This window comes from Stylophora pistillata, chromosome 12, assembly GCF_964205215.1.
Source record: "Stylophora pistillata chromosome 12, jaStyPist1.2, whole genome shotgun sequence".
NCBI classification, from domain to species: domain Eukaryota; kingdom Metazoa; phylum Cnidaria; class Anthozoa; order Scleractinia; family Pocilloporidae; genus Stylophora; species Stylophora pistillata.
In genome coordinates, this window is record NC_142530.1 from 12605442 (window position 1) to 12742346 (window position 136905).

The following is a 136905-nucleotide window of genomic DNA, read 5'->3' on the forward strand; positions in this document are numbered from 1 at the left end:
GTTGTTGCAAGGGCAACGTCCCGAAGAAAGTAACCAGCAAGAGGACGAAACTTATAGGTAATATAACGCTACCTGATCCTATAAATGAAGCAGACCATGATATGCATTGACACCTAGAGAACTTTCAAGGACAAACGTTCAATGGAAATGTTGCATGCAAGCAAAATTGTTTTCCTCGACGAGGCCACACACTAAAATATCTCGCGCAACATTGCTGATGCAGTAAGCAAATTATGTTTACTGGTGCATGGCCAAAATGGGAAAAATTTTCGAAAAAATGACAAACAGTGTTTTGGCTTTAAATTGGACGACTTTAAAAGAGAAAATGGTTAATAATGTACCATACAATTGCACGCGGTGATGCTGATTGTGAACAGAACGGAATTTTTTGTGCGTATTGCTGACGAAGATGACCTAAATTCTACTTTCACAACAATGCGCTCAAAAATTTCAGTGGTGGACACACTATGCAGTTAATCACATGGCGGGAGGACTTCTAATTTTTGTTTGATTTTCTCAACTCCCAGACTCGCCAAACGAATGGCAGCTATAGATCTTGCAACGGTCACATCAACGCCTGCCGCGACGCCGCCTCGACCGAAAGCGAATGCCTTTACATCTGATTGGACTCTAAGATGCAGATCTGGAACCGACAACCAGAGCTCTGGAGACGACGAGGCAGCTGAAAGTACCAGCGAGTTTGCAATGTCGGCGTTTACAGATGTCATGGAGAAACTGAACCCACTAGCAACCGGTGGTGGCCGCGTCAGTCCTTTGACCTTTCAGCTGAAAAGTACATGGGAGGAGGCAAAAGAACACGAGAAAGAGATTTGCATCGACAAGGCTACTGAAGCTTGTAGTCTCGTTTGTGACGTCATAGCGCCGAAGGCTAGACAAGAGCTAATTCAGGCCTGTTTCACACCCGATAAAAGGAACCAGCCACATGGACCTTGTGCCGTTGATGCAGGCCTACAACAACGCCATCACGAGTACATTGAAGACCCAAATTCTTAGCCTGTATGCGTATCGATATCCAGTGAAGACACTTCAGAAAATCCACGAGCCATACGCAAAGTTAACCGAGTGGCAAATTAGACGCGCTAGAGCTCATGCAAGAGAATGTGGTCCAGGTTATTTGGTCGAAAAGTCCCCATGTCATCGAGTTCGACTGCCACCAATAAAGCTTGACCATTTCTTAGACTTCGCGAACCGCCCCTACTTTTATCAAGACGTGTCATTTAGTACGAGGAAACTGAGGCTCAGCAGTGGAGAGAAGATCACAATGCCAAATGTCATTCGCAAAGTCACAAGGTCAACAATGGTCAAGCAGTACCTTCAGTTCTGCGAAGAAGAGCAGTTTGAACCACTGAGCCGTTCAACCCTATTTCGCATCATCGAGGTAAGGGAAGCCTCTCAACAGAGGTCCCTTAGCGGCTTGGATAACACAGCAGCTGATGGGTCGGCGGGGTTCGCGCAACTCCTCCGAATAGTGGACGAGCTTGATCAGATTGGGCTCGCAAAGAACGTGGCCGACGAACTGCGAAGAGCCCTCAGCGAGGGTAAGAGGTACCTAAAAACCCAATTTCAGAGTCACTGCCAGGAAGATGAGAGCGAATGTCCCGACCACGGTTGTAAGTTTGGTCTCAGCGATCCAAACGATCCAGATTTCCAGGAAAAATGCTCACATCAACACACGCTTCTCTGCTCTCAATGCGACGAAATTACTTCCGTTTTGCAGAAGATGCAACAGATTGTTAATGATAAAAAAAACCTTAGTTTTTTGCTGCGAGGACCAAAAAAAATGACTTCTTGTACGATATCCAGAAATCTTCGGAGGCTATCGTTCAGTGGAAAGCTCACATTATGAGGTCCGTGAATCAGGAATGTGCAAAGCAAGATATCATCGCAAAGCTTGACCAGACTTCGTGTCTTCTTGTTATAGATTGGGCCATGAAGTTTCTGCAGCTGCGCTATAGAGAGAAGCAAAGTGACTGGTTCGGAAAGAGAGGGTTAAGCTGGCACATTAGTAGCGTTGTGTCTCGAAGCCAGTCTAACCCGACGGAAGTCATCTCCTACGCTCACCTCTTTGACCAGTGTATACAGGAATGGTATGCAGTTACGTCAATTCTCGAAGATCTTCTAAAGCAGGTGAAAGTCAAAAATCCTTAGCTGCAGAAAGTCCATCTGAGGTCAGATGAAGCCGGTTGCTATCATAACAGCTCCCTAGTAACCGCCGTGAGAGATGTCGCAAAAGGAGTTGGGGTTGAAGTTCATAGTTATTACTACTCGGAGCCGCAGTCTGGTAAAGACATTTGCGATCGTATCCTCTGTCTAATGAAGTCCTCTATTCGCGCTTACTGCAACGAAGGGCACGATGTTTTAACTGCCGTGGACATGAGAGATGCATTGACGCAACACCCAGTGAAGGGAACAACCGCTGCAGTTAGCATAGTCGACGAATCAAAGAACACTCTCTGTATAAATAAGATTGAGCATTTCAGTAGCTTCCACAACTTCGAATATTGAGATACCGGTCTGAGAGTTTGGAAATGTTATGGCATCGGTAAAGGGAAGTACATCCCATATGACGAGATTTATTTTAAGCACCAAGGTGAAACGTCCCTTCAAACCATAGAATCTCAAGGGTTCTATGATCCTCCTGAAAAGCGTGTGGTCAAGCGTCCTTCAAAGGACAGCAAGGAAACAGAGAGTGCAACGCCATTGTTTGAATGCTCCGTGGTTGGGTGTGTTGAAGTGTTCGAAACGTTTTCGTAACTAGAGCTCCACCTGGACTTTGGAAAGCATACAGTCAGCAGGTTAAGCCAATATGATGTAATCAAAAGGGACTGGGCCCTTAAGTTCTCGTCAATAGATACCGCTGGTATCGAGTGTTCGAGCTGTTCGTCGGATTCCAGTATACCACTCACTTCTCCTGGGGATACTTCGCCCCTCTCGCCTCTACGAACAGGATGGGCCGTAAGCAAATCGAGGGGCAGTGTTAGATTTTCAGAGAATGTAAAAGAATACCTAACGGCATGGTTTACACTTGGAGAAAGAGCTGGGCGAAAGGCAGACCCCGCCCAAGTTGCAGTGGACATGCGAAATGCGAAAAATGAATCAAATGCACGTTTGTTCACTAGAGAACAGTGGCTGACAAAGAGCCAAGTTCAGAGCTTTTTCTCCCGGCTAGCAGCAATGCGACGTAAAGATCAGGGTGTGATCGGGATATCGCTGGACGAGCAGGAAGATGTCCAATGCGTCCAGGAGAATTCCGAGAGACAAGATCTGGTAGACAAAGTTAACAAAGAGATTAAAGTCTCGCATCCAATGAGCTACGACACGCATGACCTCTGTGAACGTTACCACAGTAACACACTTCAGAAATTCAATGTGGTTTGGTTGCGAGCCATCTGTAGTCATTTTGAGATCCCTGTAAAACTGAGAGACAAAAAGCAGACCCTCGTAGACAAACTGTCCGACGTGATTAAGGATTGTCAGTGTGTTTCACAGTAGACTTATGTAAACAATGTCCCAGACAGTTGCTGAAAGTGTAGAATATTTTCTACAGGTACAAACTTCCTTTAGTTCCGATATCAAGTTCTGACGGCGTTGTTATAGTGTAATACTCAAAGCTTATGATATCTGTGACATTGAATTTTGTCGTGCTTTACTCACTTAGAATTCAGAACTAAATCAGTGAAAGATAGTACCTAGTTTGACGACATGTCAAGCAGTGTCTGCTACACGATATAGGCATCGTACTGAGCCTTGCTCTTCAAGTCAAAATCATTTTTAACGAAAACAGGGATAAGTGTGTTCAGCTTGTCGCAAACAGTGATATTTTTTTTAGAAAAACAATTGAAAAATTACCAGAGGCAACACTTATAACATCTGTTCATACCAAGCATGTGTCAAAATTTTTATCACGTTTGTAGCAGATTTCTATGGCGTTCATTACTGCTCAAAACACTTTGAGCACATATTTGACTTTCTGACACCTTTTTTACGTTCGAGGGGATCAAATTCCTCTGTCAGATATCACGTCCTAAATTTTACGACGTAAAACCTTGTATTATATTCTATGGCGTCAAATACATCGACGTCTACTTTACGGCGAGAATGCAATCATCGTTTAGTGGGCTTTCAACGTCTTCAAAACGAGGAGCTTCGCGTTACGACTTAAAATTCAATTTTGACTACACGTTACGTCGTCATTTAACAAATAAGTTTTACGTCGTATCTTTTACGACGTAAAATTTATCACCTTTTTAACTTGTCAATCAAAATCTTGTCAAATAAGTTTTACGTCGTAACTTTTACGCCGTAACATGTCAATCAAAAATGCTCACAATTTTTAATAAGTTAACTTCAAAGTCTTAATACATTACCATTTATAATTTTTAACAAGTTTCTTAATAGATTACGTAACCTCAAAGTCCTAATACGTACAATATTAAATAAATTCTTTCCTTGGCTACCGTTTTTAAGACAGTTATCATTCGAGCCGAAATTTATTATAATCTCTTCCAGTTTTCATTTGCGTGCATAAGTTTTGGACGAAAATTTGCTTTTATGACAAACACAAAATACAACGCAAGTGCCGATTTTTCCATTAACATTTGTTGGTGTTGCTTTTCGATTTTTTTTTAACAAATTATAAAGAAAAACACACTAATCTATCTTAATAGATCTCGCTTTTTTTGTTTTGTTTTTTTTTTGTTTTTTTGTTGTTGTTTTTTGTTTTTTGGTGCAATGTAGAACCTGATAACTTGTAGTACACGAAACATTTACCACACAGCCCAATAGTTTATTCAACCTGACATCTTTGCTAATATATATTTTCTTTTTCCACTGGAAATACGTACCTGGGTTTATCAAGAAAAAATGTTAAAGGATCAAAAAATGGAGCAAATCTTTCATAAAAATTTGTACTATCTTCTCCTGGAATTTGACAAAACCCAAGAACGAACACATGCATCATTTATTTCTTGGCCAAAGCTATGCACGAAAAGAATCCTACTTAGTGGTATGTAATATTTCTGAGATGTTGAAGGTATTCAGGTTGATCTCTTGGACTGAGTTACCTCATGCATTATAATACTATGATAAAGTTATAAATTTTATAATTACAGTAAATCCTCCATGATCGCTCTTGTGGATGGGGGGAGGGGGGGAGGATATTGTTTTGCAGTTTTCATTCGAAATTTAAATATCCAATTTTAACTATGTATTTGTACTAAATGAAAGCTGTTCCCCTTCTTGCAACATTGAAAATTATCACAACCTCTGGTAGTTGTGCGTAGGGCAAGATTGTTCCTACAAGGTTTTTGCACTGGTTTTCAGTCTTACCTTAACTAAACATGCATACTATAAGATATGTAACTTAAAAGATCACCCCTCCTTACTTACCACTTGCCACTTAAATAAGACAAATAGTTGATTTATGTTTGCAAAAAGATCTAGATGTGACTTTCTTTCGACCGAAATTATGTGTTTGCTTTTTTTTTTCCATAAGAGTAATATCTTATGCTTAGAATGCGCTCATAGACATGGTGGCCGTTAGAGATTCCATTTTCGTGGGAAATCTGTTTCCTAAATTGTTTCTAAAAATATTCTGGTCCATTAAAACCCCGTCATATAACCCTAACCCAACCTACTTAAACGAGAATGAAACCATCCTACTCAAGTATATAACTGGTAGCTTATATGAATAGTAAGGGTTCCATTCTCGTCTAAATAACGGCTCCTGACTTCATCCAGAGGGAGGAAATCCTCCCATCCTAGCGGTGAAGATTGTAGAAGCCATCTGGGGACAGGCGATCGGCGAGCGAAGGCGTCACTTCCATGGCGGAGAGTTATGCTGGTGATTGAGAAAAAAGTAGATTTTGTTATTTTTATCGTTGGATTGTATTTCTCGAACAATCGATCTTTGAATTTTACAAAACTTCACAGTAGATAGAATATTAACCTTAAGTTGAGGAACACAGGATCTGAGCCTGCGTTTTCAAAGAAAACCCCCGTGTTCCCGGCAGTGGACATCTTGGGTACTATAATCGCCCTGAAGTGGCCTGCAATTAAAGGACTCTTTATGCCCACCGCCAGGGTCATGGAGTTTGACTGTTCTTCTAACCGAGGGATGCTCCACTGGAAGGTCGCCACTCTTCCCGGCGTCATACGTGGAGTTACCTGAAGGGCAATGGTTGAAATCTTCATTAACACCTTAAGTTGTATAAACCATTTTTGTAGCTACTGCCTTTAAGAATTTGTGGCAATTAACTGTTTTCTTTTGCTAGTACTTACATCGCTGAGTTGGTTTGCCCCCCTTTCTGCTAGAAGCAACTGCTGGTGGCTCTCCGTATTTTCTGCCTCGTGTCTGGCAGGCTCCTCTCTGCGCATCACATCGTTGCACACCGGGAATGGACAGGCAACGAACGCGCGGGTACATCCGGAGGCAATGTGCCCGTTCAATTGGTCCCTGGAAAAGATAATTTCCTTTTGTTTACACCATTAGTCGTCATGTATACAACGTTTAGATTAAACGAAGAAATATTAACAATTTATGAGAGGGTTTCTTTCATTTAATACTCGGGGAGATTGCAGGAGACTTAAAACTGATGGGCAGTCGAATATGTTGTTTTCCTCAGCCCTTTTTATGTTGTTTGATCAGTATTTGTCTCTAATTCTATTTTATTTCTGTTTTATCCAAAGTAGAGCTACGTTGTTCGTTCACGGTTTTTGAAGTGGTTTTTTAAACATCAGTTTACATTATTAAACTAATCAGACTTACCGAGGTATGGAAACTACGTTGCAATTGAAGGGGCACGTTACAGGAGCCTTCCGGCATTCCAACTCCTGGTGTTGGTGATACTGCCGGAAGGGCAGCGTAACTCCGCAGTACCCGCAATCTTGGGGACGCATGTCGCATTCGCCGGCGTGCCTTTCAACCTCTCCGCGAGGGAACGTCTGTATGCAACCTTGGTGGGTGCATTGGACAGGCTCATGGAGGCATTGCTGTTGATGATTAGAGATGTTCTCCAATGGGCCCGTCCAATTACACCCCTCTGCTCTCCTTACACAGTACAATTCCAGTGAATCCACTACCCTGTCGAAAGTGATTATGCCCCTCACGTCCGAGGCTTGGAGGGGTTGCCTTCCGACAGGGCAGTTTCTGTTACCATGCAAATGCATCCACTGCCTTAGACAGCCGCGGCAAAAAAGGTGTCCCTCTTTGCATGCCACTGCTTTACGTATGACGTATTGACTGTACGGGAAAGAGAAGGACATAATTCGTTAAGTATATTTTACAGGGACAATTGCCCTACCCCCCTTGGGACAAATTACCTACCCCCCTAGAGTGAAATGAACTGGGATCAAGGTTCCACATACGTTTTTTTCTTTTTCTACTTTGCCAAAAAAATGAAAACGCTGGGGGAGGGGTAAGAATTCAACAATGATTATAAAATATCAAAGCCACTGATTCATTACTAACTTCCAGAGAGAGAGGGTGTTTACTATACAGTACTCCGGATGTCAAGAAATAGCCAGATCTAAGGGTTTTGTTAATTATTAATTAATTTCTTTAGGGGGAGAGGGGAGATAGGGGTAAAAAAATTTGATGGCTTGATTTGAGCGTAGGGATTTTTTATAAGAGGCCGCGCGCGGGGTGGGGGCGGGGGGGGTTTGTACCATTTGCTATCATTTATCGCATTATGTAATTTTATATGTCTCGAAAATCGATTTCCTAAAGGCTAACTTTTTTTTCAGGGATTTTTTGGGGGGCTTTTTTACTTCATCAAGTTGTTTATGAGTTCATCAAGGGAAGAATTCACGCATAGATAGGAAATTATCTCAACTCAAAAACAGATGTTTCTGTTGGTTTACAGTGAGAGTGAAAACCACTAATTAAGTACAATAGGCTTACATTGATTTCGCTCGAGTAAGGGGAGCTCTTAGAAAAATAGAAAGGAGTCATGAAAAATAGTATTTACTGGACACTACACACTTTTATCACACAACTAATTATAAAAATGTTCGTGACTTAAAATATATGTATGAAACAAGAAAGTATTTCCCAAAGAAAATGCGTGTTGTTCTTACTAATGACATATAAAAAGTGAGCTGCACGTCAGATTGTGGCTGACAACATCAGTCTCCTCTACAACACCACAGACTACTGTCGAACTCGGAAACCTAACGTTTCATGTCGACGCTAGGCATTTGCTTTCCTGTAAGGTATTTTTAGTTTCTTCAAATATGATTTTTGCATGTAACTTACCGCTGGGCTAAATTTAACCGTTACTATTCTAAAGCGCCGATATGTAAATAATATGAGCAAATGTCCCGCAAAGTGGGGCATTAGCTCGTGTCTGAAATACAAACTCCTAATCCACGATATTGGGGAAGGGGGACTTTTGAGTGTGTTTTGTTGAATATAACCCGGGGGGGGGGGGTAACTTTAGGACTTTGTGGGTGGGGATGTGCCGCTGGGACCTTGGAACCCTTTACATACCGGAGCTAGTTCAGCCGAATTTTGCTACCCTATAATACGGTAAACTCCCCCAACCCCCTCCTCCCTTATCCTAGAGTAGCTGTTTTCCCGTCGCAGGTTACATGCTGAGCTTCGGGGCTGAGCACGTACGCTATTATCAAGAACAATAAATTGTGTAATTGTTTCCAATTTCCGTCCTCCCGGAATATAACCGGAATTGCCTACAGAGTATCAAATATAATCGAAAACCTTCGCCAGGAAAAAAAAAACTTTGCACAATTTGTACTCATCAAAAAATTAAAGTAGTCAAGGCTGATGGTTTCTAAAGAAACTGTTTGGGGCTGCGTCGGTGGGAGTAACGAAGGGCTAACGCTCGAAACGTCAGCTTTTGTAATCGTTGCGGTGGCCAGTTTACCATTTCAACTTTGTTGACATATCCAAACAAAAGTAGTACTCCCACTATTGGTGGATTCCCTTTTTTAATATCACACTTTGGCCGCAGAGAAGTAATAAAACAGGTAAAACCACTACTCTCATTTTGAAATTCGAGTTGGGTTTATTTAGTTTACTCACCAAAATAGGACACAAGTAAGCTGGGTCCGGCTGCAGGACGAAGGAATCGGGATGGTAACCGACTTGAACCATCCTTACTTTCTGTTAAAAAAAAAAACAAAACAAAACAAAACAAATAAAGAGGTAAAAGGAAGGAACAGAATATCCCGAATATCGACTGATTCTCCGCGTTGTTCTCCCTTCCGCTTTGTCCCCAGTCTCTCGCGATCACTGGGGGATATTCAGCTAATAATTAAGGAAAACCTTTACCCTCCCATCACTCCCCGCTCGCGCTCTGCTCCTTTAAAGTTAAATTTAAGTATCCCTCTCTCGCGCTTTCCGCTTGTCTCGCTTGCTCTAAGTTTCCCAATTCCCACTCAGCCTTGGGAAGGTCTGAGGAGGAGTCAGGCTTTTGCCGCTCCAATCGCAGTTTGTTTATGTTGTTTACCTCCCGTTGTGCTCTAGGTGGTGATGGATTGTCACCAGATCTGCAACTGGGCGTAGGTGATTATTGGTCAGGGTGTACCAACCCCTCCCTCGTTTACAAATATTACAATAGGGCGATATAGGGCCGATAGCGTTCCATGTTATTGATAATCCCACTTGAGAAAATTCTTTCTTCTCGTGACTCCGTTCGTAAGACCAGGGAGTCGCATTTGATAGATAAGGCTTTCTATAACTCTTGAATCTCATGGCCTACACCGCCGTGAGGAATTAATGTAATCCATATCCTTTAGAATTTTTCCTTTTCTATTTTTTATGTTCAACGTCATTTCCGCCTCCCTTTTTTAACAATTTCTATTGCTACCTTCTCCATCTATATAATATTGTGATCCCTACATAGTTCAGTAACATCTGTAAACCTGATCGTAGAAGGCTGGTATGGCCAGCCCGATGAGATATTGTTATACGCATTGTTTTCAATTAGCTTTGCTGCAGCAGTAGTCTTTTCACTTGTCGTTCGTGGTTCATTTAATTTTTTGGCTCATTATGTCTCCTTTCTAGAGAGATCGGCAATGTTCGCAACCAACAGGATCTTTGTCCACGGTTTTTGTAGCTAATTTAATCTGTTTCAAAGAAGAGGAAAGGCGAAGATAAGAGGAGGATATAGGTGCGATAATTTTCCATGTTATCTAAAACGTTACAAAAAAGACTTAACTGTGAGCAGGGGTATCGTGCGAAAATGGCGTTTATGGAAGGTATTTTTTACTTGTGGTGGGAGCCGATAAAACAATCCTGGCTACGCCCTTAATTTGTTTTATGGCAACAAAACAACAGAAAATTAGTCTTCATTAACACTATCGTTGAGAAACGTTATCGAAAACTCTTCTCAAAGCCTTTCTTAGTAAAGTACCAGCAGTAAGAGCAAGGGAACAAGCCAAAGGAGACCTTATATGTATCATGGGCAGGGTACTGTACGAACCCCTGTTACAATTCGCATATGTTTTGGTGATGGAGGTGCAGGGGGCCGCTACGCATTCACGGACAAGAAATGGGAATCGAAACTTTCGAGTTTTAACATAGGAAATAACTAATAAAAAATAACTGATTAAATAGCGTTGGCTGCATTTTCATAGTCCCTAAAGAGGAATGAGTCCGCAAAATTTAAGCCTATTTTTTGGGACAAAAAAGAATGCATTTGAATAGGTTTTACTCCCGTGCAAGAATCTCTTGATCCTACTATAAAGACTATTTCTTTTTTTTTTAATAGAGATATTAAAAACCGAAATTTTTTCAATATTATCTTATGGCATGAAATGTAAAAAGAGGCCAGTAGAGGATAGATTTTCTTGCAACATGCATCTACCGGCATAGAACTAAATGCTTTTTCCTAGCTATACTAGTCTACTATATATACCTGGTGTTTTTAAGACCGGGCTACTGAAAAATGTTAGTTTCTCAAACTGGTTGGTACTTTAATGCCCCCTTCTACGGGAAAAGTTAAATCTCATCTCAAAAGGAAATTCTTGAATACACGAGCTTCCATTTGTTAACTTGGAAGTTAACAAGAGTGAAGCTTTCCATGTAAGTCTGAAAAATATTTAATGTTAGCATGGCCGATTGCAAAGGCATTTCTCCAACTTTTCAATGTAACGCAACTGGCCTCTCAAAACTAATCCAAACCAACATTACTCAACAAAGGCAACTATTTAGCTGCTTGCTGTCTTGGAACATCATCAACGGCCGGAGTGCGTCATTGATTCCAAGGAAATCAGGGAGTGCAAACAAACTGCATAAAAGTGCGAAAATACAGCACATTTGGAAACAATCCCACCCCCCGGAATTTAACCAGCCTACCACAAATGCATACAGTTTGGGCAACAACATGACACTCAGCTTTACGGAAGCCCCTCTTAGAAAAAAGTTAGCTGGCCCAACGGGGGCAACAGGCCGCCTCCCTAGTAGTATTAGTAGTAGTTTTTTATTTAAAGTCGGTAAAAATCTTCAGTAATTACAATAGTATTCTATTTAAAATAACACTATATCGTAAGAATTACATTAAAACTACTATTACAATATTGTTTTAGAAGATTGTCGAGTGAGAATCCTGATTCAAAAGCGCGATTGATTTCCTTCTTGAACTCACCCTTTCCCCATTGTGAATTTTTTTCTGGAGTTTTCATTGATTTCTTTCAATTCCAGGAAGTTATTTGGAGTCCATGATTGACAGCCGAGGGTGGTCACTGGTAATGCATCAATCAATTCCACCTGCGCCCAGTCCCCTCTCCCCCGTCCCCCTGGAATTTTTTTCTCGTGGATGGCAAATTCCCAGGGGTATGAGTACTTAAGCTATCAATTGGTGGATTTGACCGATACATAACGAATCAAGATACGGATTCTTATATTTACACTAAAAGCATCTCTGTTTTAAGCGAATTATGATTTGAAAAACTGCCTGTAATATAAATATAAAGTTCAATAAAGCAATTTGGAAGTTAGTCTGAATCAAGAGCATCATTGAATCTCTCACACATTTCGCACTTATTCTTTTTTTTATTTCTCCCTCTCTATGGATTGAGTTTTAGATGATCACAATGTTATGCAAAAATCTAAGAGGTCAACACTGTCCCCCCAAAATTAAAATATTAAAGCTATACGAATCTCCTAAATTTGTAACAAATGACATAACTAAAAATTTGTAAACAACAGAACTTGTGGTGGGAGGGTCAGATAGAAACTAGGGGAAAGGGGAAAATCTGAAGAGTTTTACGTCAATTCTATGCACCAGGGTCTCATTGTGATTCTCTTTTTTTTTCGCTAACAAATCCAATCACAAGCTATCCTTGGGCTAAAAAAAATCTTGATTCCCGCTGAATCTTTATCTAATGTCAGGGGCACCAAACGAGAGTATATTTCCAAAACCACTTAAACATAGCGTTGTTGAATGTATTGTTGTATTTGAACGGTATATATAGGCATATTTTAACCCCTAAAATTGTTTTATCTGTTTGGATATCCGAGCTGAAAGTCTAGTGATCCGAAAATCGTTAGGGATCAAAACTTGTCTTTTCGAAAAATTCAGCAAAACAAAAGGGCTCCCGCAAATTGTAACGTAAAAATCTTTCAAAAGTGGGAAGTTATAACATGTTCTATATGTTTGCAAATCCTAGGAGAGGCAGGCATCAGCATGAAATGTTACAAAAACAAAAAATTCTAGATCCCAAATCTTCTTCCGAATAGATATTTTCCCTAATATTGACGTTGTGTGCCCCTATAATGTAATGAGAGAAGGTTAAGGGGGAGGGCTGGACTTCAGAGGGGAGGCGCGCATCTAGGATATACTGATCAAGTTCCTAAACGAGCGCCGAAGGCGCAAGCTTTTAGTGGAGTAGATGGGGACATGCTCGCCCGAAGAACGTTTGGCATTTTAAATCCCAGACAGGATATTGACAAGAGTTCAACTTGATAGGCTCGTGACTTATTTCTTTTTTTTTTTTTATTCAAGTTTATTGATATATAAAAATCTGACCGGTTTTCGTAAAAAAGATGGAATTCAAAGCGAGGGGAAGCCACGCACGCGAGTTCTGCTTTTGCACCTTCAGACATAGAGGTGATTACTTAAGGAATATCAGCACAGAACTCCTGTATGTGCCTGCAGCTCTTACCTGAGCGGATTACGTTAAGGAAAGTACGTTCTCAATTACGGTGCAGCTGATTACCCTGCCGTGTGGTTTTCTCGATTTCTTTGAGGCCCACGTATTTCTCTTTGTTTTTCCACGTACATATGTATTTCGTGGGTTCTGAAGGGGGGTGGTTAGCGAAACTTCTACTCCCCCCTGGATTTTCCTAGACTATGCCTCGGAAGAAAGAGGAAAACAGATGAGTACTTTTCCCCCAAATTACGAAGTCCTTAGGGTAGTAGTGCAATATTCATTTCTCGGTTTGTTCTTAAAACAGTTCATTAAATTCGAATTCTTCTGGCAGTTCTCCACCTACAATGTTGAAACTCTCGGGAAGACTCTGGGTACACGCTTCCAACATTATTTGGTTAGGGTGAGGGGAGGGGGGGTTGAGGGGAGGGGAGAGGAGGGGCTGGACTTGAATGAAGAGGAAAACGTCCCCAAAAAAAAGCGTCCTCCAAGACTCTTGTCCATAATTGTAGGCCGGGTCTTTGATAGGAATAAAAACTACTGGTAGAAGAAAACTGAAATTTAAACACTGGCGTTTCTACGACAACTACCTACTGTCTACAGGGAAAGGGAAATCGAAAAAAGTTTGCGGTTGACGGGAGCAAAAAGAAAATAGCCTAAAGTAAGGAAAACAGACAAAAAACATACGAAGATTTGAACGAAAATTGAATGTACTTCTATTGATAAATCAGAAAGCAAAATAACATACCGAAAACGTAGTCTAAACATTTGTTATTTCCCGACCAATGCCGGGGAAAAACATTTTAATTTTTTTATGCTATAACTGCAGCAAGGATTTCCTTCGGTTGAATAATTCTTTAGGATTGGTTAAATCGAGCGGGATGAAAACTGCACAAAGGATTTATATAAAGAGCTAATTACGCATGCTAATCTTAAGGTAAAACAAGGCGATTTGCGTAAGAAGTATAGCCGCGGCCCGCATGATTTGCTCTGCTAACGGTTTTCCTGGTTGACTTGGTTGATTCTCCATTCTATATTTTTTGTCGGAATAATAAAATTCACTTTTCCCTGGCTAATGCTAATGATAACGCAAGTTTTACAGGTATAATGGTTTTAAAATCACGGTTTTCGCTCGGTCACAACCGGAAAACAAACATGTGAATAAAGGCAGCCACCGATTCCGCCCTTAGCGAACAAGATCGCGCGAATTACCGCAAGGCAATTAGATTGCAGGATTTGGAGAATTCCACCCGCTCGAAAGCTTCGGGTTGGTAAAAAGGAGCGTTATGTTTTTTGGTACAAAAACATCGGCCTCCACTAGTACATGAAACCACGAAACTATGTCTGCCATGTCGGACGCCAGTACAACTCAGTCAAGCGCTTAAACGTTTCAACATGCATGATTACCCAGGGATAGGAAAACAGAAACTATTTCCAGTTAGCGTGAGGCTAGGAGTCAACTGCAGCTTGCATTCATTGAATAAAATTGCACAATGATCAAATTAAAGATATACGTGAGGTTTCTTGGTGTTGCAGAAACCACTTTCTTGGCGTGCGCTTTTCAATCTTTTGTATTACGTCAATATCGCACCCGTCACCTAAATGAACGCTAAAACATGGGTAATAGTTATATTTAGAATCTTTCAGTTCCATTTTTTTTGTTTTTTTGTTTAAAGATTTTTTAGCAAAACAAGGTGTTTTGAGTTTTGGTTTTTCTTTAGCCCTGTGTAGTATATATAGATTATTATGTCTATTTTTCTTCTTCAATATATTCAATGTATTCGTTTTAGTATCCTTTGAATTCTCCCTGGCGGTGGACATAAAGAGTCCTTTAATTGCAGGCCACTTCAGGGCGATTATAGTACCCAAGATGTCCACTGCCGGGAACACAAGGGGTTTTCTTTGAAAACGCAGGCTCAGATCCCGTCTTCCTCAACTTAAGGTTAATATTCTATCTACTGTGAAGTTTTGTAAAATTAAAAGATCGATTGTTTGAGAAATACAATCCAACGATAAAAATAACAAAATCTACTTTTTTCTCAATCACCAGCATAACTCTCCGCCATGGAAGTGACGCCTTCGCTCGCCGATCGCCTGTCCCCAGATGGCTTCTGCAATCTTCACCGCTAGGATGGGAGGATTTCCTCCCTCTGGACGAAGTCAGGAGCCGTTATTTAGACGAGAATGGAACCCTTACTATTCATATAAGCTACCAGTTATATACTTGAGTAGGATGGTTTCATTCTCGTTAAGTAGGTTTGGTTAGGGTTATATGACGGGGTTTTAATGAACCAGAATATTTTTAGAAAAAATTTAGGAAAAACATTTCCCACGAAAATGGAATCTCTAACGGCCACCATGTCTATGAGCGCATTCTAAGTATAAGATATTACTCTTATGGAAAAAAAAACAAACACATAATTTCGGTCGAAAGAAAGTCACATCTAGATCTTTTTACAAACATAAATCAACTGTTTGTCTTATTTAAGTGACAAGTGGTAAGTAAGGAGGGATGATCTTTTAAGTTGCATATCTTATAGTATGCATGTTTAGTTAAGGTAAGACTGAAAACCACTGCAAAAAACTTGTAGGAACAATCTTGCCCTACGCACAACTACCAGAGGTTGTGATAATTTTCAATGTTGCAAGAAGGAGAACAGCTTTCATTAAGTACAAATACATAGTTAAAATTGGATATTTAAATTTCGAATAAAAACTGCAAAAAAATGTCCTCCCCCCCTCCCCCCATCCACAGGAGCGATCATGGAGGATTTACTGTAATTACAAGATTTATAACTTTATTATAGTATTATAATGCATGAGGTAACTCAGTCCAAGAGATCAACCTGAATACCTTCAACATCTCAGAAATATTACATACCACTTAGTAGGATTCTTTTCGTGCATAGCTTTGGCCAAGAAATAAATGATGCATGTAAACAACAAACATATGAAATACATATATATGAACTGCGGTTATGAAACGTATATGTGCACGATCCTTCGCAGTAAAGCACTATTTAAGCAATAGTGAAAATCAGACCTGAAAAAAATTCAGGCCTGTACGGGATTCGAACCACTGACCTCTGCGATACTAGTGCAGCGCTCTACCAATTGAGCTAACAAGCCAACTGGGAGCAGGCCATCAAATTAATTCGACATAACCCGTAGATGATAAATCAAACAACAAACATATGAAATACATATATATGAACTGCGGTTATGAAACGTATATGTGCACGATCCTTCGCAGGGTTTATGTCGAATTAATTTCATGGCCTGCTCCCAGTTGGCTTGTTAGCTCAATTGGTAGAGCGCTGCACTGGTATCGCAGAGGTCAGTGGTTCGAATCTCGTACAGGCCTGAATTTTTTTCAGGTCTGATTTTCAAATGATGCATGTGTTCGTTCTTGGGTTTTGTCAAATTCCAGGGGAAGATAGTACAAATTTTTATGAAAGATTTGCTCCATTTTTTGATCCTTTAACATTTTTTCTTGATAAACCCAGGTACGTATTTGAAATGGAAAAAGAAAATATATATTAGCAAAGATGTCAGGTTGAATAAACTATTGGGCTGTGTGGTAAATGTTTCGTGTACTTGTTTCGTGGTAAATGTTTCGTGCACTTGCGTTGTATTTTGTGTTTGTCATAAAAGCAAATTTTCGTCCAAAAATTATGCACGCAAATGAAAACTGGAAGAGATTATAATAAATTCTACAGGTTCTACATTGCACCAAAAGAAGAAAAAAAAAAAAGAAAAAAACAAAACAAAACAAAAAACGCGAGATCTATTAAGATAGATTAGTGTGTTTTTCTTTATAATTTGTAGAAAAAAAGCGAAAAGCAAAACCAAAAAATGTTAATGGAACAATCGGCACTTGCGTTGTATTTTGTGTTTGTCATAAAAGCAAATTTTCGTCCAAAAATTATGCACGCAAATGAAAACTGCAAGAGATTATAATAAATTTCGGCTCGAATGATAACTATCTTAAAAACGGTAGCCAAGGAAAGAATTTACTTAATATTGTACGTATTAGGACTTTGAGGTTACGTAATCTATTAAGAAACTTGTTAAAAATTATAAATGGTAATGTATTAAGACTTTGAAGTTAACTTATTAAAAATTGTGAGCATTTTTGATTGACAAGTTACGGCGTAAAAGTTACGACGTAAAACTTATTTGACAAGGTTTTGATTGACAAGTTATAAAGGTGATAAATTTTACGTCGTAAAAGATCCGACGTAAAACTTATTTGATAAATTACGACTTAACGTGTAGTCAAAATTGAATTTCACGTCGTAACGCGAAGCTCCTCGTTTTGAAGAGGTTGAAAGTCCACTAAAAGATGATCGAATTCTCGCCGTAAAATAGACGTAGGTGTATTTAACGCCATACTGTAGAATACAAGGTTTTACGTCGTAAAATTTAGGACGTGATATCTGACAGAGGAATTTGATCCCCTTGAACGTAAAAAAGGTGTCAGAAAGTCAAATATGTGCTCAAAGTGTTTTGAGCAGTAATGAACGCCATAGATTTCTCCGGCTATTGACAAGTTGCTGGTCTGTGGACACAATCGACGCGGAACCGAGAGAACCAAGGTCAGGATATTTGAAATTAATTTATTAATTGTATCATATCAAACTCCAGCTTGAAAGCATTTATTCTTTTCAGCCACAATTTTCTCCCCAGATATTATACTGAGGTGTAAATTGGGATAGAACAAAATCATACGACACAGCGTACGGCACAAGTTATCAGCGGTCTTTTTGTGCGGACCTTTGAGAGAACAGTACAACATCGAACTGGATCGTCGTGATCTAAATTTAAGCGATTATTTCTTCACTTCAGAAGCCTAAAACCTTCATTTCCCCCTTAGCCTCCAGACATGGAGAGTTTATATTCTGATTCTGGAAAATTTCACCTCGGAAGCGATATTAAATGGGTAATTAACTGCGAAATGTGGCCATTGTTCCGACCATTTGTTTTGATACCACGATCGAATCATGATGGATGCAGCGTACTTTTCGAAGGCAAAACCGAGCAATTTCTTGAGGTTGTCATGGATTTCAGCAATTTGGTTATTACAAAAATACTGATATTAGCCATGAAGCCGGGCTGCAAAGCGGGTAAGTTGTATTTATGACGAAATCTGCTCCAGTAGTTCGTGTAGGTGATGAAATCGCGAATGCTCGTACATATGCTGATTCAAACGGTCATAACTTTTGAAAAATCGAAAACGTACGGGGGGTTTTACATTTTTTTGCCTATAAAGGTCTAAATTTAACGGCTGTGTAGGAAAGAGTTGTCAACCAGGTCCCAAATCCCAAAACTTAACGTCTAAATCAAGGTTATTTACGGCCATCGGCCGATGGCGATTTATAGGGGTCAGAATATGCTCAAATTCGCCTTTTCAGATATATTGAGAGGGCAAATTCTAACTTTCTTGGCAAACTAGAAAGGTTTTTAAGCAATCTGATACAAATTCGGTGGCTTAACTATGCGAATCAAATATTTTACAATGTTACAAAATATGCCTACTTTTCAATTTTCGAGACGTTGCGACAGTCCCTACGGACTGGGAAACAATTATGGCCCCTAACGCAGTCAGAAAATTATTTCGAATCAAACCAAACCTAATTTAGTTCTTTCCTAAGTAAAGTCTTTCTGTTGACTGAGTGTCAGGCAAAATTATTTTTCACGCAAAATTGACCGGGTGGAAATAAGAGGGACAGCCTCTTAAGAGCAAACTAGTTCAATGCAATGTCTAATAGTGTAATAAACTTCAGGGCTTAAGCAGGATATGTTTTAAGGTGACATGGGCTAGGGTTAACCTACCCCCTTGGTTCATATCCCCTCGGCGATGGTTCATATCCCCTCGCAATTTTCCAACGCCTCTAACTATGTTGGTTCCGCATAAAATATGTTATTATTTCATACCAAACTAGTTGATTCCAAAGACCACTAGGGTGAGAAGTGTAATGGCTTAAGCATGAATAAGTCAAAAGTTCGATGGGGTTAGGGTTAAGGGACCATCTTTTCATTTCCGCCATCTTGGATTTTTTCCAAAAGGGTAGCATGGTACTTTTGGTCAAAAGTTCCATTGTCTAAAACGCTTTCTTATTGTTTGATTATCATTAAAAAGAGTTACTATTGTCTGAAAACTACTTTTTTCGGTATAGAACTTGTTTTCAACACGTAAAGCCTTACTTAAGAATTCTAGTCTTTCAAAATTCAGATGGTCACTGTTCCAAAGACTGGAACTCTGTCATTCCGTAATGCAATATACTCATATTTATCACAAAAGTAGTTCAATGCAATGTGTCGCGTTCCCGATGCCGCAGACACGTGGTGTTGTGCACCGGAGTTCGCCAGTGTTGAACTTTAGACAAGCAGCAGCATCAAACTCTTTATTCACTTAAGCTGGCAGTCTTTGTACAGCACAGGCGGTAAAAACTATAGACCGGATACATGAAGGTTCGATATAAGGAAAACCGAAAGACTACGAAACTAGAAATGATAAAAATGAGGAATATTACAATCGTAACTTACATCGGATCTTGACTCCGGGGTAGAGAACTCCTAAACTTCGTTCGGCTCCGAAATGCTTTCGCTACAGGGACTCCTCGTAACTGAGCTACTTGCTAATAGAAGGCGAATTTAGTTCTTACACTTTGACGTCACGGGAACTAGAAATGAACAGTGCTTTATGTAGCTGGCTTTGAGCGGATATTCGCTAGTCACGGAACAGAAATCAAACAAAGCGCGCTAACAAATTAAATAGAAAGTCATTGAAAGTTTCTTAGTGTCTTTGTGCTAAAAACGGAAGAGTTACATAAGTAAAAAAGATTAGAGTTCGTATCCGTAAACGTGACACAATGCCCAAAAGTGTCACCAGGTTCATGGCTTAAGCAGGAATGGTTCAAAGGTGAGATGGGGTTAGGGCTAACCCTTGGTCATATCCCGTCAGCGATGGTTCATATCCCCTCGCAATCTTGCAACCCCTATAACTCTGTTCCTTGCGCATAAAATATGTTCTTGTTTCATACCAAACTAGTTTAATCCAAAGACCTCTAGATTTTTTGGATTTTTTTTCCAAAGGGGTAGCATGGTACTTTTGGTCAAAAGTGTTCTTGTCTAAAACGCTCTATTCTTATTTGATTATCATTGGAAAGAGTTACTATTGTCTGAAAAGTACTTTTTTTGGTGTACAAATGGTTTTAAACACCTAAACCCTAACTCAACAATTTCAGTCTTTCAAAATTTAGATGTTCACAGTTCCAAAGAATGGAACTCTCTCATTCCGTAGTACAATATACTCACATTTATCACACAAGTAGTTCAATGCAATGCCCAACAGTGTGACAAACTTCATAGCTTCAGCAAGAATGGCTTAAGAGTTACATTGGGTTAGGGTTAAGGCACCGTCTTTTCATTTCCGCTATCTTGGATTTTTTTCCAAAGGGTAGTGTGGTACTTTTGGTTAAATGGTTTTAAACACCTAAACCATTACTTAAGAATTTCAGTCTTTCAAAAGCTAGATGGTCAGAGTTCCAAGGAATGTCACTCTGTTACTTAGCAATGTAATATCCTAATGTTTATCAAGCAAGTAGTTCACTATAATGCCCAACAGTGTGACAAGGTTCGTAGCTTAAGTACGAATGGTTCCAAAATTACATGGGGTTAGGGTTAACGTACCACTTTGGTTCATATCCCCTCAGCGATGGTTTATATCCCCTCGGCGATGTTGCATATTCTCTCGCAATCGTGCATACCTTTATATTTAATACCAAAGTAGTTCAATTCAATGTATAATGGTGTAAGAAATTTCATTGCTTAAGCAGAAATGGTGTTTAAGTTAGATGGGGTTACGGTTAATCTACCACCTTGGTTCATATCCCCTCGGCGATGGTTCATCTCCCCCAGCAATCTTTAAACCACTATAACTGTGTTGCTTCTGCATAAAATATCTTCATGTTTCATACCAACGTAACTCAATCCAACTAGACGGACAAGTTTGATGGCTTAAGCATGAATGAGTCAAAAGTTAAATGGGGTTAGTGTTAAGGGACCCTCTTTTCACTTCCGCCATCTTGAATTTTTAGACCAGTCAGTAACCAGTAATTCTGTCAATCAGTCAACCAGTCAGTCAACAACTTTGTCAGGCGCTCTGGTACCATTAACTCAGTCAAGCAGTCGGTCACCCAGAAAAGCATCTACCCAATTACCAAGTTAGCCACCAGGCGATCTGCAAGTTGGTCACCAGTCCGTCTAGTTTTTCCCAAAACTCTGTTTTCAGTGCTAGGTCAGGAAGACTTGACGCATTTTAGTCTCTACACAAATTTCGTAGGAAACATCACGTGTCTAGCAAATTTCTGTTTTTTCTTACATATTTCAACACATTCGCTTAAAAAACGTTGGTTTCGGCTTGTTTCTAGCTAATTTTTGCAAAAGCGTGCTTTCAGCGTGAGTTGAGCAAGACTTGACCCAATTCTCTCTTTGGCCAAATTTCGCAGGAAACTTCGGGTTTTAGGCAAGTTTTAGTGTTTTTTTAATAGATTTTCATCTATTAAATAAGATTGCTTCGGGCCTGTTTGATATAGTTTTTGCAAAACCGTCTTTTCAGCGCGAGCTGAGCAAGACCTTATGCATTTCAGTCTTTGGCCAAATTTTGTAGAAAACGTTGGATATGGAGCAAATTTTAGTGTTTTCTTACAGATTTCAACACATTCTGTTAAAAAAATTGGTCTTTGCTTATCTCAAGATACTTTTTTAAAAACCATGTTTTCAGCACGACTTGAGTAAGACTTCACCCAATTCTCTCTCTGGTAGAATTTCGCAGGAAACTTCGGGTATTAAGCAAGTTTTAGTGTTTGTTTACAGATTTCAACACAATTCATTAGAAACAATTGCTTTTGGCCTGTTTGCAGATAAATTTTGCAAAACCGTGTTTTCAGCGCAAGTTGAGCAAGACTTCACGCAAGTCAATATCTGGCCAAATTTCGAAGGAAACATCGGATATCAAGCAAATTTTAATGTTTTCTTACAGATTTCGACACATTCTACTCAAATAAATTTCTTTTGGCTTGTTTGAAGATACTTTTTTAAAAACCGTGTTTCCAGCGGGACTTGAGCAAGACTTGACCCAAAACCATCTCTGGTAAGATTTCGCAGGAAACTTCGGTTATTAAGCAAATTTTAGTGTTTCCTTACAAATTTCAACACAATCCATCAGAAACAATTGCTTTTGGCCTGTTTGCAGATAGTTATTGGAAAACTGTGTTTTCAGCGCGAGTTGAGTAAGACTTGACGCAAGTCAATATCTGGCCAAACTTCGAAGGAAACATCGGATATCAAGCAATATTTACTTTTTTCTTACAGATTTCGACACATTCTATTCAAATAAATTGCTTTTGGCTTGTTTGCAGATAGATTTTTAAAAACTGTGTTTCCAGCAGGACCTGAACAAGACTTGACGCATTTCAGTCTTTGGCCAGATTTTGGAGGAAACATAATATATCAAGCAAATTTAAGGATTTTCTTACAGCTTTTGACACATTCTATTAAAAAGAACTGGTTTTGGCTTTCCCGAAATCATGTTCTTAGCACGAGTTGAGAAAGACTTGACCTAACTCTCTCTGACCGAATTTCCCAGGAAACATTGATCATCATGTAACTTGTAGTGTTTTCTTACAGATTTCAACACAATCTATTACAAAACATTGGGTTTGGCTTGTTCCCAGATACGTTTTGGGAAACCGTCTTTTCAGCCCGCGTTGAGCAACATCTGACGGATTACAGTCTCTGGCCAAAATTTCGTAGGAAAATCAGGTATCAAGTAAATTTTAGAGTTTTCTTGACTGACTCAGTGGTACTTGATTGGTAACTCTAACTGACTTGTCCACCGATCGGTGACTAAGTGGCTTATTGACTGGTGACTGACTGGCTAACTAGCTGTTTGGCTGACTAGCTGACTGAATGGTCGCCTAACTCAGGAGTACTTGACTGGCTATCTGACTGGTTATTTGAATTGCAGAGTGACATGTGAATTCGTAGCTCATTGCCTGCTGACTGACTGGCTGTCTGCCTGGTTCACTGTCTAGGTGACTGACTGGCTGACTGACCCAGTGGTACTTGACTGGCCCTCTCCTTGGTTGTCTTACCGGCTGATTGGATGATTGGATAGTTGACTAACCCAGTGGTTCGTACATGTGTCCACATTTTGCCGAAAACATCGGGTCTCAACCAACATTTAGTGTTTTCTTACAGATCTCAGCGTAATCTATTCGAAAGAAGTGGTTTTGGCAGGTTTTCAGATACTTTTTGCAAAACCGTCCTTCCAGCACGAGTTGAGAAGGACTTGACGCATTTCACTATTTTCCCAAATTTTGCGGGAAACTTCGGGTATCAACCAAATTTTAGTGTTTTCTTACAGATTTCAAAAATTGGTGTTAACTTGTTTGCAGATATATTTTAGAAAACCTAGTTTTCAGCGAGAGTTAAGACTTGGCGCATTTCAATCTGTGTCCAAATTTTGCAGAAAAAATCGGGTCTCAAGCAACATTTAGTGTTTTGTTACAGATTTTAGCGCAATCTATTCAAAAAAACTGGTTTTGGCAGGTTTCCAGATAGTTTTTGCAAAACCGTCTCCAGCACGAGCTGGGAAGGACTTGACTCAATTCAATATCTTCCCAAATTTTGCAGGAAACAGCGGGTATCAACCAAACTTAAGTGTTTTGTAGCAGATTTCAACACAATCTTGTCAAAGAAATATGTTTTAACCTGTTTCCAGATATATTTTGGAAACCCGAGTTTTCAGCGAGAGCTAAGACTTGGCGCATTTCACTCTGTGTCCAAATTTTGCAGAACACATCGGGTCTCAACCAACATTTAGTGTTTTGTTACAGATCTCAGCGGAATTTATTGGAAAAAATTGGTTTTGGCAAGTTTCCAAATACTTTTTCCAAAACCGTCTTTCCAGCACGAGTTGAGAAGGACTTGACGCATTTCACTATCTTGCCAAATTTTACACGAAACATCGAGAATCAACCAAATTTCAGTGTTTTCTTACAGATTTCAACACAATCTTGTCAAAAAAATTGGTTTTAACTTGTTTGGAGATACATTTTGCAAAACCGAGTTTTCAGCGAGAGTTAAGATTTGGCGACTTTCACTCTGTCCAAATTTTGCAGAAAACATCGGGTCTCAACCAACATTTAGTGTTTTGTTACAGATTTCAGCGTAATCTATTTAAAAAAAGTAGTTTTGGCAGGTTTCCAGTTCCTTTTTGCAAACCCGTCTTTCCAGCACGAGTTGAGAAGGACTTGACGCATTTCACTATCTTGGCAAATTTTGCAGGAAACATCGGATATCAACCAAATTTTTAGTGTTTTCTTACAGATTTCAACACAATCTTGTCCAAAAAATTGGTTTTAACTTGTTTGCAGATACATCTTCCAAAACCGAGTTTTCAGCCAGAGTTAAGACTTGGTGCATTTCACTCTGTGTCCAAATTTTGCAGAAAACATCGGGTCTCAACCAACATGTAGTGTTGTCTTACAGATCTCAGGGTAATCTATTCAAAAAAACCAGTTTTGGCAGGTTTCCAGATACTTTTTGCAAAACCGTGTTTCCAGCACGAGGTGAGCACTTGACCCATTTCACTATCTTGCCAAATTTTGCAGGAAACATCGGGTACCAACAAAATTTTCGTGTTTTCTTACAGATTTCAACACAATCTTGTTAAAAAAATTGGTTTTAACTTGTTTGCAGATACGTTTTGCAAAACCGAGTTTTCTGAGAGAGTTAACACTTGGCGCATTTCAGTCTGTCCCAAAATTTTTCAGAAAACATCGGGTCTCATGCAACATTTAGTGTTTTGTTACAGATTTCAGCGCAATCTATTCGAAAAAAGCTGTTTTGCAAGGTTTCCAGATACGTTTTGCAAAACCGTCTTTCTATCACAAGCTGAGGACTTGACTCATTTCACTATCTTGCCAAATGTTGCCGGAAACATCGGGTATCAGCCAAATTCTAGTGTTTTCTAGCAGATTTCAACACAATCTTGTCAAAAAAAATTGGTGTTAACTTGTTTGCAGATAAATTTTGCAAAACCGAGTTTTCAGCGAGAGTTAAGAGTCTGTCCACGAGAGGACCAGGCAGGCGTGACACATGCCATCTCACCGATTTCTCTCAAACTTTCACAGATGATTAAGATCATAAAGTTATTCAAGAGTCCAGAGTAGTTTGGGCTCCCGATTAATTCCTGGGGTACAAGGGCTTTCACATCAAATCCCAGGGATAAAACCCCGAAATTAGCCTTAAAATTGCACTTCCAAAAAAGATCTCCCGCACTGATAGAATGCGGTGGATTTTAATCTCATTTCATCCAACAATTTTTTTAACCTTAAGCAGTCGAAGGTTTAAAGTTGGATTGATTTGAAATCATTCTCGCTAATCGAGAGCATTTCATAATCAACCACCTCACGCGACAATTTTAATAGACCGAAAATTAGGCTTTCTTCATTGCAAATATCTCCAGTGGGCAACGTTAAATGTCGATCAAAATATAATCACAGTAAAACCCAATCATAGTGCTACGTTTCTGACAAAAAAAAGTTTTGGCCTCTGTGAAATATTTGTGATCACATTCCTCCGAAGTGCGTGACAGGCAATGTTTATTTAAGCACTTTGTGATCACAAGCTGCTAGTTAATGAGCGGAATCAAATCGTGCTATGGTATATGTGACACCAATTGTTTTGTGTTTGGCTCTAAAAGTATTAACAGCTAGGTGTTTAACTGCATAGTTAAGGCGCTGAATTAATTGTACTAATTCGTAGATATTGACACAATTCACTGACAGTTATTAGTAAATCTAATTACACCGATTCGTGTTTTTATGCTGGAAGTCAACAGCTAAAAACAGAGTATGCGAGGTATATTTTGCACATTTTGTTACTTTCCATACTTGTTGAGTTTGACTAATGGTCGTGGGTCGTGGGTCGTGAGTACAAGTCGTGGGTCGTGGGTGTGGGTGTGGGTGTGGGCAAAAAGTCGTGGGTGTGCTTAATACTTAATAATAAAAATAACCATTTAAAATATTAAATATAATAATACATAAATTTTATACAACCCTGTCATTCATTCATTTAACTGTTCTTTCTTCTAGTTATTTTATTTTGTTTATTCAATTTACCCTACTTTACGTCTGTTTTATATCTGTTATCTCACTGTCAATGAAATTAGTTTCAGTTTCGCGACGCATTCCGAGATCTCGTTTGATAACAAAGGGAAGAGAGATAAATCTTGTAATTACACACTGTGTACACGTTTTTCGAGCTGTGCGGTCTGCGGTCTGCGGTCTGCGTTCTGCATTTTCGAGGTCTGTGCTAACGAGACACCCTAGTTGCTTTGTACGATTGTACCAAAAATGATTTCATTTAGTAGAAGTACTATAACGTTAAAATTGCGACAGCGCTCGTGAATTCTATATTTGCGGCTAAAGTCAGGGGCCAAGGAACAGAAATGCCGAGATCTCGTCTGACAACATCAATGACAAAAGAATGATAGATAAATCTGGTAATTACACACTGTATATAGAAAGGAAAACTGATTGTGCACAAGTCGACTGACTCAAAAGGCACACACATAACCTCTGCCAGACTGGTAACTCGACAGTGGAGTATCGTAAACGCGATATTAGCTGCGGTCACACTACAGGGTTTTGTCCTAGGGAAACTTGACTTGTTGACAGTTTCCCTAGGAAAGTTGTGACCGATTTTTCCCTAAGTAAATTACCTCGGGAAGTTTTACCGTCTGGGGCTTGAAAACCGCAAGAGAACACAAGAATGTGCTGTTGATTTCCCTTGACAACTACCCTAGAAAGCAGAAAAAGGGAAAAATCAAATCCCAGAGTAGCCGACCAATGGACGCGCGTCGGCGATCGCGCTGGTGACAGATCCGGAATTATCGTGTTGTGAAACTAATTTAATGTAATAAGATTTATCTCGCTTTTCGTCGCGAAACTGAAACTATGATTTCATTGGCAGTGAGATAACAGATAAAAATAGACGTAAAGTAGGGTAAATTGAATAAACAAAATAAAATAACTAGAAGAAAGAACAGTTAAATGAATGAATGACAGGGTTGTATAAAATTTATGTATTATTATATTTAATATTTTAAATGGTTATTTTTATTATTAAGTATTAACCACACCCACGACTTTTACCCACACCCACACCCACACCCACGACCCACGACTTGTACCCACTACCCACGACCCACGACCATTAGTCAAACTCATACTTGTTAAATTTATTATCAAACTTAGGATGCACTTCAACTAATTTCCTTCTGGAGAAAAAACAGCTGTCATGCAAATTTAGGTGTGTGGTGTGACACGTGCTCCCGTCACATGTACTTGCATGAATTCAGAAATGAAATTCCCAGAGCTCGAAAAAAATAAACGTCCATCGTGAAAGTCAATCCACATTCTACTTTAAATAAACTTATTTTATTTCACCTCTGTAAAGTCTGATTGCAGGATTGTTTTCGAGGCAGAGATCCTTCAATCAAGCTAATGTAAACACCGTCGCCATGAAAAATAAACAAAGATAACTAAAAAGCACGGAGTCTTTTCTTCCCAGAGAAGTCTCGCCTTATTTTTTTTTAGTTACTTGGTCGATTTTTTAGAGCGCCAACTTAAAGCTATGGTTGCCCAATTGTCTTGTTCGTTCTCTTCGCATTCTAAGAGCACTTGTGATTTTTCAGCGAGATTTCCAGGGAAGAATGAATTATTCCCTTTGTCATCCTGTACGAGGGATATCAAATCTCATTTGCGACAACTGAAGGTTGCCCAAACATCTGTTAGGTCGGAAAAAGACCTCATTTTAGCTAGAGTGGGATTCTTTGATGTGATAGGGAACGATATGACAGTGTGTCCGAAGCATCGCGCTGTGTTAGGCACCTGGTGGAGACCAAGTCTCAAATGTTACCATCCTCTGCATGGCATTAAGCGACGAAAACCAGAAAGAGGAGCAAGCCTACAGACGTGTAAAGAGATTATAGAGAAATGGAGATTTCTTGTTCCCGTCGGTGCAGGTATGGTTTTGTTTTCATTTTTTGCTGTTTGGAATCATGTCTCTTGTAGAACCAGATAGACACCAGTGGTATTCGTTGTTCTTACTAAGTAAAATTACTTAAACTGGATAGGGAATTAACAGAATTTGTAAATAGTTCATTTCGCAGGTCAATATGACGATAACTGCTCACGTCTTGTGACAGAAAAGTTTCAACAGGAAACTGAAAAATAATTTTTTGACCATTTACTTTACGCACAAGGTAAAAGGTAGTCGATAACTTTCGACTTTAGAAATGGTTCAAGTTCTGTATTGGCTAGACGATCTTGCTTTTTTGGTCTTAAGGGAGCTACGTCACAACATTTTGAGTCATTTTTATAGTCGTAAAGAGTTGCCTTTATATAGAATGAAACCTTGAAATGATCGTTTTATAGGGCAGAAAAACACTAAAGATGCAAGAACGGAACAAGGATCGCTATTTGTTAAGAATAGTGAACTTAAAAACAAGGATTGCAAATGACGAACTTGAAAAAAAAACTAGGTGTCTCATCCAGTGTTTGACAAGCAATTGATAATTAGAAGGGTAAAAAGATCGCAGACAACGACAATGATTCTGTAAAAGGGGTTTCTTTTTGTTGCAAATCTACTATTTGCAATCGATGTAAAAAGACATATAATGCCGACTAATTTATGTAGTTGGACCCCTTCTCCTTTTCCCTTTTAAAGTATATTTTAATGTTTCTGCTACGAACTATTACAGGTATTTGCAAATTATGCCGCAGCGAACACGGTGCTGCTCTCGTCGTTGAACCCGCAGCACCGGAGCCTCAGCCCTCTCTTGATCCTACTGCAGTCAGCGAGCCTGGATTTACTCTGTCATCACTCCGAGAACAGCCTAGTGAGGTAAATTTTCTTCTTTGCATTTTTCCTCGGTTTCTTAAGGAAAGGGAAAACGAACGCACCCGCAGTATATTATATTTTTGCGGTAATGTATTTTTTTTTTTAATTCTATAGGCAATACCAAACCCACAACTCCCAGCGGGGGCAGATGATGTAAATTCTGAGGCACCTTCATACGCCGCACAAGAGGTCGGTCCCGGGATAATATCAATTCTGCAACTCAGCAACTCTGCGATCTCAGATTATGCAAGTTCAGAGGCTCTTTCGTCCTCTTCACAAGAATCAGTACCTGAGATCGAAACGTCGCTAGAATGGCAGCCAACTCCTTAAGTACAGCATAGGCTTCACTTTCTGAATAACTTTCTCCGGAACTCTGTGGACGGAAGAGTAAGTCCCATTCGATCTCAGCTCTGTACAGATGTTTTGAATTTGTCTCCTTCCTCAAGTCGCTACTACAAACGTAAAGCAGTGCAAGCAGTAGAGACAGTACTGGAGGCAATTGCGCCACAGCGGTCCACTTGGCTTTTCAATCGGGTTGTTGAGAGGTACAGCAGTGGAAGGGATGGAAACAGGCCAGATAATCAACTTCTTGGAAGACTGGTAAAGCTCTATGAGAAGCAAATTCATGGTATACCAGACAGCAGATACTCTCTATTTTTGTTTGTGACCACTCGAGGTCTGAATTATTGACCTTAATTCCGGGTCTTACAAAATGGAGAATTGACGAAGCAAGAAAACGCGCTTTTCTTAACGAGCCTGGTCAACAAATAGAACCACCACAGATCAAGCGAAGTAGAATGCACCCAGCAAAGGTTGACCACTTTCTTGATTTTGTTTCTAGTCCGTCTTTTTTGCAAGATGTCGCGTACGGAACAAAAAAGTTGAAACTTTCCGATGGTGACACACTGGAAATTCCTAATGTGGTGGGAACTGTGATAGCATCGAGACTTGTCCAACTGTATACATCGTACTGTTCCGAGACTGGATTTCAACCTTTAGGTCGATCGACGCTGTTTAACATACTGAAGGTAAGCAGTTTCGAAAATAGAAGAAAGTCTCTCGATACGTAATTAAGGCAATTCCATCGTTGATCCTTATCAATTAGTAAACAAACCGACTTTGCTCTACCTACATTTCAACATTGTCTCTACTCCGTTAAGGTACCTTAGTCCTAAACACCGGAGTAGCATTGCTACTAGTAAGGAGATCGATGTACAGATCGCTGCCTATGATCGATGTTAAGATCTAAAGAAAACAGATATTGCATCGATAACGTTATTATTTTCACACTTATGTCACTAGGTAGGTGTACCACGTGCGAGATAGTTTTAGACACAAGTAAAGTTCATCGTCCTATTTGTGTGATGCACCTTCAAAAATAAGATAGATAGACTAACAGGCATGACATGCGTCAAACGTTGCAGTTGAATTCTTTTTTTCAAAAGGTATGCGCGGCTTCTAAAAAGAAATCGCTCAGAGGGCTGGATAGCATTCAAACAGATGGTGTGTGTGCCTTTGCCACATTAGTAGAAACAGCAGAAAGGTTACGCTCACTCGGTAAGTAAAATCGTTAAAGTTAGCAAATGCTAAAGAAAGAGCAACTTATTAGACCGTAAAACTGTTAGGGATTTTCCTGGTAATAAAAGGTTTGAAAAATACTTTATTCCCTTGTTATGCGTAAATGAATGTTTTTATATCAGTTTTGTAGCATCTGGAACTACATGCATCAACTGTCAGGGCTTTATATATATTTCTAAATATATACCTTTTTAGGTCTACAAGAAGAAGGAACGAAGGATATGAAACGCCGCTTGAAGAGTGCGAGGCAGTATTTAAAGACCGATTAGAAAATCCACTTAGCAAGGGAGAGTCCTTGTCCTGACCACTGCCAACAATTTGCCTTGAGCAGTTCCGATCCAGAATTCCACGGAAGCTGTGCGCATCAGCACACGGTCAACTGTGATCGATGCGAGGATCTTAAGAATGTAATAGCAGACCTTCAGTTGGCATTTGACTCACAAGAAGTCAAATTCAGGTGATTATATGTGTTTACAGTTGATACCATCTGGTTTCCTCACAACCTTCGAATGCAGTATGCAACTGAAGTCCACGATATGTAACTAGCAGTCAAAGATGACGTGACAAATAACTATCAATCTCAGTGTCATATCACAAAGGCTGGAACGGATTTTTATCTTCTTAAACTTTTATGAAATGCTTGAGAACTGAACCGTCTTTAAGGTTGTATTTACCAACTTGTTTTCAAGTGGAACCTTGAGAAGAATTTACCAAACAATATGCAAGTTTTCAAATCTCAAAAGAAAGCATATTATCTAAGTTATATTGCTATACGTCTTTTAGCAGTAAAGACCAGCTGGAAGAGTTACAGTACGATGTGGATAACGCAACTCCTGACATTGATAGATGGAAAGCGCATATCCTCAGGGCGGCTCACCAGAACACTGCAAAAAGTGCGGTTATCGAGAACCCGGCCAATAACCAAGTACTTATCATTATGGATTGGGCAATGAAATTTCTCCCAATCGGTTACCGGGAAACGCAACGAGATTGGTTTGGGAAGAAAAGAAAGTCATGGCATGTTTCTGTTGCTGTCAAAAAGGGGGATGACGGAGAAATTAAGGTAGAGTTTCAGTTGCGTCTGGGCGTAATTTAGCTAAGATCGACGTCTAGTAAAAAGAAAACTTACAACTGATTTATGATTGGTGTTCATCACGCCAGCGCAACAGAAGGAGTGATAAACTAATCTAGTGGTCATCATACTCACTTAGATCAACGCAATAACGTGAAAGCGATGCCACAACCAAGATTTTTGCAAACGTTATATCTGTGAAGAAGACATTGGCCAGAAAAAGTTGATTTACACATTGTACGCAATTTTTGGATGTAAAAATGTTGGGTAAACCGAAAATGCAAGTACCTGCTTTCAACAAATTCCCTATTGCGTAGGTTCTTTCAAAATATAGAGCTTTACCTCAACATTAGCTGCAAGCCTAACGGTGACAATACTAATTAGGTAATACAATCCCGTTTTTTCTTTAGACAAGGAGCTATATCCACCCTTTTCGACAAATGCACCCAAAACTGGTTTGCAGTGGCATCAATCCTGGAAAGTACGCTTGTGGCCTGAAAGGCTAGTTATTCTAACCTCAGTGAAGCTTTCTTGCGATCCGATAACGCTGAGTGCTACCACAATGCGTATCTTATTCTGTCATTGCCAAGTCATGGTGAGCGTGTCAGAATCAGAATCTTGCGCTATGACTTCAGCGATCCCCAAGCCGGCAAAGATGTTTGTGACCGCCGTATAGCCACTCTTAAAAGTCACATGCGGCGATTTATAAACGAGGGAAATGACATTAACACCGACAATGACATGAAGGTTGCAATTGAATCGTATTGTGGGGTAAAGGGCTGCTATGCCACTGTAGCAGAAATCCAAGATTCTTTTCAAAATATGACGAAACATAGCATGACTGAAATTCAAGCACTGAACAATTTCTTGTTCGAGTCAGCAGGACTGAGAGCTTGGAAGGCATACAATGTGGGCACCGGCAGGTTTTTTTTTCGCTGGCACAGCTTCAAAAGTATGGTACTCCACAAGGTCCCACTGGTATCAAAGAACTTCAGCGATTTAGCCAACTGTTACAAGATGTCGGCACGTTTCGTGCAGGAGCAACGCAGGCCCAAGATATCGGACCATTAGCGCCAACGGAGGTGCAAATAATGCAATCAGGCGAAGCAGAGCCAGCAACGCGATCGATCGCCTCCCATTCCCGCCCTGAACAAGGATGTGTCAAAGTCTACAAGGAATTTAAAGGTCTAGAGAAACATCTCGATGTTGGACGCCACCTGATCAAGTTAGAAAGAGAATCGGACTATGACAGCATTATAACAAAGTGGGCAGAGACCTGTAAAACTGTTACAAGAGACCATGTGGAAGGTGAGGTTGGTGGTGTACCGTCAGTAACAGAATCCTCATCAGTATCAGCTGACAATCCATCACTGGAGGTGGGTTGGGAAATGAAGAAATCAAAAGAAGTCAATCCGATTTTCCGAACGCGTTCGCTCTTATTTGCAGGAAACATTCTTCCAAGGAGAGGAAACCGGTGTTAAAGCAAATCCCGCTGATATTGCATGTAAACTGAGGAGTCAAAGATCGTCAAATGGAGATAAATTGTTTTCAAAGGAAGAATGGCTTTCAACACATCAAGTTGCAAGATATTTCAGCAGGCTGTCAGCCCTTAACAAGAGTGGTGTCTTGAAGCGAAATGTAACTGCTTCCCAAGAGGAGAAAGAGGACCTTGATGATTATATCAGCGAAGTAGAAGCAATGGAGACAAGATTCCAAATAGGAAGGGAACTAGAACTTTAATTTAAAACGTGTATTTTAATCGAAGTAATCTCTATTTAATTATGAATAACCTGCAAAAGGCACTCATGGATACCGTGAGGTAAAAAGTACCGTCTATAATATCTGGCAAGGAGCCTGGCAAAACAGAGGAAAGCACAGCCCTCTACATTTGAGTACCACAACGCTACTAGCAACTCCTTGCCACATAACAAATATAGCAATGCGAAATCAATTGTAACAGCAATGAAACGTGCAAATGAGCTTAGCACTTATGTCCCCTAAATACATATAAGAGGCTGGCTCCAGTCCTAACGTGAATAATTGTGAGCAAGACTACTATGGGATACTCCACAAACGCTTACCAAAACAAAATAATCTGCAACAATCAAAATAACAGGGGCATCTTTCAATCTAGCATATAGACTTGAGCAGCTCTTTCCCTACCTATTAAAATTTTGTAGCAACTGAAGTATTTTGTAGTAAGTTCTCAGTTACTTCGTTCGCACTTCTGTTCTTTCAAAATTGAAAATATTGCATTCGAAACATGAATCTTCAAATGCAGTCTTTTATTATTCTCGGATTGGTTAATAATACCACAAAACATAATTTAAAGGATTGATTATGGCGCGAAGATAATAATTTACCGTGAAATAGTATCTAACAGTAAGTGCGTGGTAGTCAAACCTAAAAGATAAGAATGGAATTAAATTAAATGTAATTAAATGAAACTAAAAGAAAACAATGGAAAAAGTGCGTAAATACTAACTAATACTGCAATAACTACAATTTCATGGGTCTAGTTAAATCACCCTAGTTCCCACATCATAGTTGAATAGAAATAGAGAAAACTATGATGAATACAAGCACAAAGTGACAAGGAAACTGATTGATTACGTGCTTTCTTTTATCTTTGTTTACTTTTCATAGCGATAGTTTTAGATTCACCTGATTTCAGAAAAATACTCGTGCCATTAGATTTTAGTACAGTAAACAAAAATAACTTGAACTTAAGTCGAATATGGATTGCCTGTCAAAGAGAGACTTTTATTTTTTCGAGCTCAGTGAATTTTATTTCTGAATTCATGCATTGAAGTACATGTAACAGAAACACTTGTCACGCCGCACACCTAAATTTACATGACGGCAGTTTTTTCTTCGGTAAGGAAATTACTTTAAGCGCGCTCCATGTTTGAAGATAAATTTAAGAAGTATGAAAAGAAAAAAATTTACAAAAAATAGTTGGCATACTTTGCTTTCAGCTGTCGACTTTCAGTATATAAACACGAATCGGTGTCATTAGATTTGCTAGGAGATCTTCTTAAGTAACTATCAGTGAATTGGGTCAACATCTACGAAATGTACAATTAATTTAACGCCTTAGCTATGCAACTAAACATCTTTTAATATCTTTAGAGCCGAAAAACAAAACATTTGGCGTCACATATACCATTAAACGACTTGATTCGCCTCGTTAACCAAAAAGTGGTCAAAAAGTGGTTAAATCAACTTTGCCTCCCACGCACTTCGGAGGAATCTGATCACAAATATTTCACAGAGGCCAAAAATTTTTTTCGTCAGAAACATAGCACTATGATTGGGTTTTACAGTGATTGCATGTTGATCGACATGTAACGTTGCCCATTGGAGATATATGCAATTAAAAAAGCCTAATTTTCGGTCTCTTAAAGTTGTCGCGTGACATGGTTGATTATGAAATACTCTCGATTGGCGAGAATGATTTCAAATCAATCCAACTTTGAACCTTCGATTGCTTTAGGTTCAAAAAATTGTTGGATGAAATGAGATTAAAATCTACCGCATTCTATCAGTGTGGGAGATCTTTTTGGGAAGTGCAATTTTAGGGCTAATTTAGGGGTTTTATCCCTGGGATTTGATGTGAAAGCCCTTGTACCCCAGGGATTAACCGGGAGCCCAGACTACTTTGGACTCTTGAATAACTTTATGATCTTAATCATCTGTAAAAGTTTGAGAGAAATCGGTGAGATGGCATGTGTCACGCCTGCCTGGTCCTCTCGTGGACAGACTCTTAACCAAGGGAATTGCAGCCACCGAAATAAATGGAAGAGGGTTCAACGGTCCAAACTTTCTACAGCTTCTAGAGGATCATTGGCCCTTGGAGCAATGTGTACCCGATATGACAGAAGTAAACAGAGAGCGAAGAAAGGTCCAAATCACATGCACCGCTGCTGTCTACCAACCTACCAACATGGAGACGACTGCTCAGAGTGACAGCTTACGTTGTTCGATTCTGCCGCAACCTCCGCCTTAAGTCAAGCCAGCAAAATGATAACAGTCAAGTGCAAGTTGGTCCACTTGGTACAGAAGAGATTCAGGACGCCGAAGAATACTGGGCAAAGGAAGCACAGACTGGCCTTTCAGGTAGAATAGAGAAGGGAGACTCCAAAACACTTAGTCCATTCACTGACGACAAAGGCATCATAAGAGTTGGAGGTCGCGTCGATTCTAATCTATTATCCTATGATGGAAAAAGTCCAGTGCACACAGAGTAGGTCACCCAGGTGTAGCTGTAACAACGGCAAAAACCAGAAGAAGGTACTGGATAATCAAAGGAAGCAATCTTGCCAATGTTATTAAGGGCCGATGTACCTTCTGCAGAGAGATGTAAGCAAAGGTGGAGACCCAGCTAATGGCAAATTTACCCAGTTGCCGCCTACAACCGTACACCCTTCCTTTCCTGTACGCGTCATGTGACTACTTCGGACCCATTAAAGCTAGGGTTGGTAGAAGCAAAATGGCAAAGCACTATGGAGTAATATTCACGTGCCTCAACACGAGAGCAGTTCACTGCGAACCTGCTACCGATCTGACCACCATGGAATTCCTGCAGGTTCTGAGAAGGTTCTTCTCGTATCGTGGTTACCCGAAAGTTCTAATCTCCGATAATGGTTCACAAATGGTGGGAGCGGAACATGAATTGCGCCTTATGATAGAAGGATGGGATAACAACAAGCTCAAAGAATTCTGTGCCGACCGAGGTATGAAGTGGCAATTCACCACACCCGATGCCCCACACCAGAACGGATGTTCAGAGGCTATGGTGAAGACCGTAAAGAGAGCACTCAAGAAAGCCATTGGAGAAGCTGTGCTTACCCCATTTGAGCTCTACACCTGTCTCCTCGAAGTAGCAAATTTGGTCAATCAGAGACCCAGTGGCAAAATACCAAATGATCCTGATGATGGTGCGTATCTCTGCCCAAGCGACATCCTGTTAGGAAGAGCAACCAATACCGTTCCTCAGGGCCCATTCCTTCATACGGAAAATCCCCGCCATCGGTTTGAATTCTGCCAGAAGATCGTGTAAGAAATGGTCCCGAGATGTCTTGCCGAATCTTGTACCAAGAAAGAAATGGAAAGCCGAAAGGAGAAACGTAGCAGTTAACGACCTCGTTATTATGGCACATTCCAACGCAGTTCGTGGAAGGTGGAGCGCGGGCAAAATTCTCCAAGTGTATCCAGGAGAAGATGGCTTAGTACGAAACGTCCAAGTCAAGACTGCATCAGGAACATACACGCGTCCCATCACCAAGATTTTCGTGATTTATCCTGCGGAAGGCTTTCCTAATTGCGGGGGGGGGGGGAATGTTGCGTTACCTCAACCGCACGGACTGGACTCGAAATTAGTCTCAAGGCCGCAAGGCCTCATGAACCGTCTCGTCGTTATGTAATAGTTTTGTTTTGCCACGTGTCGCGCTAAGCAAAAGTGTAAAATGTTTTATGTATGATTTAAAAGAGATTTGTCTAAGGATCAAGGGATTTGCCTAAGGATATTTGACGTTGGCGAGTTTATAACTCTATGTTTTAAGAAGGCTGGACGAACGTAAGTTTTATTGCTAGATTTGTCATTTCAATGAAAGGATCTCTCGGTAATGTTTGTGATTTCGCAATCTCTACAGCTTCAGATTACATTCTTGAATAAATACTGAAAATCCAGGCCTTGTCAGCCGTGCTCTTCAATTACTCATCGACTTAAGTACAACAGGTCAAACGCCAGCCGAACTATTTCTGAACCGTCGACTTAGAACGAGGTTAGATTTATTAAGCCCTGATCTCGGTCGAAAAGTTTTTGAAAGGCAAAGCGATCAGAAAACCAGACATGACAATAGTAGCAAGGAATGAGAGTTCGCATTGGGAGAACAAGTGCCGGTGCAGAACTTCCGAGGAGAACCCAAATGGCTCGATGGCACCATTACAGAGCAAACTTGTCCCGTCTCGTATAAAGTTCAAGTCGGAGATCAACTCTGGAGGCGTCATGTCGACCAAATGCATCAGAAAGGGGCATCTCAGAGCGTCCATCCGAAGCGCGACGCAGATGTTGGCGTAACTTCTCCAAGTATGGTGATTGACAAAGAAGTCGTTGACATGCCACCGGCTGCAACTCCGCGATCGGAAGCCGCAGAGACCGATTCGAAAGAGCCAAATGGCGAACTCGGCAAAGACGCAACCGCGCCGGCAACTGAAACCGCGCAAACTGAAGCTCCACCGCGCTGTCCAACGCGACAGCGCAAAGCTCCTCAGCGCCTAGGTTTTGATTCTTACTTATCAGAATAATTAAAGTGATTAACTGATGTAGTTTTAGAATAAGTGTGGGGGAATGTAGTGTTTATTCCTATTATGAGCTACCTTAACTAACCGGTAGTCATTGGTTAGCACACCCTGAACCGCAGTCACGTGATTATAGTGTGATATCATTGTATATAGATAGTTGATTGAGTTGTAATAAAGTAGTTGTGTAAAGCACTTGGCCGAATTCACTTCATGCTCTATAGTAGTACCTCGAACCCAATACACAACAATATTAGAAGGGTGTTTTAAGTTTTCGAGATTACGAAAACTAAGACCCCTAAATTTACCATTAAATTTGACCTAAATCTCGGTGGAAAGGATCACACAGGAGATAGTTTGACAGACTAGACCTATTTTGGTTACAATTTGACTGTATATTTCGACGGATTTGATTTTAGGGGTCTTAGTTCTCGTAATCTCGAAAACTAAGACAGGTCTTGGGTCTTAGGTCTTCGTTTTCGGGCTCCTTAGTTTTCGTAACACCCAGTAAAACTACGCTATAATGGAAGAGCACTCAGCAAATGTTTCCAACACTCGACATGATTAAATTACTAAAATTCTACCATCAACCTTAATTTTCATTAACAAAGCGTGTTGAACGGCTCAATTTTTCGGTGTTTTTTAAAGCGTGAAATATTCAAATTTGTTTACACAAACTGTCGCGCTTCTTCATTTACAGTCGTAGGAAATCCGTAATGTCAAGCACCGACTTTAATTTGAACGCGTGAGAAGGCTATACAAACGACATTGAACAGGATTTAGAGGAAAATAAATCTCGATTTAAGGTAGCATGTACGTGCAGAAACATAAACACGGTAATGTCACGGTGCGTACACAAACTTGCATACAAGTAAACAAGAATACTCCTCGTAGCACGCTTCAAATTTCGAAAATTTATACTCGTTTACGTCTCCAAAAAGCTTTTTCAGATGTTTTCAGACATGCCTTTTATACGACAACAGCAACTATACCGTACATAAAAGGGCATGTCTGAAAACATCTCGCGCATCTTACTACCCTTCAATATCCACGTCGCCCACAAACCCATGACCACACTACGTCAGTTACTAACCAACGTTAAAGACAAAGACGAGCCGAGGAACAGACAGCGAGCGATTTATAAGATCAATTGTTCCGACTGCCAAGCCTCCTACATCGGTGAGACTGGCAGAAACCTCACAACAAGACCGACTGAACACAGACAGGCGACGAGGAAAGGTGATGTCAGCAATCACATTTCTGAACACCATCGACTTACCAACCACAACATTGACTGGGACTCTGCGCAATGCATGCCTAACCTACAGCACTGAATATTTTCAACGACTGACTCTGGAAAGCTGGTTTACTAACTTAGAACAGACTCCCCTAAACAGATGTCAACAACTACCCGCTCCATACAAACGACTCATTCACGACATAAACATCACAAACGACCGAAAAAGAACGGCCTAACTTTACCGACAGATCGAAACAGACCAATCACGACCGACTTACGTCACTTGAGTCTTACAGCAGTCTTACATCACGGCAAAACCAACCAATCATTTCACACGATCTGGAATAAGAACATTCTACTGACAACAATCATTCGCTTGACTCTGATGATGACTTCCGCACAGGTTGTCGAAACGTCAGTCACTACCACCGACAACAGTCCTTCTTAGTACTACACTCACCCGGACGATCAGACTACACTTTCACATGTTACCTCCGGGTTCAAGCCATTTACAGCACATATTTTGGTTAACCGGCACACCAGGACATGTATTCGTTAACCGGTACACCAGGACTCAACCCGTTCTTCGAACAAGTGAAAATGGAGTGAACGAAGAAAAAAGTATCATTTATCAAAGCATAACAACGTGGGCTTCTCAATTGGTGGTTGCCTATCTGGACTTTGCCCTGTGCGTGCGAAATACGTGATAAAATGCAGGCTGTTTACAGGGAGTTGACACGCAGTGGGGTAAAGTCCCAAGTAGCTAAAAGCGAATTGTATTGGTAGAAAACGTCTAAGCACGTGAGAGTTACGTGGAAAACTGATCGACTGTACCATTACGTTCCTTATAAAATATTTTTCGGTGCGGTAGAATTATGTCATAAAATTTACGTTGTTTACTGGAAAAGTACGGTGGCCCACAACTGTCACGGCGAAAAGAAATCGCTCATGGCGAAAAGAAATTGCTCGCGGAAGAAAGAAATTACTCACGGCAAAAAGAAATTGCTCAAGGCCAAAAGAAATTACTCACAAAAGTCTTCTTTTGAAATAAAATGGACTTACCTTATTGCCTTGTTGTTTTCTTTGTTGATTACCAGCATCTCAGACCATTTTGAAGCGTTTTCGGCGAGTTAGCGCTATTTTGGTGTTGAAGCTTGGTGAAGAAATCAGAGTACGATTTTTACAAACTGCAAAAATTCGCTCATTATCAAAAGGACTTTAATGCGCCCCCTTAATTACAAAATCCCTCTGAGAGCACCGCAGTGCCTGCGTCGCAAAAGCAGTGAAACAAATGGCGGAAAGTATGGGTGCAAAACCACACGTGGGTGGTTTAGAACGACTGTCCGTTCCGTCAGGGGATGGTTCGCGAAAAACCTATGTGACCTAGAAGAAAGAATTCAGCCACTGGATGAGTAAATACAACCAAGATGAGGAGGAGCAACTTCAGCGCATCTGCAAAGCATTGCCTAAAGGATCCTGGTTGACAGACCAATTGAAGACGTGCAAGAACATAGATAGGGCGTGGGAGATACTTGACATCGAATTCGCGGACAGAAGGAAATCGATGGATGAACTCCTCTCTGAGATCAACAATTATGGCGCTGTAAAAAGCGATTCGAGGAGCCTGGCCCGCTACGCCACTTCTATATCCGTGTTCGCACAAGATATGTAGGACAACGGATGTCCAGTCCAAGAAACCTCAGAAGCGTCATTCTTCATGTCAAGACTCTTGTCGAAACTTCAGGCGAAGGATAATGCCGACTTTGGTCGAGAAATGCAACGCGAAAAAAAGAGGAAAATGTCGCCAACTTGGTCACTTGGCTCCACGAGGAGGCAGCCCTCAGATCCAGAGGGGAGAAGGAAATAGAAGCTGAGAGCGGACATAGGGAGCGACGAGGTCGAGAGCAACCTTACCGCAGGAGATCGGAACAACATTTCAATAATACCAGCAGGACTGATGACGATTCGTGTCCCCTTGGTTGCCAAGCGAAACATCTTCTCGCCTCCTGCTCTGTGTATTAACCAAAGATGGGAGATCGTGAGAGAAAGTAGAAGATGCCGGAAGTGCCTGAGGGTTTCACATCATACAAATGACTCTAAAAGGGCTGACGGTACGTCTTGCGACAAATGCAAGAAGAATCATCACCGTTCCCTACACGATGAGAAGAAAAACGATTCCCTGCAGTCCAACCTGAGCCCCAATACACCACCCTTTATTAGCCAAAGTACTCCTCCTGAAGTGGAGGAGAATCGCAACATCCAAGGAAGAGACAATGAAGAGATTAAAGATGTCAGAGACGTTCCTGGAGTTTGCCCAGTACAAAAAGGTCAAAGTCAGAGGCAGCGACGGAACCTTCAGCGACTTACTTGCCATGTTGGACACTGGCTCGAACACAAGTCATCTGTCTAAAAGAGCTGCAAGACAACTGGGGATATCTGGTCCGCAGACACACCTTACGATGAGCCTGGTAGGAGGAAGAAAGAAAGCATAAATTTCGGAGATAATTGAGATTAAACTCGGATCATCGACTGATGAAGACATCTTGAAGCCACTTCAAGTATACACGGTCCGAAAGCCCTGCAGCAACGCCAAGACTGTGTCACGGAAGGCTGTTGAAAGCTATCCCCATCTCAAGCCAATAGCGGATAAGCTACATCTCTCAGGTGGTACCGTGGATGTGCTCATTGGTACTGACTTTGTCGACGCCTTTGTGGACATTCACGCAGCCAGCGGCGATCCTGGAGAACCGGTTGCAAAAAGGAACTGTTTTGGCTGGTACTTCTTAGGCAAAGTAAATTCAGACATCAAGAAGCTCGTTCATGAAGACCTCTTAGGAGTTAAGCCGACGGAAATGTGCACCTGCAGTGAAAATGCTTTGCGTGAGAACAGGTTCGTGAGAGCCCTCTCAGCCTCGACTACTTTGGAGAACGGCAGGGTGCAAGGAAAAATGCCATGGAAAGAATCTGGACTTCCGAAACAAAGTAACTATGGCATTGCTGTAAGGAGAATGTATTCCGTGGAGAAGTCGTTTAAGAAGAAAGACTGCTTTGAAATCGTGGATCAAGAGGTTCAGAAACTTGTGGATCAAGGCTTTGTGATCAAGGTAGCAAGTGACAACGTTGATCACGATTAGCCAGAGTGGTACCTTCCCCTCCAAGCACTGTTCACTCCAGAAAAAGCACACAAGTCAGGCTTGTGTTTGATTCTTCTTGCAAAGGATACCATGGTCTCTCCCTCAATGATCATCTTGAGAAGGGGCCGAATTATATCAAAAGTCTACCCAACGCTCTAATAGCATGGCGATGGGATGAAGTTGCGTACGCTGGAGATATTCGGAAGATTTTCAACCAAGTATCGGTACACCCAGATGACCAGGTCTTCCATAGGTTCCTGTGGAGAAAGAATCAGCATGATCTTCCCACCGTATACCAGTGGCTCAGACTAAATTTCGGCAACAAGCCAGCCCCTGACATTGCTTCGAATGCAATAAACATCCTGGCCAAGACTTCACATGATGATTTCCCTGAAGCAGCAAAGGAACTTCAAGAACGAACATACGTTGACGACATTGCTGGATCCTGGCCAACCACTGCGGAGGCCAAGCAAGTCACAACTGCAATTGACGAGGTGCTCGCAAAAGTTCAGTTCCAGATCAAAGCGTGGCATTCAAATAGCCAGTACGTTGATCAAGCCAGTGGTGAACGTTATACAGATTTGCTTGGCCATAAGTGGGACAAACGGGAAGACACGTTTGCTTTAAAGAAAGATTCAGTTGTAAAATTGAATGAAGATTTCACAAAGAGATCCTGCTTCGCCCTTTTAGCCCAGGTGTGGGACCCCATCGGTCTCGTGGCAGCCGCAACACTTAAAATTCGAATTGACCTGCAAGAGCTATGGAGTGCTGGATATGGTTGGGACGACATCATCCCAGAAGCAACACAACCATAAATGAAATGGGAATGAAGAAGCAATAAATCGACTTCTAACCTTCAAATGTGACCGTAAACTCAAACCAACAGAAGCAATCGGCTCACCTCAAGTACACGGCTTTGCTGACGGAGGAGAGCTTGGATATGGAGCAGTCATTTTCCTCCGCTGGGAGCCTCGTGATGGAAGTCACCAATGTGTCCCCGTAATTGTCAAGCCCTTTGTTACCCCGCTGAAACAGAGAACTATCCCTCGACTGGAACTCTTGGGATGCCTAGTACTTACAAGGCTTTACAACAAGTGTCAAGAGGTCAACAAGTGTCAAATTTAAAGAATACGACAAGACCCTCTGGATAGACTCTCGAACTGTCCTAACGTGGATCAGAACCCCACCTCGAGAATTCAGACCCTTTGTATCAGTGTGAATTTCAGAAATACAGGAGACAGTAGGATCCGAACATTTCCGCTATATCAAGTCCAAATATAACCCAGCAGATGCTCTCACCAGAGTAATTGCACCCAGTGACCTCAAAGGCTGGATGTTAGGACCATCGTTTCTCAGATTGCCAGAGACCGAATGGCCTCAATTTCAAGATGACGACCAAATTTCCCGCCAAGAACGACAACACACCTTGAAAGAGATGAAGACTGTAACGAAGCACCAACAAGTTGGCAAAAGACACAAAATTACTGGAGAAACTCATGCGGTCTACATTCCCGAAGGAAAAGCAGACAACAATATCTTCTGCTGCCTATTGCTGCGATGCTCGACCTTCACAAAGATCCGCAGAGTCCTTGCCTACGTACATCGTTTCGTTAAAATTATGAGACACAGAGCTGTGCCCCAAGGCTCTCTGACAGTCCAGGAACTCAAGCGTTCAGAACTACAACTTTTGAAATGGAGTCAACTCCACATAGACTTGCAACGACTCGATGAGAAGTTGATCGCCAAAGCAGATGACGAAGGCTTGATCAGAGCTCATGGCCGCCTTGAAAATGCCAGGATACTGCCGAAAGACATGAGGGACCCAGTCGTGCTGCCAAGGGACCGTCCAATAGCTAACCTGCTCTTACATCCCCTACACCGGAAACGAGGACACTGTGGCTACAAGAGCCTCATGCACGAAACAAGACGGACGTTTTGGATTATCGGGCTCAGGAAAATGGCCAAAGCTGTAGTAAACAAGTGTGTTGTCTGCCAGAAACTACGCAAAAAGCCCCTCGATTAGTTAATGGGCCAACTGCCAAACTTGCGAGTGGCAGCTGGATTTCCCCCATTTTCCAACACCGCTATGGATACGTTTGGGCCCTTATGGATACGACTGAACTGGAGAATCCTTCAGGAAGCCCAAGTTGTGATCTTTACCTGCACAACAACCAGAACAGTTTACTTAGAGCTCATAACTAACAAGACCTCGGAAGCCTTCCTAATGGCATTTCGTCGATTCGCGTGTCTGCGCGGCCATCCAAACATCTGCTGGTCTGACTGTGGCACAAACTTTATAGGAGCACAAGAATACTTGAGAGAAGTGATGCACAACTGGGACATACCCAAGATACAAAGCACACTTTCGGAGGAATTCACCTGCAATTTCGAGTGGCAGTGGAACACCCCACATGCAAGCCACCAGAATGGGGTTCTTGAGTCATTAATCAAGTCCGTCAGACAGGCCCTTAACAGTGTATGCAAGAACCACGCGTTTACTGAAGAACAGTGGAGGACTTTCCTAGCAGAAACCACCCGCATGGTTAACAGCAGGCCGCTTTACCCAAGCTCTGAAGACGTGTGGGAAGAACTGCCCATTACACCGAATGACATCCTGATCGGACAACACAATCCTCCACCTCAGCCCGAGCAAGAGGCAAGAATTAATCCACGGCATTTACTGCGAAGTGACCTAACCAAAATTGGCCAATTCTGGACTTGCTGGATGAAGTACTTTGCTCCAGCGCTACTAACGCGAATAAGGGGTTTAAGGGGCGAGAAAATGTCAAAATCGGCGATTTGGTCCTCGAACTCAATCCAAACCGAAGCGATCCCAGTGGGAGATGGCACTAACCGTCGATACTTACCCGGGCAGGGATGGATTTATCAGGAAAGTCCGTGTTAGAACCCAGAACGGCGAGTATGACCGCCCAATTCACAAGTTATGCCTCATCGCGACGAGGGAAGAACTTAGTGGAGAGGAACATTAACATAATTAAGACACTGAACTGATTAGAAGTTAAGATTGAGTCAAACTTCGTGCTATTTTTTGATCGGTACTCAATTAGTTTCCTAATTTCCGCACTGGGGCCGAGTGTTTTGTACGCCGTTGACAAATGCTTAATTTTAGATACTTGTGGCTAAGACAGGACACGCGCGTTTGTTTTCCTTTGACATCGAATATAATCCTTTGATCACATTAGCGCTGGGCCAATGAGACGAGAGCGAGCCCTTTAGCTATGTGATCGGGGGGAAATCAATCGGAAATCAAAAAGTAGAGAATTCTGTTATTGAAGCAGTGTGATCGTGTCTCTACAAATAGAAAATAGCCTGTCTTAGACGGGATTGCGCCTTACAGAATTGTAAGTATATCTAAAATATATAGAGGAGGTTTTTAATCGAGTATCTTTTCCTAAAGAATTGTGATTTTTGAAAGAATGGTGCTTAGTCGACTCACGTGTCTTCGGTTGCTTTTAGGTGACTAGCTAGCTTGTGTGGAATTACGCATTAAAACTAGTTCAAAACAACTGGTAGATCCCGTGGACGCTATTTTTCTTGGTGTATCTTCTACTACAGTAGCACGCTAACCCGCGGTGCGAAAAAGATTGTTTGCTTTTTCAAAGGAACGTTCTATTGTTGCTTTGTTTGTACTCCATAGTGAGAAGATGTCGTCTATGTAACGTTTCCAAACAAGCGGTTTGAAAAGGCTTTTGTCAAGGGGTCCTGTCTCTATAGCTACCTTGTTCATGAAAATATTAGAAAAGGCGAGTGCCATTTTTCGTGCTCCTAATGCGCTTTATCTTGCCATACGGGGCTGTGTTAGCCAGGAATTTCTTTGTGGCCTCTACTGTGTCACTTTTCTGCTTAAGAAAATAAACCATAATGATTCCAGTATAGTCATCCACAAAACATAATGTATACTTAAAACCATCTCTGGCCTCTGGACTAATTGGACCAGCCAGATCAAAGTCGACAAAATCTAATGCTGCTTTAGCTCTTTCATCGGGTTTCCGGTTCCGAAATTGACACATTTTGCCTTGCGCACAAACCGCACACCCGCATATTTTGTCATCCTTGATTCTCATGCCGTCAACAACATTAGCTAATTTTCGTAAATCCTGAAAATTACAGTGGCCCATAATTTTATGCCACTCCATCAAAGAGCTTGCATTGTTGTGGGATGATGAAATGCTATTCAAATAGTACAACCGCCCCTTCTGCTCGATCTCGAACTTTGTGCCATCCGGTGCTTTGAAATATTTTTCTTTCCCGTCAAGATTTATGCTCGCCCCTTTTTCTACGGCCGCGGAAACAGAAAAAAATATTCTGAGTGTAGGACGGGATATACAGAGCGTTGTTAAGAATAACATCATGCAAATTACCGTTAATGTCATATAACTTAACCTTAGCTTCTCCCCTCCCCAAAACTACATTAGCCTTACTCCCATCGGCGAGCTCAACAACATGATCCTTTGCTATAAAGTCTGAGTCAAACTTTACAAACTTAGATTCCTCAGTTACTATGTGTGATTCGCTTCTATGGTTGAAGGAGCTACTTATTCTGAAGATTAGCCCACCAGGGATCAACGTTGTCAGGTTTTATTTGTAATACAGTGAGACACGGCTCGTTACATCCGTGGTTACGTCGTAGTCAACTGAAAATTAAATAGTTTCGGGATGCATTATTATCTACAATATTCTTAGTCGAAATGATAAACGGTTTCATAACTTACAATTTGTGTTTCTAAGTAGTTGGAACCCTTGCTTCGCTATCTCGACGCTTTATCTTGATGCTTGCGTTTACGACCGTTGATGACAAGCCTCGAATGTTGTTACAGCATAAATTGTTCCTTTCAAATTATAAGTCACATGACCTAATTCTCCCGCCGCGCGCAGTCGAAAGGAATTCGCAATTACGATAATTAATTCTAATTCTTTACTACGTTCTCCAATGAACATGCAAATCACTCCGCCCCGGTGCGGAAATTGGGTTTAATTAATTAGTTCAAATTGAGCAACGACTACGACATGATAGCGTTCGATAATGAACAGCATGAGAAAATAGCGTTAGTGTTCGTTGGTTCTCTAACTAGGCTTAATTAAGTATTTAGTTCCTCCTTGGTTGCTATGAGACACAACTTGTGGATTGGTCTGTCATATTCACCAATCTGGGTCTTGATTCTCGCCTTTCTGACCAGACCATTGTTTCTCGGATACGTGGTGACGACACGAGCCAGCTTCCATCGTGATCTTTTCTGATTGGGGTCCAACTCCAAAACTAAATCATCTACTTTAACATTTTCTCTGGTACGGAACCACTTGTTTCGTGGTAACAGATTTGGTGTGAAGTACCTCATCCAGCATTTCCAGAATTCGTTCACCCGGTTTTGGGTACTTCTTAGAAGATGTCTAGGGTTTACCCTTTCTTCAGACTCTGGTTGAGGTGGTGGAAGATGATGACCTATGAGAATATCATTTGGTGTGATAGGTGGACCTTCCCAGATGTCGTTAGAACTTGGATACAAAGGACGTCCATTGATGATGTAGGTTGTCTCTGACAGAAATGTTCTCCATTGCTCTTCGGCAAAGGATTGACTTTTGCAGGTAGCAGCGAGACAGTCTGACAGATTTGATGAGGGTTTCCACGACACCATTTTGATGGCTTGCGTGAGGTATATTCCATAGCCATTTGAATTCACAACAGAAATCCTCTGACAGAACACTTTGAATCTTCGGAAGGTTCCAGTTCCGCATAACTTCCTTGAAGTAAGCTTGTGTACCAACAAAGTTTGTACCACAGTCCGACCAACAAACGTTCGGGTGACCACGGAAGCTCGCGAAACGACGGAACGCCATCAGGAAAGTATCAGATGTTTTGTCGCTAGCAAGTTCTAAGTGAACTGCCCTTGTTGTCATGCAGGCGAATATTACGACCTGGGCTTCTTTCAGAGTCTTCCGATTGAGCTTAATATGCATGGGTCCAAACATGTCAATGGCGGTGTTGGAAAAGGGAGGAAAACCAGCTGCCACTCGTAAAGTCGGTATCTGCCCCATTAGCTGGTCTAGCGGTTTCTTGCGAGGTTTCCCGCAGGTGATGCACTTTGTGGTGAGAGCTTTGGCCATGCTGCAGAGCCCTATTATCCAGTACTTTTTTCTGGCTTCATGAATTAAGCTCTTGTAGCCACAATGCGCACGCAGCTTGACAAGTAGATGGTCGCGTGGTAGGATTATGGGGTTTCTTATTTCTTGAGGCAACGATCTGGCATCTTCGAGTCGTCCATGAGCTCGAATTAGACCATCTTTTTCCAGATTTGGAATCAACTTCTTGTCAATGACGCCTGGATCTAAGAGTAGTTGGCTCCACTTGAAAAGTTGATTCTCAGACTTTTTCAATTCTTGAACGGTGATAGGGCCTGTTTTTGCGTATCTCTTTCAACATTTTGGGCGAAACGGTGAACATATGAAAGTGTTCTCCGTATCTTTGGAAATGTTGAACAGGACTTCAGTAACTGCTGAAAAATTGGGTTATCTTCTGCTAATTTGGCGTTAACTTCTGTTGTGTCTGCTTCATGTTTCATAGTGGTTGTTTCCTGTTTCGGCAAAGTGTCAGCCTTCTTCAGGGTTTTCATTTCCTTTAAGACTTCATCCTCTTCTACATGGATACTTTGGTCTTCAGCTCGAAAACTGGGCCATTTGGCTTCGGGAAATTGGAGGAAAGACGGTCCCTCTAGCCAATCTGTAAGTCGTGATGGCTCGGTTCCTCTTGTCAGTGTGTCAGCGGGATTACTCTTCGACCTTGTGCAGCGGAAGTCATCGACTCCGACAGTTTCCTGTATCTCGGCTACTCTCGCTGATACGAAGGGCTTAAACTTTTCTGATGCGGTCTTTATCCAAGACAAGATGGTAGAGGAGTCCACCCAGAAGATTCTTTTGCAATCTCGGATATTTGCGAACTGCAGCGACGTTCTGCAAGTGTCGTACATCCTCGTGAGTGCTAAACAACCCATGAGCTCCAATCTTGGAACTGATTTTTTTTTTAACGGGGCAACAAAGGACTTGATAAGGACAGGAATGCATTTGTAACTTCCATTCATTAACTCCCAGCGGAGGAAAATGACTGCACCGTACGCTTTCTCGCCTCTATCACAGTATCCATGTACTTGCGGTACCCCAACTGCATGACTTGGTTTCAACTTTCGGTCGAATCCGAAGGCAAGCAGGTGGTTCATGGTTTCCACATTTTCTTTCCACTTGCTTTGAATACTCGCTGGCAGAATCTCGTCCCAGTCATAACCAGAGCTCCACAACTCTTGTAAGTCGATTCTGAACTTGATCTTTACAGGTAGCACGAGACCAATGGGATCCCATAATTGACCAACGAGACCTAAGCAACGTCTCTTTGTAAGGACATCCAACTGGCTGAGCTCGTTCTTTTTCAAGGTAAACCTGTCTGTCTGTTTATCCCATCTTAAACCAAGTATGTCTGTTTGCTTTTCACCGTTGGATTGGTCAATTTCTGTCTGATTAGAATGCCAAGCTTTGATCTGGAAGTGACCTTTCTTGAGGATAGTGTCAATGTCGTTGATGATCTGTTTTGCTTTCGCTGTAGTTTCTCTGGACCCACCAATATCATCCACGTACACATGATCTTGAACCTCCTTTGCGGCCTCGGGGAACTCAGCTTGCGATAACTTTGCTAGAGTATTGATAGCGTTGGTTGCTATGTCAGGGGCTGGTTTATCACCAAAGTTCAATCTCAGCCATTGGTATACCGTTGGTGAATCATTTATCTTATTCCTCCACAGAAACCTGTGATAGATTTGGTCATCTGGATGTACCAACACTTGATTGAACATTTTGCGTACATCGCCAGTAAATGCTACTTCGTCCCATCGCCATGCTGCTAGTACATCGAGGAGGCTATTGATGAGGTTAGGGCCTTTCTCGAGATGGTCGTTAAGGGACAAACCATCGTGACCTTTTGAAGAAGAGTCAAAGACAAGTCGAACTTTAGTCGTCCTTTCTGGCGTGAACACTGCTTGTAATGGAAGATACCATTCTGGTTTACCATGATCAATTTGTTCGCGTGGAACCTTGGTCACAAAGTTCTGCTCTAGTAACTTCTGGACTTCCTGGTCGACGACTTTGAAGCAACCTTTTTTCTGGAACGACTTTTCAGCAGAAAACATCCTTTTCAGGGCAATGTCGTAGTTACTTCGTTTGGGAGGTCCTCCTTCTTTCCAGGGCATCTTTACTTGTATTCTCCCGTCGACTAAGGTAGTTGAAGCTGCAAAGGACTTCATGAATTTGCTTTCACGTAACACGCTCTCACTGCATGAACAAAGTTTGGTTGGTTTGACGCCAAGGAGTTCTTGGTGGAGAAGTTTCTTGATATCCTCCACGGCACTTACTGTCCCAACTTCTATCCACTGAATTTCAGATGTGACAAAACCGTTTGACTCGAGCTGTCCCAGAACGTACCATCCGAAACAGTTTCGTTTTGCGATAGGTTCCCCTGGTTCTCCGGACTTTGTGTGGATATCAACGAAGGCGTCTACAAAGTCTGTACCGATAAGGAGATCTATGGCACCGCCCGAAAGATGTAGCTTATCGGAAACGTTCTTCAGATGGGTGTAATATTCCACGTGTTCTTTAGAAATTGTTTTGGCACTACTGCAAGGACTTGTAACTGTGTACACCTGAAGGGTCTTCGAAATATCTTCGTCAGTGAGTGAAGCAACTGTGATATCGATAATCTGCGAAGGTTCGCTTTTCTTCTTCCCACCAGCCAGGTTCATAGTAAGATGCGTCGCTGATCCACTTAAGTCAAGTCGTCTAGCTGCCTTTTTAGAGAGTAGACTAGTGTTCGATCCAGAGTCTAGCATTGCAAGAACCTCGGTAAAGTTTCCATTCTTGGTCAAGACTTAAACCTTTTGTACAGGTCACAATCCAGTAACAGGTTTAGACTTGCTTTTCTGGTACACTGCGTTACCTTGGATGTTACCGTTCCAAGTAGCTGATTGTCCTTGGAACTGACTTTGGAATGGTGCTGCTCTTGGATTTAAAGTTGTGTTCGTTTCGCCGGCCTTTTCATTGTGTAGAGACCGATGGTGGTTTTTTCGACATTTGCCGCAGGTTGAACCATCTGCTTTCTTGCAATCGTTTGTGTGATGCGCTCTAAGGCACTTACGACATTGCCAATGTTGCTTGACAATTTCCCACTTTTTATTGACTGTTAAATTCTCGAACTTAGGACAGGCAGCCAGGTGATGTTTGGTTTTACAGTCGAGTGGACACGTTTCTTCGTTGGTTTCTTCGTTGTTAGTGGTATTTACTACTGTGGTACTACTGTCTTTTTACTAGCTTCCTGATGTAACCAGGTGATGAGATTGCTGACGGTTTCTTCGTTCCCTTCCCTTTTCATTTCTCTGCCAAAATCTGAATTGTCCCTTGGATCCAGTTTGGACAACAGTTGGGACATAAGGAATGGTGCTTCTGAAGATTCTAACACGGGACACCCATTATCTCCCATATCATTTACGTAACGAGCTAGTGTTGTGGCGAAGTGTGTAAAGGACTTGGAATCTCCCTTCACTGGTCTAAGACTGTTTATTTCAGATAGCAATTCGTCCATTAGTTTTCGTCTGTCTGCGAATTCGGTATCCAAGATTTTCCACGCGCTGTCAATGGTCTTATAAGTTTTCACTTGGTCGGTCCACCACGATCCTTGTGGCATCGCATTTCGGAAACGTTGCAATTGTTCGTCTTTATCTTGGTCGTATTTCATCATCCAGTGATTGAATTCTTTCTTCCAGGTGGCATACGATCTGTGACATCCATCCCATTTCGGTACCGGTAACCGTTGCAAACCACTCAATTTCGGTTTTGATACTAAGGTGTCTGCCATTTTTGCCACAGCTGTTGACATCGTCGACATTGATGATGTCAAGGCCTCCAAGGTTACAGAGCTTTTGGAAGTTTCACAGGAATTTTGTTCCTTTTGATATGCGGCAAATTTCAAAGCAGTCTGAAGAAAATCAGCCTTGATTTTATCTCCAAGTTTCCTGGTTGTTAGCAAGAGTCCCTCGTCGGTGTCAGAACTATCATCGACCAGTCTGTCCATAATGGTTTCTTGCTGCTCTTTGATAAGCCTGTATCTTGTCTCTACTCGATGGAATGCGGCTTCAAGTGTTTACAGTTCTGGCTTTACTGAGAAAATTATTTCAAATTCTTCTATTAACTCGTAGAGGATTCTTGCAGCATTTTCCATCTTCCCTACGAGGGTTTTGACGTCTACTTTAGGCGGCATTTTAGCAGATTTCAATTTATTCAAGTTTAACTCCAGCCTCGTTTTCATGCGGTGTTACCACCAGTGAGTTTACCGTCCATATTTGATAATCCAGCAATGAAGATCAAAATGAAATGAAAATGTCAAACAAATCAGATATTCTCGCTTGTCCTTAGCAGAGACAGTTCAGCTTAATCTTGACGAAGATCCGGTGTAATTCGAGGGCATGCACGACGATTTCGTGTAATCTGTGACGGCTCAAATTGTCAGTACTGATGCGAAGCTCGGCGGTCGTCGATGATTTCGCAACTCGGCGTAATCTTCTATGACAAATTTTTACTGATTCGCTCCTATGGTTGAAGGGGCTACTTATTCTGAAGATTAACCCACCAGGGATCAACGATGTCAGGTTTTATTTGCAATAGAGTGAGACACGGTTCATTACATCCGTGGTTACGTCGTAGTCAACTGAAAATTAAATGATTTCGGGATACATTATTATCTACAATATTCTTAGTCGAAATGATAAACGGCTTCATAACTTACAATTTGTGTTTCTGAGTAGTTGGAACCCTTGATTCGCTATCTCGACGCTTTATCTTGATGCTTGCATTTACGACCGTTGATGACCAGCTTCGAATGTTGTTACAGCATAAATTGTTCCTTTCAAATTATAAGTCACATGATCTAATTTTCCCACCGCGCGTAGTCGAAGCGAATTCGCAATTACGATAATTAATTCTAATTCTTTACTACGTGCTCCACTGAACATGCAAATCAATATGACTAGTAGCTCCCGAATCGAAAAGTAAACTATTTTGCTGTTTCTTACCTAGACCACTTTGGTCTTTAACGGTGAAAGTAAAATAATGTTCAACGGAGTCCATGCTGTTTGATATTTCCCTCTTTCTTTGGGGTTTCGCGGCTGTTTTTGCTGCGTCGGTCTTCCGTACTCGGCACTCTTTAGTGTTGTGGGACTTGGTCCGGCGTTGTTGGCACCATTTATCCACTACTTTATGGGAGTAACAGTTCACAGTTTAGTGCCCCTTCTTGCCACATTTATAACAGTTTCCTTCGAACTTCGCTGGGAGCGGCTTGGACGCGTTAGCCAGCATAACACCGTCGTTTTCGCTACGGAAACATCGCTCGTTTTCCTCATGGCTTCGAAGGGCTGTCTTAAACTCAGCAAAGGTCATTTGCTTTTCTCTCTGCATAACCACAGTGGCAAAAGTCCTGTAGCTGCTAAGAAGACCTTTAAGTGCAATAGCTACCAGTAAGCCATCGCTCATTACCTTCCCAGCTGCCCTCAGAGCAGTGGCTGCGGTCTCCGCCCTAATAATGTAGTCTGTGGTGGTCTCTCCGTCATTCATACGAAGCGAAGTCAGCTCTGTGTATAGGGCAATGATTCTGGGCTTTCCTTTCCCTTGATAGTGCTCCCGCAGCACTCGCAAAGCTTTCCTCCCATCGTTGTTGGCTTCCCTTATGACGAGGGACAAGCTTCTGTCGTCCAAACACTGGACAAGTTCGTTGAAGGCATTCACTTTCTTTTCAGCACTGGGGCTATCGTTTCGCCTTCTGGGGGAACGACCACATTGTACAGCTTCTGAAGGCGCATGTATCCCAAAAACTTTACCTCCCATAGCTCGTATTCACTGTCATCCCCGTCAAACAGGAGTGTTCTCTTGGGCCCATAACCTGTTAGGTTCCAAGAGTTCGATGTCGCCATAGTAGTTACACAAAATGACAAATCAACCAATGCTAGGAGTAACAACGGATTTATTTCTCATAGTGAATCATATTATATACAGGTTTTTAGATAGGCGTAACTAGAACGAAACGATAATCATTTTAGGTATTTACCACAAAGGAAACCTGGAGGTGAGCAGTAGTACGTTGTGGTGTATTCTAATCTAGGACAACTGTTAAGTAACTTAAGTGTGGGTGCTCGGAATATCCGGGCATGTATTTTAACAGAGAGCTCCTTTTAATTGTTCAATTGTTTAATTGTTTAATTGTTCCTTTTAATTGTTTAATTGTTTAATTGTTCACGGTTTTTGTTCGTTTTACTCACTGGTGTGGTCTGTACGTTCTGCGGCAAGGATTTTGTCTCGCTGGGCCGCCATGCGTGGCGCTGTAAACATAGAATTACTCGAGCATAGCATCCTTCTGCTGGAATGAATGAAGATGCGAATGAGTCAGTCGCTGCAGATCCTTCCCCTCGTATTTGTCTCGTGAAGTGCTGCTGTGGTAGACTCTGCAAGGGTAACGGAGGATTGAAGATGCATCAAAGGAGTTGTAGAGTTGTTTTGGATTTAAATTATCAACTTCGTGCTGACCTCGATAATGCCACACTTACCGATCAAGAATCTGGCGATGTAGGTGTTCCTTCCATGGCCTCTAGTGTGCCTTCCCCTCAACCTCAAGATCATTGCTTTCCCAATATTAAAAAGGGAGTAAATCTACCTAAATCTGAGGAACAATGGTTAACGGCAAACGAATATTTTAACTCCAAATTGTCGCTGAATCCTCCAATCACTGTTCAGAATCTCAACTCAAGTGTTAAACTTCTGAACGACACTGTTTATGACTACTTCTCTGATAATTTTGGTCAAGTTGCAGAAGCGCCTAATGGAAACCTGATAATGAAATACGAGGGAAAATCTAAAAATGATCTTAAGAAATCCCTTAAAAATCTTGAAACTGCTAACGCCGACATCAAAGAAATTAAATACGTATCTCACTTATTGCGTGACAAACTGCGAGACAACACGTCGCGTCAACTCAACACTGACCTGATGAATCATGATCATTCCATCTCCAAAAATTTCTGGGGATATGTCAAAACGATCTTCAACAAAAAAGACGAAATCTTCCCTTCGTTTTCCATGAACGAGTGCTTTGATTACTTTACAAGAGCTCTTTCGTCAGTAAATCCGACTAAAGTTTTCAACCTTCCAAGCTGGATACCTACTTTATCAGAACCTGTAATTCCATTTAACCTTGAACCTCCAACATATCAACAGATCTCAAATGTGATAAGAAAAATGAAGGCGTCTGGTTCTCCTTGTCCCCTAGATCAACTGTCAATAATTTGTTTCAAACGATGTCCTTTTCTTCGCACTTACTTATCTGAAATCATATGCACCGGCAGCTTGGTCTATCGGCTCCGTCCCAAGCGAATGGAAGCGAGCCTGCATAACCCTTATCCATAAAAAGGAAGACACCAATGACCCTGCTAACTTTCGTCCTATCACTTTACAATCTGTGCCTTTAAAGGTTTTGACCATGTGTCTTCGTAATGCCATTTTCAACTTCCTCGCTGGATCTTAAAAACGCTTTTGGTGAAGTTCATCACAGCTTGATCCAGACCGCTCTTGATTACCACCACATTCCCGATCATTTTAAATCACTGGTGAAAAGTCTTTACACGGACTTCACAACCTCTATTCTTACAAATGAATTTCGCACCCCGTTTATATTTGTCGGTCGTGGTGTACTCCAAGGTGATTGCCTTAGCCCACTTCTCTTTAACTTGTGTTTTAACACGTTTCTACAGCATATTTTAAAAATCTGAAAAATACCGCCAGTTTCGCTTTTCCCTCGAGTTCTGAAATCCCATTCACTGGTTTCAGTTCGCCGACGATGCCGCTGTCATAAGCGGTCAAGAATCAGAAAAGCAACAGCTAATTATTCGCTTCATATTATGGTGTAATTGGTCGAACATGACGATCAGAGTTGACAAATGTTCTACTTTTGGAATACGGAAACTGTGCACTAAATCTGTCCAATGTTTACCCAAGCTGTTGATCAATGGAGTTCTAATTCCCTGTGTGGAAATGGGTGAATCATTTCGCTACTTAGGTCGCTTCTTTGACTAATAACCAACACAAATCTGAATTGTCTTCTCTTGTACAAATCTTGATGAATGACATCGATATAAAGCCACTGCATCCTAAACACAAACTTCTCCTGTACAGCCGCTATGTCCTATCGAAGTTATCATGGCATTTCACCATAGCAAATATATCCAAAACCTGGATAACGTAACATCTCGACTCTGTAGTGAAAATGGCTTGATATTCCGATATCTGGAACACTGAGCAATGTTTTCCTAGAAAGTGCCAGTCAGTTCTCCGAAATTCATTAAAAGAGTCCCCAGATGGTTCCTTGAAAGCTCTCTGGAAATCGTCAAGCTGTCGCACTAATATTCAATATGATGTGTACAAATCCACTAAGGAAGTTCTTAAGGATCTCTGTTCTAATCAAGAGGCTAAACTGCAACACCACCTAACATCTCAAGGTTTCTTCTTCTCAAATGTTATCAAGTATTCATTGTCATCTGTTAATTCTATTTGGTCAGTGGCCCAGTCCCATCTACCGAAGAACATTTACAACTTTACCATCCACTACTCTCTTCCTACACGTAAGAATTTGGTAAGATGGGGATTATCACAAAGTCCTGATTGTTCCTTTTGCCTTAATCCTGAATCATTCCTTCATGTTGTCGCTGGTTGTCAACAATGCCTTCATCGCTTTACCTGGAGACACGACTCAATCCTTAAAGTTCATTGCCAAGTCCCTTCAACCTGCAATTAATTTTAGCTCCTCAATCTATGCAGATGTTACTGGTCTAAATCCTTCAATAATAACTGGTGAAAATTATCGCCCAGATCTTCTTTTCCTAACCCAGTCCAAGTGCCTATATGTTCTAGAATTAACAGTTGGTTTCGAATCTAACTTGTACAACAATGCAGTACGTAAAAAAGAGTAATATGGGAACTCGATTGACGAAATGAGTAGAACTTTCAGATGTGTGAAATTTGTAAATCTCTCCATGAGCTCCCTCGGCGTTTTCTCAGATGAATACTCCACGTTCTTAGACATGATGAATGACATAGGCATTGCCAAAAAGCAGCAACTTTACATAATCAAGAAAATGATGAATATAGCTATTAGAGCAACAAATTACGTCTTTTGTTGTAGAAATAGGAATTGGGACAACCCAGATTTGATGCAATTTTGATTTTTGTGTGTGTGTTGAATAAGCCAATTTCAAGCAGCATTTGTAAATTGCCTATACGTAGTGAGATTTACAATTGTACATTTAAAAACACAAATAAAGTTTCCATTATTAGAATTCTGGAATTCGAGGCGGATTTGGGGTTTGACAAAGCCACTTTTTAGTCATGTCGTCTATATGATTACCGTTGTAGAGGTCTGCAATAAGTTGTCTGACCTTATGGTCCGTCTATTTGACCATGGGTGATGCAAGAGGCCTGTAGTTATCTTTGTTATCTCGTAGACTTTGGCCTTCTAAAATTTTGTCGCGTTTGTTCATGACTGTTGTTGTTCCTTTGTCGGCCTTTTTGAGGTTTAACTCAGAGTCACGTTTCAAGGCCCTCAGCGCCTTGCGTTCAGCTGGAAGCAAATGATCTTTTGGCTTTGTAATTTATTTCTGAAAGGTCACCTTTAACTTCTTCCAAATAGCTTTCAAGGCCTACTGATTTTTGTATTGGTTGTATCCATGTAGATTTGACGTGGCAGGAATGTATATGTATGAACACTGCCGGGGGAAAAATAAAATTATTTATTTTAATTAGTCACTTCGCCATCTTTGATTTTCTAAAGACTTGCAAACGAGGCTTGTAAGAGTGGCTTGGGCCCAAGAGAGTCCTTTCCCGTCTCAGGGTCCTCTCGGATTTCACAATGGCCCAACTGTCCCAACTCATCTAACTTGTATATTAGCGATTGTGCTGGGAAAGCGATTTGAAAAATTCACCCCGTTTAATAGCTGACTGACGACCCAATGATTTAAATGGCCCAACTGGCCGAAATGACACAACTGGCCCAAATGACCTAGCTGACCCAACTGGCCCAGACGATCCAACCGGCCCAGATAACCCAACAGGCCCAAGTGACCCAACTCGCCCAGATGATCCAACCGGTCCAGATGACCCAACTGGCCCAAATGACCCAACCGGCCCAAATGACCCAACTGGCCCAAATTACCCAAATGACTCAACCGGCCCAAATGACCCAACTGGCCCAAATGACCCAACTGGCCCAAATGACCCAACCGGCCCAAATGACTCAATCGACCCAAATGACCCAATTGGCCCAGATGACGCAACTGGCCCAAATGACACAAATGACCCTACACGCCCAATTAACCCTTCAAGCATTTATTATACATCAAAGTATCCAGCTCTCACACTATCATTCCGCGATCGGCTGATGTCACGTAATTTTCGATAACCAGCATGCCAAGACATATTTTGGCTAACCGGCACACCAGGGCATATCTTCGTTAACCAAGACTCAACCGAAGAACGGACACCGGAAAACGTGTTTGTCTAGCGGCTGTTGGAGATAAAATAGAGCCTTTCACTGCAAAATTTTATGGAAGAATATTTTGAGGCAACTATCTGTTACTGAACAAGAGGCTACACGGAGCTTATATTCTGTCCAGATTTGCGGTTCAGCGGATTTAATTGAATTGGTTGCACTTCAAGGCATTGCTGTTTTAGCAAAATCACCGTCGAGTGCTTTCATGGTCTGTTAACAAAGAGAGTTATGGAGATTAAGGCTTTGGAACAAGTTGATGCCATCAATGAAAATTTGGAAATACCAAAATCACTAGAGGAAATGCGGGGTCACTCACTATAAATTTGCATTTGAATGCGATGACTTTGTTTACAAGGATTTCTCCTGCTTACATCTAATAACAAACCTCTGAAGTTGTTTTTGCCTCGGAACGATATAACACAGAAGGCATTTTAAAGGCCGCAAGTTTTTTGACTGAATTAAATTAAAGGTATGTGCCAGTGACTTCCACAAGGTTTTTATGGTCAGTAAATTGTAGTTGTTTAATCTACTGGCCCCGGTTGTTCAAAGCATGGATAACTTCTTATCCGCTGGATAAATCGCTATCCAGTGGATAAATTTTATCCATGGCGTCATATCGGTTGTTGAAAGCATGGTTAGCGCTATCCACTCGCTATCCAGTGGATAAATTTATCCATGGTTAGGTAGGTAGTATAAGTTTTATCCACCGGATAAACACAAATAAAATGGCTGCTCGACAGTTACATCTTCTTCGCTGTAACCTTCCCGACAATCAACATCGAAGAAAAAGGAGAATTTATCGCCGCCAACTCGATCCGTTTGAAACATATACAGACGCTGAATTGAGATCCAGGTATCGTTTTGGACGAGAGGCGCTACAGTACATCGTTGGCCTTGTTGCAGACGACATCGCTCCCCAAACAAATCGCAACCGTGCTGTTCCTGCTATAATGCAAGTCCTTATCACCCTCAGATTCTTAGCTTCGGGTTCGTTTCTTCAAGTAATGGGTGACACTTTTCAGGGATTTGACAAGTCGACTGTCAGCCGGATAGTTCGCCGGGTGACAAAAGCCTTAACTGCAAAGTTAGGCGACTTCATAAAATTTCGGTGCACTCGTGCAGAACGAGACGAAATAAAGCAAGGTTTGTTCAGAGTAGGTGGTTTTCCCTGTGCTATCGGGTGCATCGACGGTACTCATGTCAGAATAAAGGCCCCTCACGAAAACGAGCCGGACTTCGTGAACCGGAAAGGATTTCATTCAATCAATGTCCAGGCAATCTGCGACCATCGAGGTAAGCAAGTTTGTGTTGCTCTCATTATTTGTATAGCAAAGGGTAACATTCCGTTTAACCCAAGCTTTACTATGCTTACTATCTCATGTGTATTTCAGGTATTATTTTGTCCCAAATATGAGCATGAAAGCCGAAGAATTTCGCTTTAAAATTGTAACGCTTTTCTGTCACGTAGGGAGGAATGTGCGAGTGATTGGCTTGAGTAACGCATGTGATCAATCATGTGATCCCAAGATTCACGCATGTACACAATTTACGACGAAACGAACTGAATGAATTGATTGAAATAATTGAGTTTTCGAACCGTGAGATCTCCCTTTCCATTCGGGAACTCTCAACTGTAATCGATCTTGTTTGCTAACAAGTGTTGAGCCTTCGAATGGTGATACGACCGCAAGGAAAATATTCATCGGTGATCACTTGATGTGTCTTCCAACACGGACATTTTTCAGTGGACTGTGTTGGATTGAGTGCTGAAACATAACATAATTTTACAGAGCATTCTCTCGCTAAGTAGCATTGTTTAATAACATGTAATTTGCTGTTACTCAAAGATACATGTCAAGAAATCTCTTGGAATCTACCATTTCTAGAAAAGGGATAGGTTGTAGTTAATTGATGTTGGTTATAAACTGTGGTTTAAATGTAAGCGGCAATCCAGTTTCGAACACTTCGTTTTGACAAAATGAATTTACAAAAACCTTACGATTACAGTTCCAAATTTAGGGTCTGTGTGTATGCTCACATTACGAAACTTTAACGGGAATACAATTTAAGAATAGGCAAACGTACACTTGCACTATAAATTGCTAATTTTTTTTTCACTGTTGGACGTAAAAACCATTTGTGTTGCATTGAATGTAATTGAATTTTGTAGAAATGTTTACAAATGTTGTGGCTAGATGGCCTGGCTCTACACATGATAGCCACATTTTTCGAACATCAGCCATAGGGTGTGACCTGGAAGGAACTGGTCTGGCAGATGGTGTACTACTTGGAGATAGTGGATATGCATGTTCCCCATTCCTCATGACTCCGTATCTCAACCCCAAAACACCACTGGAAGAACGTTTCAACAGAGCTCACAAAATAACGCGATGTACCATTGAGCGAACTTTTGGGGTGTTAAAAAGGAGATTTCATGTGCTGCACTCCGAAGTAAGGATGGCTCCTCACAGGGTGTGCTCAATAATTGTAGCTTGTTGTATTTTACATAACCTTGCTATAAGTTTAAGGGAGCCAGATCCAGAGGACTGTGAAATGGATGATGAAGGGTGTGCTCCTGACCTTCACAGTCAGTATCATGGCCGTGAAACTGGTAATGCTGTCAGGGAGCACATTGCTAACACTTTTTTTTAAGTTCTACACAGGGGGCTCAAGCTCAAACATACATTTCATTGCAAAAATGTTGATATGTACTGTAAATGGTATGGTCCATCATCAATGAGACCCAATGGCTTTATGGGAAATCTTTGCATGGTTACAAGATTAATGCATTATTTATTTCATTGTTCATGGAAATCTTTGATGACCACAATATGTTCCTTTCAGGAAAGTGTGGATGGCTGCTATATACCATGTACAACTAATTTTGGTTATTGTTTTCATGTGTAACAATAAAGCCTTGGGTGTCATTGTTCTCTGCTTACGCTTCTTAGTAGTCAGTGTTTTTGGAATCAATTGTATACTCTTGTGAGAAATAGTTAAACTCTCATTACTCTTTTTATGATAGTCCAATGTGTATCTTTTGCAAAGTCTCTAATTTCATGATCAGCAACACCTTCTGGCATTCTTGCTGGCGGCTTTCAAAGATAAATGTTTTTCATGGATTGGACATTCCTTTAAAATTGAAAGGCATGCTTTAAACATTTTTCCTTATCTACCCCCATGTTCCAAGAGATGTTGGAGGAAAAGGAAATATTAATATTTTTTCTTATTCAACGGTTTTCATAGTTTGTTTTCCTTTTTCCTGGAAAAAGTCTTAACCAGTGAAGAATTTATGTTTTGACGATCTTTATGTTCAACATTGGGATAAAGTGAAGTTTGGCTTTCTTCTAGAAACACCTAATACAGTCTGTACATTCTACTTTCAAATTAGATCATTCACCTTTTTTATGCTCATCACATCCAGTTCTGGCTTAAATGTTTCCATGAAAATTTGTATTGTGATCTCTGATTATCTATTTCTCACAAGTTCCTTAATTAAAACTTAGCAAAATTCTGGAATGTGATTGTTTATCATGAGTCTTGTATGACCACTTATAGTGCAGTGTATGCATCATGGTTGTTATAGGACAGTTTAAGGGACACTTAACATGTCATGCCTGTGTAAATGGGCAAATTGCATTAAGGGCATTTACTGCTGTTGGGCCTTTCGCCAAGTGTACTGTTGTTTTTATAATGAAAACATACAACCAATGTCCAGTTTCTTTCTCAAATTTTGTCATAGTTTTGATGAATTGGTAACAGGACTTTGTGTCGATATCCAATTCAGTCTGTAATCAAACTCATGATTTAAAAATGGGACTCGACTGCATTGGACTCTCTTGGTCATATTACCACTTCTAATTGTCGTCATTTTGATCTTGTAAATGGCATCTTAAGGCAATAAAAGGTCATAAAAGGTCAATCGTCCAGCTTAAACTGAATGGAATCATGTTACCATATTAAGAACAAGTCTTTTTAGCCAATAGATAGGGGCTTCTCTACTTTTTCAACATTACTTTGACAAAATGAATAAGCCCACAAATTTTTATTTGCAAGCAGCCTTTTATTGTCTTTTATTCATTGCCTCTTTATTCACTCTGTAATTTATTGAATTTAAAGTGAGGAAGTGATTTTCAAGTCATTGGTTGGTTTCAACTGCAATTCTCAATATATTAATGAAGATTTTGTTATTTGTATGACTACAGAAAAAGTACAATGGAAAATTAAAATTGCGGCTTCAAGCATTGTTTAATCACATGAAATGATCAATGAACTTTGAACTTCATAGTGTAAATTAATTGTATAAATATTTCTTAAAATGCCCTCTGTTTTCTAAATTAAATGATGGGTCTGTAAAATTAAATTTTCTTTTGATATGAAAAAATATAAATTGTGGTTAAATCCAAGGAATGCTCAAAATTGCTTCGGTGTAACTAATTCTTGAAAAGATATATTTACATGTAATTAATAAACTCCATTGAATAATTAGTTTTACATTATAGAGATGTAAATATTAGTTACATGATGCATTTGTCTTTGCTTTATATCTGCACTTTCTATTTTACCAATAAACACATGCATGTACAGTTAGTTTATTTTTTTTGGTTTTAAATTGGTAGAACTGTTTTTTTTTTCCTTCATTTCCCTTCATTTGAGAGCAATAGAACAGGAAACAAATTCAAACTCATTTGAGAATTGAAAATTGAGAAGAAAAAAATTTGAATCACAAAATTATGGGCCAATTAATTTGAAGTATTGGATTCCACCCTACCACCCCTTCCCCCAGGCTGGGCAACCATGGGCATTCAACCATCATCTGTGCCTGGCTGGGGTTGGTAATTTGAACTAGAATTGTTAAGTTTTTTCAGTGAAATACAAGTGATATATCTTTAACTAAAGCAGAGTTTATGGCAAAAAAAAAATTCACTTCTGTAACCGAAAATGGCTCAAGAAGAAATGGTATAGGTCTAGATTTAAAAAATTTGGTTGAGGTGCACAAAGTCATGTTGGCTGATTTTGACCTTTACAAACGGTTGGGGAATTTGAACAAATTTTTTTGCCCAAGGAGGGGGAGGGAGAAGGGGCTGGGGCAAAATTTGAACAAACCAATCTCAAATTTTTAAAGGGAGGGATTTTGAAACTTCCAACAGATTGATGCATTGGTACTAAAAGGAAACCAAATTAAAACCAATGTGATTAAAGCCTGTGTACATTTCTGGGGAAATGGTTTATCAGTGGATTGAAAATATAGGGAGCTGACAGTAACAATCCATAAATAACCAGTTACATGAGTCACAATCAAAGCCATTTCAGTTCGATTGTATAAAGATTGATTCATAAATTATTTTCGGACCTACTTCGAGACTCAAGCTCCTGAATCCTTAACATTATTTCTTTTTTCTATAGTTTTAGATTTTCAATTTCTAGGTCAAGTTTTACATTTTCCTTTTTAAGGACTTCAAGGTGCATTTCATTGATGTCATCAATGGTGACCTTTTTTCTTGAGTGTGGCTTGGCAAGTATTGCTGGCTCCTCCAATGGTACTGATGGAACTGTATCAGAATTCATACTGGGGCAATCTAGCTGTGACAGTTCACTGGGGTCTGCAGATTCACAGGTGTCTGGAAGTACGCAGTGTGAAGCAACAGGGTGAAGTTCACTTTCTATTCCAAGAACCCCTGTATCCACTGTTGATAAGTCTGAAACTTGTGCTGTGTAGAATTTGTACAAAATGTATTAAACCTTTGATTCCTGTATGGTGTATGTTCTGACCATAAATTGGTACGCATTCCTTGAAAATTACTCTAGAAAATTTGAGTTAACACTCCTATTGAATTAAACAATATATTTATTATAATAAAAGGAATTAATTTCAATGACAACAATTATCAGCTGTCAAGAACCTTTAAAAAGGAGAATTTCAGACAAGTAAGTCATCTCTAAATACATTGCGGACTGCCAAGGAAACCGTTCTGAAAAAAAAAAAACGCTCTGTAATATCGATGATTAAGGTAGCGTTTGTTCACTTCACAATCAAAATGGAAAAACATTACGAAAAATGGGTCCGAATGTGTGAAACGTTTAAGTCTAGAAGTACTTTTCGGCCACGATACAAGAGCAGCTTAGCTTTTCTCGATCGATTCAATTCAACAAGGGTCCGCTGAATTTTAGAAACGTAGACGAATTACAGGGATTGTGAACTTTCCAAAAGAAGAAAAATCACCTGCTACCCTGCGTCATGTTTAAACAAAGAACGGCAGAAACAATCAGCACACTGTGGTAAGTATCATCGTAAGTCAACAAACTTGTAAACATTAGTGGCTTACCTGAGTCGATACCGCCCAAAAAGCCGCTGAAAGACGGATCCGTTTCGAAGAGCTCGATAATTTTGGTTGTGGTACCCTTTGGAGAAGCCGGTTTCTTTCCACCCCCGGTATTCTTTACTGCCGTGGTACATTTGTTGTGCTCTCTTTTTGCTCCACTCACCATTCCTCTCCACTTTTCTTTTACCTCCACAACAGTTCTCTTGGAAACTCCAAGGGCATTGACTTTCTCGGTTATTTCCTCCCATATTCGCGTTTTGTTTTTATTACAAAGTGTCGAGGAAAATTTACTTTTGATAATGTTTATATTTTCTTCCGCCTCTTCCAAAATAACTGCGCATTCGGCGGGTGTAAAATTGGGTTTTCTAGCGCGCTTTGCCGGAGAAGGAGCAACATTTTCTGCCATGTTGTCTCGCCACTAGCACGCGCGAGCGAACTCATCACGCAACGCCTGGGCTGTAACCATAGCAACTGCTTGGATACCGAATTATCCATCGGATAGTTATACGTCTCGCTATCCGTGCTTTCTGCAACAACTTTTTATCCGCCGGATAACTATCCAGTGGATAGCCTTTTTATCCACCGGATAAGCTTATCCGGTGGATAAATTTATCCATCATTTGAACAACCGGGGCCTGATGGATTCAGTCACCGATGTTTACCTAGGAAAATTGTATTGATCGAATTTAAACAATCAGACAATGGACTTTTACTGTTGTTGTTTTCATCAATACGTTAACAATAGAAGTTATTCTCATTATTAGGTTTGTGCTTTAAATAAATATATTTAAGTCCACTCGAATGATAAGTATAACCCGTAACAAACTTGCTTATCAGCCCAGCATTTAAAGCCCGACTGACACTCGATGCCAAACCTCATCCTCGTTCTAGGCTATGTCCACCACATTGCATTACGCCATGACATTGACCGTGCATCTAAAAACAACATGGCGGACGCGTGTGATGACATGTTCTTCTTTGGAGACGATTTAGAGGCAATTTTAGGAGTTTTGAAGAAGAAGAAGACCTTGATGAGCACTTCAGAGAAGCAGCTGCTGATGTAAGCTATAGAATCTGTTTTAATAGTTAAAATATAGCCTAAAAACGTCAAAAAGGAAGATTGAACATGAAGGTCGAACAGACTAGCTTTCGATCAATCACTCTTATTTCGGGCTCTATTTATAAACCATTTCTTGCCTAAACGTTATTTTATCAGCTGTTGATTTAAAGATGATTTATGAACCTAAGTAGTGTGTGATGTTGATCGTGAATTTGGTTTTGCAGGTTCACCCACTGAGCGTCACTTGCCCTCATTGTCCAAAGAAATGCAAGAGTAAGAGCGGACTGAAACGTCACATCACTGTTAAACACAAAGATAAAACAGAAGAAACAGAAGAAACTGAGACAGACAAACCAGAAAATCGAGATCTATTAACTGTGGAAACGTATGCAAGCATCGTTGGCAATGCTAAAGTGAAACTTAGAGACAGCAAAATTTATCCAAAGGTAAACAGAGACGAGATATGGTCCTACAACTGCAACACTCTACAATCTTCAACACCTAAATTTTCTGAAATTCAGGGGCTTTATATTCAATTGGCAAAGTCTGGAAATGCAGAGAGGTTTTATGCAGCCTTTTACGCTAGCATAGTCTTGCATGCTTCGAGCCATTTTGTAGGATTATCAAGAAACTCTGCTACATTACTTTGTTCAAAAGTGGCCGACTGCCTTTTAACACATAGCAAAGAAAAAGCAGAAACTCACACATGTGAACCATTGACGAAATTATCTGATAAAGAGAATTCAGGGTTACAGTATATTGGAGGTTATGTACTACATAAGCTACATAACAAGCACAAACAAGCAAGTAAAACACTAGAAAATGACCACGCAATCTCACTGATAATGGCTGGGAAATGGGACAATCCTATTGGTGAAGATCAGAGATTGACTACAACATTGAATCGAGGTGGACTGTGGAAGATCACAAGAAATGCTCAGTCTGTTTTTGAAAGAACTGAACACTATTTCAGGGAAGCTACACGTAAAACCAGTCTGAAAAACATTCCTTTAGCTAATATTATTTCAAGATCAATGCATGATGTAACTGTTGTCGCATCTCACTCTGCCATGTTAGCCGACTCTGAAGTTGAGATTAGTAGCCATGTTGCCAAAGATGTTCTCCACAATATTATTAGTTTGTATGTTAGAGTTCGTTCTTTTTCATTTGTGAAGGACGTTATTCAAAAACACAAAATTAGATTGAAACAACTGAAATCAAAAGCTCTTCGCAAGCCTCTGTGTTTTTAGGGTTAGCTTTATTCTCTCTGGTGTTGTGTGAGAGACTGGAGCAAACAAATGAGCAGGCTTTGCAAGCTTTCTTTGCTTTGCTTTCTGATCCACCTTTGACTTGTGAGAGTATTTGTAGCAAACACAGCACTGCTCACCATGCTCCACCAAAACTTCACAGTCCCGTGTTCTCCAATATTCCAGCTGTGGGAATATCTCAGAATCATCTCTGAATAACGGATCCACTGACTTCGGTATAATGTGGTGTACGATATCGGATGACAGTTCAAATGGTCTCACTCCAGGGCAAATCAAGAGAACATCAATTCTCTTGATAAGTTCAGAGACTGTGATGTTCATAACGGATCGCAAGGTTTCAAGATGAATCGCATGATCATCTGGCAGAAACCATCCAAACACAGACACAGAAAAACCAAGACTATCATCGATGGTGAGCTGAATCTTTGGTAACACAAGCAGAGAACTCTTCTTTGTCAATACAATTCGATCGATTGCTGCCTCTAAGATCCACTCACTTAGAATTTTCAAAGATTTCACTCGTTTTACTAGATCTTTAAGTCACTGTAGCATTTTTTAGGGGCCACTTCTGGGATTTCGTTGACTGCGCTTCGAGGTGGACGCACATTTACTGGTGTTGTGAAGCAACGCTTCGGCATGTTTACTGTTGGCAAGGCACCAAACTTCGGTTTCTTTTTCTGCATCTTTTCAGATTGAACTAGAGAAGAAACAATCACAAACAAACAGAATCAGAATATAACGTTTGAAGTTTATCAAAGCTCAAGTTAATTGATAAGCTATGCACCTAAGCACCGCGCAGATTATGTCTAGGATCGCGTGTAGTTAAACTTATAAGATTGCATTTAATACTTACAAATCTCAATATCCTCGGGCCTAAAATGGTTTTCGCACGTAAAGACACGACCATTGTCGATCTGGCGCTTGAAATCTTTGTCTACAACGCGTGTTTTGGTCAATTCGTTTAGCCAAAGTTCTCGCCATTTCTTGTATTCAGCATTGCGAGGGGCAGGAAGTTTCCAGATGCCGATTCCTTTCGTTTTGCGGGACGAGCCGCAACCAAAAACAGAGCAGTTATCTCCGGGCATTCCTTCTTCATTTATAGATACATACAAGCAGTATTTAAGAAGGAATAGTAATATTACAGACGTAAAACGTGCAGTCATCAGTACAAACGCTCACATGTGAGACGCCATCTTGAATCTATGTGATGCACGGTCACGCTAAATTACGCCAATTAAAAGTGATACGTAATGCCTATTATGCATTTTCCTGCACAGGAAAAACCAAACGGAATTACTGATTCTGGCCCTTTACAGCCAGAATAATAATTACGACTTTAGGGAAATAGGGAATTTAAGCAAACCACGACGGCGACGGCAACGAGAACATGGAAAAACAATAGAACTAATTGGCAGAACAATAGCCCTGCACGTGCGTTCTAGACCTTTGTACATTTCTAAGCCGTTGCAAAACAAAAACGTGAAATCCCCAAAATTTGCGTCGTCTGCGAACCGAAACCGCGGCGGCAAATTATCTTAATATACATTTGGGACTGAACGTTACTTTTATGCGTTATGTTGAGCTTGAGGTCTAGCGCCCTATGAGACGGTAAACACATGCAGCCATTTTCGAAATTCCAACTAAAGTAGAAACCCATATTTTAATCGACGTCTTCCACGGCGTTGCCGTCGTGACTGCTTAAGTTCCCATTTGTCTCTGACAAAGAGGCGGCAGTAAGTATCATTATAGCCTACGAGCAGGTCGTTATTTGGTCTCATCACGCAACGTTTGAGAGAAAGCGTTGCGTGACGAGTTCAAATTAGGGCTGTAGAGGGGACTGCAAGAAGCGAGGTACCAATGCAGTTTATTTTTGCCACCAGCATCAGTCATTAAATGTCCCATTTCAACCCACCATATCCAAAGAAATAACTCCTGCATGCGTAGCATGCCTATGTTTTTAACTGGTCACTATTTAGACTTAACCGTAACAACATAACAAGAAATTAATATTTTCCAAAAGATGAAAGGACCATCTGCTAGCACAGAAAATTTAAAAGTGGGATTGCATCGCGTTGTAGCGTACGAAGTTTCCAAAGTTGCACAATTTTTCATTTCTTTAAGGGGGGGACAGCGACCATTTGGGCGTATTTTGAACTTGTAGAGTTTTCGGAGAAAAAAAAAGCGCGATAGAACTTTTTGATATAATTTTCGAAAAAGGTTCATTAAAAGGGTCCTTTAAAAAAAAACCAATTATGAACTTTTCAACTGTCGGCGGATTCTCGATATTTACGGTCAGTGGCTCTTAAGCAGAATGAAACACTAGCTAGACAGAAGGCGCTGATGTCGTTAATTTATGACCTTGTGTTTAGTCACCTTTTACACGGGGTAACACTCTAAACAAGACTTTGCACTACCTCCAGCTCGTAGAGGACTTTGTATCAAAATGTACTGGAAAGTAGACAATTACTACGATGGCGTAACTTGAAATACAAACTTTTCTTGAATGGTACCTAAATGCATCAATAGTTTGGCACCACGCTACTCAACTGAAATATACACCAATCATTTAAGTATCAGCAATAGACTGTGTGGACCGTCTATCGGTCTTTTGCTTTTCAAGTCGCCAAAAACTATTAAAGCATTTTCGATAACAGCATTAACAATGTGGCTACATTCATCTTTGTACTGCGACATCGCTGCCAATTGCAATGAACGTATCTTTATACTTCATAACACCTTTAAACAGCCCTACTTTAAGCTCGCACATCTATTCGTTGAAGTATTTTACTGCGTGCATGGTACCGAAAAAAAAAGACATAGGGGAGCGGGGATTATCAAGCTGAGTTGAGTTCTGATCCTTCGAGAGTAGACGGCTCTAATCAGCATTAAGTGACTGCAGTCTATTTCCACGTAGCTTGCTTGATTTTGCCTTCTTTAGTAACTCGAGAAGCTGCTGTTTGTCCTGTTCTGGATCGCGAGTCTCTTTCCAAGGAGTCTTGACTGGCTAACTCTTCGTCATATCTGTATAACCAATAAGTATCAAAGTTCACAAAGTTGAATTACACTATGTGCAAAGAAAACACATCAACTGAAAAGTGTTTTACTTTCTACTTAATCTCTAAAAATTAGAGTCATCATCACGTCATATAACCAAGTGAGGAAAATACACAAACTTATCAGTTTGAATGTGACCATAATATAAAAAAACAATTAACGTCTGGCCCCACGGGAAAACAGTTTCTTAAGAGATTCGATGCGAATACCAATCGAAAGTCTATACATAAATTGCAAATAACCCCAACGTAGTCAATGAGGGCGTGCGCTATTAGAGAAAAAAATTCAGCTGCACAACAAGAACAAATTCAACGAAATGTATACGTACTAGAAGGGCAAATTATCAAATTGCTGAACAGGCTGTTAGTTATAGTTGTGAAACAACTACTGATATAAAAAGGGTACAAGAACAGAAAGTAGGAAAAATTGTCTCATTTGGTAAAACTACTGCAGCTAACTCTTTACTTACAGTACTTCGAAATTTCCCAGAGCATCTTTGGACGGTATCTTATTCCATCTAACACTGGTAGAGAAAGAGAGGATAAGTAAGAGGACTTACAAAGACACTTACAGAGGCCAATATCGGACGGCAGCCCGAAACCTAGATAATAGATATTGCAAGTATTGCTTTCAAAAAAGTATTTGACCAAAATTCTATTTTAAAAATTACAATTTAGCAAATCAAGATCTAAGTATGAGCGCTTTCGTAGCAACAAGTGATGGGAACATGTCATAAGTAGTGGTACATAGGTACTGGGCCACCAGAAGGTCATAACTAATAGGTCAAAGGTAAACAATCATAAGCAGTGGGTCAGAAGTTAGAGGAAATGAGAAGGGCGTCGCAACTAACTGGTTACCATTGGTGGGCCTTTAGGGAACATACAGGTGATGACTTGGAAGTCAAAGGTAATGACAAGAGAATCACACGTTTTAGGTCACAACTAATGGGTCATAAATAACAGATAACAAGCATAAGGTCATAGGTAACTGGTCGCACGCAACAGGTCATAGGCAACAGGTCATAGGTACAGGGTTCGACGAAACAGGACAAAAAGTTACCGATCATAAGTGCTTGGTTGACGAGTCAGAGGTCCCAAGTAGTAGGTCACAAGTCACAAATTGTGTCACTAGTAAGGGGTCAAGAGGAAAGGGTCACAGGTACCGGTAACAAGCCAAGGCTGCAAATAACTAACGGGCTGTCGCCGGTCACGTTGTTCGGTCAAACATACTTTTGCTCGGACACTACCCGTTTTTTGGCCAGTCAAATTTTAACAGTCGGAACTCTTGCGATAGTGAAGCCAGATTGCACAGTAATCCTTTTACAACTAAAAAACAACTGAATCCGAGTCGGTCTGGCTATAAAAATTACAAGTTAATAATTTTACTACTCTTTACTGCAGAAGCAGCCTCGCATTGAGTACGTGGAACGGTTACGCAAGATACAACTGCAATTGTCCGTTTTACTTTACATCTGGCAAAATCACTTATAATTAGATATTACACTTTGGCGACAGAACTTGATGACATCGTGGAAATTTGCGACTGCCGGGAATTTCTCGACCACTAATTTGTCTACTTTTATATTGGTTTTTTTGTTTTCTTTGGGAAACATGACTGTTGTCCCTTGTGATTACCAAACAGTTAAAAATTAAAATTTCTTTGAACGAGTCGGTAAAGGACCGGACAAGATGTCCGGCAATCCAAGGATTTGTCCGGTCAGTACCCAATTTTGACCGGACATTGTCTGTTGATCGGCCGTTATTTGCAGCCCTGCAAGCAACACCACTTTACGGTGAACTCGCCACCGGTGGCGAATTAACTTTTTGGTAACGTGTAGCCTATTGTGTGACACTTACATCAAATGAAAGCTATGATGTAGTGGTACGTTGTGAAAAGGGAAAGGTACTCAGAAATTAGGTGTAGCGTCTCAATAATGGCACGTTAAACGAAATAAAACGTTGATATCACGAAGATTATGATCAGTTTGCGAACAGCGAAACCAGAGCGTTATTCGCCGAGTGATTTTCACTAAGTGATTTCCGCCAACAGGAATGAAATCGTATGAAACTTACATCATATAAGTGCTAAAAAGTCGAAGTATATTGTGAAATTAAAAGCGCGTACAAATACAGCGAAGTTTACTCAAACAGACTTTGGCGTCCTCTCTTTGTTTGGTAAACCCTTTGTTTCAAGCACAAAGAGTGTCGACGTGAGCTTTAACACGAGTTTTGTTCTTATGAACACAATTTGCAATCAAATCTAATGCAACTTATATCATACGAAAGGTTAGATCTTGGAGTTTATTTATTCTGTTTTCTTTAACGATAATACTTCGTTCTGAAAACGATATTGAGCTTTGATTTGCAATCAAAGCTCAATGCAGACTTAGCAGCTATTACATCTTGGTTACATAACAATAAGCTGACACTAAATGTTACTAAGTCGAAGTTTATGGTCATTGGAGGACGTAACAAATGAAGTCAATTTAATGACATAGCCCTTGCACCCAAAAATGATCAACTAGAGAACGTTACCCAATTTAAGTATCTCGGAGTGATCATAAACCAGCTTCTTACTTGGCATGACCATATTGAACTACAAAATAAAATAGCAAAGAAACTAGGTGTGGTAAAACGAATCAAGCATCTTCTCCCAGTTTATGCAAGGAGGATCTATGTGTCAACGATGGTCATTCCTATTCTCGAATATGCAAGTATCGTATGGGGTGATAAAAATAACAAAGTTTTAATGGATTCTATTCAAGTTCTTCAGAATAAAGCAGCTAAGCTAGTACTGGATCGAACGACATTTTCCTCTTCAACTCAAGCACTTCTAGATAAGAACTGGATCAATCTACCATCCAGAGGATCATTGCAACGGTGTCTTTTTATGCATAAACTTATAAATGACCGTGAAAGAAACAGTATGATTACTCGAGGCACAGACTATCATAGCCATAACACTCGCTCTAAGGAAATTATTAGATCTGTTAGATTAAACACGAACTGGGGTCTACTCAGATCCTTTAATAGTGCATTGACAGACTGGAATTCCCTCCCAGAAGACATGAGATGTCTACCCTATGATGCTTTTAAAATTTCATTGCTTAAATATTTTGAATCTTAATAGGTTCCGTTAGTGTGTCATTCTTGCACATTGATTATATTATTTTCTGTTCATGTCATATTTTAGATATTTCATATTTCCACCGTGAGTTTTTACTTATTACGTGATTACTTATTTTATACATTGTTAATTTTGAGGGTCTCACTGAAAACCGCTATGGCGAGCTGGGCTCCCTCTTTAAATATTCTTTAATAATAAATAATAACAATATTGATCGAAAAATTTAACGAATGCGGCCGTCGGAGGAAACGTCGCTGACAAACTACTCATTATTCTAATTAATTCTAAGTTTGATCCGTTTGCTCTCTGGGGACTCCTAAAGGACGCCAAGTCGCTTTCTGCCGGATTTTGTCGAGTTCGCACGCACTAAGAATTTCGCATCATTAAAACTAAACAATTAGTAAGTTTGAGTAAACTTCCTTGTATTTGTATACGCTTTTAATTTCGCAATATACTTCGACTTCTTGGCATTTTTATGATGTAAGTTCCATACAATATCATTCATATCGGCGGAAATCACTTAGGAAAAATCACTCGTGCTATCAACATGTCATGATTACATAATGTAAGTTTCACACGAGAGGCTGCACGTTACCAAAAAGTCAATTCGCCATCGGTGGCAAGTGGTGGCGAGTTTTGAAGTGGCAAGTTTGTAGTGGTGGCGAATTGACCAGATACCGTTACACCTGGTGGGTCATAAGCTACAAGCCTTAAGTGGTGGGTCAGAGGTAACAGGTAACAAGTTGTGGGTCACATACAACAGTACACAGGTAATGGGTCGTAGGTAACAGGTAATGAGCAGTGGGTCATGGGTAACAGATAACAAGTCATGGGTCAGAGGTAACAGGTAGTGAGCAGTGGGTCATAGGTAACAGATAACAAGTTATGGGTCATAGGTAACAGGTAATGAGCAGTGGGTCATGGGTAACAGATAACAAGTCATGGGTCATAGGTAACAGGTAATGAGCAGTGGGTCATGGGTAATAGATAACAAGTTACGGGTTATAGGTAACAGGTAATTAACAGTGGGTCATGGTAACAGATAACAAGTTATGGGTAATAGGTAACAGATAATTGGCAAAGGGTCCTGGGTAACAGATAACATGTTATGGGTTAAAGGTAACAGGTAATGAGTAGTGGGTCATGGGTACCAGATCACAAGTAATTGGCATAGATAGCATCTGACATTTAGTGGGTCAAGGGTTTACAAGTCACAAGTAATGGGACAGATAACAGGTAAGTAATGGGTAATAAGTAAGAGGTAATGAGTGATGGGTTACACTTAACAGTTCACATTCGCCTTAATCACGCGCCGCCATCTTGACGTCAAGCAAGGTCAAGCAAGCAGACAACCAAACCGCCGAATGCAAACAGAGATTATTGAACCAACTGAAAACTATCTTGAAACGATTTATCAGGCGCAGAAAACAAAACATTTTGCAACTGTTATGATCGATACAGCAGTTTACGTAGTTGGTTTACACGGTTTAACGGAACACATAGTTATGCACTTACCTTTAATTCCACGAATATACGACTCAATGTAGAACTTATAGCCTCTGTTCACACTTTTTTTCACTGAGAGACTTTTATTTTACATTGAAATAAAAAATGAAGGGTCAATTTAAAGCTCTTGTGCCAAAAGTCTTTGCAACTTTTGTACCTTTTTGTTGCCTTCTGCCATATTACGTTGCGTAGCGGCATACTTGGCCTCGTTTCCATGTCAAGATGGCGCACATGTGACAAAGGCGATTGTTAACAGTTAAGCAACTCTGGGTAACGAGTTATGAATCAAACATAACAACTTACAGGTAATTGATGATACGTAGCAGGAAGCAAATAGTGGGTCATGGGTAACAGGTCACGAGTCATGGTTCATAAATAACAGGTAACAAGTAGTGGATCGTGGGTAACAATTCGCAAGCAATAGCTCATGGACAACAGAGAGCGAGAAGTGGATTGTGGGTAACAGGTCACTAGCAATATGTCATAGATAGCAAGTAATGAGTAACAGGTTAAAAGTAGTGGGTCACGGGTAACGGGGTCGGAAGTGATAGGTCACAGATTACAAGAGATAATGTTCTTTGGCAGTACCTAACAGTAGCCCACTTACTGGCTTTTAAGGAAACCCGTGATGTGAATCAAAAGCACCATGTGGAGACAACTGAGGCAGCACATTTAATGCACCTGTTTCATTCCACTTTCAACCATTATCAAGTTGTAACTACCTATGTTGTCTGGGCTCTACACCAGCCAGCTGACAACACAATTCTGATATTCGTCTTTAACAAAAAATGCAACTATACCAAGAGGAACATCAGTTGCTTTACTCACTCTGGAATTTCCCCATTAGGTAGCACAATACTGAGAGTGTCATGTATTAGATTGTACTTCATAATTCTGTCAGCAGATGTGGTGGACGTTAATGAAGGAGAGGCATTCACCTGCAAATAGAAAAAAATTACTGGAAAATTGGTGACTATTACATGTATAAAATCTGCATAATAGATGAGCGTTACAGGTAATTGATGATACGTAGCAGGAAGCAAATAGTGGGTCATGGGTAACAGGTCACGAGTCATGGTTCATAAATAACAGGTAACAAGTAGTGGATCGTGGGTAACAATTCGCAAGATATAGCTCATGGACAACAGAGAGCGAGAAGTGGATTGGGACACTTCTTCACTTCACATCTGGACCTCGACTGTCTCAGACCATAAAAATGCAAAAAAAGAACTGGGCCAATATCCAGCCATTTTGACTGAACAAGCTTGGTTAATAAAGGATTTATTATATTGCAAAAAAAGATTTTGCTTTATTAAGAATTAAGAATGACCTGTTTACTTCCAGAGCTGGGAAAGAAAACCAACTGTGTTTGTAGCACAACAAACTCATGAGAGTCGTTTCTGATTTCTTTGTTCTGGTGCTTTTTGCGTTTCCATTGCCAAAATTGTCCAAGAATTATGAACATAGTTCTAATTGTATTTTTTTCATGCACAGGATCAATGCGTGCAAACCCAAGCAGGCAAGATGGACCCAATCTTGCCTGCTCGGGTAGCTAATCAGAACACAGGATTCACCTCATCTTGCCCACAGGCGATGCAAGCGATGTAATAAATAATGGTAATTGGATTGGGTGGTGTCCATTTTAGTCTGTAGTCATATGCACGATAAATAAAATTACAGGACTATAAAGTGGGAGTCTGGTTTGTTAATCATGAGTATGATTGCAAATAGAATTTGATGACACAGTGTCCTTTTACCTGTTAATCATAACTGTCACAAATTTGAGAAACAAACTAGCCATCAGTTACACATTTTTATGTATAGGGAACAAAAAAAAAGTTAACTTGGCAAAATGCACAAAAACAGCCCATGCACTTCATGCATACTACACAATCACACAGGCATGATCTGCTTAAACGGTCTCATTACACTATCCAATTACATTTACAATCATACTGCATAGGTGTGCTCAGATCAAGAGTGGTGACAAGCAGTCACATTTGAGAATTTTGTTATAGTTTTCATTAATACTGGCATCAGTCTTTTTGGCAAATAGAACAACAAAGATGAAAATATCCCCGAGTCGTGAAACAAACATTCCTTCTGGACTTACCTCTATAAGCCAAGGTTTCAGATTATCATCAATGATAATGTCATAACTGAAATCAAAGATATTATCTTAAGTACTGAGCAGTTACCGGTAATCTGATAAATTTGGGTTGTTTAATGATGAAAATGCATTTATTTATTATTTACTTATTTATTTAAGGATTTGTACAAGCAGTACCAGAGAAAAAACAATAGGACATAAATCCCCTACTAGGTTTAAGCTCCAACCCAACCCTCTCCTAAAATATTAACTCACAGAGTAAAATTAATATTTAGTAGCAGACCGCTTCACAAGTGCATGCAACAAGGGTAGTTACCCAGCGACATTTAGGACAAATTATTTTAAAGGTACGAAAGTTTTCGCCACCAAAAACGTTGAAAAGTATCTTGAAATAAAATGACTTAAGTTTACGCTTAAAAGAGTCAATAGACTCAGCCTGCCTAACATCATTAGGTATATTGTTGCACAAATTTGCTATCCTATTAAAATAGAAATCCCGAAATGTTGATGTACGATTTTTATTAATCTTATTTGTTAGGAAACTTATGAGTATACTTTTGTTAACAGTAGATGAACCTGCAAAATGACATCTTGTTTCATGTTCATACTTACCCATAACATTCAAAGCAGTGCCTATCATTGGCTATAACATTCTGAAAATTAATGATGTATTCATCGAGAAACCTTAAGCATTTGTATATGGTAAATCTACACAGAGGCTTACGGCTATGAAGAATGCAACAAAATTTCTTGTACATGGAAATGAAAGGTGCACCTAACTGTTGTGACTATCATGTGTAATAACAATTACCAATACTTTTAGATGAATTGATTTTATCTCACAAAACACTAGAGTTGTACCCCACCAAAGCTGCTATTGTATTGATTTTTGAAAATTCTTCTTGCAACAAAAAAGCATCACTGAGCTGACAAGGAAAATAGACAAACTTAAACGGCATTATCTTGATAGTGTAACTAAATTTCTTCTCTACTTTAAAAGGAAAACCCATACCAGATAGAAAAGAGAATTTCTTGCCAGTCATCGGTAATAAAAATGTTAATTGGCTCTATACTTTTAACCCTTTACACACCAACATTAGCATACATATTCTCCATACCGTTCCCTACACATTGCCTAACAGTCAGGATTAGGATAATTTGTTTAACATTTGAGAGCTTTAGTTGGTGATCTTTTCCTTTATTCCTGTGATTTTATTGTGTGAGTCACGGGTGATATTGTACAGAGAAATTGGATGCTAGTCATTCTTAGAAGTCAAAGGGTTCACTAAAACATCATAAGAAATTATTGACATGAACCATTTAGTATCTATTAATAACAATAAATAACATCTGAATTATGTCCTTCATATCCCTGCCACGTGGATAGGAAATGGGCTCTTGTTATTGGTACAGCTAGATCAACTAACATTACCTGAACAGCCTTTAGGGAGTGAACAATGCACCAGTTTATGTCATCAAATAGTTTATCAGTAACCTACAATGCGTCAGACAATGAAGCTGTGAGCAAAATCTCAATACTATATTGTACTGTCCAGACATTGCAAATTGCCTTGACTAGTGGCTTGTTTGTGAGCTAGAACAGGACAATCAAATGACTTTTGGAGGCCATATAGTTTATTTGTGGCTTGAGTAGCATCATTTGCGCCCGAGTAGAGGGAGGGTGCAAATGATGCTACGAGGGACACAAATAAACTATTTGCCCTCCAAAAGTCATGTGATTATCGCTATTATCAATACACGAGGCCAAATCTGCTAAATTCATTTAATAAAATATATATCAGGGCAGCAACTTTGCCATTTGACCCGCAAAAAGGAATGTTTTAGAGTGGGCAGTTTGTCATTTGGCTTTGTGTAGTGTGGTAATAATTGTTACTCTTTATCACCTGATATACAATACTAGTGCTCTTCATTGGCCCAGAGGAAAAGGTCTTAGGACCAAATTTCCTGAAATGCAGAAAGCAAATTTCAAGGCAGCATGAATGAAAACCAAAGTTAAAATTTAACTATGAAATATTTGAAACAGAAATTGTTAAGGATACTCAAACGATTCATTCAGTCTAAGTGGAATTTGATTTGTTTGTTACCAATTACTTTCGTTACGGATGTGGTTACGTTGTTGTCTATTCTCGATTGGCTTGTAATCAGATATTTTAGCGTCCCCACGCGCGTATAAAAGCCTCGTTTAGCGTCCCTTTAGCCAGTGTATAATTGTATTTCGCCTTGTCCATTCTATCTGTTCGACTTGCCGTTTTTGGTTCTTAACCTTTGGCACAAGCGGGACCGATATGTGAGTAATTTTGCTAGTTTCCTCCTTTGATTAGTTTTCTTGTTTGGGTAGAAGCACGCTAACGTACAGAGTCGTACAATAGTACAATTTATTGTTCTCAATCTAAAGGGGGTGAATCAAGGAATGAGACGCAAGCTGGGAACGCCCATTTTGTTAATCTTACAATCGATTTAAATCTCGAGTTATTTTGATGCAGCTTATTATGATTTTCGAGTATTCCTGTTGATTGTTGTTAATTTTGATCGGGTTATCGACGGAGGCAGGTTAATTGCTCTAAGCGTTTTGTTCATGAGTTACGTAACGTTTTAAGTAAATTGCATTGTTATTTCAGTTTACGATCGTGATCGTGATCGTGATTGTCTATCGTGGTTCGCTAATCGTTCATCGTCATTAAATCACCGTTAACCGTCAACCTTGGTTTTCCGTGGTTATTGGTACTTGAAGCACACGACCTGTAAGATAGTCCCGTAGCATTAACACGCTTTAGCGACACCCTTCGACTTCGATCTCGTTTGTCGCAAGCGTCACAGAAATCACTGGTCTAGGTGCATGCGTCTTAGGGAGAAACACTTTCACTGACCAAGAAATTTTAATACACACTTTCACTCTTGCCAGCCACCAGTGCAAGCAATGTCTTAGATAAAGGAGAAGCCCTACACTTGCAAAGAACAAACTCTTCCATAAAAAAAAATTTGAAGAGGACTTAAAAAGAATAGAAATTCAAGTCCAGACTTCACAAAAACATTAAGAGATAAAAATTAATTATCTCAGCTTTATAGCAGAAGCATAGAGAAGTTACTACATCATGTAATATATCCAATCAGTTCCTAACTTGGAGAATACATCATTAATGGATGACTGGAACATTTGGAATAGAAAATTGACAAGAAATATGCACTCTCTTCCCCTCAAATGGTCAACAAGAAGTGTGAGTTGTGAGAGATCTTTTCTCATTTTCACCATAAGTGTATACAGGTGTCAAGTAACGCTCATGGTCATTATTCTAAGAGAAAAGGAATGTAATGACCTGGAAAAGCATGCCAACTGGTTCAGGAATCAAATGAAAGCAAAATTAAGCTATGCTTTGCCTGCAACTCAGAACCATTCAGCATTGTCATTGATTGGATCACATATGGTGATTCCCTTTCCCTACGCATTTACTCAGAGTGAGTTTATAGTATCACTAGGTAAATTCATAGATCACTAAAATCTAAAATTTGTAAAAATTCACATTCAAAAGTTAAAGATTTTGAAGTTATCCCCACTTAAATATACAGAAAAATGCTAAAAATATTTCCAAAAAATTCTAAAGAACTACAGTAAGACCAGAACCACAATAATTGTCTCTTATAAGATCTACAAGGTTAATAAACCACATTTTGGACTTAAAGGATTGTAAGGTTAGTTTGTCCTTGATTCCAGACTTTGAAAGATGGGCAAAAGACAAATCTTCCTCATTTTCAGCAGAAAATTCGCAGGTAACTTATGCTTTTTGAGTTCTGGCTTTGCTTTTATGACTCTGCTACCCACAGGAAACAAAAACGTCTTAAAATAATAATTCATCGTAATTTCTCAATTAGAGTATTAAGTAGAGCATTAAAAGTAAGTTGTGATCTAAAAATAAACAAAGCATCAGAAAGTGTATCTTTCAGGACTTAAAGATTTGTTACTTAGTTCATTGTGCTATGAACAGTCTAAAAAAATAATAATAAGAAGTAAACCTTTGAGAAATCTCAGCCAAACTACTTACCTCCTTCCCTCTTGTTCCTTCAAGATAAAATTGTAAATTTTTCACAGTCCATTTACCTCCATGAATTGGATTATACTCTTCCTTTGAAAAAGAAAAATTGTACCTATAAGATAGCACTCCAAACAATTATTACATTTTGATCTCAGACCTCTCTTACCCCATACTTTTGAATTGCAACATTTGTCAGGTGAACAAACATGTTGTCAAGTTCACTCAGACTTGCATTGTACTGGACAGTGCAAAATCGGCAGAATCCGAGTTTGTACCTGCAGGAAAAAAAAAATACCAGTCACTTTAAAACCCCACTAGAGAAGAGCAAGGAGAGGTGCTTAAATTTCAAATCTGTTATTAAAAGAACAAGTAGTAGGAAAAGGGGGTTTCTGGCACATTTTTTTTTTCAAAAATACCCTGAAAAACAGGGCAATTTTGAAAACTGATTTTTTTCATTTTTTATCTCATTTAAAAAAAAAAACATGTTTTTCAGGCAAAATGATTGGCGCATTTTTTTCTTTTTCAAATAAAAGCAAAATTGAAAAATAATTTGAGATTTGATTCAGTGGGTTTCTGGCACATTTTCAAAATACCCTGAAAAACAGGGCAGTTTTGAAAACTGATTTTTTTCATTTTTATCTCATTTTAAAAAAAAGAAGGATGTTTTCCAGGCAAAATGATTGGCGCAGTTTCTTTCAAAAATCAAAGAACAATTGAAGACTTGATTCAGTTTCTGGCACAATTGCCTCAAAAACAGGGCAGTTTTGAAAACTGATTTTTTTCATTTTTTATCTCATTTAAAAAAACGGTGATTTCAAGGCAAAATGATTGCCGCAGTTTCTTTAAAAAAAATCAAAGCAAAATTGAAGAATTTTGAGATTTGATTCTCAAGACAATCTCAAAATTCGTTTGAACCATCAGAAAAAACTAATGACAACATCTCAGAAAAAACACATAGATGCTTATGAAGCATTCTCCTCATCGAATTCCTTCAGGAGGTAGCTCAGTTTTAGGTGGAACAATCTGAAGCTCTTCTCTGACAAATCCTCGCTTTGGTCCATCTTTCAGATAGTAAAGAACAGGTTCTTTTTTATTCACAAGTACTTTTTCGATATTGAAAACTTTTAGAGACCAGATTGGATCTGTTGCTCTTCTTTCTCCACCTTCTAACTCGCCAGGAGAATGCAGATATCTCACGTTTTTTGAATAGTCAAGTCTCTTTTCTTTCAAGCCAACAGGTCTTGAATAAGAAGTTGAACTCTTTGTGCCAACCACCTTTTCTTTGATTGCGTCAATTGGTTTCTTTCCAGTCAACCTTGTCTCGTCACGATTTAATGTAGAAACAACTTCTGGAAGCCTCTTTACCCATACAGTTGATCTCGTTCTGTCTTTGAAGTTCATCTCTTGGCCATATTGGAAACTAAAAAGGCGCTCACCCAAAGTTCGATTAAATCGCTCAACTATCCCCTGATCTCTATGAACGTTTACGTTTCCTCTTCTAATTCTCACATCATGCTTTGCCATCTCTTTAGTTGTTTCACCCATGAATTCACGTCCAGGATCAACCTGAAGAGTTTTTGGCCATCTCAATGGTCCTCTCTTGTAGATTGTCTGGAAAGCCTTTGAGACCTCAGAAGATTCTTTTGAGGTGAGAGGTTCACCGGCCTTGAATCTGCTCGCAACATCGATCACTGTCAATGCATATTTATAGACCTTTCTAAAAAGTTTGTCATGAGGAAGGAAAAGAAGATCGGCCTGATGGACTGCATTTGGATAATCAACATCAAACGTTGGCCGTGGGATATGCTTAGGTGCAGGCAAATAAATCTGCCAGATGGCTTGTCTCATCAGCCAAAGCTTTGTAACATCTTCAGGAAACCGAGCTTCTTCAGCCAACTTTTTCACTGCACCCAATCCCTTCCAAAATCCTTTCGGGCTATAGTAAACTCTTGAAAGTTTTCTCTCCATTTTCTTTTGCTTTCACAAAAATCGACTTGCGGCTAATCCCAAAGCCGAAGCCATTCCTCCGGCATAAATCATTTCACCTTGTTTCTGTTGTGTGCTCGGTTTGTAGAAGTTAGAAAAATGTGGTTCTTTCATATCAAGCTCTTCACTATGTGCCTTGTTGCAAAAGCTTTAAAGCATAATCTGTATCAACAAAATTTTGATTTGCCTCTTTTTTGATTCGGTCATTTGCTGCAATCCAATCGAGAAGCTTTGCTCGATTCTCTTAATATTTCTCATAAGCCACCTGGTATTTTTCTACAGCAAGATCATGTCTCTTCTTCAACACTATTTTTATCTCCAATCCAATATTTTGCGAGATAGCTCCCACCAACAAATGCAGTTGCACTGATGAGTGCTCCTCCGATCATTATTGCTATGCTTGCCATTTTATTAATGGCTGGCAAGTTTTCATCATGAAATTAATCTCATAGAATATTGAGTTAGTCCGCTAACTTAAATGCATTTCTTAAGATGGCAAAATCTTCTGTTCTTCAAGACATTTTTTTGCTGCGATTGATCCAGCGATCACGAGTAAACTTTACATAGTTCAAGAGATTTGAACTCGGATCAGAAGTCATCAGTTCTTTGATAACTCTCTTTGCTACCCATCCAATTCCAGCAGCCAATCCAGTCAATGTAGCTGAATCAGTCAAAGTTTTTACAAGTGTATTATCAGACATTTTTATTTGGAAGACAAAAAAAATCAATCCATTGGTTTTACTCTTTTTGGAATTTGAGGCAACTCTGCTGTTTCCCCCACATAGATGCGCTGAATTTGCCTTGGTTCTGGGTTTGGTCGTGATTTTACGAGCTCCATCAACTCTTTGCTTTTATAGTACAATCCAGCCAGTGAAAGAACAATACTTGTTACTGAAAGAATTTGAGTGAGTGAGAATGATGATGATGATGATGATGATGGCTCTGGTTTAGGTTCTGGTTTTGGCTCTAGGTTTGGTGACCTCACCTTTTTTTGCTCTCTAACTCTTCTGTTATGTTCAGCAAGTTTTTTCCCAGCAGCGACACGCCCTGGATCGTTTTTCGGTTTCGTCTTATTTTGATCAGTTGAAGTGACTTGTTGTGCTGGCGGTGACTGTCACCCTCGCTCTGCTGGATCTTGAGATTCTTTTTCTTCCATTTTATTTCTTGTCACATTATCTTTAAGTTCTTATTCAAGTTCTTATTCAAGTTCTTATTCAAGTTCTTATTCAAGTTCTTATTCAAGTTCTTTTTCAAGTTCTTATTCAAGTTCTTATTCAAGTTCTTATTCAAGTTCTTCACAAATACTTTCTACTTCAACATTAACCACATTTGGTTTTAAGGGAACTTCAACATTTTTGGCAGTGAGAAGAGCAGCACTTGCGATCGCCATGTACTTTCCATACTTCAAACTCAAGCTTCCTGCAATCATTCCGAGTTCTCTCTTCACAATGAAGTCATCATTCAGGTCTTTCATGAGTTTTCTTCATCAACAGGGAGAAAATACGCCAACGCTTTACACGAAAGCTGAAGAAATGTGTCGACTATCGCATTGCAAGTCTTTGAAGAGATTGAGGCCTCATATCTTTTGAAGTACTTCTCAACATCTTTTTCAGAAAGCCTTTTGACTTGATCATGGGTGAGAGAAGCACCAATCATTCCCTTTGCTCTTCCACTCGCAACGAGAACAGCAAGTTGCTCTCGGTGATCTGAATCACTTGTGGGTTCTGCTTCAAGAATGTTCATAGCAATAATATCTGTGATTGCTTCTTGTTCTTTGTTCGCCCTGCTTGCTTCGCACACTTTACTCATCTCTATTTTATTTCTTTTTCAAATTTTATACTGAAGGGATGGCAAAGTGATAAAATCAGATGAGAATATTTCTCATTCTTCAGCTTTGCTATTAATTCAATTTGCTCTTCTTTCGTCAAATCACCTGCATAATCATCAAATATTGCCTTCGTATCCTTGGCTGAAGGTGTGTAGAATAAAACCAGTGCAGCAATGTTTTCTCTGAATGGTTTTGCGATACTTGTCATCTGCTGTGTGAGCACCCAAACACTGATTCCCTTATGTCTTGCACTAAATGCTAAATTCACAAGTTCATTTGTCCTCTGCTTCACATCTTTTGAAGCTGCACAGTCATCAAGGATGATAAGTGTATTAGTTCCCTCATAAACAAAACTAATGAGCTTGAGACAAAAATCAATCTGGTTTTGAAGTGGAGTCAAGATAAAGAGGTCTTTGCCTACTTCTCCAGAATTATTACAAGTTTTGTTGTGGATGAATGTTGGACAAATCAAAAAAATGTAATCGAATTTCTGATTGAATTTATTGCACAAAAGATTGACGACATATTTCATCTTTCCTGAATTTGTTGGTCCAACTATTAATGCATTGAAAGGAATATTCTGAGGATTCATATTTTATAGTGCCCATGTGAAAAAGTTGAGATCTTGTCTTCTCTTATGATTCTCTTATCATCATTTACACTCAGAGCAATCTTGTTGATGGTCTCACTGAATATCTCATGTCTGTGTGATCTGATTACATTCATCTTTCTCATTTGTATGTTTCCGCTAAATAAGCACTTTTTGTAGTCTTCGTGAGTTATATTCTTCTTTATCACAGTCTTCTTGATTCCCTTGCACTTCTTCTCTTCTTTACCCTCAAGAATCTTGTAGCTGTAAAGTTTTGCTCTCAATCCAACAAACTCCTCAATAATCTTTCCACCAGCCTCATCTTTCATCATGCCCACAACTTTTTTGTTGCAACCAGTTGGAATCTTTGAAATGTGGTCTTTTGGAAAGTTGCTGGTGTCAAACTTTTCTTCAACATCTGCTGCTATGTCCTCGTAAAAGTCTTCAGTTTCAATCTCATACATGAGACTGTCAGTGTCTGTGAAAAGGAGCTTGGCTTTATCTCCATATTTCTTTGTTATGTAGTTGTAGTGGAAATCGTACATCAAAGTCTTGCTGAGATCAAGAATAGCCATTCCACAGAAAACTGGCTTGTCAAACTTTATTGATGTTCTCCCCATATGTCTTGCAATGAGATTTTCATCAAATATTGTGCAATGCTTGAAGTTTGGTTTTGCTGAAAGCTTTTGTGCTTTCTTTCGATTGTTGAGAAGCCTCACATCAACTCGTTTCCTGATATTTTCCATTGTTTTTCCAAACACAGAGTTGTTCATCAACTTGAAGAAATCCTTTTCAAATTCATTCTTTGCATTCATGTGCAGATTTGTGTTGAGTTCTATATAACTTTTCAGCCAAGGTTCTTCTTCAAATTTGATTCCTCTGTAAATCTTTTTCAGTCTCAAGCCAAGTTCAAGGCACTGTTTGAGATTCTGGTGATGAATGATATATTTCTTCTTATCGTTCAGATTTGGCACAAGTTTCTCAACTTTGTTTGAGTTGATCATGATTCTCTCTGGAGCAAGAGGATAGTCATTGTGAAGATCGTGAAGCTCTTTTGGATATTCAAGATCAACCTCAAGAATGCAGGGAATATTGCGATGCTCGCTATCGCTTGCTCTCCAGTCTCCAATCTCTTCACGACTCACCCATTTGAAACCTCTGACAGGAAGAGGTTTGCACATTGCCCATCCATAAAGATTGTTTGCATCAAGATAAGTCAGATATTTTGATGGTTTTTCTCTGTCAAACTTTAAATTCATGTATTTGTTGTTTGCTTTTCCATAGCAATTAGGGATCATTGAGATTCCTTCACGAATTCCTTTCTCAACCATCAGAAGCATGTCTGGATCACTCAAAAGCTCAAGCTCAACTTTTGTCACCTTCAATGCTGCATCCCAAGCCAATCCAGGAGCAGTGTAATACCAAGCAGGATCAAGACTGTTATTCTCAAGGCAGACGTTTCTGAATTCTTCAAACACATCTGCAAGCAATAGAACATCTGATTTGAGATAAAGATCATGATAATCACCCATGTTCTTCATCTTGAACTCATTCCAGATTTTCTTTGCGTGCTCATAATCTCCTTCACTTATATCACAGTCATTCAGCTTTGAGTAAAACTCTCTTTTTGCTGGAAGTTCTGTTTCTCCGAACTTTTCAATGCTGCTCATGTAATCATATGGATAAACACCCTTTCTTGAGATCAATTCGATTTCAGCGACGGCTCTCAACTCTAAACACCTCCCCAGTTTTCCCTTCCTGATTTATCGCCTTCTGTTTTGAAATCGCTCAACCATGAATATGGCAACACCCATTATCAGAACCCAAGCATTTTGTCCGAGAAAGCTGATCACTGAGCCAGCAGCCCTGAAAACATAGCCGACTATTGAACCAATGAGACCTGGTAAAATTCCAGCGATCTTTTTTCCAAGAGTCTTCAGCCCGTTCCCCACCCCTTTTGCAACAGTCTTTAAGCCTTTTGTCAATGTGCTCACAATCACTCCAATCGTTGTTCCAACTGCCAAAACAACAGCAGAGACTGTAAAACCATACTTTTCGAAGATGTTTCTAACTCTCTCACGGAGCGCTAATCTTTCTTCTATTCTCTCTCTTTCATTCTCAAGAGCATCAATCTGTAATCAACATCGTCAACAGAGAGCTTGAAAGTGTAACCTATTAATAATGCGATCATGAGTTTTTTCTGAGATATTGTCATTAGTTTTTTCTGATGGTTCAAATGAATTTTGAGATTGTCTTGAGAATCAAATCTCAAAATTCTTCAATTTTGCTTTGATTTTTTTTAAAGAAACTGCGTCAATCATTTTGCCTTGAAATCATCATTTTCTTAAATGAGATAAAAAAATGAAAAAAATCAGTTTTCAAAACTGCCCTGTTTTTCAGGCAATTGTGCCAGAAACCCACTGAATCAAATCTTCAATTGTTCTTGATTTTTTGAAAGAAACTGCACCAACCATTTTTTATCTCATTTTTTTTTTAAATGAGATAAAAAATGAAAAAAATCAGTTTTCAAAACTGCCCTTTTTTCAGGGTATTTGGAAAATGTGCCAGAAACCCACTGAATCAAATCTCAAATTATTTTTCAATTTTGCTTTGATTTTAAAAAGAAAAAAATGCGCCAATCCTTTTGCCTGAAAAACATGGTTTTTTTTTAAATGAGATAAAAAATGAAAAAAATCAGTTTTCAAAATTGCCCTGTTTTTCAGGGTATTTTTGAAAAAAAAATGTGCCAGAAACCTCCTTTTCCTACTACTGAACACGTCTTCTTTCTGCTGTGAAAGTTAAGATGCTGTTAAAGCAAGAAGAGATAACAGAAGAGAAAAAGTTTTGATTATGTACAAGTTGTTCAAGCTAGCAATAAGAGTCATCTTGAAGAGGCTCAACTTTTTGAAAAAGGAGCAGCTATTTTGGTCTGTGTCTGGTTCAGCATATTGTCTTGCCTAGTGACCATCTTCCTGTCAAACTGACAAAACTGTGAATATGTAAATCAGAATTTGTTGCAAAGTGTACTGTCTTAAGAACAATCACCTTGGGCCACTCCAGACAAAAACTCTCTCCCCTTCTGATGATAAGGTTTGTTGACCCTGTTATGCCTATATTTCCAGGATATTTGTTTAATTCCAACTTTCCAAAGAAATTTTGTAGCTCATATGCAATCCTATTAGCCTCAATATCATCACCTCTTTTTTTTTAAAACTGAATTTCCTAAGACAATGAAAACTATTCAAATTGCAACTGGCACATTCCTTTTGCAAGAGAGCAAATAAAATAGAGAATGAAGTAGTTTTTTAATTGACTCCCTCACATACCCCCTTTAGATGGGACATAAAGCAATTCTACTCTTTGAGATTTTAAGCAATCTTCCTACACACTTCACTGGTCAATATGGCTGCTTAAGGGAGTAAAGTGAACTTCAAATGACATTTTTAACAAATGCCATCCATTCATGGGAAGGGAAAATAAACTAAGAAATACTTCAACTACATTGTGCACTGTATGTGTACCTGAACCCAGGTCCCTAAATACTCAAGTAATTTTATGGCATAAATTTTACAGAAAACCTCTATCAATACTTTTTCAAGAAAGACTTACAAGTAGCACTTAAGTGGCCGATAGGATGTCACCAAGACATAGATACGCAGGTCAAACTTTTTGCCACCAATAAGCAATGGATTATCAATATATCTGGATATTACATAGGCATCCTTTCCACTTGGGTGAACAAGTCTGTAAGTAAAGCATAACATAAAAAGACTAAATTTTGCGATAGAAATTACATGTTTCACCCAATATTCACTAAGAATGATGGTTAATAATGACTATTGTAAATCAACAGACATACGGTGTTCCCCTACTGTCTTTAGACCATTTCTTCAACTGAGACAGCCTGTTGATTAGAAAAATCCCTTTGCCTTGGGCTGGAAAATAAAAAAAACCAAAATATTAAAAATGGTTACGCAGTATATATCCAAGCTGTGTGCTTACCCAACAAGCTGATGATTTTCTTTCATGACTACAGCAGTCTACAGGCCACAACCAGTTACTAAAATCAAGCAATCACATCACTCTATTAAAAGTACTCTAAGAACTGATACTTTTCCAATTACAGATCATGCCAAATGATCCTAGCTAATTCAGTAAAAGATTTTGTCCTTGAAGCAAACCTGCAGATTGAAAAACTCTGAACTTACACCTACAAACCAATTTTTCACACCTTTAACAAATGTGAGGCATTACACTTTTCAACTAATTTTTCAACTCAAATGCGGAAAACCTTCTAAGCCCCTTGCTGCTCTACATATACATTAATTATATGAACGACTTCATTTCATCTTCACTCCTAAGGCTCTAAGCAGATGATATAACACACTATGCTTCCAACACAAGCCCAAAAGTCTTACAATACATCATGAACCAAGACCTGGTCAAACTCTCCAACTGGCTAAAAGAAAATTTCCCGAAATCTAACGATGAGAAAATTCCAGGAATGATAATGGGTAAATCAAAGTATGATTATAAACTTCTATTTGAAAACAGTGCTATTGAAACCAAACACCACCTCAAGATCCTGGGAATAAAGTTGGATAATAAACTACCTTTCCAGGAACACATAAAGGATATCCTTAACAAAGTCTATGCTAAAATAGGGGCACTGAGACACCTAAAATGCTTAGTACCAAAGAACAAAAGATAGCTCTCTACAGAAGCTTTATTCCGCCTCAATTTGAATATCGCAATCCTCTTTTCATTGGTCTTACAAAAACATTAAGTAATAAACTAGAAAAGGCAAACCATTGTGGTCTAAGAACAGTTTTAAACTTGAATAACTCAGTGTCTTGTGAATCTAAAGATGAAATAAACAATTTTTAATAGAAGGAAACTCGATTTTTCTCTTATGAATCTGCCTTTAAATTAATCGACACGAGATCATTATTAAATAGACGCATAGAACAATCACTCGTCATATTTTTTAAATGTTTCAAGAAAAATGGCCTAACCAACATTCCCAGGCTATGTCCACCACATCGCTTTATGCCAATTAAAAAGTGCTATGTAATACCTATTGTGCATTTTCCTGCACAGGAAAAACCAAACGGAATTACTGATTCTGGCTCTTTACAGCTAGAATAATAATAACAACTTTGTCTCTAACCAAAAGGTGGCAGTAAGCATTATTATAGCCCACAAGCAGGTTGCTGTTTGGTCTCGTCACGCAATGTTGGAGAGAGCGTTGCGTGAGGAGTTCAAATCAGGGCTTTGGAGGGGACTGCAGGACGTGTGGCATCAATGCAGTGTATTATTGCCAACAATTATTCAGACACCAGCATTAATTAGTAAGTGTCCCATTTCAATCCACATAACCAAAAAAAAATAACTCCTGCATGCATAGCAATTATTTCCAGCCCTGGCTTTCAGAATTTCTGTGAAACTTCAGAAAAAGCTGCCACTTACATTTATTAGTCGGCTTCATGATCCACGTGCTGGATGGATTTTTTCTAAATTCCTCCACAAAAAGATTATAATCTGCTGGCAAGATGAATGTAACTGGAATAAAATCTGAAAAGAGAGAACAATTAAATCTTAAATAAAAAGGTTGAAGCTTAAGCCAGATTCCACTTAATATCCTTCCCAGATGGCCCATCATCTCACACAGTTCCCCAACACTTATCAGCACCTATAATCTCTGAACACCATGACTATTTCTCTTCACCTCTTCTGTAACAATAGGCATTGTTTAGTAGTAACCTTGTTTGAGTGTTTAAACTTAAGGTGCCCCTGAGATCAAAATTTTCATACATCATTTTTTTGCATTTTCATGTTCAGTGTGTCTCCTGCCAAATTTCAGTCTAGACCGAGCACCAGAGATATCTTTTTCCGGGCTGTTAAATTCGTGATTTCGCGTCCACCATTAATTGTTCATGTTCCAAAAGTTGATCGCAGGACTCAGAGGAAGTGACATCAAAGGCTCAATGTGAAAATCTCACATGGCAAAATGTCAAGCAAACATAACAGAGTGCTTCACTCTATTCTTACAAAATCTAAACAAAAATGATGAGGCATTGATGGGTAATTCAAACCAGGAGTAATCGTGCAGACCATGCCGCAGGTATTTCTCTGCATCAGAGCCTTGCACATAGATCAGTGGGAACAACGGATGCCATTTGTGTGAACTCGCCGAGTAAACTTCAATCCTGCAGGAATATGTGTGATCTACTCCAAACAATTCTCGGAGGACTGTTTCGAGAGATCTGTGTACTTTGAAAGATCTAGGCAAAGCATTCTGTCGGCTTCAGTGCCTACCATTCAAAAGAAGGGACAAGAAAAACCGTCCTCAGTGTGATCTTGACAAAAGTGAAGTCTATGAACCTCCACAGGTTTTGTCACCTTTACATATAGATCAATATCCACCTTTAATAACTCTCTGGCAGAATACCTTACACAAAGGAAAGTACTCAGTGAACATTGTAAATAAGAATGATAAAATAGCCGAATTGAGGAACGAGATTTCTGACCTCAAAGAGCTCCCTTTTATATAAAAGAGATGAAAAATATAATTGTGTGCTCTGACTAAAAAAAAGCTGGCTTTAATATCAGCCAAAGTAGAACAAACAGCTTAAGACACATAGAGCGTAAAAACACTTTAAAATGTAAGCTTGCAGTCAAAAACCCGAGAAAATGAAAATTTCTTAAAAAACCTCTCAAACTATCAACCATCTGACAGCCAAGTCAGGATGCTATCAAAGGGTCTCGAATTCATCCCAACACCCATGACAAATGAATGTGAAATCAGGCCAACTTTTGCGAGATTTAGTCACAAGACGAATGCGCCTCTGTTACACCTTTCACGGACAAAACAAAGAACTACTTCTGTTTCATGTCAAACTGAATACCAAATGTAGCGAAATGAGGTCACGGCTCTAAAAGAGTTGAAACAAACTCTGCTTCAAACCTCACCAAAGCAACACAACAATAGTCATCATAAATAAGACAGAAAAAACAAGAGGCCAAAGTGCAACTCCACAACAGAGTTCACTTCAAACCTTTCAAAGCCCTGATAGTAAAAAACACGCAGAAAAGGGTTAATGAGATCATTTACCAAATGCATCAGGGCAAACACATTAAAGGCTAAGTGGCTTTCACAAGCTCCCAACATTCACCTTGATCAGCCATTGCCGAAAACAATTTTTACATATCACTCGATCATTTCTTACAAAAAAGGAAAATCCCTTACAACAAGCAAAAATACAATTTGAAGGCGATAAAGCAATACGACCACAAAAGCCACATGGTGGGTCCATGCCATTCTGTATTTATTTTTATTCGCATGGCAAAAAGTCATTGTTTGCCGGCGCAAAGCTATCCACAGAAGCTTCAGATGATTTTTGGGACAATTCATCATCAGACAAAGTCAACATTGCGACTGACAACAAAAAAGTTCTCAAAAAAGTAATATGTGTGATTTTCTTTGCAGTGAACAAAGAGAGTTGTGACAAACCAAAGCATAAGTTTGTTGAGCCTTTGACATCATCAAGACGTTTTCTGCTGTACAATTGCAGGGCTTGGCTGGAACATGTTTTCAGCAATAGTGGATGATTTTTGGACAACTTTGAAGCAGTAAAAATAGGTCATCGAAGGTTTGTTTTGAGCTTTTAATGGCAAAAAGGGTTTTAACTTGACCCAATTCAACATTCTATAAAAAAATTAGCCCAAAATAAAATGGTAAATTTTCGTCTCAGGGGCACTTATTAAGGGACGGATGTTTGTAATAACAAGTCAATTGATGTAACACTTGATGGCAGATATTAAAATGATTCCTTCCCAACTAAACATCTTCTTGTCTCCTTCTTTCATCCCCTAACCCATCTCATCACGATATTTCTTTGCCACATCTCCAGCCCCATTTCCTGAGCCCAGGACCGTGTTCTAATCATGGATCATGCTCTAAACTTAGGCAAATGTGATATAGTTGTAGAATGAACCACTATGCTGATCTCATTTCTTAATCATGTCTCTTTTAAGGAACACTTTTATGGGAGAAGGTATGTTTCCATTTTAAAATTAGATTTCACTCTTTGCCCTTCAAGAACGCAAGATAAATTTTCATAAGCTACCCATTATAGGAATGCTTAAATTCGCTTATTCATCAGTACTACAGTACCAACAGTATTCACCAGTACTACGATACTAACAGCAAAGCACACTCCTTTAGTACTTGTTTATTCATCAGTACTAGTGTACTAACTGCACCTCTCGAACGACCACGAATGACTTGCGTACCTATGTACTAGCTTTCTTTAAAGGACTGCATGTCAGTAGCGTACCAAAGTACTAACTACACCTCCGAAACGAGCATGAATGACTTGTGTACCTTTGTACTAGCGTTCAATTAAAGGACTGCATGCCACCAGCGTACCATAGTAATAACTCCACTTCTCCAACAGCCTTGAGTGACCTGCGTCCTTATGTACTATTGTTCGATTATAGGACTGCATGTCACTAGCATACCAGAGTACTAGCGTACTAACTACATCTCTCGAACGAGCATGAACTACTTTAATCTCCCTCACAGCCGTTTTTAGTCTTGTCACGCAATGTTGCTCCGGAAATGGCTGCAAAGCAGTCTAGAACTACTTGCGTACCTACGTATTGGCATTTGATTAAAAGACTGCATATCACTAGCGTACCAGAGTACTAACTACACACCTCGAACAAGCATGAATAACTTGCGTACCTATGTACTAGCGTTCGGTTAAAGGACTGCGTATCACTAGCGTACCAAAGTACTAGTGTACCAGCATACGACCAGCGTTCGATTAAAGGACTGGAACCTATGACTTGCGTAATGCAGTCTAGGGATCATCAAGGTAAACAGGTAGTAAGGTTAATATGGATGTGGCAGCAATACATACAGTCAACGAAGCTGTTCTTTCATGCATGCCAGGAAATTGAACATTTGATTTACCGGCAGTCTGTGAAAAAAGCAGTATAATGATAAACATTTGGGTTTGCAGTGTTGACCTTTTTGTTAATGCGGTAATGCAATGGAGAACTCACACTGTGGTGTTGCGGTGATCTCAAACCGACGGTTTTTGGTGAAATAAACCATTTGCAAGTTGCAGTTTATTCTTTAACCCTTTTAGAAACTAGATTTTGGTAAAACAAAGTAAGCAATAAATCCGAGTTAATCTTTAATAAACATTAGCTAACTGACCCTGAGGGTCAGGCCGAATTCGGTAGCATTTTACTTGACCTCTGGGCCCCCACATGCACTATCAGCCAGCCAAAGACCAGCACGTTGTAGAGATGTTTGAAACCAGACCACTTAAATCCTGCGACTTATACTATATTGTGCTGTCGGTGCATTGATAATATTTTTTTGGGTGACGAGGTGCTAGTTCTATTTTGTTTTCGGTGTTGCATTTTCAGAACCTCCCACGACTCCCTCTGATAATAATCTTATTTACTTGTTGTAGAAAAAAAATACTCTTCTAATCCAGAGCCTTCTCATTCCTATTTTGAAGTTGTTGTTGTTTATTTCGCAGAAACATATGATGCTTGAAATCGAGAACTCGACTAGACTAGACCAGTAAAGGAAGTTTTCTGCAAACAGAAAACACGCTTAGAACAAACAAAATTACAATAATTATACACAAATACAACGAAAACTCACCGACTATTTGAGCTTAGTTTCTATCAACAACGATATTCATTGTAACAAATATCCCAACAAGAACGTGACAATTTTCCTTTAAGAGCACATGGGAGATTACCCGGATGTTTTACGTAAACATAAATAAATACGTAAATTGAGCTCCCCCTTAGGGGCTTTTCAACCACAATGTAAACTAAGTACTTGAAAATCCCACTGGGTAGGAGGCAGACCAGTGGGCTATTTACAGAGCGCAGCTGAGGAGTTGAACCAGGGGCAACCGAGAACAAATCCAGAGTGGCAGGGTGGAGGACTTAAACGCGGGACACCGGATTACAAGTCTAGCACCTTAACCACTTGGCCGCGGCCACGCCGCCTCCCAATAAAACATAGGCCGCCGCCCAATAAAACATAGAAATGAATGAATGAAAGAAAAACTTTATTTAAGTGTCTATGTTTTTAGCTATAAGCTAGTAGGGGACACTAAAAAATTTAAAAGTCAAATACATTTACATATGTAGATGATAGTTATTTACAGTAGATAATTAAAAAGATTATACAGTTATTTAGTTAAGTTTTAAATTTCAACAAGAGCTGAAAGGTCGACTTTTCTTATGTTCTTCTTTAACGAATTTAGAGTTTCTATCGTTCTTAGGTGTCTTGGTAACTTCGACCAGATGAGAGATCCCATATATTTAATAGAATTCCTACCAAATCTTACAGTTTCGAATCTTGGCAGTTCGAAGTCACTGTTCCGTAAATTACATTGAGTGTTCTTTATATTAAATAAGTCAGAAATATTCTCAGGTACGAGACTGTGGTTAACTTTAAAGATCAAAGTGGCAATGTCTTGTAGGCGCCGATTGTTCAACGTCGGTAGTTTGGCGCGACTTAGCAGTTCTTGATAGGACGCCGATCTAGTTTTGTACACCTAAGGACCTATAGGCCCACAATGGGAGCTACAGTTGTAAATACCCTACGAATCAACGGCTTTTTTTCTTTCGAGAGAAGAGACGATTTTTCCAAAAACAAAAAACATAATGTCTGATTCTGTTTGGCCTATTTTTCGCTTTGAACGGAAGAATAATCCAGAGTTTAAGAAAATGTTCACCGCTGTGCCAGCTATCATTGAATTATTTTTGTTGCCATCTAAGTTTTGTTTACCCCGTAACGACATTTTCTTGTCACATGTAGCTCGTGCTTACCGATATTATCCGTCGGCAAAACGTAGAAGACAGTAAATGTGACTCCGCGTCATGTTTATAGAATAGCTAGTGTCGCGTTCCCGAACCAAGTCCTTGCGCCAAGTATTGATCCGGAGTTCGCCGAGTTCAACCACACACTACAGCCCTGATTTCAAACCGATTTATTCCTTGGTTACCACTGAAGCATGCGGTGAAAACTACAACATTAAGAAATTTACGCGTTACGCAACGGAATAGCTGCGAATAATGAGAACTCTCTGACAACGAACGAAATAAGTGGCAGAGGATAAACTAAAATTAAGCTTACGTTATAATTCCTGCTGACTGTGTGAAGGCAAAAAGATTTCTCCAACTCCCAAATTTATGCGTAGAAGCAACGAACGCGTGTATCTTAAAGCTTACTAAGGTCATTCCCATTACAAAGGTCGTGAAAAGATCGGTTACAGGGTTGCGAAAGATGGCGATGATTAACTAAATTACACAATAAAATCACGTGCATAACGCAAGTGTGTTGCGTTGTTCGTGACACTCCTCGCCCAAGGATTAGGAATCCTTGCTCTGGCTATTTAGTTCAAATCAACATTAACAAGATTGTGGGCTAACTCAAACGATAGAGCGTTCTGACTTCTCTGGCTCCTGACGAGGTTAAGACTCCTCTTCCTGTCCTACCAGGAGGACAAAACTGCAAATTGGCCGGTCATAAGTTTTCGCGCTCCCTCCTTTCCGCTTGGTAACTTTGGCCTTTCGTACTTTCCCATCCGAGCTTGGTGTGACTTCTGTTATCCTACCTAGTGGCCAGTCGTTGCGGTGTGATTCATCGTCCTTAATCAGCACAATATCTCCGACACTGACGTTTCGTTGGCGGTTCTGCCACTTGGGTCTTTCCTGTAGCTTTTGAAGATATTCTTTTTTCCATCTTACCCAGAACTGGTCGGCAAGATACTGGCTTTTCTCCACCAGTTGCAAGAGTAAATGTCCTGCTGGACGAAGTGACCAGGGGGAGGTGCGAGAGGTTGGGTCTTCATGGTAAGCAGCATGGCAGGAGTTAGGGGTTGCGGATCGTCGCTGTCCGAAGGTATTGTGGCGATGGGGTGGCTGTTCACGAAACCAGTAACTTCGGCCATATGGGTAACCAGTAGTTCATGGCTTACCTGTTGGTGTCCAATCTCCAGGAGTATTGCGTCCAATACGCGTCAGACTGTAGCGATTTGACGCTCCCACACCCCTCCGAAATGTGACGCGAGTGGCGGATTAAATATCCATTCGCAACCTTGCTCCGCCGCAAATCTTTGGATACATGATTGGTCCATTTCTGCAAGTCACCATCCAGTTGCGACTTTCCTCCCACAAAGTTGGTACCTTGGTCGCATCTGAGTTTCTTCACCAGGCCGGGAATGGCAAGGAATCGACGAAGTGCACAGATGAACGAGCTGGCCTCTAGCGTCTCCAGTACTTCGAGGTGGATGGCGCGGCTACTTAGGCAGGTGAAGATATGGCTCCAGCGTTTAGCATTTGCGGTGCCGCCTCTGAGTCTTCTTGTAGCAATTTTCCAGGGACCAAACACGTCCAGGCCAACGTTAGTGAAGGGTGGGCTGGTGTCTGATCGAGCGGGAGGTAGATTCGCCATGTGCTACGTTAAGGTTCCTCCTCTTAACCTTTTGCAGGTCACGCAAGATTCGATTAGACATGATGTCATCCGATGAGTTCCGATAACCCAGTACCCGGCTTCGCGGACGGACCCACTTGTGATTAGGCGGCCTTGATGATGGACCCTTTCGTGGAAGTGACGAATAATTAACTCCGATACCTGATGTCCCTTTGGGAGGAGCACTGGATGCTTCCCTTGGTATTCGAGGGTCGAGTTTTTTAGGCAACCTCCAACAAGAAGTAACCCGTCTGGCCCCAAGAAGGGGTCTAATCGGTGTAGGTTTGAACTTTTAGGCAGTGTTTTCTTTCCTCCAGTTGACGATAACGCCTTTAACTCCACGGCGAAGGCTTCTTCCTGTACTGCCTTTACAATGATTTGGCCCGCATGTTCGAGCTCTGCTGCTGATGGAATAGGTAAGGGGTTGGTTGGTTTCTTTGAGCGCTCTTCATTTCTCCCCTTGAAATCTTTTAGGAGTGAGATGAGACTAGCGATCGCGCGCTTTACTGACGACCAAGTTGAGAAGCGTTTGAATCTTGAGCAGCCAAGTTCTCGTGAAGCGTGCAACCTGGTGGCATAGGCGGTAACTTCTCGTTTCACTTCGGGGTCGCTTTCATCCAGAGACACCTCCTGAGGTAAGTATGGAGGCTGAGATAGTTGACTCCGTAAAAAGTCTGGCCCCGAGATCCACCGCGACTCCACCAGTTTGCTTGGGGACATGCAGCGGGTTGCGAAATCTGCAGGATTACTTGTGGTGTCGATGTATCTCCACTGGCTTGGTTCTGTGGCGTTGCGGACTGTTTGGACGCGGTTTGCTACATAGACGTAGAATCTCCCGCTCTTGTTCTCAATATAGCCTAATACTACCTTCGAGTCGGAGTAGTAAATTTCCTCGTTGATTTGGACATCAAGTTCCCTGCGTATCATTCTCACTGCCTGGGTGGCTAGAACCGCACTGCACAACTCGAGTCTGGGTATGCTCATTGAGTGGGTGGGTGCGATTTTGGATCGTCCGAACAGGAGTGAAACACTTATGTCTCCTCCAGAGCTGATCTCTCGCAAGTAGACCGCAGTTCCAATGGCTTCATTGCTTGCGTCGGAAAACGCGTGTATCTCTCTTCGTTCGATGGTGCCAAATCCTTCGGGGTGGTAGCATCGAGGGATGTATACCTCCTCTAGGTTGGGGAGGTCGTCTCTCCAACGACTCCAGTGTTTGTTCATATTCTCCGGGAGTGGATCGTCCCAGCCAAGTGGATTGTTGTCGTTGGCCTTCTTTCCCATGAGGACGAGTCGCTGTAGGATTAGCTTGCCTTCCAAGATTACTGGAGATGCGAGCCCCAGTGGGTCGTACACAGAGTTTATAGTGGACAGTACTCCTCTCTGCGTAAAGGGCTTTTCTGGCAATGAAACGCAGAAAGTGAAGTCGTCTTTCTCGATATCCCAATGGAACCCGAGCGAACGCTGTGTTGGCAGTACATCACGACACAGGTCTAGATCGCTGACGCTCTTTGCACGATCTTCCGCAGGCAGTGCCTCCATGACGCCCACTGAGTTGGAGACCACTTTGTGTAATCTTAGGTTTGCAGTGGCCAGCATGGCTTGGGCGTTTCTGATTAGCTTAATGGTTTCGCTCACTGTGGGACATAAAGTTAACCCATCGTCTACGTAAAAGTTTCTGTAAACGAAATCTCTCGTTGCCTTGCCATACTTCTCCTCGCCGTCATCTGCCGTCTTCCTTAAACCAAAGGAGGCAATGGCGGGACTGGGTCCATTACCGAACAAGTGAAAGGTCCTCTTGTACTCGATAACTTCTTTCGAAGGATCGTTACCTTTGAACCAAAGGAATCGAAGAAAGTTCTGGTGCTCTGGTGACACGTGGAACGAATGCAACATCTGTTCGATGTCGCACATCACGGCAACGTTCTCCTGACGAAAGCGCATCAGTACTCCAGTAAGGCTATTCATGAGGTCTGGCCCGGGGAGTAGTTCTTTGTTCAGTGAGACTCCATGAAATTCGGCTGACGAATCAAACACAACACGAATTTGGTCCGGTTTTCTCGGGTGATAAACCCCGAAATGTGGTAAATACCATACTTGATCTCCACTTCTGATAGGTGTCGTATGGTCCTGGTCTTGTTGGTCGTGTTCGTTAGGTTCGTTCTTCTTCAGGCAGGTTGTTACCAACAACTCCTATCGAAGGACAGGAACTGCATGGCCGTGCTCAAAAACCTTGGCCATAAACCGGAGGTAATCTTCCTTCATTTTGGGTTTCTTCTTCAAGGTGCGCAGCAGGCCATTGAGACGTTTGACAGCTAAGGATCGATTGTCGGGCATCGCGATGTTGGGGCGACGAAAGGGTAGCGGCATCTGCCAGTTTCCACACTGGTTTTTCTGTATTCCCGTATCTATGATATCCAAAAAGCGTCTGTCTTCTCGTGACACGCTCACCATGTTGTCACCTGGTGTTGTACGGAAGAGATCGGCTCCAATTTCTCCTTTCTCCGCGTATCTTTCTCTGATCTTGTATTGGTTAGGACATGGTACGATCTCGTGCTTCGCAGAATTGCAGCGTATATCGTCGCTGCTCCAGGAAAAACTGAGCGTTGGGTCTGGATATTCGATTGCTGTGCGACACGCGGAAATGTGAATGGGACCGCCCACTCGATTAAGACACATTTGGCCGGATACTGTCCACCCTAAGTCGAGTCGTTGCGCTTACGGGGCTCCTTTGAGACCATTCGTGCTCTCCCTGATCTTTAGTAGCTCTTCGCTTTGTGGTCGTAAGCCAGGATCTCTTCAGGGATCTCTTGAAGGTGTGGAAATTGTCCAGCCATTTCCGGTATGATAATCTCTCGTTTGTCCCGGGGGATGTTAGTACACTCCACGAGCTGGGGTAGTCTTGACATTCTGCCTGCCATAGAACGTAGGACAACGCCGGAAACTCTTCTCCCAGACTTCTCTTCCTTCCCGCCACTGCAGGTCGACAGTAAATATCTTAGGCTAGGCACGGTTGCGCCCAATTTGTCTGCTAGGTTTGGACTTATCATGGAGGCGTTGCTCTGGTCGTCTAGAACTGCGTAAGCACGATACGGCTCTTGTGCTAGATTCTCGCTGAAAACGTCGACTAGAACGATTTTGCTACAAGAAACGCCAACGCTGTGAGGGTCGCGACAAACGGCTGTGCAGGCTGTTTGGACCTCCTCGCTGTGCTCTCTTCTTGTAGCTTCAGGCTTCTCCTTGTGGAGGACTGTGGCGTGGCGACCATCTCCACACTTAGCACATTTCACTACTGCAGAACATTTGGTTGATCTGTGTCCTTGCGACAGACAGCGGAAGCATAGTCCTACTTGGCGAATGAACTCGTCCTTGGCTTCCAGGCCATCCTTTTTGAAGGCTTTGCACTCGTTTAGAAGATGTCCTTTCCGCTGGTGAAACGGACAATACTTCTCCTCTTCAGCCTCCCCTCTTGGCGCGTTTCCGTTCTCCATGTTTGACTTGAAGACTCTCCTGTTTACTTCCAGCTCCATTTTAGGTGTCTGGGGTAGGCGTGGTTTATTCTCTCGAGTTCTCTGCTTCTGGTTGTTTGGCTGTGTACTCGCCAAAACATTGGGGTGGTTTTTTAACCGGGCTTGTTTTTAAACACGGGTGGCGAAATCCTTGAAGCCGGGATACGGATCCCCATATCTTTCCGCGTAGTGTACCACACGTTTCTCCCACTTAGATCGAATGAACAGGGGCAAAATTTCCACGATGGGGGCAATCGCGGTGGGGTAGTTCAGGCATTCAAGCCCTGGAAGGAAGTCCAGTTGAGTATCCACGTCGGCACAAACATCTGCGAATGACTGTAGTTTGTCGCTGTCTCCATCTCCGAATCTGGCTGTTGTCTGAAGTCGATCTAAGAGAACGTTAGTGATGGCAGCGGCGTTGCCAAATCGTCTCTCTAACTCTGTCCACACGTCTTGCAAGGCGATCCCAGGATCTCTGTATTGTCTCTGGCGGTAATCGTTTACCACCTTCTGTGCGTCCTCTTTCGTATAGCTTCTGAGGTAGTTTATCTCCATTTCCGGGGACACGTCTGCGTCCTTGACCATGGCCTTGAATGCGCTTCTCCAGGGGTGGAAAAGTGTTACGTCTCCCGCGAATACCTCTGGGTGACACTTTGGGAGATTTTGTCGCGCAAGATTTGCCGCCAATATTTGATTGATGCTCGCTAATTCCTCTATAGGAGTAGGTGCGAAGGATTCGTTCTTCGAAAACCAGAGAGAAGCGCGTTCTCCTGTCCGCTTTTAGGTGTGCTGTACATGTGGGTGATTTCCCTTTTTTCTGGTTGGTGTTTCGAACTTTCTGTCACGTAATCCCTTGGTTCCTGAGGCCTTTGCGTGTTTACCAAGCTTGCGTCTGTTGTATAGTGTCAACGGGTTTATAGAGATCTGGAATAGTGATCGTAATGTCTCGCTCTTCTTTTTCTTCTTCCTCTATAGCCTGCTCGATAGCCTTCAACTTCGCTTCGGCAATCGCAGCTTTCTTCTTCGCAGTAAGGACAGCCTTGTCACATTCGAATTTAGCCCTTCGAAACTGACGTTTTCTCTCTTCTTCCGCCTCCATTCCCACTCTCTCGAACTCCTTTTCGGCCAACAGTCTGTCAAATTTCGCTTCTTGTTTCGCTGCTACAGCTTCTGCCAAAGCCTTTCTCCGTGCAACGCTAGAACTGGTAGAGGAGGACAATCGGCCAGATGACGATTTGCGTGAGCGAGAACATTTTTCAGACACGTGCGAAATGGAATCGGATCCTGTGTTTAACAAGGGCTTCTTGAGTTCGGACGAATAGCTCTCCCGCGATGAGTATTTGACGTTTTCTGCCATGTCGAAGATGTCGATGTTATGTGCAGATCTACAATTCTACAGACTCCAAACTTTGGGGGCGGTGAGCCGTGAGGTGTTGCACAACGGCACTCCAATAAAGTGTATCGATTATAACTTTTCACTGTCGCGTTCGCGAACCAAGTCCTTGCGGGAAGTATTGATCCCGAGTTCGCCGAGTTCAACCACACATTACAGGCCTGATTTTAAACCGATTTATTCCTTGGTTACCATTGAAGCATGCGGTGAAAACTACAACATTAAAAAATTTACGCGTTACGCAACGGAATAGCTGCGAATAGTGAGAACTCTCCGTCAACGAACGAAATAAGTGGCAGAGGATAAACTAAAATTAAGCTTACGTTATAATTCCTGCTGGCTGTGTGAAGGCAAAAAGATTTCTCCAACTCCCAAATTTCTCCGTAGAAGCGACGAACGCGTGTATCGTAAAGCTTACTAAGGTCATTCCCGTTACAAAGGTCGTGAAAAGATCGGGTTACGGGGTTGCGAAAGATGGCGATGATTAACTAAATTACACAATAAAATCACGTGCGTAACGCAAGTGTGTTGCGTTGTTCGTGACAGCAAGCCTTGCCGTCTAAAAGGCTTTCTGAACGGAAATTCACATTGGCTTGTTGTACACTCGTTACGGGCACCAGTAGTTTGAACCCCCCGGGTTCAAACCATTTACTGCAGTACATTAATGCTGGTATGAACCCACACCGAAGGTTGCTCATCTGGTTAGTACGCTAGTACGGTATCATCTGGTCAGTACGCTCATCTGGTTAGTACGTTAGTACGTTAGTATCGTGGTATTCGGTACGGACAACTCATCACGGCTTGTTGCTCATTTGTTTAGAGCGCTAGTACGTTAGTACCGTAGTACTCGTTACGGTCATCTCATCACGGATTGTTGTTTATTTTTTTGGTACGTTAGTACGTTAGTACCTTAGTACTCGGTATGGACAACTCATCACGGCTTGTTGCTCATTTATTTAGTACGTTAGTACCTCAGTACTCAGTACAGACATATAATGACTGCTTGTTCTTCATTTGTTTAGTACGTTAGTCATGTAGTATTCGGTACGGACATTTCATCACGGCTTGTTGCTCATCTGTTTAGTACGCTAGTAAGTTAGTACTGTAGTACTCGGTACGGACATCTCATCACGGCTTGTTCTTCATTTGTTAAGTGTGCTAGTACGTAAGTACCGTAGTACTCGGTACGGACATTTCATCACGGCTTGTTCTTCATTTGTTAAGTGTACTAGTACGTAAGTACCGTAGTACTCGGTACGGACATCTCATCACGGCTTGTTCTTCATTTGTTAAGTGTGCTAGTACGTAAGTACCGTAGTACTCGGTACGGACATCTCATCACGGCTTGTTCTTCATTTGTTAAGTGTGCTAGTACGTAAGTACCGTAGTACTCGGTACGGACATTTCATCACGGCTTGTTCTTCATTTGTTAAGTGTACTAGTACGTAAGTACCGTAGTACTCGGTACGGACATCTCATCACGGCTTGTTCTTCATTTGTTAAGTGTGCTAGTACGTAAGTACCGTAGTACTCGGTACGGACATCTCATCACGGCTTGTTCTTCATTTGTTAAGTGTGCTAGTACGTAAGTACCGTAGTACTCGGTACGGACATCTCATCACGGCTTGTTCTTCATTTGTTAAGTGTACTAGTACGTAAGTACCGTAGTACTCGGTACGGACATTTCACCACGGTTTATTCTTCATTTGTTTAGTGCGCTAGTACTCACCACGGCTTTGAAAGGTTTATTACTCAGTTTATTAGACCTCTTTGCTTTATCTTCATTTTCAACCGATTATTTCCAGCCTTAATTAATAATTCCTTTGCACAGATGAAGATTAACAAATAAAAGAAAGATAAAATTTTCAGGTTTATAATGGGCAAGAACAGCACAACTTAAACAAGTCTGGTCAAATCAGCATAATTTTAATAGTACGTTAATCATCCGTACTAAGCGAAAAACAAGAAGATTCAGGTCTACAATGAGAAGCATTGTAGCACTGAAAATATGTCTGGGGAGGTTGAATACATGAAAGGCCACGTTGTGGTTCTCACAATGTTAAAGTGGATGAAGAAATGAAGGAGTGCTTGAGTGACATAATCAATGAGAAATGCCTGCTTACTTTGAGAGAAATAAACCAAGAGTTTCATAAAAGATTGCCGGCAAAACCTTTCGTAGATGACGGAATGATTGAAAAAGCTCTTGACGGGATGCTGGTATGCATTAACCTGGCTAGACCATTACCAGCAGATAGGAACCAGCCAGATGTTATTCAGATGTGCGTTAATTACACTAACTGGTTCATGAGCACTGGGATGGTTAGTCACACCATTTTCATTTATGAATGCAGCTATAACATTTTGACAGCTAAAAGCCATGGAAGAGCGAGAGTTGGCGAGTGAGCATATTGTCAAGTATGTGCCCTGCGTGGAAGAAATGTGACAATCACCATAGCTGTCTCTCTACTGAATGGATTCGTCCATCACACAGAACAAATTGGTGGAATGAATGCCCGCCGTGATGTTATTGGCAAAACTGACCAATCATTCTACACAAACTAGACTTGTAAGAACATTCTAATGACAACAACTATTCACTTGACTCTGATGATGACTTCTGCACAGGTTGTCGAAACGTCAGTCATCACCACCGACAACAATCCTGCTCAGGACTACATTCACCTGGACGATCACACCACACTTTCACATGTTACCCCAGAGTTCAAACCATTTACTGCAATAATAAACAAATTACAATTTACCAAGATGAAGGTATCTCCCCAGATCATCTTTTTCTGACACAGGATTGCCCTCTTTATCTAAGTCTTTACGGTATCTTTTTATATTTTTCATCATCATATCTTTTCTTGTCAGCTCATAGTGGTTAGGGAAGTGATTGATAACTCTGCAAAAAAAAGGCAAAGTCAGACCTAGTTGAGAGGCTTATAAATCATTATTTCTCTTGTGCCCTAAACTAACGAGTAACTCTGGAGTGGCAGAAAGTGTGAAAATAGAAATATACCATACGATTTTATTATTATAACTGGCAGCACCTGTGGGCAATATGAAGGAATCCTGTGTTCTGATTGGCTATGTGAGCAGGTATGATGAAGCCACCCTGCCTGCTTGGGATGGTCTGCTTTGATCCCATATAAGAAGAAAAGCGCACGGAGTGGACTTACAAAGTGCACAATTCTTGGACATTGTGTGAGATCAAGTTGCAAAAAGCAGCAAAAGACAGTTAAAACAAAAACATAAACGACTCTTGTGGATTAATTGTACTAAAAACATGGTTGGCTTTCTTTCCTGGCTCTTCAAATAAACAAGACAGTCATTCTCGATTCTTATAAAAACTTTGTTGATATATCCAAATTATTTCGTTACCCCCACCGACGCAGCCCCAAACAGTTTCTCATAAAAGCAATTTTTTTTGCTAATATATAATTACTCCTTCACTGTTCAGTCAAGATGGGAGAGCGTTAGCCTCATTATACTTTTTCATTCTTATGGACCTCAACTTCGTTTCAGTCCATAAAAATGCAGAAAAGAACTTACCCAAAATCTAGCCATCTTGACCACATGCTTAATCAATCACACATATATACATACTTCTATCTAATTGGCACTTTCAACTAAGGATTTTCACGAACCCTGTAGGGTATCATTCCCTGACAAACAGATGAACATAGGCATGCTATGCATGTGGGTTGAAATGGGACACAAAATAACCGATGTTTGCAGTTTTGAAAAAGAAAAAGAGCATTTATTTTCAAAAGATTCCGCTGAAAATATTGCTCAATGGAGAGCAAAAAAACCATACTATTAGGCAAGTAGGAGTTATTTTTTTGTCTATGTGTGTTGAAATAAGACACTAAGTAACTGACGTTTGAGTTTTTGAAAAAGAAAAAGAGCATTTATTTTCAAAAGATTCCGCTGAAAATATTGCTCAATGGAGAGCAAAAAAGACATACTATTAGGCAAGTAGGAGTTATTTTTTGTCTATGTGTGTTGAAATAAGACACTAAGTAACTGACGTTTGCATTTTTGAAAAAGAAAAAGAGCATTTATTTTCAAAAGACTCCACTGAAAATATCATTCAATGCAGAGCAAAAAAAAAAAAATTCCAATTTATCTGTTATAAACTTAGACACATTTTATAGCACTGCCGTTGGTGTCTGAATGATTGTTGGCAAAAAAAAATAAACTGCACTAGCACCACACTTCCTGCAGTCTCCTCACAGCCCTAATCTGGTCTCATCACGAAACGTTTTCTCTCTCACATTGCATGATGAGACCAAACAACAACCTGCTTGTAGGCTATGACAATGCTTACTGCTGTTCCTTTGTCAGAGACAATGTTTTGATTACTTAGTTACAGCTAGTTGCCTCAAAAATATTCTTCCATATAATTTTACAAAAGAAAGCAAACCAAAACTCTCTTTCATTTTTAACCGCCTCTGAACAAAGATATTTTGGGGTCTCCGTTCTTCAAACTAATGAAAATAGATTAAACAAAGAGAAAAGTATCATATTTCAAAGCATAACAACGTAGGCTCCTTGTTTGCTTGTTGCCTATCTGGACTTTGCCCTGTGCATGCGAAATACTGGTAAAATGCTGGTTGTTTACAAGAAATTTACACGTGATGGGTTGAAGTCCAAGGTAACTAAAAGTGAATCTTTTTGGCAGAAAACGTCTAAGCACGAGAGAATTGCGTGGAAAATTGACTAACAGTAGCATTATATTCCTTGTGAAATTTTTTCAGTGAGGTAGGATTATGTCATGAAGTTTATGTTGTTTACTGGAAAATGGCATTTCATCTAAGAAAGTCTAGTTCATAGTGGCCAGTAAACACGCAATTGTAGCTAGAAAGTACCTTTAAACACAATATTTAGTTCATGGAGAACTTTTAGGAGCAAAGAAACAGATATTTAACACAGCAATCAATGCAAAAAGTAAATAAAAACTTTGTAAAAAGAGCAACCACAAGGCAAAAACAAGATTATCAATCAAATATGATTTAGGCAAATGCTTTGCATAAGTTTTAAGTGAGTCAGCAAAACGAGCCCAACACGCTCTAATGTTAAATTCGTGTTAACGCTTTAGCTGACAGTGTGTGCATTGTAAGTGAAGGAACAGTACACAAAACACGTTTTAACTCGCAAATGGTAGAAAATTTCCCTGACAATCCAGACAGATCATAGCGGAAAAGTCCTCATGAAGGACATGAACCATTACACTGGTAGATGAACTCATAATTCTTGTTAATGTCATTCTTGGTGTGTCAATGCTGGGTTGATTCCATTGCAATGCATCGTGGAACCCTAATGTTCAGACATGACTGGCATAAGGGACAGCATTCTGATTGGTGCAAGCATACCCCAGTGCTGTGATCTGATTAGCATATCATACCTACCCAAATGCAGCAATCTGATGATTTGTGATACACCAAAAATGTGGCAATCTGATTGGTTTGTGATACACTACAAATGCAGCAATCTGATTGGTGTGACAAACCACTCTTTATGCTGACATAACTCAATAAAATGAATGCACAATTGGGTCACTACACAAATTTCTTTGAGTTCCAAACAAATAAAGTTCATAAATCATCAACAAACAAGTACCAGTAATAACTGCCAGTGAACTCACACGCGTACTTATATAATAGTTATAACAGACCTTTAAAAAAGACAATTTACCACCACTTCAATTGCGATTTTAATTATCATTTTTCACCCATTTGTTCTCCTGTGTGTTTAGATATACATTATTTTGTACTTGTAATAATGATGTCAAAGAGAGTAACTACTGGCTGGGTCAAGACTTCACAGATTTGAACTTATTGAAAACATAACTGTTTTAGTCATGAAATGTTAATTATACATACTGATCATCTCCAAGCCTGTATCCGGTGTCCACATTAAATATAGTTCTTACTGTCTGCACGCTGGCCCTATTAACAATGAATTATTTTTTTAATCATCAGGTACATGAAATCATTCCTTGACTATCTGTATTATGGGTAGTTCTATACTAGACTAGTGATAGTCTATACTAGACTATATAGTATAGACTATATATATATCTAGTATAGACTATAGTCTATACTAGACTATCACTGTATTATGGGTAGTTCTATACTACCCATAATACAGTGACTAATACCTTACAAGAGAACTCCTGAAGGAACTAGGACAGCCTATTTGAGCAGAAATGCTTGTCCATAAGGAAGTATTAAGAAACATTCACAGATATTCCGTTGAAGAAACCACCAATTTATTTGTAAATTCTTCCCTCCCCCACCTCACCACCCCAATGCAACACCCACTGACAACCTTCACATCACAGAAGAACGCTCTCTTGATTTAGTACTATCTAGCAGTGAAGGGGAACCTGTTTCATAGTCTTGGGTCAGAATTGGAAGGTTTTATAAAGGAAGGTGTAAGTTCCTCATTTGTTACAAGCATAGTTGAGAGGAAAATGCCAGTTCCCCCACCAACATGCAAATTCCTACCTTAAGATTTTGCAGTTCAATGCTCTACCACTGAGCCACAGAGAATTCATTAATGAGCTTGATCATAATGATATGTACTATCTTTTCATCAATTTAAAATTCTCCCGCAGTTGAGGCTATGAAGGAAATTCCCTTGATGTGATGCAAGTCATGCTTGAACATTTTGTTATTAAATTTTTGATAGTTTACCTCATTTTGCAATGTAATCAAATACAGTAGAAGAAAACATGGAGGCTACAAGTCAATCTAAGGTTCATTAAGCTCAGTAAAATACCTCGCAAATGTATTTCACTCTCTTAGGAATTGGACATCTTAAGTGATTGCTTCTTTCCATGTTACAGGTATTTCATTTTCTCACATCTTTGGTTTGAGCATTCTTGTTTATTGTATTCTTGACTGTTCATTTTTAAGTTTTTCTACCATGTGCCATGCGATTTAAGGCATATTCAATAAAATGGATTGAAACTAACTGTCCAAGTGTGGAACACTGGTTTCAACAGTGTCACCTTGATTGACTTGCAGTCGAAAAATGCAACACTTGGTAATTGTGGAGAACAGCTCCCCTCCACTAATGGCTGACAGCTTACCAACAGTCAGCTGACAGCTTTATTTAGGTTTGCTGAAAAGACAACTTCTTGCAGGACATCTGTTGGCCAACAGTTGACCAACTGTGAGTTGACTGTTGGTAGAATGTTGGCAACTTTTAAGTCAATTATTACCTTGAAGTGTGTATGATTTAGAACCTCTGATAATTGCATCAAAAAGATGAAATTAAACTCTTAATATTTTCAGACATTAATGGCTCTTTTATGTTAGTTCAGCACAATTTCTAGGCAATTTCTCTTCCAGCAATCACTTCCATTCCTGGGCCCATTCACCATTTTGGATTTTTAACTTTGTCCCAATCCCTCTCTGAATTTTGCACCATCTGAAGTAAAGCAAGTATGAAGCGATCTTTGCAGTTATACAAAGATTGCTCTCATACTTATTTCTTTAACCGTAGTTCACATATATGATTTTCATATATCTTCAAGTAAATTAGTCAATGGTGTTAATGACTTTGTCTTTATTGTTGGCTCCTAAAGAAGCTGTTTGCTTAAAAGGAGAGACAGCTTTAATCTTAAAAGTGATCACTGAATTTGAGTGGCAACAGCTGTCCCTCTTGTCACATGTTAGCCATTACTGGCAGGTGTCTCTGAAGTCTTCTTCTGAAGACTGCTTTGAGTTCTTTAACAGACCCCCTGTCTATGTCTCTTAGTGCCAGGTTGAGTTCTACCATTCCTAACTCAGCAACAGCGAAAAAATCTCAGAGGGTGCTGCAAGGGCAACCAGCCAGGCAAATGCATTCACCATGCGACAGCTGTTGTCCTTAAGGATCTGTAGCACCTTCTGGTATTCAGAATGGATTTTGGCCAGACTGTGGGTGCTGGTGTGAGTGGCATCTTTTATTGGGGTTGCTGCAGCTGAGTTTCCTCAGCTGTGTTGGCACAGTGTCTGAACCTCAGCCTTGAGATCGGCAATGGTCCTTTTGGCATCCATCAACTTAGTTTGGAGAGTCTTGATGGCCTCTGACTTTTGTGTGGACCAGATTGGGCAAGCTCCTCTGCATCTTTTAATTTCTGCATCTTTTAATTCCTCTGCATCTTTAACTCAGCAGCAAGTTCTTGATTCTGCTGTCGTTGGTTGTGGAAGGGCATGCCCAGTCTCTCGTAGTCGTTCGCCAAGACATCATACTTTTTGTTAACCTCCTGGTAGCTCGGTTCATCATCAGGCTGTTGTTTGCTCTGGAGGGCCTTCTCCTTCTTCGTTTTTTGAGGTGCCTAAACTGGACAGGAACATTGCCGGTTATCACCAGAACAGACACCACACTGGTTGATACAATGAAAGATTGCATAGTCGCCGCCATAGATGGTACATTTTAGAAGTCACTATCACATTGTTTCTTGTTTGCAAATAAATTTGTAACAATTGCATTTCTCTACACAAGAGCTTTGATACTCTCCCAAGGATCAAATCAACAGGGTGTGTAAAACTCTTACAGAAATGTGGTTGGTTAATATAAATATAAAAGAATATTAATGAAAATATTAGTGAATACTCAATTGTTTATTGGTCGAGCACGTTTTTGCATATGAATACTTTGTTACAATAATTGCATTTCTAGAGGTACCTGGGTTTTTAGCATGGTTGAAAGAAGAAGTCGTGTCTTCTGAGTACTGAACTATAGGAGGGAAACTTTAGTAACTGGACTTTGTAACACTTGGAATCACGATTATTTTTGACAAGTTTTCCCCTTACTTCAACCTCAACAACCTGGGCTACATCTACATCATGGTAAACCACTTGGAGAACTTTGTCTTTACATGTGCAGGAGCCCACAAGAACACTATCAAGGGGGTCTGGGGTTAGGTGAAGAGAAAGTTGAAGGTGATGATCAGAATCTCCAAAGGCAAACTTCCGTCCTATCTTGATGAGTATAACTGGCAAAAAAGTCTACTCAGGTGAATACTTCATGAACATGCTATCTGACATATAACAGAATTCTACTTGCTCAACTGAACCCGCTTAAAAAAAACAGGCTCCAAAAGGAGCCACCAAATACAATAAAAGCTAAGACCAACATATGTTCTGTTGTTCATTTTGTTTTGGTTAAAGTGCACCTAAACCCAAAATTTTTTCTTTGCTTAATGAAATAAGCGTATTTTTCTGAGTATTTCTGTGCAAAAATTTTTTTATTTGCTCAAATCTTCAATTTTCTGTGCCCAGTCAAAATACGGAAAATCCGCCGCCATCTTGCCCCAAGAACGAGTTTAAAGAGAAATGGCTCTAGCGGGTAATGTAACGTCAAATTGAGAACACGAAAGTCTGCATTTTACACATTTTCAATTGTTTGGGAAGGTTGTAGTCGACATCGTCCGAAAATATGCCGACTAAGTGTGTTGTAGGAGGATGTAGCAACGTGCGAAATTTCCAAGAGGGTATCGCGCTTCATACATTCCTCATACAACACACCACTATTAGCCTGGTGGTTATTTTGGGCAGCCATGCATTTTATTTTATTTGTTTTTTACTTTTTTGCAATGTAACTTTAATTTAATTCATGGGTGCAAATAAAGTTGTTGTTGTTGTTGTTGTTGTCAGTACATTCAAAATCAAATCACAATGTGACTGCATTAATTAATTCGACAAGAATCACAGATGTAGTTTATTTCATGTAACAAATGGTAAACACCACAGCGTACACTATTGAGTTATGGATGCACAGGGGAGGTTGCTAAGCACAAAAGAAGCGTAAGAGTCGTGTGGGGAAATAGCTGAGAGCAACTCTAGCTTCTTGAGTGCTAAGCAAACCTCCCTAGTGCATCCCTAACTCAATAGTGTTTACTGTGGCATTTGTTTTATAACATAACATTGGACAGTGCATTGTAGCAAAAGAGTTTTCTCTTATTTAACAAATCTTAGGTGACCAGAAAAAACAAGCACGTACTGAAAACTAGTCTTTACATTTATTTACATCAGCAGCATACAGTCCATGGGCATACAGTCCGTGGACACTGAATTGACCAATCAGACTGCTCGCTTTACTTTGGTTATATTATAAATTAGCTTGGCAATACAAATGTTTGCTATTTCTATCATTTTATATAATAATAATTTTTAATGATTTAATATTTATATTGTGCAAATTAACATGTCGATATGATCAAATGCGCATCACAACACTGTTCGGGGGACTCTGGCCAGACTGCATCAGCAGTTTACAAACAATCGAAGGAAACTTATTTGAAGATGCCCCCTCCTGCCAATTCCCAGTAAAAAGGCCAGACCACGTCACAGTAATCTCGTGAGTGGGTTCTTTAACATACCCTGCCTAACCAAATTATCTAATTAATAGATGCAGGAGATGGGACCTACGGTTTATTCATCCTTATCCGAGAAGACTAGAATATCTATCCATTTCTTATTAAAGAAAGGTAGCACATTCTCCTCAGTTATTTTAAGACCTTGAGTGTTGGTCCAGCCGGGGCTCGAACCATCGACCTCGACCTCCCACACAACAGTCCAGCGCTCTAACCAATTGAGCTAACCGGATCAAAACAAGATATATCATTTATACATACATGACCTACAAATATACCAAAATCAGGATCATATTGCATCATAGGGCAATTCTAAACACCACTCTTCAATGGAGAATTAACACAGTTTCAATAAATGCGCAATGAATGTTCTCATGCCATTTTTAGTTTTAGTGGTATTTTGAGAAAGTTCAAGCATTTATAGTAAGTTTTACATTGAGTTTTGAATGAAAAAATGCACATGTATGCTTTGATCAGTTTTTTAAAATGTAAATATGGTGTCTAATCAAGCTATTTCACCACCTGCCGCTAATCTGTTGGTAGCTTGTTGGTTTAGAATTGGCCAACTGTTGGCGGACAGTTGGCTGACTGTTGGTGGAGGGGAGCTGTTCTTCACAATAACCCAACACTTTACTCTTTCAAGAAATCAAAATAAGCCTTAAAAAATTAAGAATTTACCTAGAATTTTTCAACTTAGTGAAAATGCTAAACTGCCATTCTGCATGTGATCTTACTGGTGCATTCTTGTTTTGGCCAAATTTAGCCAGCATTTACATCTTGGCAATGACTCCAAAATCAAAATAACTTTCAGTTTTTCTTTTACCTATCCATTGACTGAAACTGAAAGGAAGGCTGGCCTGAACTGACCTTTAAAAGGCATATATATGTTAACATATATCAGAGCTAAGCAAATATATCTAAAAAATGAGAAATCAGAGAATAATGGCAAAACCATCTTACTGACCTCAGGCTTTTACCATTTCAAAAGGTCAGGCAATGTCATTTCCATAATGTAGCAAAGTATGAAGACTGTGTTCACCACAGGAAAGTAAAGGTATTTAGGCCAAAAATTGGAATATATTATCTTGCCTTCATGATGTTGCCTTGGTAACATCATTAATAAAATAATTGACCTAAAAAACAGAAGCCGGGCGACATGACTTTGTGCAAGACGATCCTCCAGTGACTTGACCGGTTAGTCCCTTAACTGTAAATAAGTAATAGAGTTCAAAAATCTTTATCACAAAAGCGCTGTTTGTATCTGACAACACCATGAAGATGATGATCAGAATTGGTGGTTTGCACATTATGTCAACAATAGATATCTTATTAGCTTTTTTTATTCGTCCACCAGCAATTGTTCCTTTCACCATTGTTATGCACCAATCAATGTCTTGCCCCAGCGGGGGGAGCCCGGGCATACACAGGCTCTTGACAAAATAGCCTTGCCTGGGGGAGGGGTTGTAAACTTTTACTGACACAGGGCTCACCCCAGGGTAGGGTTTATTGACCATTTCGTCAGAGAAGGACTGAGAAAGAGAGAGTCGAATTGGCATAAATCAAAATGGCAGCTTTCGCACCAACTATGTCAACAGAAGTAAAAAAGGTAAGAAAAAACTTAAATACATTCAGCTTGTTTATTTTTCAATTTTTAATAGCCAGTACAATAAGTTTTCATCCAATGTCTGCACATTCTGTGCATATATAAATAGGAAAAAAAGTTAAAGTTGAAACTTTGTTTGACAGTCTCGCTCGTAGCATTGTGGTATACTCCTCAACTTCTGTTGAGGAAATATATCTCTCAGTGTCCAGGGGCCCGTTTCTTGAAAGTCCCGGTAACTTAACGGGCCCGTAAAGCTGTTCTGTTTTCATTCAAGATGTGGATTTAAAATGTTTTGAAAATGATAAAACAAAACTATTAGCTAAAGAAACAGAAAGGACTGGTTTGGGTGCCCGAAATTGCTTTCTTATCCTTTAAAATTTTGATATTAAAACATGGCTTTGGGCCCGTTATTTTACTGGGACTTTCAAGAAACGGGCTCCAGGTATTTCTTAGATAAATTAAACACGTATCTTTCCTCCTTGTGTGGGGCCTATTGTCATTCTAATAAGGCCCTCCAGAGGGGCTTATTGACAATTTTTTTTCAAAAATGTCAATAGCCCCTGGGTATGCCCGGGCTCCCCCCATTGGGGCAAGACATTAGAGAGCTTAAGCAACCACGACGAAAGGGACGACGACGACGTCAAGTAATCGCGGCGGGTCTGGAACGAGGATGTCATTTTTAGCAAGAAAATGAAACTTAAGCAGTGAAGTTGCTCAAGGACGACGACCTCTGAAATTTTTGTTTATTCTCGCTTCGTCAGTTTAAGAAATGACATCGTTCAGAGACCTCCAAAACCTTCTTCTCAGTCATGGATCAAATTTTCATCTATATCGAAAGTTCGAGAGTAGGTTATTCAATTCTTGAACATCAAAAGTCCAAGGAATTATTAAGCTTTAGCTTTATTTACAATAATTTACGCATGATAAAAGTTTAAAATATAAATTTTACGGAAGTTATTCGAGATTAAAATTCAGTTCTAAGTGTTGCTGGTGTAAACAAACCTATTTTGCCCAAGGCTTGCCTGATTTTCAACGTGCTTTAGCCTGATATGTTCTACCTTTGATGCTCCTTCCTTTGGCGAGCAAACGACGCAAGTCTGTCAATTTTAATCAATGCTAGCTAGCGATCGGGACAGATCAGTCGTCGCGCTTCAAACAAGAATACTATTTTTTCCCGTGTGATTTTGTCGGAATAATTTTTATGGCTGTAAATATAGATCTTTATCAAACATTTCGAAAATAGATTCGCAAAACCTGAGAGGTATTCACGCTCATGTTGACACACCGATGTGAAGAATTCTTTGCTGTTTAAAGCGTCTCGATGGAAGAACAGCAACACGCAAAATTTTTTAGTAGCAATAAACCGACAGTTCCATACACACAACTTTTGACCGAACGCAGAAGTGTATTTCACTGCCATTTACACCTTTTCATTCAATAAAAACGATAAACAGCACTCTTTCATAAAATATACTCAAATAAATTTAAACCTAACGTGGTCGCTTTCACCGCTTGATTTGACATGTTGTGTGGAGGAAGGAAAATGAGTTAGTGGGTTGTCGAATTTTATTTGTTTAGAAAACTGAACAGGGAGGTTTAAATCAACCGTAGAAGCGAATACAAACTCCAACCGGCCATAGACTGTCAAAAAAACGACAATAAAGCCGCACCTTTTGATGAGAAAAATTGCTTTGAAGTTCGGAAGTTCACGACGATGTGAAACTGGTCCATCTCAAGTCGTCGACGATAAGACGACGACAAATTTCTTGGTTCGCGCTTCCGCAGTGACGTTCTCGCTACTTCCGGTCGTCGTCCTCCGTTCGTCGTCGTGGTTGCTTAAGCTCCCATTTGAGCGGTGCATTACCCGCGTCTCTAGAGATTGATTGAAAACCACCTATAGAAATATGTTCGAGTAACGACTCTAAAGCCGTTGTTTGTTTCTAACGACAAAATGAAGTGTTGTTCGTTTGGTATGTACTCGTTTCGCACTCGTGGACGTTTTGTAACCTTAAGAAACTTTATCACTCAAGCGGTATTGAATTCTAAGAGCACCATGAAGACTTTGACTAGGGAGAAATCGATCATATGGTAAGAATTGAAATATGTTTGAGTAATGACTCTAAAAGCGTAGTTGGTTTTAACAACAGTGATGCGTTGCTCTTGCTCGTTTCTGTAACAATAAAATGCAGCGTTGCACTGTCTGTTTGATATTCGTACCCATGGACGTTTCTTTAACGGGTGATTTGTATTTTTATTTCGGGCGACACGAGTTGGGGCGAGATGACCTTTGAGGGACTTAACAATGTCAACGAAGTGTCGCAGAATGCGAGTTAAAATCTCATAACATTTACATCGGACCATAACTGTTAAGAAACTCAAATTTCACCAAAGTATAAATCCATCTCACCAATAAAAATTCCAGTCCTCGTCTTCGGCACAAGGTACCCATCCCCTTTTCTCGAAATTGTTCACTAAAACCGACTTGTCTTGGTCACACACGTACTTCACTCGTCCTCCAGACATAGCTTTCTAGCCTGTAGACGTTAACTTTACAGCGGTAGCTAACTTTGAAATAGACTAAGCAAGCTCGCTGCTTTGTAACCACGCAAAGTAACGATGTTTCTTCCCCTCTTTTTAACCTTACAGATTTAGTTGACGCGTGGCACGGTGATTGTACACAGTGCACACATCTTCCTTTCGCGATGAGTTGGTGCCTTTTCAGACCACAACAATTGATTTTAATCACATGGTTTGCCGTCTTTACTGCGTTTGTTTTGATTGGCTTTCGGGATTTTCTATCCAACTTGGAGGAGAACAGATGCGATATGACTTGGATGTACGAATGGCCTCAGTACATCAAAGTGCCCATGTGGAAAGGAACTACAAAACGCTTTCCTAGGTATGCTTTATATCTTTATGGAGAAGGAGACTACGCAGATAAATCCAAAGGTCTTCATCTTGGGGGGATTCCGGTTCTCTTCATTCCTGGTAATGCAGGAAGTTACAAACAAGTTCGTTCCCTAGCATCAGTGGCGTTGCGGAAAGCAGTGGGTCTGAGATCGCATTTTAATTATTTTACGGCTGATTTTGATGAATCCTTGTCCGGTGTGTTTGGAGGAGTACTGAATGAACAAACTGAATTTGTAAGACTGTGCGTATCACGCATTGTCTGGTTGTATAAGAATACAGACAGTCCACCAACTTCTGTTATACTTATCGGACATTCTATGGGTGGTTTGATTGCCAGGGGTTTATTTACGTTGCCAAAGTTCGATACAAGTTTTGTTCACACCATCATTACATATGGAACACCTCATCGCCATCCCATTCTGCCTTTTGATCCACAACTTATAAATTATTACGAAAATGTTAATAGGTTTTGGAGAAGTCATGCACTTGTAAATGATACCACATCAAGAATGAAGAATGTAACTGTGGTATCTGTGAGTGGTGGTGTAAGAGATGTGTTGGTGAGATCTAGCCCTTCATCACTGCACCATCTGATCCTACATTCTCAAACCATAAGTGTAGTTACAACTTCTGTGCCAAGAGTATGGATCAGTGTGGACCATCTTTGCCTCTGTTGGTGCCAACAGCTAGTTCTGGTGAGCAATCGTGCATTATTTGATATGATAGATCCAAATACGCAACAGATAACAGAAAATAAACAACAAAGAGTTGCAGTCTTACAGCATCACTTTCTGAGAAATCCAGGTCCATCAAAGGTTACTTTCAATAGTGTTGGAAACATAAATGGCAGAGAAAGATATTTAGCTAAAGATTTTAATCGATTGGTTACACACAAACGGCTTTGGAGATACACAGGAAATGAACAAATACTTTTACTGTTTCCCAGAGATGAATGGTCTGCAACACATGATACTTTGATGATACTGACAACTAGTGAGTCTGACCAATGGTTGTATGGATGTCCGGAGACCTCTGGTCAAGCTTGTAACAGCACTGTTGATTTATCTTACCATGCCTCTCTCCTTCCATGGAATGGATCAGTAATTAAACATGTGAAGCTGAAACTCAATGCATTTGAAGGAATAGCTTATTTTGCAGTTATTGTGTCCTCTTCCAGGAAAAGAACTTCTGTCTGGTCTGAGTATCAATCTTCTGGTAGTTTAGTGTATGACATGCAATTACCTGGAGTGCTATCTATAAAATCAAGAGTTCTTGTTATTCCCTCTGATTCTCTGTTTGCTAACATAACTTTAAAGTCTGTTGTAAAGAGTTGGAGGGTCTTTGTTTTTCATTTTGAAGCATTAGACTGTGATGCTAGAAAGTCATTATTAGTAACAAGGATTCATGTTCCCTGGTTCAATGAAGATGTATACAGATTTTCAAGCAATGGTTCAGTTGAACTTGTGTTGAAACTGCATCACCCTAAACCAATAGGAAACAAGCAACATGTCCAGATACATATGTGGCTAGACCCAAAGTGTTCATATAGAATCAGTGCTAAATATGATTTCTTTCAAACACTTGGGCAGATATACAGATTTTATGCAGTTCAGCTTCCTTGTTGGACATTTTCTGTTGTCATGCTAGTGTTTGCATGGCAGTTGTCTTCAATGGTGTATGAAAAACAGTGTGAATCATTCTTTAGTCTGGCTACAAGTGCATCAAAGAGTCTCAGAGTTCTGCTTCTTGTTGTACAAATTCATTTCTTTTCTTCACAGCTAATTTTGGCATTTTATGTACTCAGTGGTGAGAGTGGTCAACATGATTGGCTCCCCAACATTGATGACTTGAAGACTTACATTTGGTTACTACCTCTGATTCTGATCATATCTACAGCCCTCATTATCGTCATTGCATTATTTGTAGTGATGGGAATGGTGACTAATTTTGGTGGTTTTATTTTGAGTTACTTTGAATCACTACCATATGTTCAAAGGCAGCCAGGAGGTAAGGATTGGATTTGGACAGTTGCCATTGTAATATCATCACTTGTTTTCTGTGGGACATTGGGCCTTCTCTTAACCTTTTTTTGGTGTCTTTGGCAGACCTGGAAATACATGGCTCTTTTTAAAAGATATAAGACTAAGCAATGTGAACAGAAAATCAAGACAATGTTAGCTTTACTAGAGAGCCAGGTAAACATTGGATTGACAATGTGCATTATATTGTTCTTAGTAATTTTGATAAGTTTTCCAGCATTGGTGGTTTGGGCAAATAATCTGCCATTTTCTTATCATCTTTCATCTGATCACACAACTCTGTTTTCAGTTGTTCTTGGTGTGAACATGATTGTGTTTGACCCTCTAGTAAAGGTACCTCGTTTGCTGGTGTATTTATGCTTTGTACTGGGCATTGCTGTGACCCATGCTGTAGTGATCCCTATGCACATGATACCCTATATTATTTGTCTTCTTTTTACTGTTTTGAATTTGTACCACTTTTTTACTGGATTTAAAAGGAGGAAGGAAGATTAAATTCTTATAAGTAGTTTTTTCGAAAAACATTTCAGAATAAAAACAAGTGATAAAGAACGACATTTTGATGTTGCAGAGATTATTTTGGAGCTGTAGAAAAAGCAAATGAAATATACATATATAAGTAGAAATTAGGGTGTGAGAATGTCTAATGATAAAATATGTAACTACAAGCACTAAAATGCAAGTACTAAGATGATAAAGTACCTACCTATAAAAGTAACTTTGCACAGATTGAATCAGACTGTTTGTTCAAAGTTGTCTCAAGCTCCTTTATAAAGAGCATTTTGTTGATCAGGCAATCAAATTTACTTTGGCACTTTCTCAAGGTGTGAAAATCACAATATATGTCACTTGGGACTGTTCCATGTTGCTCTTTAATGTGTTTCTCGATTGAAGACGATCCTATATGCTCCTCAATGTGCTGATAGAGGTGTTGGAATGTGTACCCGACATAGTTTTCATTTTTTTTTTTTTTGGAATTTCTTTTTTTTTTTTTTTGGCATTTTACAAAACATTACTCTACTTACAATACACTACAGGACTCAGTTACAGTACGTTGCTTACAATAGTTTACTGAGAACACACCACAAACAAAGTATAGTTTACAATAAACTTGATTACAGCAGATGACTTACTATCGATTACTTCCACAACCTACACGATACTCTACATTTTCATTACGTAACGACATATTACACAACGAAGGGCTAACGCTTGAAACGTCAGCTTTTATAATCGTAACGGTGGCCAATTTACTATTACACGACATAGTTTGCATTGCACAAACCACACTTGTATGGCGCGCCAACTTTGGCAAAATTACTGACGCAGTACTAGGCAGGTTATCATGACATTGATACTTATGATGCTGTTTGCGGCAGATTCTTATCAAGTGTAATACTTATCTGCTGTGAAGCATGATATTGTTCATTAATTTTAATAATAATCTGCTTCAAAACAAGATGAGATGATAATCAAATATCATATTGAAATGTTAGTTATTACCATGGCCATGATATCCGAAAGAATGGCTGTACCCCCAACAGTACCCCTGACTGAAATAAGTTGTGAATGTGCCTTTCTAGGGGAGGGAGAGCAACATCTTGTTTTGTAGTGCACGTCAGGTGTGAAATTACGTGACGAATGAGAAGTAAGCTATAGACAGACTGGCACGGACTCCCCACGTGGCTTTTGTGGTCGAGTTGCATTATTGCCATCAAATTATATTTTTGCTCTCACAAGTGTGTCTTGAAGGGACTTTCCCTTTTTGTAAGAGATTATTGGAGGTTTGGTTAAAATTGTCCTCAGCAAGGGCTGATTGTGTATCAGTGTTCCATTGCTATTTCTTTTAAATTTTAAACTGCTGGGTGGTACAGTGTGACAAAGGGAAATAAGCCTTTCGGCTTTTGTATATGTGTAATAGCCGATTGTCTTGAGGCAAAGTTTAACCCTGGACAAAGATCTTTCAATCATGTATTTTGGGTACTCTTGCCTCGAAGCGTAGTTTGTGGTGGATTTTGCTTTCCAGTATGGAGTCTTTCACAAACCTTTCCCCTTTAAACACGATGTATCGAGGAAAGTGAATTGGTTCTCTAACATTTCGGCCGTGAATTTGGTAGTAGGGTGAAAGTAGTTAATATTGCTCAATTGTCCCTTTCCCACCCCTTGAAAGGAACAATCAGTTCGGGGACTAGTCGGGGTAGGTCAAAATGATTTTCAATCACTGGACTTACACTTTTGTGTCGCGATCCTTTTGCAAGAATTTTAAAAATGATTGAGTCTCAGTATTCCAAATGAGGTTGTCCTCCCTGGAAAGATGTGAAGTTTGTCTGCTTTTTTTCTCTTTCTCGCTTGTAACATGCGTGAGAGAGTTACCTGTTACTCGTGTCTTTTGCGATAGAAAGAAGAAATAGACCCTTCCAAATACATTTTTTTTTTTGTGGGGAAAAAATGTTTTTCAATTGTAATTACAGTATGCACAGGATTACCATCTTGAATATCTGTGGTTTCGGGTTTCTATGGTAATGGTTCCTGCTCCGAATAAAGATAAATAGTTCATTACTTACAATGAATATATGAAGTTCATATAATTTGAACTGCGGTATTAAAATACGTATGATGCACGATCCTTCGCAGTAGATAGCGCTATTTATGCAATAGCGAAAATCAGACCTGAAAAAAATCAGGCCTGTACGGGATTCGATACTACGAATAAACTTAACGGCCTGCTCCCAGTTGGCTTGTTAGCTCAATTGGTAGAGCGCTGCACTAGTATCGCAGAGGTCAGTGGTTCGAATCCCGTACAGGCCTGATTTTTTTCAGGTCTGATTTTCGCTATTGCATAAATAGCGCTATCTACTGCGAAGGATCGTGCATCATACGTATTTTAATACCGTAGTTACTAAAAGTTGGAATCACCTGAAACCACCTGAAACCATCTGAAACCATCTGAAACCATCTGAAACCACCGATGAAACCACCTGAAACCATCTGAAATTACCTGAAAATATCTCGAAACAATTTAAGACAACATGAAAGCACCTAAAAAATTACGGGTAACATGAGAAAATAAGTGTTAACAATCGAGTTTATCCACAGGGAGCCCGGCTTACGGATATCGTATATAATGCCCTACAGTACAGAATAGGCACCACAAACAGGTCCTCAAGGAAATATTCCATTGTTCTTGTTGAAAACACACTCAATTAGCTCTACGAATGGCTGGGAATTGCACGGGAATATGCGAATTCATTTCTTGACAAAGCACTTGCGTGACAATAACAACATGCGATCGCGAATGCAAAGAAGAAACTGTTTTAAATCGAAAGAAATACGTGAAGTTTTTTCAACGGGATCATGCAATTTATATATGAAAAAGCTGAGGAAGGCCTGAGGATTTTCAAACTTCCTAAGGAAATCTTGAACATTGTGTTACTTTTTAATCAGAGACGAATTTATAGCGTGACCTAGAATTTCACTGACTTTGTTTTTGCAAAAGTGAAATATATGTGGATTTTTTGCAAGGTATTTTACTGCAAATGACAGAATATAGCTGATGAATGGTGGCTTTAACTTTCACTGCCTAAGTTAATTGACTAGATAGTTGAGATTTTGAGAAAAAAAAAGCATTAAGCCCAGTTTGTGGTGCCTATTCTGTACTGTAGGGCATTATATACGATATCCGTAAGCCGGGCTCCCTGTGGATAAACTCGATTGTTAACACTTACTTTCTCATGTTACCCGTAGTTTTTTAGGTGCCTTCCTGTTGTTTTAAATTGTTTCGAGATATTTTCAGGTAACTTCAGATGGTTTCAGATGGTTTCAGGTGGTTTCAGATGGTTTCAGGTGGTTTCAGGTGATTCCAACTTTTAGTAACTACGATTTTAATACCGCAGTTCAAAATATATGAACTTCATATATTCATTGTATCTGATTTATCATCACGGGTTTATTACGAATCAACTTAACGGCCTGCTCCCAGTTGGCTTGTTAGCTCAATTGGTAGAGCGCTGCACTAGTATCGCAGAGGTCAGTGGTTCGAATCCCGTACAGGCCTGATCTTTTTCAGGTCTGATTTTCGCTATTGCATAAATAGCGCTATCTACTGCCAAGGATCGTGCATCATACGTATTTTAATACCGCAGTTCAAAATATATGAACTTCATATATTCATTGTATCTGATTTATCATCACGGGTTTATTACGAATCAACTTAACGGCCTGCTCCCAGTTAGCTTGTTAGCTCAATTGGTAGTTACTAAAAGTTGGAATCACCTGAAACCACCTGAAACCACCTGAAACCCCCTGAAACCATCTGAAACCATCTGAAACCATCTGAAACCACCAATGAAACCACCTGAAACCATCTGAAATTACCTGAAAATTACATGAAAGCACGCAGACATGAACGCAGACCGTAGACCGCAAACCGCACACCGCAAACCGCACGCCTCGAATAGCCACGCCTCGAAAAAGGTCTACACAGTGTGTAATTAGCAGATTTATCTCTCTTCCCTTTGTTATCAAACGAGATCACTGAGTGTGTAAGCGAAACTGCTATGTAAACATTGGAGTTGAATTATTATTGAACATATCGCAGTTACGACCCTCCACTGTCGAGCTGTACCAGTCTTGCATAGGTTATGTGTGTGCCTTTTGAGTCAGTCGACGTGTGCGCAATCAGTTTTCCTTTGTGTATACAGTGTGTAATTACCAGATTTATCTATCTCTCTTTTGTCATTGATGTTATCAGAGAGATCTCGGAATATCTGTTTTAACGTTAAAGTACTTCTACTATATGAAATCATTTTTGGTACAATCGTACAAAGCAACTCAGGTGTCTCGTTAACACAGACCTCAAAAACGCAGAACGCAGACCGCAGACCGCGCAGCTCGAAAAACGTGTACACAGTGTGTAATTACAAGATTTATCTCTCTTCCCTTTGTTATCAAACGAGATCTTGGAATGCGTCGCGAAACTGAAACTAATTTCATTGTCAGTGACAGTGAGATAACAGATAAAAATAGACGTAAAGTAGAGTAAATTAGCAATACAGAAGCTTTGCGTCATGCTAAAAATTAAGATACCGATTTGCGATAATGTTTAATTCACGTGGGTTTAGATGGCTTCTTGGGTGGTTTCAGGTAATTTCAGATGGCTTCCATGGGGGTTTCAGATGGTTTCAGGTGGTTTCAGGTGGTTTCAGGTGGTTTCAGGTGGTTTCAGATGGTTTCAGGTGGTTTCAGGTGATTCCAACTTTTAGTAACTACGTAGCTCAATTGGTAGAGCGCTGCATTAGTATCGCAGAGGTCAGTGGTTCGAATCCCGTACAGGCCTGATTTTTTTCAGGTCTGATTTTCGCCATTGCATAAATAGCGCTATCTACTGCGAAGGATCGTGCATCATACGTAGTTCATTACTTGTTTGGAAGTGTTTTTTTCTGCCAAGAAGCCTCAAAATCGCTCGTTTGAGGCTTTCAAAGTTCGGCGGTGGCCTAAGCTGCCTGCCTTGTTGCATTTCTTCACTACGGAGAGTGAGCCAAATTAACCGCCGAACTCTGAAAGCCCCAAACAAGCGATTTTGAGGCTTCCTGGCAGAAAAAAACACTTCCAAACAAGTAATGAACTATTAATCTTTATACGGAGCTGATTTCTTTTTGAAGACTGACTATTAGGGACAGATTCTAGAGGCAATATATTTGAACTACATTCGTAATGGCTATGTAAATGCCACAGGAACCTATTACCATAGAAACCCGAAACCACAGATATTTTAAAAGATGGTAAGCTTGTGCAGTACGTGACTGAATTAATTTGCGATTTTTGGCCCTCGGCGCAGCGTGCTCTGCCTCTTTTTAAAGACGATGGTAATTTGTCACATTCGGGTGACAAACTGGAAAAACTTAACCGCAAACAGCTTGACCTTAAAATAAATAATTTTTTGTTTACTCCTACTTCTTGTGGAATTATTTGTCAACACCAGGCTCAAATTGTGTGCCGCCAGAGTAGACTAGCAGTTTCAATAGGGACCTTATCCAGTCAGGACGGCAACGCCACGGAAGACGTCGATTAAAAAATTAATTTCTACTTTTAGTTAGAATTTCGAAAATGACGGCATTTGTTTACCGTCTGATAGGGCGCCAGATAGGCCATTACACATTCTGCTCGAAAAAAAGGCTATTCTGCTCAAAAGAATTGCCTCCAAAAAAGGCTATTCTGCTCGAGATTACGCTCCAAAAGTACTATTATGCTCGAATTACGCTTCTGTAAAAATCGATATTCCTGGGTTCAAAATACTCAAACATGATAAATAAAACATTATATCGTCCTTCCAGGGTGAGGCTAACGCAACATATGCGCATTTATTATTTAATCCTTAAAAATAAAAAGAGTCTGCGACCACCGCGAACCACTGTCACAGACCGCCATCTTGTTTTGCTTGGATGCTCGTGCCCACCTCCCTCTCAGACTCGTTCTCAGGCCCCAGAATATGCAAAATGTCCAAAAATGGCCCATTCTGCTCGGATTATGCCCCAATCATATATTCCGCTCCTGAGTCCCTATTATGCTCGACATTCTGCCGGCAGAATGTGTAAAGGCCTAGCGCCAGACCTCAACCTCAACGTAACGCATAAAAGTAGCATCGAGGGCCAAATGGAAATTAAAATAATTTGCCGTCGCGGTTTCGGTTCGCAGAGGCTGGTTTACACTCTTTGTAAGCTGGCTATCACTACTTTCAACTGGTTTGGGTTGTTCAGCAGGTCGTGTAGCTGGCTTCGGAAATTCCCGATTTCGACGGAATACTTGGTTGTCTGAACTAGTTTTTACTACATAGGACCTGTCTGATAGCTTCTTGATACAGGTACCTCATTTCCAGCTTTGATTCTTCTGAAACGGTGCTACTCTTACCTCTTGCCCAACATGTAATTCTGGTAGGGAGCGCGATGTGCGATCATGGTACCACTTGGCCTTTTGCCTTTTCAATTTTAGCTTTGCATTCACATTTTCGGGAATCTTAGGGAGTAGTAAGTTAGAAGCTGTAGTTAGTAAGGTTCTAGTGCGTCTAGACATCAATCTCTGTACAGGGCTACTTTCCATGAACTCTGTTGGTGTGTTGCGTTGGTCCAATAGGGTTAACCACGGGTCTTTGTCGGTTGTCTTTGAGAGCTTTTCTGAACAAAGACTTGACAATTTTCACAGCAGACTCTGCCTTTCCGTTGGATTTGTGATGATGTGGTGAAGAGGACATGTGAGTGAACTCTCAATCAACTGAAAACTGATGGAACTCGTGGCTTGTAAACTGAGAAGCGTTGTCAGTAGTTAGAGTATCTGGAATGCTTTGTCGGCTGAATTGTTCCTTAAAGAATTCAATCACGGAACCGGAAGTGTTTTCCTCCAATTTCTGTACTTCTAGGAAATCTGAGTAGTACTCGACGAGCACTACGTATTCTTTGCTATGAAGTTTGAACTGGTCAGCAGCTACTCGACTCCACGGGCGGTCAGGAAGCTCATGGCTTTGCATTGGAAGCTTCTGATTCTTGACTTCAAATTCGTTGCAAATTGAACATTGTTTTATTAGGTCACTCACTTCTGCATTCATACCAGGCCAGAATACAGCGTCTCTAGCTTTGCGCAGGCAAGCTTCTACTCCTAAATGGCTGGAATGAATTCTGGATTTGACTTCAGGTCTCAGTAACTTAGCGATGACTACTCTTGAGCCTTTGAAAAGACCACCATTGTGAACTGATAGCTCATCGCGGTAAGACCAATACTCCCGGATCTGGATTGGTACCTGATCTCTCTGCACTGGTCATCCGGTCAGAATTGTGGTTTTTAGTGTCTGCAGAGTGTCATCATGACTTGTGCTACGTTGCAATTGATCCAGTCGACTGGCTGTCCATTTTGAAGAAGGACTGCGCCAAGGCTTTTATTACTGGCATCCGTCTGAATAGTTACTTCTTCTTCTATGCTGTAGAATTTAAGGAACGGGTGCTGAGTAACCAAATGCTGAATAGTGGCAAAAGCCTCATCGTGCTGTTTGGCCCAGGTGAACTTGGATTGTTCGGTTGTAAGCTCTCTTAAAGGTGCTGACACATCTGAAAGCTTTGGTAGAAATTTAGATAGACAGTTGACAAAACCAAGCAAGGTAAGAACTTTAGGCTTAGTTGTTGGCCTCGGCATATTCTTGATGGCAGTAACTTTATCGGGATCTGGTTTCAGTCCATCCCTTGAAATCACATAACCCATGAGTTTAACTTATGCCTGTCGAAGCTTAACTTTGTTCTTGTTGAGTTTCAGATGTACTTGCTTGGCTCGTTCAAGTAGGCGGACCACATTCTGATCATGATTAAGAAGGGCTTCCGAGTCGTTTTCACCATAACCAACAACAAGAATATCGTCTCTGATGACTTTCACACCAGGCAGGTCGGCGAGACATTCTTGCGGTCTGCTTTCAAAGACTTCTGGGGCTAGACTTATACCAAAGGGTATTCTTAAGTACCGGTATCTTCCTGGGGGTTTTCAGAAAGTGGTTAGTTTACTACTCTCTTGGTCAAGGCCAACTTGATAGAATCCATCTTTTGCATCGAATGAGCTAAAGATTCTGGCTTTGTAGAGGTCTGGCAACAGCTCTTCCAACGTTGGCATTTGAAATTTGGGGCGTTGTATGGCACAGTTCAGGTCTTTTGGGTCCAGACAGATTCGAATCTTCTGAGGTTTGGCAGCTATTACCATACTGCTGATCCACTCTGAAGGTTCTACCGCTTTCTTGATAATTCCTTTCTCTTCCAACTCTAGAATCTTGTTCTTAACTTCTTTTTGTAGTGCAACTGGCACGCGACGAGGGGAATGTTGCACTGGTTTAAAATTCGGGTCAACCACAATCTTTGCATCTCCAATATGTCCTAATCCGGTGAATACTTCATGATACTTGGTCAACACTTCTTCCTTTGACAGAGATTTTTGTTGTGGGGTCTCACTTATCTGACGTAAATTCTCAAGAACGCTGACATTTAGGAGAATGAGTTGCAACTTTTCACAGGTTTCAGCTGATAGCAAGGGCTTACACTTGTGTTTTATTACTTGAAACTGAATGTGTCTGACATGTAAGTCGCACTCACCAACTGGCTTTAAGAGCTTCAGCTTAACTGAGGAGGTGTTCATGGGTGGATATCCTAGCTGTTTGATAGCTGAGAGGTCATCCAAGCTCATTACATTACATGTAGCTCCAGTGTCTAATTGACATGCCAAGGTTGTAGTCTTCTTTAGCTGATTTGCAGAATTCTTTATCTGCAAGCCACTGTTTTGCTTTAGTTTGGACTAGAGACACAGTTTCCACTTGCAAACAGCTTTCATCCGAACTGTCGTCCTCGTCTTCTTCGAATTATTGTACCTTCTTTAATGATCGGCAAACAGACGCAAATGGCCTATTTCTGGACACTTGCTGCACGTTTCCTTGAACGCGGGATACTCTGTTCTTCTTTCATGATTTTGTTTACGACCACAATACTTACAGGTCGGTTCGGAAGATCCTTCGGATTTCCTTTATTCAGATTTCTTCGCTGAATTTGACGATCTTTCTTCATCTCTTTTCTTACTACGACTTCCGTAACGGATTTTGTTGTCGCTGAACTTCTTTACATCTTCTGACTTGTTGTCTCCAGCGCCTGCTATCGTCTTGATTTGCTGCGAAGCGATTTCACTCGTAGTGCACATTTCAATGGCTTTCTTCAAGTCTAGGGATTTTTCTCTCAAGAGTCCTACCTTGTCACCTTGATTCTTTAAGCCAATGACGAGCCTGTCCCTTATAAGTGGATGTTACTAAAACTAGTAACAAGGAACGGGGAACAGGGAACGGGGAATGGGGAACGGGTGTACAGCGCTAACCCGCCTGAGAATTCAAAATGGCGGAGTAAAGGGAACTAAAAGCGTCTGACAGTTTTGAGCACGCTCTTCGAACGCGATCGTCGGAGCAAAAAGCATGGACGGTAAGTGTAGGTTTTATTGAAGGATTTTACTTTGAAATGTTGAGTGCCTCATAAATTTAGTTTTTGTCTGGCACACATTGCAGGTTGCATAGAAATCAAATCCTCGGAGAGGTGAGTTTCTTACAATTCATGCATAGCATTTGAACAATCAACTCAGAACTACAAGCTCGCGACAGTTATTCTTATATTCATAGAGTAATTGTACTGCAAGGTAGTCAGGTTTACCTCCAATATCTTCACCGTTACAACCTAGCAATGTCAATAATGTTGTAAGGCAAACAGCTGAATGACTTTTACGCCCATTATGGGAATCACTTTCTCTTCAATATGATCAATGCATTGTAAATATTATTGTAAGTATTAGCATGAATGTGAATTCATACACCTACATTCTTGAAGACATAACTGATGTTTTCCTGTTAAATTAAATGTTATTAAAGGTTCTGTCAATGTTTGATTTCTCTATTGTTTACATTGAAATTTATGGGTCGATACAAAGATATGTTCCTGATGTTATTTTGCGGTAAGATAAGCAGATATCTGCATGTAGTAATTTTAATAACTAGGCTGGTTATTACATTTCCTAGTTCATTTCTGTTAACCTAAGATATTACCTCCTTGCTACTTATCTGCAAAAAATGATGTTGGGCAATGCAAACAACCAACATACCCAAACTCTGCCAAAAGATGCAGATTTCAGGAAGGAAAAACAAAGAGGGACGTCAGAACAAATGGTGGCAGCCATTGCAGAAACGTTGACTTCGAATTCTCGCCTCGGAATACTAGGCTTCGTGGCTTCACCTGGGCAATAGTTAAATAAAAGCAAGTTGTCTAATTTCGCTGCAAGTGGCGACCTAGCGATAAAATCAGTGTTTGTAAACATCGTTTACTCCACCATTTGAATTCTCAGGTGGGTTATCGCTGTACACCCGTTCCCCATTCCCCGTTTCCCGTTCCCCGTTCCCAGTTTTAGTAACATCCTTGTGAATCCGTACAATCAAATTCAATTACGCGGGCGTGCTTCAATTTTCCATTGTGCACGCTGGTGAGGATGTTACTAAAACTAGTAACAGGGAACGGGGAACGGCGAATGGGGAACGGGTGTACAGCGATAACCCACCAGAGAATTCAAAATGGTGGAGTAAACGATGTTTACAAACACTGATTTTATCGCTAGGTCGCCGCTTGCAGCGAAATTAGACCACTCGCTTTTATTTAACTATTGCCCAGGCGAAGCCGCGAAGCCTAGTATTCCGAGGCGAGAATTCGAAGTCAACGTTTCTGCAATGGCTGCCACCACTTGTGCTGACGTCTGTTTTCGTTTTTCCTTCCTGAAATTTGCATCTTTAGGCAGAGTTTGGGTATGTTGGTTGTTTGCATTGCCAAACAGCATTTTTTGAAGATAAGTAGCAAGGAGGTAATATCTTAGATTAACAGAAATGAGCTAGGAAACGTAATAACCAGCCTAGTTATTAAAATTACTACATGCAGATATCTGCTTACCTTACCGCAAAATAACATCAGGAACATATCTTTGTATCGACCCATAAACTTCCATTTAAACAATAGAGTAATTAAATATTGACAGAACTTTTAATAACATTTAATTTAACATGTTATCTAACATTTAATTTAACATTTAATCTTCGAAAGGTCCTCAAAAAAGCTTTGAAGACATACTAAATGCCGTGAGCTTGTAGTTCTGGGTTGATTGTCCAAACGTTGTGCATGAATTGTCAGATACTCACCTCTCCGAGGATTTGATTTCTATGCAACCTGCAATGTGTGCCAGACAAAAACTAAATTTAAGAGGCACTCAACATTTCAAAGTAAAATCCTTCGATAAAACCTACACTTACCGTCCATGCTTTTTGCTCCGACGATCGCGTTCGAATAGCGTGCTCAAAATTAGTTGCCAGACCCTTTTAGTTCCCTTACTCCGCCATTTTGAATTCTCAGGCGCGTTAGTGCTGTACACCCGTTCCCCATTCGCCGTTCCCCGTTCCCTTATAAGTTCGTCTGTAAGTGCACCGTATTCACAGGTCGCGGCTAATTTTCTTAAACGTGTGACATAACTTTGGATGGTTTCTTCGCTTTGCTGCACACATGTATTAAAAACATACCGTTCGTATACTAAATTTCTGCCGGGCTTGAAGTAGTTTTCCAATGCTTCTAAACATTTGTCGATTTTCTTCTTGTCTTTCTCTGCCGAAAGGTTTAGGTTGAGTATCTGAAGACATTCTCTGCCCATTGATGAAGGCAAAGTCGCTAAACTAAACGGACCACAGCTGGCCCAAGCTCTGTCACAGGCTCTTCACTTCACAGTGAATAATTAAAGAGTTTGTATTGTGGTTTAGTTGGACTTGCTTTTGAGCTCCGTAAATGTAAAGTTGTGTGAAATAATCAAAGAAATAAAGTCTTACCCTCATAGAGAGTAGTCTGTGTTGTTCTCCTCGCGATTTGAGGCCGTTTTGATGTGTTTCAGCTCGACGCCCTAAATTACCGTGCATAAAATACGGGAAGGTCGGAAACTTCTGTTGACACATGCTCGCCAAATTCGCTCAAAAACAACACTTAAATACTTTAATAATTAATAATAATAATTATATATTTATATTGCGCAAATTAACATGTGGATATGATCAAATGCGCATCACAACACTTCTCGGGGGACTTTGGCCGGACTGCATCAGCAGTTTACAAACAATCGAAGGAAACTTATTTGAAGATGCTCCCTCCCCCCCAATTCCCAGTAAACAGGCCAGACCACATCACAGTAATCTCGTGAGTGGGTTCTTTAACGTCCCCTGCCTAACCAAATTAACTAATTAATAGATGCAGGAGACGGGACCTACGGTTTATTCCTCCTTATCCGAGAAGACTAGAATGTCCATCCATTTCTTGATATTATAGAAAGGTAGCGCATTCTCCTCAGTTATTTTAAGACCTTGAGTGTTGGTCCGGCCGGGGCTCGAACCATCGACCTCGACCTCCCGCACAACAGTCCAGCGCTCTAACCAATTGAGCTAACCGGGAGGCGGTTACTTTCCCTCGAATCAAAACTCGGCAGCACGAAAGCCAAATAGTTGCCCTTTAAGTTCACCGAAACAAATCCCACAAAAGTCGGTTTGTCGAGCAACCAATCCAGCGAGAATTTCAAATTAACTGCCGTTCGGAATTCTTCTAATGTGTGAAAGGAAGTTCTTGTGCAGCTGAGAGACCGTTAATGCGCGGTCAACCTGGAACCTAGTCAAATCTCTCTCAACGGGTCCTCCACATAGTCTTCTAATACCAACTCTTCACGCATACTAAGGTGCCCCGGGTAAGAGGATATTTGTAAAAATCCATTGAAAACAGTGAAGATGGACAGTATCGACGATCTAGTCAAGTCGATGAGTTTACCCGGGGTACCTTACTATGAGTGAAGAGTTAGTATCAGAAGACTATGGGGAGGACCCGTTGAGAGAGATCTGACTAGGTGCATTAACGGTCTCTCAGCTGCACAAGAACTTCCTTCCACACATTAGAAGAATTCCGAACGGCAGTTAATTTGAAATTCTCGCTGGATTGGTTGCTCGACAAACCGACTTTTGTGGGATTTGTTTCGGTGAACTTAAAGGGCAACTATTTGGCTTTCGTGCTGCCGAGTTTTGATTCGAGGGAAAGTATTTAAGTGTTGTTTTCGAGCGAATTTGGCGAGCATGTGTCGACAGAAGTTTCCGACCTTCCCGTATTTTATGCACGGTAATTTAGGGCGTCGAGCTGAAACACATCAAAACGACCTCAAATCGCGAGGAGAACAACACAGACTACTCTCTACGAAAGTAAGACTTTATTTCTTTGATTATTTCACACAACTTTACATTTACGGAGCTCAAAAGCAAGTCCAACTAAACCACTATACAAACTCTTTAATTATTCGCTGTGAAGTGAAGAGCCTGTGACAGAGCTTGGGCCACCTGTGAACGGACCGATTCTTCTCGCTTGTTTAGGCCTGTAACTATTTCATAGTCGCACCATTGCTGCTTGAAAAAGTCCCAATTGCCAGTAACGTCAACGTTACACTTCATAGGACTTGGTAGCGGAAAATTAGGTGAGATAACTTGAGGATAAATTGGGGCTGTCGTTGACGGTGCGGCCATGTGCGCGCCCGACTCCACGTAGTCGTTGTCTGACGGCATCTTGAGTGTTTTTTGTTTTTTTTTTACACTTTGAGTCCGAAAATCTCTCTCAAGTTACGGCAATAGAAGAACACAGCCTCAGCAAGGTACGTTCGGCGAGTAATTTGCGAAAACAAGTGCCGAATCGTCAAAAAATTAATTTTTGTCCTAACACCATGTTAAAGTATGCACGCTGCAAACTCTGTAAATCACAACTGATTTAAATATGACCAAATAAGGAATATACGTAAAGTGACAAGTGAGGTAACTTATTGTAATATTTTAAAGATCCCCATTTAATTATAGTATCATTTGAAATAGTTTACTAGTAATAGACGGCGGATGGACGGCGGCCCAGTTTGGGTATCTTTGCGGATACCCAAACTGGGCCTTCAAGAAAGCATGAGTTCCTCACAACGTGACCAGCAACGACAGGGAAAAATCAGGAGACTGGTCTGTCTGGACCGAGTGGATCGCGAACTTTCGGATAACTATCCCTTGTGTGACCGGTGTTTCTGATGCTAGGAAGTCGGTCTTTAGATCTTTTGGTTTCGCCACCGCGGATTTCGGGTGTCACGAAAACTGAGGGTCCACAATTGGGGTTCTCAAATCCCGCTTTCCCGCCTTTTTTTCTTCTCAATCCCGCCATCCCGCCTCTTTTTTAGCCCGGATCCCGATCCCGTCCCATTTTTTTACGAGATATTTGACATGTTTTGCTTGATAATTGAAATAGGCGTTACGACTTACCTTCAATTAATTGTCAGTTTTGATAGTCCAGGTTCTCAACATCACAATTAGCGACCATAACTTTATTTCCTGTTTGGCTTAATTATTTTTTGGTCCTCGCATCGGTACATGTTCACCTCGGTACTTTAAGTCCAGTATTTTTGGAATTAGATAGATTGATGTTATCTGTCTGTCTTACGAAGATTCGACTGCTTTGCTGCTAGTTTCCATCACGCGATAAAGCCAATTCTGTCAATTGTTTACATTGAGTTTAGGACATGGAAATTGTATATACGGCACACTGGTCTCTTTTAAGAAAACATAAACCTGCTATTAAATTTAACAGCACGACCAAATGCGGACACCCTTCCAAGCAGGAAGGTTGCTTCACCATCCAAAGTGGCGACCGTTACAGATCCTTCTCCTACTTGGTCTTCGGTTTCTTCTTCTTCCGCACTGCTACCTGTATCATATTCGTCAGGAAGGCCGACATCTCCTGTTAGGTCAACGCTTTTCCCTGGCACAATGTCTTTCTCGTACAAGATATCGGGGAGCGTTCCAGCCCTAGCCATGGTCGTTTCTTGTCGGACGGTTCTTTCACGAACTCTGGCCCCAAAGGTATGTGCCCATTCCCTCATAAGCTGGGCGTCTTGGGCACTTATTACCCCAGGTGGAAGTTGTGGTGCTAAAGAAATTTCAATGAGTGCCGCTGCACGGTCTGGAACGGGATACCACGACTTTGGGTTGGTATCATAAAATGCCGCCCAGTTTGTTGTCTTCTTTACACTTTCCTTGACAGCGTTTCCGAAATTTCTGGCATTTTTTTTTCAGTCAACGCTAATGAATTTTTAGTCATGACAAAACTAAATTCCCGTATCTCGCTATTTTTTCATTACGATTCCCAAATCCCATCCTCATAAAAATGGGAAATCCCGCTCCCGCTGGCTGTTAAAATTCCCGCATCCCGCTTCTGTTTTGAGCTCATATCCCGAATATCACCACGAAAAATAGCCAAATCCCGCATCCCGCCAAACGTATTGTGGACCCTCAAAACTAAGACCTAAGACCTAAGACCCCTCCAAAACTAAGACCCATCGAAAAACTTTTGGGTATGGAATATTTTAAAAGAAAGAAGACGTCAAGGTGATCTTTATAACTTGGACATAGTTAATAGAGCGAACTATGACCTGGAAGAGCTACAACTTGGGAGATCGTGAATTTTACTTGGGGTGTTTACATGCAGGCTACCGAGCTGCAAAATTAAACGTTGGATATAGATAAGTAAAATTTTCGCTGCTAGATTTACACTATTTAATTTAGAAAGAAAAAGTGAGCTTTTCGTTTCGCTTTTCACTTAACAATTGGTTCATGCGTCAGCGTGCGTTCATCGAGATATGAAGCACGCGGGAAGTTTGGAGAGCACGAAAGATGCGTAAGAGTGGCTCGAGGCGTAGCCGAGAGCAACTCTAGCTTCCCAAGTGCTTCATATCTCGATGAACGCACAGCTGACGTATGAAACAATTGTTTTATAACATTTTCAACGCTGTAGTTTATGTGTAAAGGTAGATATTCCCTCTCCTACGCTTCAATGCGTTGTTTGTTTATTTTGTTTCGGAAAAGTACTTCGCTATTCTTCAATGACCTTGTCTCAGATTTGTCAAAAACTGCGAGGAAATGAAGTTGGAGTTGCGGAACGAGATGAAACCGGCGTTGATTGTTTTATTT

General features: G+C 40.3%; 9 protein-coding genes, 1 long non-coding RNA gene and 3 pseudogenes across 15 annotated transcripts; 4 read left to right on the forward strand and 9 right to left on the reverse strand.

The window, feature by feature from the left end:
- Positions 1–4329: 4329 nt before the first annotated feature.
- LOC148718838 (uncharacterized) lies at positions 4330–6235 on the reverse strand. The gene is made up of 2 exons (XR_015994099.1): positions 5969–6235; positions 4330–5860 (listed from the first exon to the last, which is right to left on the reverse strand). It is a non-coding gene; the product is annotated as an uncharacterized LOC148718838 (long non-coding RNA).
- Positions 6236–26344: 20109 nt separating this feature from the next.
- LOC148718839 (uncharacterized) lies at positions 26345–36381 on the forward strand (annotated as a pseudogene). Its single transcript, XR_015994166.1, has 7 exons — positions 26345–28231; positions 28970–29112; positions 29224–30137; positions 30555–30666; positions 30883–31144; positions 31471–31750; positions 32170–36381. The product of XR_015994166.1 is annotated as an uncharacterized LOC148718839 (transcript).
- Positions 36382–40662: 4281 nt separating this feature from the next.
- Positions 40663–44459, forward strand: LOC111343068 (uncharacterized; annotated as a pseudogene).
- Positions 44460–44462: 3 nt separating this feature from the next.
- Positions 44463–45341, forward strand: LOC148718840 (uncharacterized). The gene has a single exon (XM_088740015.1). It carries the CDS (start codon positions 44463–44465, stop codon positions 45339–45341), a length of 879 nt encoding a protein of 292 aa, XP_088596141.1.
- Positions 45342–47019: 1678 nt separating this feature from the next.
- LOC148718841 (uncharacterized) lies at positions 47020–53393 on the reverse strand (annotated as a pseudogene). Its single transcript, XR_015994224.1, has 2 exons — positions 53271–53393; positions 47020–53192 (listed from the first exon to the last, which is right to left on the reverse strand). The product of XR_015994224.1 is annotated as an uncharacterized LOC148718841 (transcript).
- LOC148718842 (uncharacterized) lies at positions 47536–48090 on the reverse strand. The gene has a single exon (XM_088740017.1). It carries the CDS (start codon positions 48088–48090, stop codon positions 47536–47538), a length of 555 nt encoding a protein of 184 aa, XP_088596143.1.
- Positions 53394–63085: 9692 nt separating the features above from the next.
- Positions 63086–66020, reverse strand: LOC148718843 (nuclear apoptosis-inducing factor 1-like). Its single transcript, XM_088739919.1, has 2 exons — positions 65396–66020; positions 63086–64780 (listed from the first exon to the last, which is right to left on the reverse strand). The coding sequence occupies exons 1-2, from the start codon at positions 65796–65798 to the stop codon at positions 64470–64472; spliced, it is 714 nt and encodes a 237-aa protein (XP_088596045.1). The 5' UTR covers positions 65799–66020; the 3' UTR covers positions 63086–64469.
- A 57-nt stretch (positions 66021–66077) lies between these two features.
- Positions 66078–69901, reverse strand: LOC148718844 (uncharacterized). Its single transcript, XM_088739920.1, has 2 exons — positions 68574–69901; positions 66078–68417 (listed from the first exon to the last, which is right to left on the reverse strand). Exons 1-2 carry the CDS (start codon positions 68881–68883, stop codon positions 68248–68250), a joined length of 480 nt encoding a protein of 159 aa, XP_088596046.1. The 5' UTR covers positions 68884–69901; the 3' UTR covers positions 66078–68247.
- A 296-nt stretch (positions 69902–70197) lies between these two features.
- LOC111343070 (polyglutamylase complex subunit TTLL1) lies at positions 70198–117910 on the reverse strand. Of its 3 annotated transcripts, none has more exons than XM_022950212.2 (14): positions 117770–117910; positions 109273–109338; positions 106147–106289; positions 91438–91542; positions 89828–89903; positions 89578–89712; positions 81732–81840; positions 81575–81655; positions 78949–79011; positions 78129–78169; positions 77520–77565; positions 76235–76344; positions 71244–71297; positions 70198–70741 (listed from the first exon to the last, which is right to left on the reverse strand). In XM_022950212.2, the coding sequence occupies exons 1-14, from the start codon at positions 117883–117885 to the stop codon at positions 70621–70623; spliced, it is 1266 nt and encodes a 421-aa protein (XP_022805947.1). In that variant the 5' UTR covers positions 117886–117910; the 3' UTR covers positions 70198–70620. The 3 variants fall into 3 exon arrangements, with proteins under 3 accessions (XP_022805947.1, XP_088596042.1, XP_022805949.1); XM_088739916.1 differs by lacking the exon at positions 117770–117910 and adding an exon at positions 114724–114846; XM_022950214.2 differs by lacking the exon at positions 109273–109338.
- Positions 82544–83533, reverse strand: LOC148718845 (uncharacterized). Its single transcript, XM_088739918.1, has one exon. The coding sequence runs from the start codon at positions 83531–83533 to the stop codon at positions 82544–82546; it is 990 nt and encodes a 329-aa protein (XP_088596044.1).
- LOC148718846 (uncharacterized) lies at positions 85962–88164 on the reverse strand. The gene has a single exon (XM_088739915.1). It carries the CDS (start codon positions 87636–87638, stop codon positions 85968–85970), a length of 1671 nt encoding a protein of 556 aa, XP_088596041.1. The 5' UTR covers positions 87639–88164; the 3' UTR covers positions 85962–85967.
- Positions 96987–100455, reverse strand: LOC111346172 (uncharacterized). Its single transcript, XM_088739914.1, has 2 exons — positions 97148–100455; positions 96987–97037 (listed from the first exon to the last, which is right to left on the reverse strand). The coding sequence occupies exon 1, from the start codon at positions 100448–100450 to the stop codon at positions 98471–98473; it is 1980 nt and encodes a 659-aa protein (XP_088596040.1). The 5' UTR covers positions 100451–100455; the 3' UTR covers positions 96987–97037; positions 97148–98470.
- A 154-nt stretch (positions 117911–118064) lies between the features above and the next one.
- On the forward strand, positions 118065–121171 carry LOC111343069 (GPI inositol-deacylase). 2 transcript variants are annotated; one of them, XM_022950211.2, is made up of 2 exons: positions 118065–118261; positions 118739–121171. In XM_022950211.2, the coding sequence occupies exons 1-2, from the start codon at positions 118065–118067 to the stop codon at positions 120804–120806; spliced, it is 2265 nt and encodes a 754-aa protein (XP_022805946.2). In that variant the 3' UTR covers positions 120807–121171. The 2 variants fall into 2 exon arrangements, with proteins under 2 accessions (XP_022805946.2, XP_022805945.2); XM_022950210.2 differs by having other exon boundaries at positions 118065–121171.
- Positions 121172–136905: the final 15734 nt, after the last annotated feature.

Bases quoted from the DNA above. Each gene is read 5' to 3' on its own strand.
- LOC148718840 (XM_088740015.1), top strand. From the start codon at position 44,463: ATGGGCCAACTGCCAAACTTGCGAGTGGCAGCTGGATTTCCCCCATTT.
- LOC148718842 (XM_088740017.1), bottom strand. From the start codon at position 48,090: ATGGTGTCGTGGAAACCCTCATCAAATCTGTCAGACTGTCTCGCTGCT.
- LOC148718843 (XM_088739919.1), bottom strand. From the start codon at position 65,798: ATGGCAGAAAATGTTGCTCCTTCTCCGGCAAAGCGCGCTAGAAAACCC. The intron at 64,781-65,395 runs GTAAGCCACTAA...AATTCTACACAG, and splicing joins TTTGGGCGGTATCGACTCAG to CACAAGTTTCAGACTTATCA.
- LOC148718844 (XM_088739920.1), bottom strand. From the start codon at position 68,883: ATGACTGCACGTTTTACGTCTGTAATATTACTATTCCTTCTTAAATAC. The intron at 68,418-68,573 runs GTAAGTATTAAA...TTTCTTCTCTAG, and splicing joins GCCCGAGGATATTGAGATTT to TTCAATCTGAAAAGATGCAG.
- LOC148718845 (XM_088739918.1), bottom strand. From the start codon at position 83,533: ATGGAGAGAAAACTTTCAAGAGTTTACTATAGCCCGAAAGGATTTTGG.
- LOC148718846 (XM_088739915.1), bottom strand. From the start codon at position 87,638: ATGAGCAGCATTGAAAAGTTCGGAGAAACAGAACTTCCAGCAAAAAGA.
- LOC111346172 (XM_088739914.1), bottom strand. From the start codon at position 100,450: ATGAATAGCCTTACTGGAGTACTGATGCGCTTTCGTCAGGAGAACGTT.
- LOC111343070 (XM_022950212.2), bottom strand. From the start codon at position 117,885: ATGTCTGGAGGACGAGTGAAGTACGTGTGTGACCAAGACAAGTCGGTT. The intron at 81,656-81,731 runs GTAAGAGAGGTC...TCTTTTTCAAAG, and splicing joins TTGCAATTCAAAAGTATGGG to GAAGAGTATAATCCAATTCA. The intron at 71,298-76,234 runs GTGAGTAAAGCA...TTTCTCTACCAG, and splicing joins CCTAATGGGGAAATTCCAGA to TGTTAGATGGAATAAGATAC.
- LOC111343069 (XM_022950210.2), top strand. From the start codon at position 118,065: ATGAGTTGGTGCCTTTTCAGACCACAACAATTGATTTTAATCACATGG.